Below are 144,179 nucleotides of genomic sequence, written 5' to 3'. Positions count from 1 at the left end.
TATATATATATACATATATATATGTGTATATATATATATATATATATATATATATATATAGAGAGAGAGAGAGAGAGAGAGAGAGAGAGAGAGAGAGAGAGAAGGAATTACTTTTCCTTGAATATTTGGTAGAATTCATTTGTGAATCTAACTGGCCCTGAAGATCTTTTCTTAGGAGTTCATTGATTACTTGTTCAATTTCTTTTTCTGAGATGAGGGTTATTTAAGTTTTAATTTTCTCTTCTACTCTGAGCAATTTATATTTTTGTAATTATTCATCCATTTCACTTAGATTGTCAAGTTTATTGAAATGTAGTTAGGCAAAATAGCTCTGAATTATTACTTTAATTTCCTCCTATTTGGTTGTGAGTTTATCTTTTTTCATTTTTGATACTGGTAATTCGATTTTCTTCTTTCATTTGTTTTAATCAAATTAACAAAGATTCACCTGTTTTAGTTTTTTTATAAAACCAACTCTTAATTTTATTTAATAGTTCAATAGTTTTCTTACTTTTGGTTTTACTAATTTCTCCTTTGGCTTTCAGAATTTCTAATTTGGCATTTATTCAATGATTTTTAATTCATTCTTTCTCTAGCTTTTTTAGTTGCTTGCCCAATTCATTGATCCCCTCTTTTTCTATTTTATTCATGTAAGCATTTAGAGATATAAAATTTCCCTTAATATCTTCTTTGACTGCATCCCACAAATTTTGGTATGTTATCTCCTTATTGTCATTGTCTTGGATGAAATTATTATTTCCAAGATTTGTTGTTTGATCCTTTATAATTAGGTTATTTAGTTTCCGTGACCCTTTATTGCACATGATTTTTATAGCATCATCATCATCATCTGAAAAGGATCCATTTAGTATTTTAATTTTTTCCCACAGCTATATGCAGAAGCAAATTTTAACATTTACTTCCAAAATTGTAAATTCCAAATTCTCTCCCTTCCTCCCATGTTACTGCCTCATTGAAAAAGCAAGGTACTTGGTGCAAGTTAAAAATGTAGCCATGAAAAGCATTACTATAATAGTCATGTTGTAAAAATAAACATAACCCCCCCCCAAAAAAAGAGAAACCTCAAGAAAAATAAAGTGAGAAAAAAATGCTTCAGTCTGTATTCAGACTCCATCAGCTGTCTTCGAGATGGATAGCATTCTTTATTATAAGTCCATCAGAGAAATTGCTTCAATGTTTTTTTTCCCCCACAGTTGTTATTTATACCTGAATTTCCCTCAATCTTATTCCTCCCCGCTGCCATTTATTCCATTATTTCTCTCCTTTCACCCTGTCCCTCCTCAAAAGTGTGTTGCATCTGAATACCCTGTCCCAGGATAATCCCTTTCTTCTATTACCTACACCCTCCCTTCCCTCCCCCATCTCCCTTCTCCCATCCCTTTCCTCTCCTGTAGGGTAAGATAGATTTCTATGCTCAATAGAGTGTGCATGGTTATTTCATCTCTGAGACACTTTCAAAGACAGCAAGGCTCACTCACTAACCCACTACCTTCTTTTTCTTCCATTCCATTGCAAAAGGTTTTTCTTGCTTCTTTTATGTGAAATAACTTATTCCATTCCACCTCTCCTTTCCCTTCCTCCCAGTCCACTCCTTTCCCCCCATTAATCCCATCTTTTTAATATAACTTCAAATTCAACTTCCTCCTATGCTTTGTCTATACATGCTCCTTCTAACTTCCCTATAAGTATGAAAATTTATATGAGTTATCAGTATCATCTGTCCATGCAGGAATACAGACAGCTCAACATCATTAAGTCCCTCATGATTTGCTCTTCCCATCCACCCTCTCTATGCTTCATCTGAGTCCTGTACTTGAAGATCAAACTTGCTGTTCAGCTCTGGTAATTCCATCAGGAAAAATTGAAAGTCCTCTGCTTCATTGAATATCCATCTTTCCCCCTGAAATAGGATGTCTAGTTTTGCTGAGTAGTTGATTCTTGGTTGTAATCCAAGTTCTTTTGCCTTCTGGAATATCATATTTCAAGCCCTACAAGCCATTATAGTAGAAACTACCAAGTCTTTTGTTAGCCTGACTATAACTCCTCATATTTGAATACAACCTATATATTTTTTAAAAAAAAGTTAAAGGGAGAACATCTTTCAGATGTATGGGGGAAGACAATACTTGATAAAGAAAAGATAAAATAGATCATTTTAATTACATAAAACTAGAAAGTTTGTAGATGAACAAAATCCTTGCAACTAATATAAGAAGGGAAGATGTTAACTGGGCAAAAACAATTTTTCACAGTAAATATCTTTGATAAAAGTCTGATATTCAAAATAAATAGGAAAATGACACAAATACACAAGCTTAGAGCTACTCCTTATGTGATCAAAGAATGCAAATATCAAAACACATAAAAATACTCCAAATGCATACTAACATGAGAAATAAAAATTAAAATGACTTTGATGTTTCAACTGACATCTAAAAAATTATCCAAAAAAGTTTTTAAAAATAGAGACTATACTGAAGGGAAAGACAGACATGCTAATAATATACTATTAGTAGAATTGTAAATGAAGGGTTTTCCATTCTGGAAAATTATTTAGAATAGGCAAGATAAAACATCCTACTCTTTTTAGCATCTGGCCCACACATTCCATATTATTAGTATTCCCTTTCTGAGCCATTTCTGATAAGAGTAAGGCTCAATCAGTCCTCCCTCACATTTCCCTCTTCCACTCCACTGCAAAAGTTTTTTTTCTTGATTCTTGTATGTGAAATAATTTACCCCATTCAACCTCATATATATCCTAAGGAGGTCAACAAAAGAATAGATATCAGTTATAAATTAATATCCATGTAGCATATTTTTTGTGGTAGTCCAAAAAAACCAAACAACCCTGGAAACAAATTGATTGTTTACCAACTAGACAAACAAACAAATGAATGAATATGGGGGCGCCTAGGTAGCACAGTGGATAGAGCACCAGCCCTGGAGCCAGGAGGACCTGAATTCAAATTTAGCCTCAGACACTTAATAATTGCCTAGCTGTGTGGCCTTGGGCAAGCCACTTAACCCCATTGCCTTGCAAAAAGCTAAAAAAAAGGATAAATAACTAAATAGATAAATAAACAAATAAACAGCAGAATATGAACTTAATGAATAAAGAAATGATGAATACAAGGAATTCAGAGAAACATAGTGATATGGATTCAAAAAAGTAGAGCCAAGAGAATAATATATCCAATGACCACAATAATTTAATTTTAAAACAACACTAAAATGCATTTATAAAGAATATAAAGTTAGAGAAGCGAGAATGAAATATAGATTTCTTTTCCCAGGAGAGAAGTGGATTGCAAAGGTGTATTATAATTCCAAATGGTCTGCAGTAAGAGAGAAAATCCTTATTAATGGAGTTATAATATGAATTGTTATTTATCCATGCTTCCTCCAATTTGTACAAGTAAAAAAATGAATATTTGACCTGAAGGTATGACTCTTTCTCTCTCTCTCTAAATATATATATATATATATACATACATACATACATATATATGTATATATATGTATATACATATATGTATATATACATCTCCCAAATTTCATCTTCTTATTATATTTGAGATAGTAGATAGAGGACTGGCTGTGGAGCCAGGAAGATATGGGTTGAAGTTGCACTTCTCACACACACTGACTGATTGACTAGTTAAGTCACTTAACCTTTCAGTGCCCTGGGCAATTCTCAATGATTATGTCTTTGATAGAGGGAGTTTTCTCATTTGGAAGTTGTCTTGATCAGTGAAAGTGAAATCACAGGTCCTTTCTCTTTCCCTTATTAAATGTAGTGCAACATTCTAGCCTACCAAGTTCTTTATGAGATAATGAATTATATCATTCAACTTGGAAATGGTTTCCAGAATTTATCTCCTATTGTAACTCTTATTACACCCTAACTATGGTTATATTCAAGTGATTAATACAAAAAATGTTAACTAGGCAGGGTTCAAAAAGAGATCACAAGTTGTGTGTGTGTATGTGTGTGTGTGTGTGTGTGTGTGTGTGTGTGTGTGTGTTTTAGGTTTGTTGGAAATGCTGCATTATTTCCCAAATGCAATCCAGTTCTCTCTTGTCTTTCTGCTTGATTCTAACTTTACCTCATAGTTCATCTTCAATGCTGATACAACATCCAAGTCCAAATGGACCAACTTAATGGACTTGGTTATTCAGCCTCATGTAACCATCTGGGCAATTTGCCTTCTTTGTCACTTGATTTCCCCAGTGTGGCCTGTTAAGTGATTTCTTGGGTGTGGATGTAACTGAAGATCCGAGACTTGATGCAATCGGCAAAATGTAGCCCATATGTAGAAACACCTCCAAACCTCAGCAGGAATAAGGAGCCATCATTTTTATTTTAACTCATGCAGGCAAGCATGTATTTCCTAGTTGGGAATCTCACCTGATTTTGATAATTGGCATTTAAAAAAATAAACAAACCATAAAATTATTGTCATCAATCTGCATCCATCAAAGAATCTCGTACAATCTTTATAGACAGCTATATAGGATAGGAGAAGATTCTGGTCTTAGAGTTGGGAAGATCTGAGTTCAAAACTCTCCTCCAATATCTCCTAGCTTTGTGATCCTGGAAAAGTCACAACCTCTACCTCAGTTTCTTCAAGTGTAAAATCAAGGTAATAGCAGCACCTGCCTTGCAGATGTTGTTTGTTGTGAGGATAAAATGAGATATTTGGAAACCTTTTTAGCCCAGTACCTAGCACAAAGTAGGCACCATATAAATTCCACCTTTTAATGTCAATTGTGTAACTTTAGATGTTTGTAAAAAAAAAAAACCCTGCCTATTCCTTTATGATATTTTCATCAAGAAGACCCTTTGATATATGCCTAGGCTAGTTTAATTAAATTTTTACATAATTGGAAAAGGAGGGATATAGGCCAGTGTTTGATGATGCCTATTTGCCATCGGCTATCTTTTCTACAGGGCAATAATGCTGTTGGAAGTTTTCCCTCTAGATTTTTGTTATCTTCTCTTTCTGATAGATTGAAAATTGATCCCTGAATTCCTTTAAAATTAGACCATCTTTAGCACAGATTCTTTCAATTTTCACTTGGCCAGATCCAGTCACTTTTTAAAAAATACTTTTTATTTTCTTTATTGTGAATTTAATGAACACCAAAAAGGAGAACATTTCCATATATAAAACAAAAAAGTGAGTTACATATGAAATTATAAATCTCTAACTTGCATTAAACAATAAAATGGGGGTGGCTAGGTGACACAGTGGATAGAGCACCGGCCCTGGAGTCAGGAGCACCTGAATTCAAATCTGACCTCAGACACTTAATAATTACCTAGCCGTGTGATCTTGGACAAGCCAGTTAACCCCTTTTTGCCTTGCAAAAGCCTAAAAAAACCCCCAAAAAACCCAATAAAATGTATAATAAATTTAAAATGTAACTTTCAAAGCTTTCTTACTTATCTGTTCCTTTTTGTAGATACTTCTGTTTTTTTCTCTACAGCCAATAGACATTAATTAAGCTCCTTCTGTGTGCCAGGAGAGACAAAAAAAACCAGTTTCTACTCTTAAGGAGCTAATGGGGAATCTAATGGGGAGAAAATAAGCAAACAAAAACAATGCTTTAGTGACTTTTTTATTCGGCAACTCTATGACTATATATTGCTTCCCCTCCCATGGGAAAAAATACATGTGACAAATAGGAATTAACCCCGCTGTCTGAAAGTGTCCAGCACACTTCATTACTGGTTCTCTAGAGTCATGATTGGGCATTGTATTAATCAGGGTTCCTTAAGGCTTTCGAAGTTTTTTCTTTACAATGTTATTTTTGTTGCATAATTTTTTTAGATTATTACATAATTGGGGGGGGGTTCTGCTTACTTCACTCTGCATCAGTTCATATGTCTTCTCAGTCTTCCCTGTCAATCAATTTTTTAATATACTGTTTTCACTTTTTCATTGATACATACCAGTTCTATGTTGTGAGCAAATCACTTAATCTATCAGTGTCCCAGGCAACTTTCTAAAATTATAAAACTTATAAAGTAGATTTTTACTAACATCTTTAATTTCAAAATTGCATACATTTCCCCCTAAATCTCTTATCTCTCTCTTCCAAAGAGTGCATCCTTATAACAAATAATTTTTTTTGAAAAAAGAAAATAATTAACTAAAACCAAGACACATTGAAATAAATATGACCTTATATGCAATGTAACACATCCAAGAATCCCTACCTCTATAAAGGTGCAGAGTGGAGGTTTCTTCTTATATCTCTTCTTTAGGACCACACTTGTTCATCAAGATTATAAATTACAGAAAAATTACCAATCAGCATCAATGGAGAAAATTCCTTTACTAAGAATTCTACACAGCAATGAAATTATGGGTTAGGACACAGCTTATGAGTATTGAGATGCTAGATTCTAGATGTGTTGGGGACCACTGTATAAATAGGCAATAATTAGAAGATCACTAGAGAAATGCTGGGGAAAAGGTGTACTCTGCTTTTTGTACTTTGTTATTCTTAGAATGAGTTAGTTTGGGTTTGCACACTAAGCTTGTTTACTTATTCTTATATTACTTTTTTGCTGATGTCTGAGCCGACAGTGTTCATAATCTTTTTGCTAAATTCCTTATTAATTGATAAATTTTTTTATTTATGCTCTTCTCTTCTGTCCTTAAAAATTATTACTTCTTCCTAAAATCTTTTCCCTATCCTCAGAAGAACTCACCCTTATAACAAATAGTTACTACAAATTGACACATTGGCCATCTCTAAAAATATCTCCACTAACAATCTTTCTTCAAATAACACTTCTAACATTCATCATTTTTGTTTTTTGTCATCTTGCCAATATGATAAATAACAGGTGAAAACTCAAGATTGATTTAATTTTCATTCTTTTAATTATTAGTTGTTGATAGTTTATCTTTCCTCATCCCTAACATGGGTCTCTTACCATATCTTGGTTGTTTTCCTTCTCATTATTATGGTCATCAGGAAATTGTTCTCTAAATTATTCTTATTTCCCTCGAAATTAATTCATGCATATCTTTCCAGGTTTCTTTTGAAGGCATACTATTCACTATTTCTTATAAAAAATAATTCAAATACCAAAATGTGCTTTGCTCTTTCTCAATTGATAGATATCCACTTTCTTTCTTCTTAACTATTCTAAAAAAGTGCAATTATAAATATTTGTGTTTATTAAGAAGTTTTTCTTGATTTTGACCTCCTGGTAGTGTTGTAGTAATGTTATATTGTATCAAAAAGTATAAAAACAAACACACACACACACACACACACACACACATATATATATACACACACACATACACACATATATGTATATGTAGCTTAATGGTTTTGTTTGCTTTGATGTTAGTATAAATTCAAATTATTCTTCAGAATGTTGGATTAATTCATATCTCCACTTGCAGTCTTTTTTCCAATAACCCTTCCAACATTTATCATTTTTATCTTTGATCATTTTATTGATCTTATAAGTGTCAGATGGAAAACTCAATATTGCTTTAATTTTCATCTTTCATTATTAGTGATATTTAGCATGCTTTACTGTGGTTGATAGTTTGCCTTTTCCCTTTTGAGAGCTGAGTATTGATGTCCTTTAATAATGTATTCAATAGTTCTTGTTTTTATATATTTGAGTCAATTTTCCACAAATCTTTGATATTCAAACTTCAGTATAGATATTTGCTGCAAATATGTTTCTAAATTAATGGCTTCTTCTAATTACAGTTTTGCTGATTTTGTTCCAGTGAAAACATTTCAATTTAATTAATGAAATAATTTCTTGTGAAATAAAAATATTCAAATACCAAAATGTGTTTAGCCATTCCTTAATTGATACTCACTTTCCATTTCTTCACTATTCTAAATAAATGCAGTTATAAATATTTTTGAAATGAAATGAAACATTTTATCTTTTATGATCGCCTGTATCTCTTGGTCATTGAAAAATTCACCTTCCTAGTCGTAGTTTTATAAAATGCTTCATTCCATTTTCCTCTTTTCCTCTAGTTATTTGATCATTTATATTTATACTGTATGTCCATTTGAAGATGCTCATTGAATGCTTTTGAAGTTGAGCATATAGATTCTAAATCAGTATTATCCTTGGCCATCTTATCTCTTTACTTTGCAAGGAGATTGAGTATTTGTTAATTGAGATGATTTCTGAGACCTTTTGGCCCTATGAGTGTAGTGACCATTTTACGCTATGACACTCTTCTATGAAATGGTGGCAATCCTTTCTTTATTTTGTTCCATTTTTGCCCAATTCCAACTTTTAAGGAGTTGTTTTCTTCAATTTACTTTTGTATTTTCTTTTCTATTTGACCCATCATATTCTTTAAGTAATTGTTTTCCTCAGTAGATTTTTGTATCTCTTTTCCCAATTGGTCAATTCTATTTTTAATAGTTGTTTCCTTTTTCTGATTTTTCTTCTGCCTCGTTCATATGTCTTTAAGCTCCTTTTTGAGCTTTTCTATGAGTTCTTTCTTTCCCAATTTTCTTTGGTGTTTTGCCTATTGTTTTTTTTAATATTGTAGTCCTATTCTGAGTTAATGTGTTGGTGTTCCCTGTCACCATAATAACTTTCTTTTTTGCCTTTTTTTTAAACTCCTTTTTTGGCATTCTTTCCTTTCTTTTAAATTTGATCTCTGCTCCTGGGGGGGCAAGAACGCTGTCTCAGACTTCTTGTGCCAGTGGTTGCAGGTCCTAGCTATTTACCTGGTGCTCTGTTGATGTGTCCCTATGGCCCCAGGGGATCTTCATGTCTGGTATTGGGTTGAGGAGGTGGGATGGGGGATGGCTGTTGCTTCTGAGGGCCATAGGGGTCTGGTAAGCTTATGTGGGTGCTGATCTGGGTCCTAGTGGTGGTATCTAGTGTGGGACTACCCTGAAGCATGTGGTGACTTTCAGAGTTGGAGGCTGTTGGGTCCCCTATGCCAAAGTATTTGAAGAGTCAAGGTGATGCCTTTGCTTACTCCACCATATTTGGGCTCAGGATTTCCTTGCTGGTTTGCTGGGGCAGGGCATTGCTGCTAGCTTGTTGGATTGCTTCTTGTCCTGGACTGTACTTCCCTGCTTCCCCTTTACTGGAGTGAGATGGACTTTCCCCCCAGTTCCTTCTTTCTGGTTCTGTTGTTCCAACTGTTCTGTGGTACTATTTTATGACTATTTGGAGGTAAATATGGGAGGGTTTGCATCAACTTACTACTTACTCCACCATCTTGCCTCCAGGCATTTTGTTCCATTTTTATAACTTGCTTTAATAGGTGAGATTAAAACTATTAATAATAAATAAACACTATATTATAAATAATATACAATATATTATAATTTATTTATAAATAAATGAATAAATAATATTGCATTAATAATTCTTCTTCCTCTTTACTTTGTTGTTGATTTTGACCTCTTCTCAGATATATCATCTGACTGCACAAAGGCAGTCTATCAACAAAAATTAAGGTTTTATTATGCCCTAAACACTGGAAATACAAATTTAAACAGAAAGAAACACAATTCCTGACTTCAAGGGGCTTACACCTTAATAGAGGGAGATAATGCATAAAAAGACTTTAAAGATGTGAGGAGGAGAGAGGGTCTTAGGATAGAGCTATCATAGAGAGAGTCACATGGAGATGACTCAACAAAGTGACTTGGAAAGGAGAGGAATGAGGACATTGTTATCCTAGATTTCTTCCTTAAATTCTGTATTTGAGAAGAACCAACCAATCAGGGGTAGGGAATACTTTTGATGTGAGTAGTCTGCGGTGAAGAGGTCTCTATGGCATCATAGAGAGAGTCCAGTGGAGATTAGTCAGTAATACAACTGAAGAGAGATGAAGATAATGAAATGGTTCCCTACATCAGTAATCATTTGTTTCTTTTCTGAAAAAATACAATGTGTGTGTGTGTGTGTGTGTGTGTGTGTGTGTGTGTGTGTGTGTGTGTGTGTTATCTTGTTTGGTATTTGCCACTGTTGGAGAATTCTCAACATATTCAGTATATTCTAATTCCTTTTTTTGTAGAAAGTATTCATGATTTAGAGGCAAAAGATCTTTCATTCCCTAATCCCAAATTATAATTTTTCAGAATATTTTTCTTTGTTTTCCCTTATGTTCATCTTCACATTAAAGTTATCAAATAATGAAATATAAGTTGATTTGATAAAGAGAATTTCATCAAGTTCATCATAGAATTTCTCTACTTTTTCATCCTTTACAACAGATGTTAACACATAAACTGCAATTATCTCCATGGTGGTCTCTTTGTTTACATTTATCATGAGCCTTGCAAGGCAAGATACTTCTTGTTGGGCACATGATGAAACCAACTCTACTAACTCCTTCATTTGCCTGTCTGAGGAGAAGCTGGAAGTTAGTTTTCCATTTCATCTTTTTTATGTCTTCTGGTTTCCTTTGTAGTAAGAATGTCAATGTTGATATAATTCAGTTCATCCAGTAGAATACCAGCTCATTGGACATTGAACAAAGAGCTCACATTATTTAAATTACCAATAGTTAGACTAATATTATAGACTGGGAACATTAATCTGGGGCCCATGAATAGAGTTCAGAGAGTTCAGAAACTTGTTTTGTAAAAATATTTTGACAACTCTTTTTTAATATAATTAATTTCCTTTGTAATGTTTTGTTTTATGCGTTTAGAACATGATTCTGGGAAGAAATTCATAGGCTTTACTAGCTTGCCAAAGGGGTCCATGACACCTACAAAAGGCCAATCACAGATATTCTAAAATCTGTGAATTGTAGCATTTCTGCCTCCTTTTACCTCACTCTAGCAGAAGCACTTTAGAAACATAAGCAGGATTCATAGGACTGAGGACCATGGTGGATTTTTCTTTTTTGTTTTACAGAGCTTAAGCTTAATACATTGCCTGAGTGAGTAACCCATTCTCAAAAAATTAAACAAGCATATACATAGTTTTTAGTTGAGTTTACAAAACTCTCTATATACACTGTCTTATTTGATCATCACAATAACCCTTCAAGATAAATGTTATTATTATTATTATTATTATTTCCACTTTATAGGAAATGAAACTGAGGCTAAAAAATGAAACTGGATTGCCTATCACACAGCTAGTAGCAAGAATCTGAAACAAGATTTGAAGTTAGATTTTTCTGATTCTAGTCTAACACTCTATACACTGTGCCACTTAACTGCCTTAAAGTCTTTCCAATTTTTGGAAAGTCTTTCCAAAGTTTGGACTTTGTTGCTGGACTAACCTTTGAGAATTCAGGTTCTTCTCTTTTTCCATAGTGAGACATTGTGTTCCATCTGATGAAAATAGAAATCAGTGAGATGAAAGGAAACACTTTGGAACATCAAAGGTTTAAGATATTTTCTCTTTCATCTGAGGTGGGAAGAAAGAGCAAGCATTTATTGACCAGATGCTATGTATGTGACTGGTTTTGCAGAAAGAAGGAAAAAAATACTCATTAAGTACTTCTAATTTGTTAGGCATGATACTAAGTGCTTCATAAATATTTCATTTGATTCTCAAAACATACAAGAGGTCAGTACTATTAATATACCCACTTTACAGTTGAGGAAATGGAGGCAGACGAGGTTAAGTAACTTATTCAAGGTCACATAACTAGAAAGTGTGGACATCCTGTATACTAGTACTATGGAATTTGATTGATGGAATAGCAATATTTGTCAGTGTTGGTGGTTTCTTGAAGACCAGTGGACAAACTTACTGGACTTGGCTTTATTGACAGTAGGAGCCATGGGTCATGTTATGTGGAATGTATGTAGTCAAGTCACAAAGTATAGAAAACAGTTTAGCAAAGGGAAAGTATTAGTTGCGTGAGGAGGGAACTCTCCTTTAAAAAAAAAATGCCACCCTGTCCTGACTGAATATTCAGGCTGAGAACCACAAAGACATTTACATAGTTAAGAATCTCCCTAACACAAATTGAGTTTTGTTTGGGGGAGTGGAAGGGAAGACGAAGGACAATGACTAGATAGTGGCTGGAAGACCTGTAGTTCTCTGCTTTGAAATCAGATACCAATACAATGTGTAAAGAAGAAAGAGATCTGTTCTCAAGGGTTTCTGGCCATCTTGGTCTGGCCACAACAAAAAGCAAGCTTTCTCCAGTAAGATGGGGTTTCCTTTCCCATACTCTAATACGGAGAGTGGGCTGGACTGAATAAAACCACAGGGGCCAGCTGGAGAAGGCAAAAATGATCAGAGTTAAGTCGGCTTAACCCAGAGCAACACAAGTTATTTACTTAACATGGTTGCCAAGAATCCACTTAGTAGGAGAATGACATGGAAAAGAGAGGGTTTCCAGTTGCCTAGGGAGCTAGAAAGATCTCCCCAGGCTCTCCAGGCTCATACTCTTTCCCATCTTAGTCCTTCTTCACCTTGAAATGTACTTTGATGCCTCTTTCCATCCCCTCCATCATCACATTTCTTTACCCAAGCAATTCATTCTTTCAATAATTTATTTGACAACTATTTATTAAATTCCTATTATGGTCAAAACAGGCTGTAGAGATTACAAAGAAGGAAAAAAGGACACATTTCCTGCTCTCCAGGAGCGTCCAGTATTGTTTGGGGGAAAAGATGCAAGTACAAATAATTATAACAGAAAGCAGAAAAGAGTAAATGATCTAAGAGAAGTATAACTCAAGAATAAGGAAAATTGAACTTAAGGAAGATTGGTTTTGACAGGAAAAGGAGAATATTGGGTTAGGTAAACCTTCTTGGAGAAGGTGACATCTGAGTGGTGTCTCAAATGTTGGATAGACTTTCAATAGACAGGAACAGATGGGAAAGCGTTTCAAGAACTGCAGAAAGGCATAGGAATCAGAAAGTACAAAATATCTAGTTTGGCTGGAGTAAAGGGGAAAAAGATGAGAGAAGACCAGAGGTTAGGGTGAGATCATAGAGTCTTTATTGAGGAAATATGACCAGACAGAGATGTTAGGGTCAGATCATAGATTTTTAACAACAGCATATGTTTATTAAGCACCAACATGTAAAGAGTGCAGAAGACATAAAAAGTAAACACTGTGTACCCCATTGAGACTTCCCCTTACTAACTATTTGGGATATAGGATGTGAAAATACAAAACTATAATACAAAACAAACAGAATCAGCACTTTAGAGAGTTGTCAACCAAAAAAAAAACACTGTGAATGGGAATTTTACTTGATGGACACCATGTTAGGAACACTAAGAAATTTTTTATCAGGAGAACTAGAAAATCAGAACATCATCCATGTAGGACCAGTCTGACAAGGAGTATAATGAATGAGCTAGGAAGAAGAGCTAGATACTAGAGGGAAGAAGATGGGCAGTGTAATACAGTGGCAGAGGAAGTCTGACTTTACAAGAGTAGAAGTAGGGTTCTGACTGTTGTTTATTCCTCTTTATTTTGTTGGTCAGAGGCTGGTTGGAGTCAGTTCTTAACTGTTCAGTGTGTTAATTGTTCAGTGTGAACTTTCACACCCCACAAATCAACAAACCCGAAGTGGATTTATTGTTTGTTGATTGTCTAGACTTAAGAAAGTGTCAACAATGCAGATTAGGCTTAAAAGTGTGCCTACATAATGACCTCTTTGCCCACCCCCCTACCCAGGTGTGAAACTTTTACCAGCACTCCCCAGCCCCTGATCTTGAATATCCTTAAGTATACAATGGGGTAATAGGACTCAGTGATCTCCAAACTCCTTGAAACTCTAAATCTAATGATTCCAAATCCAAATGAATTAAGAGGTTGGTATCCTCCAGGTATGAGATAAAAGGGACCTCGTCTAGGGCAGCAACAAGTAAAGAGGAAAGCTTTGGGGAAAATTATTTGCATCCTGACTAATACAAGAAATTCATTATATTTCTCTCAGTATTTTCTTATTTTTCTAGCCATCTTTTCCTTCCCACTACCTCTATCTAGTCTGAATTTCTTTATTTCTCATTTCCCATTTTTTATTTCCCACTTTGCTCTTCTTTTAATATGCACCAGAGAATGCTCTTTTCAATGTCCAGTCCACATTTCCGCCCTGAGAGAGATGAGACATTGTGTCTATCGAATGTTGGGCTTGAAGTCAGAAAAGCCTGAGTTCAAATTCAGATACTTAATAGTTATGTAATTATAGTTAATCATTCAATTTTTCTAAGCCCCATAGAAGTGAACTGATTTAACCGGTGTCTAAGGTGGAATTGGAGTCCACCTCTTTCAAATTTCAAATCCAATGTACTACTCTATGTGCTACATAACACTCTCTCTTGGGAAAGACTATTTCCATTTATTTGGTTCCACTGGTACTCAAACTCAGAAACTGTTTTGTGACAGACCTGATAATCCCAATACTAATATTCATCCATTCATCCATTCATTCATTCATTCATAACATTGCATTAGGTGCTATGTGGGACTATAAAGACATGGAAGACAATTCTAGACCTCAAGAAGCTTATTGTCAAGAAAGATATGTATAACATACTTAATATATGATAATATCAGATAGTATGGAAGACATGGACCAGGTCTCCTGATTCCAAATCCCATATTTTTTTCCAACTGTACCATGCTCCCTTCTCCTCTGTAGAAGGGGGATAATGAAGTCAGAGGCAGAATGAGTCTGATCTTTTCACTAACAAGCTTTAAAATTTTTGATGATAAAAGTCATGGCCCTCTCTCTCCGGTTTCTTTTGTTTTCTGACCAAAATGACCTCATTTCATTCAGCTGATTATTACATGTAAGATCTCTACTCTCTTGCCCTTTCTGACTGACTGTTTCTGGGTGAGCACTGACTTAATGATATACTTCCTAAATACCTCTCTCAAAATTGAGTATAAAACTCTGGATATTGTCTAATCAGGTAGAATCCAGCAGAGGTATCAATTGACTGACAGCCAGGAGTATGCTAGTAAGTGCTAAATGACCAGCTCTCTGAAGAAAAAAAAACAAAGAACTGTAGACACGATTCATTTTTAAGTTTAATCTTCAATATGAACATTTTTTTCTGTCACTTTCTTAATGTCAGATAAACAACAAAACAATAAATCAAGCCCTGCTTTATATAATTTGGGGATTTTTGAGACTTGACTCTCAAGTCTAATTGACTGATTCTCAAATCAAATTTTAACTAGACCCAACCTCAACTGACCTCCAGTTTTCCATCTCCAACTGCCTATTAGGCATCCAAACTTAATGTCCTATAGACATATTAAATTTAACATTTCTAAAACAATTCATCTTTCCCATTAAACAACCCTCACCTCTTAGTGCTAGAATTCTGAGGAACAGAAATCAACCACCCTCTGGGAATCTGATCTGTCAATCTGAGTGGGAATAGAGGAGTTAATTCTGGAAGATGCTTTACATTCTTAAAATCAAAGCTCGTCTATGAGTTAGTTCTCTGAGCAGTTTTATAAGAGCAGCTAGGTGTCAGAGTGGATAGAAGGCAGGACCTAAAGTCAGAAAGACTCATCTTTGTGAGTTCAAATCTGACCTCAGAAACCTGTTAGCTGTGTAACCTTGGCAAGTCACTTAACCCAGTTTGCCTCAGTTTCCTCCTCTGTATAAATGTTGCAGAAAGAAATGGCAAACCACTCCAGTTTTGTTGCCAAGAAAACTCCAAATGGGGTCATAAAAAGTCAAACACTGGGTGACTAGGTGGTACAGTGGTTAGAGCACTGGCCTTGGAGTCAGGAGTACCTGAGTTCAAATCTGACTTCAGACACTTAATAATTGCCTAGCCATGTGACCTTGGGCAAGCCACTTAACCCCATTGCCTTGAAAAATCTAAAAAAGAAGTCAAACACTGCTGAAAAACAACTGAAGAAAGAGAAAAAACTTCATAGGTCTCTTTAATTCCTTCTTTCTTTTGTCTTTAGAATTTTTTTTGAGTTCAAATTTTTTCATCTTGATTATCAAAGGCAGAACTAGGAGTCATAAAATTACAAAATCAGATTTACAAAAATTATATAAAGTATAAAAGAAATCATATTTAAATTCCCTTTTTTTAGGGTTTTTTTTTGCAAGGCAAAGGGGGTTAAGTGGCTTGCCCAAGGCCACACGGCTAGGTAATTATTAAGTGTCTGAGATCGGATTTGAACCCAGATACTCCTGACTCCAGGACCGGTGCTTTATCCACTGCTCCACCTAGCTGCCCCTAAGTTCCCTTTTAGGGAAAACAATTACAATTGTGTTAGAATGTCACTTAAATGATTAAAGTGAAATGGATTGATGTAATAAGGTAATGGGTTTGTTCACCCTCACCAGAGGTCTTCAGGATACCCACATAAAAAGAAAGTTATGAAAGAACTGAGTGAGCAGAATTCAGGTCCTGTCTGTCCAAAGACAAGATTCTAGTGATTCCAAATAAGGTTTTCATAAACAGTTGCATGGACAAAAGAAAAGCTGTGCCTTCATTGTCTACTACCCTTTGTTTCTTTACTACATTAAGAACTTTTATCTGTTTTATTTTCAAATGCTATTTAAACTTTGTATTGTTACTTTACCTTTCATGTGTTTGTATTTGGTCATTTTAATTAAACTTTAAATTTCTCTGATAGCGAGGACTAGGTTTCAACAATCTTTAACCCACGAGCCCAGCATAGTACATGAGGAACTTTCTTTTAAAAAAATATCTATAATTTTTCACATCCCTTACATTTCTCTCTCTCTCTCTCTCTCTCTCTCTCTCTCTCTCTCTCTCTCTCTCTCTCTCTATATATATATATATATATATATATATATATATATATATATATATATATATACATGTGTATGTCTCTGACCCCCTTCCCAGAGAGTTATAACTTATAAAGAAACTAACCACGTATCAAAAAAAGTCTGATATTATATGCCGTGTTCACCTATAGTTTTCAAAGAAGTGGGAATGGGGCCCTTTCTAGAGACTAAACGATCTCTTTGTTTATTTTCCAGCCTGAGAATTTAATCATCATAAAAGAGAATAAAATGAAACTATGGTTTCTGTCTGGCAAATCTACAAAGGAAATTAAATGAGGTCTACCTTTTACCAAATTTACAGGAAATTCTTTACTTGTCCTGGAGACAGATTCCATCCCCTTCCCCAATCTTTCTCCTCCCTTTACATCCTTACATTTCCATCCTTTTTCATGGCTTTTGGTGAGGGGACCCTCAGGAATCTTATCTCCCCCCCCCCCCCCCAGCTCCCCTTTCCCTTTCCAGCCTGTACCAAGGACTCTGAAATCTCAATTAAACCAGGCAGGATTATCCCATCAGAGTCCCTGACAAATTTCAAATCCCTCATTCTGAATTAACTAAGTCTAAAACAGCCCCCTCTGTCCCACCAAACCTCTGGTTATGTTCTCTGACCTTCCCTCCCCCCCTCCCCCACCCTCCCTAATCCTCTTGGTCTCTGGAAACCAGTCCAGGTGGCTTTTTAATTCCCCTGGTTCTCTTGGCTTTTGCCAGAGCTTGCCTAGGGTAACTTGTTCCATATGTCTGTTCCCCTTTGTCACCCAATTCCCTTTTCCCTCCCCTCCCCCAGCGGCCCACCTGCTTTTCTTGCTCAGATTTCTTCATTTTTTTTTGCAAGCCCTTCCTGTTGCATGTCTGGCTTGTGTCCTGGCTCTGTAGTCTCCTTTGCTCCCTGCTACCTAAACAAAGGAGAGAATAAGCTAGATCTCATGGTATTGATTAATTTTGCTCATTCGGTTTTTGGAAGTAAAACTTTCTTTTAAAAAAAAACCTAGCATTGTAAATTTTTTTCTGTTAAGTTGATCTGTTAAAGGAAGGTAAAACCATAAGCTTCTGATGCTGAAGTAGTGAGAACTCACATTTATATAAAACAGAACATTTTCTTCACAACTATTCTTTGCAGGAATTGACCGTCTATTCGAGAAGACACAAAGATGTTGCCTTTGTTGCCCAGGATCACACAGCTAAGTCTAGGTATAGTCATCTTCCACACCCCATTGCTTTTCAAGAGCCTCAGGGACAATTTTTGCCTCTAAGCAGCATACTTTCAGTGTCTAGCATAGGACCTCTTTCACAAAAGGTGCTCAAACATTTCAACAAAATGATTTCATTTAGTAGTTCAGATAACAGTAATTCACATGGATAGTGGGGTTTTAAAGATATTCCTTTTTAAGGGGTAGCTAGGTGGCACACCAACCCTAGAGTCAGGAAGACCTGAGTTCAAATCCAACCTCAGAAACTTTGATTATTGCCAGCTTTTGTGTCCTTGGGTAAGTCATTTAACCTGATTGCCCCACAAAGACAAAAGATGTCTCTTTTAAGACTTCCTTGTTGCAAATATGCAGGGTGACAGAATCTCAATGTTGAACCGAACTCCACTGCTCAGTTCATACAATCTGTATCTATCTGACCAATACGTCTATAATTTCCTTGACTTGTGGGTGGCCTCCTTTTGAATATTTCTGATGATTTCAGAAGGGAATAAGTATTGATTAAGGGCATACTATACTCAGGTACTTTGCTAAATATTTTGTAAATATTATTTCATTTGATCCTCACAAGCAACAGCCTAGAGAATTAGATGCTGTTATTATTATTTCCATTTTATAATTGAAGAAACTGAAGTACAGAGAGATTAAGTGACTATCCAGAATAACTTAGCTAGAAGGTGTCTGAAGCTGGATTTGAATTGAAATCTTCCTGACTCCAAGTCTAGTGTTCTTCCTGATGCGCCACTTCAGTTTCTATTTAAATAATATCGACTCTAGTAATTTTATTTTTAGTATTTTAGTTTTTCCAATATATGTAAAGACAATTTTTAACATTCATTTTTTAAAAAATATTGAGTTTGAAAAATTTCCTCCTTTTCCTCTCCTCTTTCTAAAATGGTAAGCCATTTGATGTTATATATGTGCAACCATATTAAACATGTTTCCAGATTAATCATGTTGTAAAAAAAGAAACAGACCAAAAAAGGAAAAAAAGGGGGAAAAATAAAGTGAAAATAGTATGCTTTGATCTCCATTCAGAATCCATTAGTTCTTTCTCTGGGTGTGGATAGCATTTTTCATCATGAGTCCTTTGTAATTGTCTTCTTTATACTGCTGAGAAGAGCTTAGTCATTCGCAGTTGATCATCACACAATGTTGTTGTTACTATGTACTGATTCTAGGTATTCAAAAGTTTTTTCGCCTCACCTGGAATCTAGTTGGAACTCATAAAGTCCAACTAATATCTAAATAGAATTGACTCTGAAATCTCCCTGATCTTTTGGCTATTGCTGCCATTTTTAATTGATTAAAATGTTCCCCGTGGTCTGAGAAAATCTTTATTCTCATCTCATAATTCAGCATTTCCCCTCTCCTTATATCCTTCCCTTATCCTTCCCTGTAGTCTCAGGAAAGTTACCGGAATAAATATTGAGAGCTAGAGGGAGTCTCAGAAAATAATTATTCAACGACTCCCATTACAGATAAGGAAACAGTATTCCAGAAAGGTTGCCCTTTCTCAAAGTTTCTCAGGTAGACAATAGCAGGACCAGGATTTGAACATAGGTGCTGGACTTTTTTCCCATTGCCTTATGTTCTCAAATCAACTATTTGTAAAGTGTGTAGAACAGGGTCTGTCACATAATAGCCACTTTATAAATGCTTAAACTCCTCTCTCCCTTTCTTTATAAAAGAAAGATGACAGTCAAGAAAACTGCCTTTGGCTATTGTAGAGATCCCTGGATTAATTGATCAGGCTCTGCTGATGTCGGTGGATATAGAGAGAAATACATCCAAGAGATCTGTGCCCTGAATTCTTCCCTGTTTCTTTACCTATGTGATTTCTCTCTAATTAGAACTCGTCTCTATTTTGTTTTCAAACAAGAATAATGCTGTGTTAGAAAAAAAAAGGAAAACAAAAGATGGTCCTGGGGAGCCTTCAAAAATGAGTAAACCCGAATAATCCCCTGGACAGCTACAGGAACGCAGAAAGAAATGAAAACATTGGCATTGGGTCACAGTAACACCCCCAATCCTCCCCCTACCATTCAAAAACAGCAACAACAATAGCAATTTGCCTCCGTTTCTATTACCAATCTCATGGGAAAATTGGATCATATTCCTTACTTCTACTTTTCACTCAAATTTCTTTTCTTTTTTTTTTAAGTTTTTTTCAAGGCAGTGGGGTTCAGTGGCTTGCCCAAGGTCACACAGCTAGGTAATTATTAAGCGTCTGAGGCCGCATTTGAACTCAGGTACTCCTGACTCCAGGGTTGGTGCTCTATCCACTGCACAACCTAGTCGCCTGGTTCTATCTTTTTTCAAAGTACCCAAACTCAAAACCTCATGACCATTTCCCTAAATTTCCAAATGCCGTGATACCTACCTCTGAAACGTCCGTTACCACCTTTCTGCCCTTTTCATTCCTTTAAACTTTTTATTTATTTAAGACAATGAGGTTGAGTGACTTGTCCAAGGTCACACAGCTAGGTAATTATTAAGTGTCTGAGGCTGGATTTGAACTCAGGTACTCCTGACTCCAGGGCCGGTGCTCTATCCACTGTGCCACCTAGCCGCCCCCTCACTCAAATTTATTCCCAACCTCTTCTCCCATACACTTTAACCAATTCCAGTTCCCTTTTATGTGTTGTCTTGTAATTATCTCTCTTGCTTTTACATCTCTATCACTTAGCACAATTCTTTCACTTATCTATTCGTTTGGTGGTTTTCAGAGATATTTATTACTTATTTTTAGTATTTTAAAATTTGTGTTCCAAATTCTTTTCTTCTTCTGCCCCTCCCCCATCTACTGAGAAGGTAAGCAATATATTATCAATTATATATATGAACTCATGCAAAATACACTTCTGTATTAGCCATATCACAAAAAAGCAAGAAATTTTTTTTTCTTATAGAAAGTGAGAAAACTTTACTTCCGTTTGCAAAGTTCATCAGTACTTTCTATGAAGACAGAATTTTTTTACCTGTAGTTCTTTGGAATTTTCTTGAATAATTGAATAGATCAGAATAGTGCTGTTACTGTGCACAATGAACTCCTGGCTCTACTCACTTCACTTTGCAACAGTCCATAAGTCTTCCCACATATTTTTTTCCGAAACCCATACCCCTTGTCATTTTTTATAGCACAATAATATTCCATCACAATCATATGCTAGAATTTTTGTTAGGCTGTTTGCCTATTGGTGGGCATACCCTCAATTTCTAATTCTTTGCCACCACAGATATAGCTGCTAAAAATATTTTAGTGCAAGTAGGTTTTCTTCCCTTTTTCTTTGATCTCTGTGGGATATAGATTTAATAGTATTTTCGAGTCAAATAATATGCATCATTCACAACTTCATCAAAATTTATTAATGTGCCTATTTTTCCTCATCCCTTCCAGCATTTGTCATTTCTGATAGATGTGAGGCGGTACCTCAAAATTGTTTTAACTTGTATTTCTCTAATAGACAATGATTTACAGTAATTTTTTTGTAAGACTAAAAATAGCTTTGATGTTGTCTTCTGAAAACTGCCTGTTCATATCCCTTATAATTTAGCAGTTGGGGTATGGCTCTTTCATTTTTTTGTGAATTTGATTAATCTCCTTACGTATTTGAGAGAAGAGCCTTTATCAAAGAAATTTATTTAATTTTTTAAATATATTTTACTGTTTATGGTACCTTTTTATCAAAATAATATCATTTTCTTCTTTTAATTAGATCTATTTTTACCTTAGTTTTGACTGAGATCATGATTACTATTCCTGCTTTTTTGTTTTTTTTTTTTTTACTTCTGTGGAAGCATAATAGATTCTGTGCTATTGCTTCATTTTAACTTTGAATGTCTATTATTCTGTTTCCAGTATGTATCTTGCAATCAGCATAAAGTAGAAGTTTGGTTTCTAATCCATTCTGCTATTTGCTTCCATTTAGTCATCCCAGTCACATTTACAGTCACGATTACTGCGTATTTCCCTCTATCCCATTTCTTTTGTTTATCCTTCTCTCTCTTTTTATCCTGTTCTTCCTCAGAAATCTGTTTTGTTTCTGACCATTGTCTTCCTCAATTTGCCCTCTTTTATTATCACCTCTCCATCTTTTCTCTTATTTACTTACACTCCTATTAACCTGTTGGGTAAGATAAATTTCTGTACTCAATTTTGTGTGTGTCTGTATTCTTCCCTCTGTGAATCAACTGAGACTGAGGTTCAAGCAATGCCTAGCCCTTTCCATTTTTCTTGCTGCTGTAAAAGCTTTTTTTTGTGTACCTCTTTCCCCCTTTCTACGTCTCTCTCTTCCACCTTCTCCCAGTACATACCTTTTTCTAAACCCTTCATTTTTTTTTTGAGATTATCCCAACATAATCACCTCTGAATCCTCTGTCTATGTAGATTGCTTCAAACTGTCCAGATAATGGTACAACTACATGCAAAACATATTTCTGTTTCAGCCATATCACAACAAACCCTCCCATACAAGAGTAAAAATAGTTAAACTGTATAGCTCTTATGATTTCTTTTTTTTCATGTTGATCTTTTTATGCTTCTCTTGATATCAAACTTTCTTCTCAGCTCTGATCTTTTCATCAAGAATGTTTGAAAGTCCTCTATTTCACTATTCATCCCCGCCCCACCCCGAAGGATTACAATCTGTTTTACTAGACAGGTTATTCTTGGTTTTAATGCTAGTTCCTTTACCTTTGGAAACCATCATATTTTAAGCTCTTTGTTCCTTTAATGTGGAAGCTGCTAAATCTTGTGTGATCCTGACTGTGGTTCCATGAGATTGGAAAATATTTCTTAATGCTTGCAATGTTTTCTTCTTGACCTGGAAGCTATGGCATTGGGTTATAATTTTACTGGGAGTTTTCATTTTTTTGGTTTTTTGAAAGATTTTATTTATTTTTAATTTTTACAATTTCCCCCCAATTTTGCTTCCCTCTTCCAACTCCCCATAGAAGATAGTCTGTTAGTCTTTTTGTTTCCATGGTATGCATTGATTAAACTTGAATGTAATGAGAGAGAAATCTTATCCTTAAGGAAGAAACATAAAGTATGAGATATAGCAAAATTACATAATAAGATAATATTCTTTGGTCTTTGTTCAAACTCCACAATTCCTTCTCAGGATTCAGATGGCATTGAAGGCATGTCTATCAGTTGGGGAATGGCTTAATAAACTGTGGTATATGGATGTGATGGAACACTATTATTCTATTAGAAACCAGAAGGGAGTTTTAATTTTTGACTCAGTAGGTGATTGGTGGATTCTTTTTTTTTTTTTTAGGTATTTTGCAAGACAAATGGGGTTAAGTGGCTTGCCCAAGGCCACATAGCTCAGTAATTATTAAGTGTCTGAGACCGGATTTGAACCCAGATACTCCTGACTCCAAGGCCGGTGCTTTATCCACTATGCCACCTAGCTGCCCGGTGGATTCTTTTAATTTCAATTCTATCTTCTGGTTCTTGAATAATAGGGTAATTAAAATTTGTTTTGAAATAAGACATATAGGTTCTTTTTTTTATCATGAATTTCAGGTAGTTCAATAATTCTTTTTTTTTCTGGTTCTTTTTTAATTTATTTTTTTCCTCATAATAAATTTTATTTTTTATTCTCATTTTGTACAAATTTTTTTACATTAATAAAATATTCTTGTTTAGGAGTAACCAAAATACCCCCCCCACCATGAATATAGACTTGCTTGAGCGATAAAGTAAAGGGGAGAGAAAAAAATTAAAATAAAAAAATATTAATAATTGTAGGTATGGCCAGGTGGCGCAATGGATGAAGCACCAGCCCTAGAGCCATGAGCACCCGAGCCCATATCCAGCCTCCTAGACCCAACAATCACCCAGCTGTGTGACATGCAAGCCACCCGATCCCCACTGCCCTGCAAAAACCAAAAAAGAGGGAAAAAAAAGAAAAAAGAAAAAAAAAGAAAAAGAAAAAAGAAAAGAAAAAAAAGACCCAAAATAAAATAAAATAGTAATAATAGTAGGGGTGGCTGGCTGGCGGACAGAGCATTGGCCCTTGAGCCAGGAGCACCCAGGTCCAAATCCGGCCTCAGACACCCATAGATACCCTGCTATGTGGCCCCAGGCAGGCCACCCCGCTCCATCTGCCCTGCACCCTCCCCAAATAATAATAATAATAAATGTGCTTCAGTCTTTGTTCCAACACCAACAACTCTGTCATGGGTGGATCACAATTTTTATGTTAAGTTCATCACAAAAGTTACTAACATATTTTTCCAACACTGCCATTGCTGATCGCAATTCCCTCCTTTCTTATTTTTCCACTACCATGTACTATGTTTTCTCTCTCCTTTCACTCTCACTCTGCTGTAGGGTTGCCTCTCCCCTTCCATATCATTGCAATAGCTCATTGTAATAAAGAAAAATCTTATTATATGAAATATCTTGGCCTATTCCCCCTCTCCTTTTTCTTTCTCCCATTACATTTCCCTTTTTTTTCTATTGACTCCATTTTTACACTATATTTTATCTTTGAATTCAGCTTTCTCCTGTTCCTCAGCTATAAAAGCTCCCCTCTACCTGCTTTATTAGCTGAGAAGGTTCATATGAGTATTATCAGTGTCATTTTTCTATGCAGGAGTGCATGCAGTTCATCATCATTAAGTCCCTCATATTTTCCCCCTCTCCTCCAATCTCCATGCTTCACCTGAGTCTTGTATCTGAAGATCAAACCTTCAGCTCTGGCCATTCCAACAGGAACATTTGAAATTCCCCTGATTCATTGAAAGTCCATCTTTTTCCCTGGAAGAGGACATTCAGCCTTGCTGGGTAGTTCATTCTTGGCTGCATTCTAGGCTCTTTTGCCTTCCGGTATATTATATTCCAAGCCCTACGAGCTTCCAGTGTAGTTGCTGCTAAGTCCCGTGTGATCCTGACTGCAGCTCCACGATATTTGAACTGTGTCCTTCTGGCTGCTTGTAATATTTTCTCTTTGACTTGGGAGTTCTGGAATTTGGCTATAATATTCCTAGGGATTGGTTTTTGGGGATCTCTTTCTCGGGGGGATCAGTGGATTCTCTCCATTTCTATTTTGCCCTCTGCTTCTAGAATATTAGGGCAATTTTCCTGTAGTAATTCTTTGAAAATGATGTCAAGGCTCTTTTCCTGATCATGACTTTCAGGTATTCCAATAATTTTTTAAATTATCTTTCCTAAGTCTGTTTTTCCATATCAGTTGTTTTTTCAATGAGATATTTCACATTTTCTTCTAATTTTTCATTTTTTTTTGGTTTTGAAGTATTGATTCCTGATTTCTGGTAAATTCATCAATCTCCCTGAATTCTATTCTTTGTCTGAAGGATTTGTTCTCCTCAGAGAGTTTTCTTATCTCTTTTTCCATCTGCTTCCATTTTTCCATTTTGCTTTTTAAAGCATTCTTCTCCTCAATAACTTTTTGAACTGTTTTATCCATTTGACCTAAGCGGTTTTTAGCATGCTATTTTCTTCAGTGTTTTTTTTGGATTTCCTTGAATAAGCTGCTGACTTCATTTTCATGTTTTTCCTGAATTTCTCTCATTTCTTTTCCCAGTTTTTCTTCTAACTCCCTCATTTGATTTTCAAAGTCTTTTTTGAGCTCTGTCATAGCCTGATCCCAGTTTCTGTCTTTCTGGGAGTCTTTAGATGCAGGAGCTTGTCTTTCCTCATCTTCAGACTGAGTATATTGAACCTTCTTGGGATCATAGATAATGTATTTCTCAATGGTGTTCCTCTTTTTTCTCTGCTTGCTCATTTTCCCAGCCTAAGCCTGTTTTTGGGGTGCTTCCTGAGCTTTTGGGGCACTCCCACAAGGGTCTCAGTGTGTGAGGCTCTGTCCTCCCTCCTGGTCAGTGAATCATTCCCATCTGCCATGGGCCTAAGGTGGAGGGGGCCGCTGCTGTTCTAGTTCAATAATTCTTAAGTTATCTCTCCTCAATCAATTTCCCAATTAGGTCTTTTTTTCCAAGGAGATATTTTATATTTTCTTCTATTTTCTTCATTTGTTTGATTTTGTTTTTTATTGTTTCATGATATCAAGAAATAATAAATAAAGTCAGAAAGAATGGTTTTCTTCAGTGAGCTTTTGTATCTCCTTTTTTCATTTTTGGTGTTTTTCTTGCAAGGCATTGGAGTTAAGGGACTTGCCCAAGGTCACACAACTAGGTAATTATTAAATGTCTGAGGTTGGATTTGAATTCAGATCGTCTTGACTCCACTGTGCCACCTAGCTGCCCCTATTTTGTTTTTTAAGGAATTATTTTCTGCAGGGAATTCTTGTGCCTATTTTTCCAAGTTGTTAATTCTCTTTCCATAATTCTCTTGCATCTCTCCTATTTTTCTTCCTAATTTTTCCTCTACAATCTTATCTTTTTCCTTAATTCTTCCAGAAATTTTTGTTAAACTTGGATCAAACCAATTTTTGAGACTTTGGTTATAGATATTTTCACGTTGTTATCTTCTAAGTTAGTTTCTTGCCATTGTGGTATATTTTTGTGTTCAGGTTCTTCTTTTTCTTGTTGTTCATTTTTCCAGCCTATTTCTTGACTTTGAACTTCATATTAAAATTGGACTCTGCTCACCTGGGGTTGAGGAGGAACCATCTCAAACTTCAGGTATTTTTTTGTGCTGCTCTTTTCAGAGCTGATTCTGAATGTCTTCAAGTTTTTGGTGCTTCCAAAATGGTGTTCTGTGCTCTGGACCTGCGATGGATCCTGGCCTCTCTGAAGCAACAGCTAGACCTCCTCTCTACCTTGTACCTGACCAAAAGTATTCTTCTCTGTCCTGGAACTGTGACCTAGAGTGTTTCTGGACTGAGAGTTTTCAAAGCTGCTTTTGCTGCCATTGTGGTGGCTTCCTCCAAGGTCCACAATTGGTGCTGCTGCCATCCAAGCTGGCTCCTACCTGTATTTTGTCATAGACCTCTCCTGCTGATTTCCTTAGTTGTCTTGGACTAGAAAGAAAATGTTTCATCTTGCCCTTTTGTTGGCTCTGCCACTCCAAAATGCATTTTGAGGTTTCAAGTTTTTGGAAGGGAATATTGAGATAGTTGGGTTAAGTAGCTAGTTCCAATCTGTCATCTGGTTCTGCCTCCATTTGAATCATTTAGCAAAATGCTTGACACAACAATAAGCATTTAGTAAATAATTTTCCCAAAACCCTCTAAAATTTTGAAACCACTATAATGAAACTCTTATTTCTAAAATCTCTAATATGTTTTTTTCTGGTAAATCCAAGAATCTACTCTCCTCTATATATGATTATTCTCAACCCTTCTACAGCATTTGACACTTTTGATCACTCTTTTGCTTTTGAAAATGTTTACCCAATTCTACTCTTTGAATGCCTATGACTCTCCTAGCTTTTCTTCTACTTCTCTGACCTTTTCAGTTTCCTGTAATGGATTCCACCTTGCTTAGGTCTTCAAGTCTCAGGACTCAGTTCTAGGTTTTTTCCCCTCTTTGTAAACCATTTTTATTTGGGCGGGGGGGTTCAGTCACTATCATGCTTTCACAGCTTTTTGCTGATAGCTGCCAAATCTATATACTCAAGTATGACCTCTCACCTGAGGCAAGCAGTAATGCCAAATCCAGTCATCTCCAGGTCTCCACTTAGATTCCCTGCCTGACTCCTCAAACTGATATGCTCCAAATTGTAGTGATCTTTCTTTGAAAGTCATTCACTTCACTCACTTTTCTGATGTCACAATCCTAACCTTGGAGTCTTCTTTAACTTTTTTGATCTTTCTGTAGCTAATTAGTCAAGAGATTCTGTTCTTCCTTGGTCTCTCTTTGTATCTACTCCTCATTACCAAATCCTCAGTAATTCATCCTCAGATCTTGGATAGCTCCATTTTGACTTCTGGTCAAATCTGATTCTAGATCAAATTTCCTTACATGTGACATATCATTTTATCATTCTTCTGCTTAAGAACATAAAAGAATTTCATTTTGCCTACTGGATCAAATCTAAATGTCTTGGGCTAGCATTCAAGGCTCTCTATTACAGTCTCACATACATTTTCTCACTGATTTATTTCTAAGTATTATTCTTTCATTTTTTAAGGTTTTTTTGCAAGGCAAATGGGGTTAAGTGGCTTGCCCAAGGCCACACAGCTAGCTAATTATTAAGTGTCTGAGGCCGGATTTGAACCCAGATACTCCTGACTCCAGGGCTGGTGCTTTTTCCACTGTGCCACCTAGCCACCCCTTATTCTTTCATTTATACAATGTTTAACTTAGCAATTTAAATTGTAAATCCCGCAAGGCCATCTTCTACTTCTTTTGACTTTCTCATAGCAAGCAATATAATGAGGAGCATTCAATACATGCTTGCTATTGGCAAGTATTAATGTTCACTTTGCAGATAATGATATCGAAATTATATGAAAACCTAACTTCACATCGCAGCTGTATACAAAGCCAATTCTGTATTGTGTGAAGTTGGAGAGCAGTTGGAGAACATTCTCCTTGCAAGAGACTTAGAGACTAATGAAAACTTTCCTATAGTCTTCTCTACTGGTCAAACAACCCTAATTGCCTTAATTATTTTCCCCATAGGTCTCATTTACTAGCCCTTTCATAATTTAGGGAAGAAAAGATATTACCACAAATTTGAATAAGTATCCTCCAATCCTTTTTTTTCCCCTGCAGCGGATTATGCAGTTTTCACTTCCCAATCAAAATGAAATGATCAATTGAAAGATTATAGGTGTGAGGTCAAAGGTGAACATGTAATACTAAATTGAAAGAGACATCTAAGGTCTCTTCTACTGAGATTCTGTGATATAAAATGAGATCATATATGAAAAGTGTTTTGCAAAATTTCTAACATTTTATAAATTCTAACTATGGTTTATTATTATTGTTCTGTGAATGAACTGATAAAGTTCATTTGTTTGACACTATCAGAAAAAGGGTTATTTCATCATTATTATTTTTTTAAACCATGACCTTCCTCTCCAAAAGAAGTTGCTAGTCAATGATGGACCAGGTCTGATTTGAAGATTGAGTAGGATGACCTGTTAAAGATCACTGAGTCAAGGTTTCCTGAGCTCCCTCTGTGATTTTGGCATCTGGGGGGCAGATGCCAAATCTTCTGGTTATGTCTCAGACTAAAATCAAATCTCAGCATCTAGAACTGAGATGGAAATTTACTTCTGGAGGGAGGAACATATCTTTCTCAGGACCCTAGTCTTCTCTCCTTCCAAAGGCAGTTTGAGTGAGCTTGGAAATGTGGGAAGGCATCTGCCCCCACAATACTAGCAATCCAATGGCAGAACAGTCATAAACAACTCCATGCTGTGCTTATCTCTGCAAATATTGACTCTGAAAGATCAAACATGTACCTTTAAAACAATAATATTTTTCTACAGACAGAAGGTTCTGTTCCATTCATCAAAGACCAAGTGGGGGACAGCTGATAGCTACAGGAGAAACCTGAAAGGTGAAGGTCTTGCGTGAATAGCTGCTGCTTATTTTCTGGAGAGTCACTCCTGCTGGAAATCTAAAGGCAACCTGTGCTAGAGACACTTGAGTTCATTGACGTTGTGGTACAGCCTACTCTACATGGCAATAGTGCCCAAATTAGAGAATTTCTACAAGAATCTCTCTGTCTAGCTCCTTAGGCTGTGTAAAATTACACATCTTAGAAGAAGTAACCAAGACACAGAGAAATAAATGACTTGTACTTGGTGATGGAGTGTTGAACTTGGGACCCTAACCTTGGGTTTCCTTTCTCCAAGTCCAGGATTTCTTCTAATTTCCTAGGAACAGTAATTATTATAATAGCCAGCAACTTATATAGAATCAATTATGTGCTAAGAACTCTGTAATTATTATTTTATTTGGAGATGAGGAAACTGAGGCAAGCAGAAGTGACTTGTCCAGGGCAAGTAAGTATCTGATGATAGATTTGAATTCAAGTCTTTCTGACTACAAGCCTAGGGCTCTATCCACTGTACCACTTAGCTGACTCAACAAAAAAAAAGTTGGCAGCTTCTCTAGGACCACCAGTATTCTATGAACTTGCTTCTTAAAGGAAATCTTATAAATCTTATATATTAAAGGCTTTAGTACCTGGGCTTCATCCCTAAGTTTGATCATTCTTGATTACTCTGATGACTCAAAGAGTCTGGTATTGAATGAAGAACACAAGCTGAGTTGAAGACTTGATCAAACCTTCCAACAAAACCTACCAAGTGGAGAGTGCAGGCACTCACCTAAGGTTACATAAAATAGACAGACATGGTGGGAATGGATCCAGAGATATCTTGGCTAATGGTACTGCTCTGAATTTACAGGGAGATTGAGGGTGGGATCATGGGTAGGATGACTAGACTAGTAGTGGTAGGACCAGGTGACTAAAGTCTCTCACATCCCGCAGGCTCTCTCCTAAAGCAGGGGCCACAATAAGAAAAATATCTCAATTTTACCATTGTTTTAGGTAAGTTGGGGGGAGGGGATAATAGGATGTAATGGGAGAGGAAGGGATTGCAACAAGTAAAAATACTAATGAAGATAATAGTGAATATTAAAGGGAGAAGGGGAAAAGGAGAAAGAGGAAGGAGAAAATTCAACAGAACCAATTTATGAAAAATAAATACAGAGGGGAGAGAGAGAGAGAGAGAGAGAGAGAGAGAGAGAGAGAGAGAGAGAGAGAGAGAGAGAGAGAAGCCAAAATGCTTTAGCAGGAGGGCAGAAGAGAGTTTGAATTGGGGGTGGCATCTGGAGAGAGCAGGGTGGGAAGAAAGCAGGCACAGCAAGGCTGTGGAAGTGAGTGGGTGAGGTGGAGGGGGGTGGTAGAGGGAGAGGACTTGGGAACAACACAGAGAGATGAGAACAAATGGGAGGTACCCTCAGACAGTCTCTGTGCAGATTTTCTTCCCGCACCAATAGCTGAAAGCAATAGGAGACAAGTTTACAATATTACAGAGTTTCAGAGTTGGAAGGAACTCTAGAAGTTCCAGGATCATAGACTTGGAAATATAAGGGACCTTCCTTATAATATAATATAAGAGAGCTTCCAGTTCAACTCCTTTTGCTTTACTGATGAGGAAACTTAGGTCAAGTGAGTGACTGATCCAAAGCCCTAGATGTAGCAAGTAGCAGAACCAGGATGGAAACTTGTATTCTCTGATGCCAAATCTATCTTCCAGAAATATTCGTGCTTCACTTTACTCTTACCCTTCTCCTTCTGGACAACCAAACCTCTGAACCACTGTCTAGTCCTGGAGAAACTTCTTTTATCAAAGATTTTATTTATTTTGAGTTTTACAATTTTTCCTCTAATCTTACTTCCCTCCCCCCCCCCCAGAAGTCATGCATTGATCCAAATTGAGTGTGATGAGAGAGAAATGATATCCTTAAGGAAGAAACATAAAGTATAAGACATAGCAAGATCAGACAATAAGATATCAGGTTTTTTTTCCCTAAATTTAAGATAATAGTCCTTGGTCTTTGTTCACACTCCACAGCTCTTTCTCTGGATTACAGATGGTATTCTCCATTACAGACAGCCTCAAGTTGTTCCTGATTGTTGCACTGATGGAATGAGTGAGTCCATCAAGGTTGATCATTGCCCCCCCGTGTTGCTGTTAGGGAGTACAATGTTCTTCTGGTTCTGCTCATCTCACTCAGCATCAGTTCATGGAAATCCCTCCAGGCTTCCCTGAATTCCCATCCCCTGGAGAAACTTCTGCCTTGGAGCTCCCCCCACCCCACCCCAACCATTATTTCAGGAAAATTCCCAGTCATGCTTCTGACTCTTTGTCCATCTCCTCCATGTCCTTGTCAATCCCCCTTTTCCCCTTTCCCCTCACCAGTTCTGGAACTATGAGCTATCATAAAATCAGCTTTACAATTGTTCTTGGATGAGATGGATCAACCTACTCCAGAAATTCTGTAACTTTTCAAACCAAAGTGCCCCTCCCTTGTCACCAGCCCCCTTTGTGTGTTCTCTCCTTCAATATTCCTTGAGGTAAGATATTGCCTTTTTTTTAAAAAATCTGTATCTCCAGTGCAATGATGAGATCATTTTAAGCATTTAAAAATGTGGTTTAATTGATTCATTCACTACATGAGGTTGCCTGTCTTTCATCTGGTTCAACTCAAGTCGTTGCTCAGACATTCATGTGTTGGACCATAGCATGTTATTGTCCATGGCAAAGAGATTGAAGTGCTTTGCCATTTCCTTCTCCAGAGGATAAGACAAATAGAAGTTAAGTCACTTGCCCAGGTCAAATAGCTGGTAACTGAGGTCACATTTGAACTCAGGTCTTCCTGATTCCAAGTCAGATGCTCTATCCACTGATCTACCTAGTCTAAACCATATTTGATCCAGCAATGCCATCTATAGCATCTCTGACCATTGATCATACAACCTCCATTTCAAAATCTACAGGGGTGGGGGTTGGCAACGTACTACCTTCCAAAGCATCCCATTCCACTATTAGGCAGCTCTAATTATTAGAGATTGTTTTTTTCTTTTTAACCAATGTTGGCTTTTCTGCAAATTCTACTCATTGTTCCTAGTTCTCCCCTTCAAGAGTCAAGAACATACCTGATCTGTCTTCTTTATGAAAACCCATCAAATGTCAGAAAACACTTACCAGGTTCTTCCCCTTTACCACCCCCCCCCCCCCGCTTCTCTTCCCCTAGGATTCTCTAGTGCTTCAACTAAGCAGCCTAGTTGCCAATCTCTTCACCATCCCAGATGATCTTCTCTGATTGTTTTTGTCAATGCCCCTCCTATAATGTGAATCCCAGAATTGAGCATGCATTACCTAATCACAGTCACAGAACTCCATCCTCCATCCTCCTCATGGGTTCGAGAGGATCTCCCTAATCAAGTCTTAAAACTCATTAAAATGCTCTCAATTATGCTCAAAGTACAAATTCATGGTTATTTGCAAGGAGGATAGCAACTGTAAGCTGTGATACAGAATTGTTGCCATTGTGCAGAAGAGAAAATGAAGCTTAAGGAAAAGTAAAACAGGGTTAGCCCTTCTAGCCAATGAACACTGGTCAAATTTCTATCTTTTCATGAAGCCCAGTAATTATGGAGTTTCTAAAAATTAGTGGTCTCCCCCCCCCACCAAATTCCTAGAAATGATCTCCCTACTTTTCTTTGCCCATCCAAATCCTAACTTTCCTTCAAAGCCATTAAGAGGGAGGTTACCTGTGTCCTGATACTATATTCTGTCACATAGTTTGTGTGACCTGGAGTGAGGCATCTAACCTTCTGGCCTCAGTTATCTTATCTATTAACTGAACATCACAATGAAATGAACCACAAGGATAGGCTTTTTTTGCTACTTGCTTTCTATCTGTATTTCCCATTTTGGCACCTGACAATACTCTGTCCTGCACTATTCTCTATTGCTTTCTGTGAATAAATCTACTCTTTATTCTAGCTGTAAACTCCTTATGTAGCCACTGGCTACTTGGATTCAGATCTGCCTATGAGGAATCATTATTCAGACTCAGGAAAGCAAGATGGAAATAAAACAAAAATTTATTTAAAAAGGTTACAACACATAGGAAAGGACTGATAGAGAGAGATGGATAGATAGATGAGAGAGAGAGAGAGAGAGAGAGAGAGAGAGAGACAGAGAGAGAGAGAGAGACAGAGAGAGAGAGAGAGAGAGACAGAGAGAGAGAGACAGCCAAGCAGTGTTGGTTGGACCAGCAGGTCAGAGAAGAGTGCATCCCTGAGCCAGATTTTTAATGTCTTGCCTCTCATCCAGAGGGGAAAAGGTGAATTTCCTTTCCCTTACTGGACCTGGAATTAGGTAGAAGGTAAAGCCCAAGTAGATCAGGATACAAATAAGACATTAAACAATGAATCAATGGTAGTCGATTTACATAAAAAATGGGGATCTGCACCCAGTTTGACAAGATTTGCAGCCCTTAAGAGTACAAATTTTGTTTCTGTTACAATCATAATTCTCTATATCTTTTCCATGGAAGTCAATTTAAGCCTCAAGAGTAGACGGTGGTCAATTTACATCTCTACCCAATTTCTACATACACAATTTTCTTCATCTTTCTCCTGCATCATTTAGGGACTGAAACTTTATCCTCTAATTTTGTCTCTCCTATACCACCTAATATAGAAAAGTGTACCTTCAAGAACCACTGATTGAATTGAATTCTTTCTCTCTTCCCAACTTCTTGGAAAATATGAAAAAGACTTAGTTTCCCAATAGACTATAACTTCAAGTGCCCCCTGACTTAGGTTTATAGATAAATACAGAGCTGGAAGGGATGGTAGAAGTCAGCACCTTCATTCCAGTCTCCTGGAATAAATGTAGGGTTTGAATCTTAAAGGGGAGGAGATGGCCAGGGTCAATGATTAATTCATCTAAAGTCATTTGTGTGAATCATGTATGTCTCGGTTTAGATTTGTGAAGACAACCAGAACTCACTATTGGTTTCTATGGGGACAATAGTTCACATTTTTTATAGCACCTAGTTTGCAAAGAAAGGAAACTTTATCCTGAGGAGTCAGATATACAAATATTATCCATTTTACATATGAGCAAACTGAGACCAAATAAAATTAAGTTACTTATTTTTGATCATGCAACGAATTCACATGCTATTTGAAACCTGGTCTCTATTGGTTACAAGTTCAATGCTTTTTCCTCAAATTGAGTGGATGAGGAAGGAGGCGATTCAGTTTCTCTTGCATTTCAAAAAACATTGTAGAAATTTGCTCCGGACTGAACAGACTTAGTCCCCTCCCTGAGGGAGTTTGAAGTCAGAAGCATGTGGAGCATACAAAAACTGGGATCAAAAATTAATCAGGTCTTCTATGTTCTCACTGTTCATAAGTGGGGAGGAAGAAATGTTGGAAAATGGTTAGTTGGAAGGCTTGACAGAAGAGGTGACTTTCTAAAGGAGAGAAAGAAAAAAACCCCCACACTTTTATAAAGAAATCTTCTCAAATCCAGTCTTGAAAAAAATGAGTTGAGTTGGGGGTGGGGTGGGCTCAGGAGGGGAAGGACTTGGAAAAGAGTTAATTTTTTCAGAGTATTGTAGTGGAAGGAGTCCAAATCTTGGCTTTGCTAGGAAAAGTCTGCATAACCTAGGTTGTCCTTCCCTCTCTGGGCTCCCATTTAACTGCAGTGTCTTCTCTCTGTTGATCATTTCTAATTTATCCTCTATATTACTTGTTTATCCATAGTTATTAGTATGCTGTCTCTCCATGAGGTTGTGAGTTCCTTAAGAGCAGGGAATGTCTTTTAGCTTTCTTTATCTCCCAGCACAAAGCACAGTGCCTGTCTCATAGTAGGCACTTAATTGTTTTTTGACTGACTAGTTTGTAATGAGAAAACTGGTGTACATGATCTCTCTGGGTCTATCCAGCTTGTAATTCTGTGATCTGGGACCAGTTTTTCAGATTGGATTCTACAAACCCCCTTCCATTTCCTGGCTTGCCCCTAGGTCCTCCTCTCCTCTTCTTCTCCCCCTCCCCCAACCTCAGAGCGAAGCAATCTCACAGGCTAGCATTGGATCTATGCATAGAGGTTCCAACTTAATTACAGAGTGAACAAGATTTGCCTGTAGAATGGGGGGGGGGTCTATAGATCATTCTCTTAGATGGGGAATAGCTGGGGGATGGGGGGCGGCGGAGGGTGTAGTGGAGAGGGGAACAAGGAAAGCTTAGTAGCATTTCAAACTGATTTTTCACAACAGAATTTTGCAAGAAACCATTTTGCTTTTAGCAGCTGCTTTGCATGCCATTATATTCTTCTGATGATTCCTAGGGAAGGATGGTTTGGGATCAGGAATGGGATGGGGGAAGGATAAGATTTATCCATGTGGATCAATGTTGCACAGATCATTTTTCCATGCCATTTTTTTTAAAGGGCAGGGACAGATGCTGACAGGCCTTTAGGGAGGGGGAGATTTTCATGGGGCTACTGTGTTCAAAATAGTGTTGGAAGTGAGGGGGAGAAAGGCCATGGTCTGTGTGTGTGTGTGTGTGTGTGTGTGTGTGTGTGTGTTGGGGCAGTTAGGTAAGGGAGAGGTGGAGCTGAGTAAATTTATTTGAGATCTTACATTTTCTTCCCCTTAGAGAAGTTGGCAGGGCTTTCTTTCTTTCTTTTTTTTCTTCTTGATTTCTTCCTACTTCTGCTTGGGACTAGAAGCTTGGGAATGGGGGAGCCAACGGGCAGGGATGAGATAATGCATGTGGGGGGGGAGGACTAGGAGAGAGAGAGAGAGAGAGAGAGAGAGAGAGAGAGAGAGAGAGAGAGAGAGAGGAAGGAAGGAAGACAGGAAGAAAGAAAGGAGGGAAAGAAAGAGGGGGAAAAGAAGGGAAAGAGAAAAATAAAGGCAAGAAGAGAAAGAAGGAAGGGGGGAGTTATCAGGGGAGGAAGAAAGGAAAGAAAAGAAAGAATCATGAAAAGAGTGATGGAGAGAGAAAAAAGAACAGCAAAAGAAAAAAAAACGAGAGGAAGGAGGAAAATAGAAAGGAAGGGGGGTGAGGGGCACCAAATCTAGGAATAACTAAATTTCAGCTCCCCAGTGCTCTAGCCAAGTCTCCTCCAGGGAGAAGATAAGGTGACCAGGCTCTGGCACCCAGGTAGCGGCTGCATTTTCTCCTTCTAGGATGGGGGAAAGGGGAATGGGTGGGTGGCAGAGTGGGGGGTGGAGTGGGGGTGGTGGTGGTGGTGGGAGGATGCTGCGGACATCAGTTCTTGTTCAGGAGCTCTCCGATCCGTATAAGATGAACTCTTGTTTGGCTGGGTCTGAAAGGTTTATTTCACCATTCTAGATAGGCTATCGCCAAACAGATGTAGTCTTGTTCCTCGAAAGAAAAATTCTGCCGGGGAGGAGGGGAGCAAGCACCGCTCTGGGAGGCAGCAGCCGCGTTCAAATTTTTCACAGATGCTCCAGGGTTTCTAGAAACCTTTTCCAAGGCCAATTCTTCCTCCTTCCCTCCCTCTTTTCTTCCCTCCCTGCCTTTGGTCACTTCTCTCTGCCCCTGTGATCCACAAACCCCCTCCTCCCTCCCTCCTCTCCTCCTCCTCCTTTCTGTGTCCTCCTCCCTCTAAGAATCCTCATAGAGCTCTCTCTCTCCTCCTTCCCCCCTTCTTTTTACACCCTTGTACTTTTTCAAAGGTGGTCTGAGAGAGAGTTAGTCTAGCCTGACTCTAACTGAACTAACAGTATCGCCTATTTCAGGGCCATCTCGATTTTTTTTCGTTTTTGTTTTGATTTTTAGAACTTTAAGGGACCTTTTGCCAGTCCAAAGCTCTCCTTTTTTTTACAAGTGAGGATACCAAGGCCTGGCAAACTGAAGAAACCATACCCAAGGTCAAAAAGCTATTAACAGAACTATATCTTGGCCTCTTTCTCTTCTAACTTTTCTAATGCTTCTTCTCATTATCAGGATTCTTTCTAGCTAGGTAATGTGACCCAAGGACAAAAGAATGCCTGGAGATGGAATGACCTAGAATCATGGTTAATTAGAGTTGGAAAGGATATTAGTGGTTTTCTCTGTCTTCCTATAGAAACAGAAGACTGGTGATTAGGTTATTATTCCTTTGCTCTCTCCCCTAAAAGGGAGAAGATAATGGAAGCATATAAAAAAACACAGAAGGGAGCAGGAGAAAGGCCAGAAGGAAACACAGACAAGCAGGACAGTTTTGAAAGTTAAATATTGATTTTATCTCCGTTGAAAGGAGAGTAATCTGTATATGAAAAGAAATTCACAGTTTCACCCCCAGCCCTCTTTTTCTGTTCTACTTTGAATATAGAAATGGTCATTTTATTTGGTGTTTGTTAAGTTCAGAATTTTTTTATTTAAGTGACTTGCCCAAGGTCACACAACTGGGTAATTATTAAGTGTCTGAAACCGGATTTGAACTCAGGTCCTCCTGACTCCAGGGCCAGTGCTCAATCTGTTGTGCCACCTAACTACCCCCCCCCCCCAATTTCTTTTTGATTAAAAAGAAAGTAAGGGTCAGAACTTTAGTCATCATCTGATCTATTCTCTACCTCTGGCCACAAACCGCCTTAGCGACATTGCTGACTATTGTTCATCCACTCTTAATAGCTCCAGTGATGGCATAGGAGGGAAATGATGGATATTTCACTACATAGTCCATTCCATGTTAGGAAAAATTTCCTTTTAAATCAATTCAATAAAAAAAAACATTATTAAGCTCCTACCACATACTAGACACTGTGCAAAGACTTACAGATTAGATGAAATCAATCAACAAACATTTATTGAGCATCTACAATTGGCCAGCACTATGCAAAGAGCTGAATGATTAAAAAAAAGCCCCACAAAAGTCCCTGTCTTCAAGGAGCTTAAATCTAATAAATCAACCCATCAAAAATACTCACTAAGCATTTACTAAGTGGCAGACAATGTGCCAGAGATACAAAGACCAAAAGGAAGTCCCTGCTGGCAAAAAGCTTGCCATTTTACAGCATGTACAAATTCTAATTACTAGAAAATTCTTATCAGTAATATGTTACAGTGATAATTATCTTTGGTATTATTTGGATACTTTCATCATTTCTGTTGAATTATGCATTCTTCAACTTCCAATATTCCATTTCTTTTAACTTTTTAAATGACTATTCATTCAAATGACTATCATTTTGTCATTCAACAATGACTGTGATATAATTCCCCCAAAGCAGATAGAAGTATTTCTTTCTGATGTTAAATTCCTTAGAATATACTTAGATTATGCCTCCAAACACCACAAGCTCAATATCCCCCATCTGGCAAGTGAAACTCATTAAAAATAAGAAAAATAAATAAACTTCCAAGCCTGGGAAGTTGACTCAACCAAGGAGAAGCTCCGGATGTCTGGTGCTCAAATGAAAAACAATATTTTTAAAAATCCTTTGAAATGTTTCTCTAAGATTCCTTAACAAACTAAAGATCTGAGCATTCCTGGGAGCTTCATCAATAGAGAAGAGGAGAGAATGGATAGAATTTGGGGACCCCACTTAAAATTCCCTAGTGTGAATTGGTTTACTTTTTCAGCATTACACTCTGTTGCCCCCTGGGGGTTAGAGATTCAATCAACTCAACAAGTCAGGTCATTTAGTAAAAAAACCTGGGAGTGGGAGTTGGGGAAGTTTGAATAGTATCCTTTAGGGAAGGACACAATTATATGATTTAGCTATAATGTGGATGCAAACAAGTCTAGTACTAATAATGTACATTCCAGCAACCTCTTTTTCCAGGGAGAACTGAAAATGGCCTCCCATAACAAGTAGTCTTTTCTCTTTGAGAAATACTTCTTGTTTATAGAGTCCTGTAAGTCTGATTTTATCTACATAGGAGGACTGAAGCAGATTTATATATTATGACTGTAGGCCTAGTCTCTTAAACTATCCTCCCACTAGCAAGTTGGGTTTCCAGAACATGGTTGGTTGCATCTTCCCCTCAAGGTTCTAGGGATACTCTTGAGAAGCAATGGGATTATTCTAATATTATCAGTTTGAGCACTCATCTCAATCTGTTCTCCTCAGTATGATCACCAATGATTAACATCTTAATATCATTTAACCCATTGTTACCTCTTTGATATCATTAATGATCAATTAACATTAATTAGCTCTAATGCAGAGCTATCTACTGAAAATCTATAGCAAGAACTAAAATAAAAATTGGGGATGCTATCTCTCCTCTACTACTTTTGTCCCTGGCGAGAGTGGATTCAAACTAAAGTGGATGTTACATTTTACCCTTGGTGACATAGGAAATGGGCAGAGCTATTTTTTCCTTGTAGGATGTGATATCTTCACCTCCCAGTCTGTCCACTGACACTGCCTGGCCACTGTCCACTGGTTGCATCAAGCAGACTACTCTTCAGGACCTCAGTTCTTCCTGGATTTGCCAGCTGGAAAATTATAGTATAGACTCTAGAACTTGGTCTGCCATGCACTCTTCTGTTCTTTTTGAAGTTCAAGGTCATGATCTAGCTCTTTTCTTCCTCCAGCGCTCATTCATGACATAGGACAGAAAGAATAAACAAAAATGTTGAGAAAACAGTAGGCCATGTGTCCAGGAGCCACATGGAAGACTGGTTGGGAGATAAAGTCTCTAGGTCTCTCTTCCCACCCAGAAACTTACAGCATGTATTCCAGTTGTTTTTGTATGCCCACTCACTTCTGCTCAGAAACTAATCAAAAGGGTTTTTTTCACCAACAGAAGACTTAAACATGTTCTGAACTCAGTAGCAGGGCTCTTTCATTATACAGCATTACCTACCTGGGGAAACAGTTTGACCAAACCATCCTTACATGGATTGACTTTAGTACAGTTTATTTTTCATGCTCCCAGGAGTTTTCATTGGCTAGTCCTTCTTACATTTAAAACATATATTCCCTCCTCTCTACTCCTTGGGTCTTTTGTCCAAGTTTTCATCAATTCTGTTTGAGACCATCTCCTCTTAAGTCTCTCCTCTCTCCAATCCAACTTTCCCATAGGGGGCAAATTGATGCTCCCAAACTATTAGGGCTGATCAAATCATTCCCCCGATCATGTAAGTTCAGGGGACTTCTAATATCTTTAGGACAAAATGCAAATCCCTAGACTTGATAGCATGAACTAGTCACTATAGATTAATTTTCTGTTATTTTTTCTCATTCACCCTATGTTCTCACCATGTCTACTTGCTTGTTCTCGGTACACCAGATTCTTTCTCCTGTCTCTGTCACTTTGTACAGGATATCCTTGAATGCTTTTGATCCTCATTTCTGGTCCTGGCTCTTTTCAAGACTCAGCTCAGACTCTGCCTCCTATAGAAAGCCTTTCCTGATTAATCCCTCCCCCACCCTGATTACTTTGTATATTCTTTCTCTGGATATATTCATTCATCTGTACTCATATTGCTTCCTCATCCCTAATCTGTTCTCTTTAAGAACCATTCCCCCCAAATAAAATTCTATTGGGGCATACACTGCTTAAACATACGTGAATATATGTTTATATTTATAATACATATTTTGTGTAAGTTATGAATGCATTTACAAAATATACTTAATGAATATGTTTTACATAAGTATACATATACATTTGTGAAATATAGATTTTTATCGAGATATAATTTATAAAATACAGATTTCATATAGATTTCAATTATATATGTATTATTAGTTATAGTTGTATAAATATATATGCATATTACAAACTACATTTTACATAAATATATTTATATCTAAACATATGTAGATTTACAAAATATAGATTTTACACAAATATATGTATATGTTTATAAAATGCATATTTGTATGTGAATGTGTATAAATAAATATCTATGCATATGTATTTCTATATATAATTGTATCCCATTGCTTAAAACTGTGCCTTTCAAATCGGAAAATATTTAGCAAATCTTTATTGACTTAAATTCCATCGAAAGTGACTCTTTTGTATGGTATTACTTTTCTTCTTGGTCCTTTACTTAGTCCTGAGAAACTATCTAGTAAAAAATTCTCATTTTATAGATGAGGAAACTGAAGCTCAGGGAAGTTAAATGAGGTCCCAGATTAAGGAAATTTTAAAGAGATGAGATTTAAATTTGGGTTCCAAGATCAAGGCTCACCTTCTCTCTTACCATGTTGTCTCCTTGAAGCTGATTGGGTTGAGCTGGTTTCTATTTTTGCTAATAGATGGGGAAATAAAAACTGAAGGGGTCTCATCCTCTCTCTTTTCATATGAAGCTGTGAGTGTCTTGCTGAAGATAACCCATTTGGGGTCAGATCCAAAACCAGGAGAAAGTAGATCTGAATCCTATGCCAAGTATTAGGACATGGAAAATTTCCTACCATGTTGGTAGACATGGCTGTGGTACTAGGCTAAGGCTGGTCTTTGAAGGCTAAGGCAAAATGAACTGGATGGAACCTGGCTATGGGATTCAGGCAAGCTGAATTTTCATGAATGTTGGTCATGAGTCACTAACAGTTGCTGGTTTTCCAACAATCATAAAAATCCTCTTTCTTTTCTTTTCCTCATCGCTTCTCCTCTTTCACTACCTCCCTTTGTTTCTTTCTCTTACCCTTTTCTAAAACCTCACTTGCAAAATGGTAGAGTTGAACAAAGTGATCTCTAAATCTTTGCTAAATTCCAGCCCTAAATTCCATGAACTCTGGAACATAATTTGAATTCTTTTCCCCCCTTTTCTCTCTTTATGCTTCATTATGGTTGAATCATTTTTCAATCATGTCCACCTCTTCCTGACCCCATTTGAGATTTTCTTTCCTTCTATCTGAGGCCAGATTTGAACTCATGAAGATGAGTTCTCCTGACTCAAAACTTGGCACTTTATCCTTGTTGCCACTTAACTGCCCAATCCTACCAATGTAATTTACCTCAATTTCAGTGCCCCCCTCAAGTCATAAGGGACTCTAGAGGTTATCTAACTCATTACATATGAGGAAAGTGACTTACCCAATGTCACATACAGAAATGTCTGATATAGGATTTGAACTAAAATCTTCTTACTTTACTGCAGCACAAAGGACAGGAATCTGCTTTCCCCCTAATCTTTTTTTACCATATATTTTTGGGGGTTATATTTGAGTTCTAAGCTATTTTCTTTCCTCCCTCCCAAATCCACATTAAAGAAGACCAACATTTGACAGGGATATATATGTGAAGCTATTTAATACACATTTCCATATATATCAGTTCTTTCTCTGACAGTAGATAGCATCTTCCTTCATAGCTGATCTGAATATTCATATCTCTTAGAATAGCTTAGTCATTCACATTTACTCTTTGAACAATATTGCTATTACTGTGTACAATGTTCTTTTGGTTCTGCTCATTTCATTCTTCATAATTACATGTAAGTCTATCCATGTTTTCCTAAAATCAACCTGCTCATCATTTTTTTTCCAGCACAGTAATATTTCATCACAATCTTATACCATAACTTATTTAGCCATTCCTCAATTGATGGTATCCTTTCAATTTCCAGTTTTTTGCCATCAGAAAGAGAACTGGTATAAATATTTTTGAACATGCAAGTTCATTTCCTTCTGCCCTGATCATCTTAGGAAACCAAACTAATTGTGGTATTACTGGATCAGAGTTTTATAGCTATTTGAACATAATTCCACATTGTTCTCCAAAATGGTTGGATCACTTCATGGTTTCCTCAAGTGTATTGGTGTACCAATTTTCTTACATCCTCTCTAATGTTTCTAATTTTCCCCTTCTAGCATTTTAACTAGTCTGATAGGTATGAGATGGTATCTCAAAATTGTTTTATTTTTCTCTTATCAATAATGATTTAAAGCATTATTTTCATATGACTACATGCTTTGATTTCTTCCTCCAAAACCTACCTGTTCATATCATCTGATCAATTATCTATTAGAGAATTCTCCTAATTTTGATAAAATTCTCTACATATTTGAGAAATGAGACCTTTATCCAAAATACTAACAATTCCACCCCTCCTCCATTTACTGCTTTTCTTCTAACCTTGACCCAAATCTATTGCCTTCTCTTTTCTGACTGTTTTTTTGACTCTATATGACCTCTACAGAGAGGAAAGAGGTAAGAATCAAGTTTTTGTTTTGGAGTGTGTGTGTGTGTGTGTGTGTGTGTGTGTGTGTGTGTGTGTGTGTGTGTGTGTGTGTAGGTATTCATAGTTCAATTTGGGTTAAATCATAGTTTTAACTGGTGACTTTTAAGTCTCCCCAAGGACTTTTGCAATTTCTTTCCTTACACACACACATATTCTTACCCCATAATCCCACACTATCCTCCCAGATTTACCAATAACAACAGCTATGTCATGGTTGGTTTCATGAGTAGCACTATTAGCATTAAACAGCTATCAGCATTGTTAGCATTTTATTCTTCCTCTTCCTTCAAAAAGCTGAATTTAGAGAGGTTAGAGACATGGAAAGAAGGATACCTCCAGCAATCAGATGAGATTGGTTAACATGGTTCAAATTCCCTATAGGTTATCTCTGTCCAAAAACTTGCCCCACATCACACAGCTAGGAGATATGAGGCTGGATTTGAACTCAGTTCTTCTTGATTCCTGATCCAGGGTTAGAAGCCAGGACTATTAATTTCTATCTTGCCACTGTACTATACAAGCTTTTGATTCTCCTGTCCCTGCCCTCTCATCTATCTCATTCCATAGTTCCTAAAATACACTGAAACTTTTAAGGAGGGTGTTTCAATAAAGAGGGTTTGTTTGAATATTCCCATTACTGGTCAAACATGCTTCTTATATAGTCATACACAGAATATTCTTTTGCTTCTGTGTTCTCTGGCCACATCACACCCACATGACTTCACCCAGCAATCCCCTAGAGGGTTGGATCAATGTCTTTCTAAATCACTCTATACAAAATCTGGCACTGGTTCACATGCAAATAGATGCTTGTTAAAAAACATTTTGACAACAAAGATGATGAGGATGAGATAAAAATTTTGACAAAATGCCAACAATATATTCAAGAGATGACTACAAAGCTTTACTGCCTCAGCATCCCAGGTATGTGTATGTGCCTGCATTTTTATTTTTAAACATAATTTCATGCTATGATGCTATTTAGTCTTCAGCCAAAAAGTTTTCAATCGGAGCACTGGCTCAGAATATTGATGGACTAGTGAACTTCACCTCTCTGAACATTAGAGGGGAAGAAATCCGTGAAGGTTGATCCCAAGTGCCAGGTAGAAGAGGAGGGAGCAGAGGAAAATGTTTTCACCTTCAACATCCTCTTGTTTCATCTCTCGATCCCCTGAACTTTGCCCTCCATTGTCTTCTAAGGGAAAGGCAGAGAGACTGACTGGTTGGAAAGACAAGTCAGTCTAAACAAGTTGTTCTCCTTTCAAAATGGATCCTCAATCATCGTCTAATTCTGGAAAATATCCTTTGGACAAGAATCATGGGACCCTCATGTGTGCATGAAGCAGAAGAGTTATTAGGGGAATCTTCAGATTTGGAAAATGGCTTCATGGCTCACCTGGAAAAGAAACTCCTCCACAAGTGGTCTTCCTGCTTTTTGCTTCAAGACCTCTCCATCAAACAAAATCCCACTACTTTTGGAGAATTCTTTTTCCCCCTGAAATAAAGCCTAAATTTGCACCTTTACAGTTTCAACTAGTTTCTAGTTCTGCCTCTGTGGCTAAACAGGACAAATCTAATCATTTCCCCCCAAGACAGACCTTTAAGCTGTTCTTGATGACAAGTGTTATGCCTCTTCTGGGTCTTTTCTTCTTTAACTTCTTTCAAACTTTCTTCATCTGGCACAAGTCCCAGGATCAGTGCCACTAACTTGAGTGACTTCCTCTGGATACTGTTTATCTTAATAATTTCTTTCTTAAATTGGTTCTCAGAACTAATATACCACATTTTTATCTTTATGTTGCTACATATATTGTCAAAGTAGGCAGTTTATTGATGGCTATTAGCTCTTTATAAATGGAAAACTGGAATTTAATGAATTTGAAACTCTTCTATTAATTCAAGACATGATTTTCTTTGCTCTTTTGGTCACCATATCTCACTTTTGACTCACATTGAGTTTGCCATTCTCTAATCCTCTCCCATTCCCTTTAGTTTCTCCAGAGTTCCCCTACCCCAAAAGTTATTCATGTTTTTCTCTTCTTGTACTTGTGAAACCGATTTTTTTTAAAACTCAACTATAAGACTTTGTATGTAGTCCAACTCAGTTCTTCTCTGAAGTGAGAATATAAGCTAACTTCAGTTAGCTTGTTGAATATGAACAAATGAGCTTGTTGAATATGAACAAATGAGAAGATTCTCTGGAAGACTGTTATTCCATCAGAGTGGTTCACTTGTATATAGTGGTTTGGGTTTACAAAGTAGTTTACACACATTATGAACTGATCTCTACAATCCTGTGAGGTTGTTAGGATCAAAGATTGTTATCCTCAACTTACAGATGATGAAGCTAAAAGTCTGAGGAGTTGCCCAATATTTTACTTATTAAAATTTTTATTATTGAGAAACAAGATGGGATCAGTATCCAAGTCTCTGATTTCCATTGTTTCTGATTATGAGTCTAGTGAAAACTTGAACTGTTCTTTATTTTTGTTTCACCCTTCCATCCCCATTTCTGGGAATCTGGGGTGGAGGAGATGAATAGCCCTTTTAAAAAGGTGGGCAAAGTAATATCCAGAAAGCTGTCTAGTCAAAGGAACAGGGTGCTGTAAATAGAATGCTAACTTTGAAATTGAAGGAAGAGAGCTAAAAGGTTTTTGCCTCATTTGTATCATCTACAAAATGAAATAAAAGTCCCATTTTATCCATCTTCGATATTTAATGTTCCTATAAAGAGAAAAGGTGGGAAGAGTCTCATTTTGTTATCTCCATTCACTAAAGCATATCTGACCATTGGGCACTGTTGCAATCCCCTAGAAGGAACTGGATCTTGATAGTTTTGGGCATGGAGGTGGAGAGGCTTGTTGTTGTGGAGGTTGGGAGCACACAACTTAACCTTACAAAGGCAAGGGATTTTAAGTGAAAAAGAAGCAGAGGTTGTATAGGATACTGAGATATTAAACCTGGGTTAATTTAATTTAATTTAATGGGCCTTCAGATACTCTGACTTGGAACCAGAATTCTTCCTGACAAGGGTCTTTGTTTGGGCCATTCCCAGGGAGTCTGAGAGATAAGTAAAAAGGAGTCTTGCCTGGAAGGAGAGTAGGAGGGATGATTCCATAAATCAAAGTGTACAATGAATGGAGACAACCCTTGTCCAACTGTTATTGTTGGGAGTGGGGGGGGGGGGAGAGTTGTATATGGCAGAGCCTTTGGGCTTTCTCTCGCACCTGGTGGACAGAGATGACCTTTCAAGGACCCTTTCCAGTGCTGAGGTCTCTGGAGTCTATAATCTTACAGCCATCACTTCTGAATTTGAGAACACTGAGGGAAACTGCCCAGGAATAGAGGGAAAGGGAGGCTGGAGTAGGGGAATGGCTTTACTTAGCTAGGCAGAAGGCATACCAAATAGGTAAAGAGAGGGAGCAGGACGTTGTCCCTTTACCTTGCCCAATCTCCCTGCCCTGAGCATTGGAGGAGAGCAGGAGCCTGTCAGGGCAGGAATTCGAATTTTGAATTCAACGAGTCTTTATTAAGCACCTATGGATCAGGTTCTCTGCACAGAGTTCTGGAAATACAAGTACAAGAAGGAAACGAATTCTTCTCTCCAGGAACTTCCATCCCACTTCTGCAACAAGCATGGATTGTAGGAATTTGAAACTCTTGGTCTGACGGTGTCCGTCAGTCTTTGGGGGATGTCACTGCGGCGCTGGCTTAGGGGTGAAGTGAGTTTCATTCCTTAGGGAAGAGTTCAGGAGTCGCCCTATCTCGCCTATGGGGCTCGGGGAGAGAAGGGGACCCCGACAGAGTGTGCTGGGCTTGTTTGGAAGTCAGAGGCAGCTTCCAGAACTGTGACGGAAGACTGGTTGGGGCTGGAGTGTTTGCAAGGGGCAGGCTTGCCCGATTTGCTTCTCCCCGCAGACGATCTGCCCCTTCCCCGTCCTCTCTGCTGAGTTGTGACCCTGGGGAAGGCAGCGAGAGAAGTCCAGGGGAAAAAGGGCAGAAAGGGACGGAAGGGACAAGGGAGCCGCATAGGTGGAGAGAAGAAGGCTGGGGCTGGCGGCGGAGGGAGAGGTGGCTTCGCAGAGCCGCGCCGAAGGGGGGTGGTCTCCAAAGGGGGAGGGGAGGAGTTCGGGGGGCGGGGAGAAGCGGGGCCCTTTAGGACCCGGCAGCTCCGGGTGGGGAGGAGAAGGACCAGAAGGAGGCGGCTCCAGAGCTCCGGAGGTTGCCACCTGCCTCCACCCCGCCCTGGTTGTCACAATTGCCAACATGCTGCCGAGGCTGAGCGGCCCCGCGCTGCTGCCGCTGCTGCTGCTACCTCTGCTGCCCTCGCTGCTGGCCGGGGGCGGGAGCCCCGGGGCCCTGGCCGAGGTGCTGTTCCGCTGCCCCCCCTGCACCCCGGAGCGCCTGGCCGCCTGCGCTCCCCCGGCCGCGGGGCCGGCCGCTCCCCCGGCGCTGCCCCCGGCCGCCGCCGCCGTCCTGCCCTGTGCCGAGCTGGTGCGGGAGCCCGGCTGCGGCTGCTGTCCGGTCTGCGCCCGGCTGGAGGGCGAGGCGTGCGGGGTCTACACCCCGCGCTGCGCCCAGGGGCTCCGCTGCTACCCCAACCCGGGCTCCGAGCTGCCCCTCCAAGCGCTGGTCCAGGGCGAGGGCACTTGCGCCAAGCGGCGGGATACCGAGTATGGTGCCAGCCAGGAGCAGGTTGCAGGTAAAGGAGGGAGGGGGCTGTGCGGAAACCTAGCTCGCGGTTCTGCCAGGGGCAACCGGGGGGCCAGAGGGTGGCCTTTCTGCTCTTGGGGAGGGGATTGGGAGGGGAGGTGGCGGGGGGGGGGGGGAAGGAAGAGCCACGATTGTGAAGGAGAAATTTGGGTTAGGACCAGAGCACCTCAAACCACTCCTGGCTGGCAGGGTGGATGGGTGGGCGTTGGGTGGCAGGATGAAGGGAAGGGTCTAAGGGAAAGGGCACATTGCCACGGCCCAAGGGGGGCGTTTACAAAGCCGAGGAAAGAGTACGGAGTTCTTCCTTATCAGATAACCCTAACCTAGGCTTAGCTATTCTCTGATAGATCACTAGCTCTCATTCTTACTTTTCCTTGTCTCCGCAATGAGAGTGGGGAACTCTTGTGGAGCACCTTTCAACTCTTAATGATCCCCCCTAAAAAAGAACTTTACTACCTGGGGGGGGGGCAGGGGGAAATTCTCATGTGGAGAGTGGTGCAGAGAGGACTTGGGATACAATTTGGGGGAAAAAGAACCTTCTCGGATCCTTCAATATATACAGCTTGTGGGTAGAGGAAAGATTCCTGCCTATCTCCTTCGGAATGGGTGCTCAGTGGGGACAGAGGTGCTCCTTACTCTGTTTAAGGCTCTCTCACTTGGAAAGGTTTTCAGAATCTGGTGCTCAGTCCACCAGAAGAGACACTTTGCTCATTGTCTTGCCTAGAGATTGAAGGAAGGCAAGGACGCTTACCGCTTTCTGTGCTGTAGCCACAAAAGCCTCGGGTTTGCAGGCAAAAGACTTCGGAGTCTGGTTGTGGCTAGCTCCTAGCTGTGTGACCTTGGGAAAGTCCTTTCCCTTTCCCAGGGCCTTATTTTCGTTATTTGGTAAAATGAAAGGGGTCCGACTAGACGGTCGCCCTAGATGATAGAGGCAGGAAGAAAAGGACATGGGCTAGTATTTTGGAGGGAGAATTGCTTTTAAAAAAAGACTAGGCTTCTATTTTGAGAGGGAACAGGGAGGATACTTCCTACAATGTTGGAAGCATAGAAAGGAGGAAACATTTAAGTGGGAGAAAGAGAAATGATGTTCTTATGGAAAGCAAAGACTATTCGCGTTCTGGATAATTGAATGAACACTCTTGGGAGGTGGGCAAGTGTCTTGGACAGTAGGGAGGACCAATCTAACTTTTTCATAAAAATCCCTCCCTTCCAGATGGCAGAACGGTATTATACTGTGGGGGTGGGGGAGAGTGTCGATTAGCTTTCAGGAATATTCCAGGGAGGCCATGTGGCATAGTGGAAAGATCTCTGTGAGCTTCAGACTGTGAATCTGAAGACTTGGATTCCAATGATTACACTGCTCAATTTGGTGTGTGACCTTGGAAATAAGTAACTCTACCTTTCTGAGACTCAGTTTCTCTATCTTGTAAAAGAAAGGATGCTGTCCCAGGCGATTTTAAGTGTCATCTTCTAATTTTCTAATTCTATGCTTCCAAGACTCCCCCAACTCTCATCCATTCTATTATGTGATCTGTGCCTCTGCCCACATTTCAGGAATCTGAGAAGTGCAATTGTTCGATTGAGAAAGTCCTGGAAGCTTCATTCAAAAGATGAGAGTAACTCATTACTTTTTTTTTTAAGGGATGGAAGGAAAATATCTTCTAAGAGTCATTATCTTCCTTCATTAAAGAGAAAAGCTAAGGGTTTTAAAAAAAATATTTCTTTATTAAGAAACTCATTTAAGCAATTTCTAATTGTAATTTTTTTAAAGACCTCAGCCGCTCCAAACAATGAAGTTCAGCAACATGCTGAGGTTAGGTTTTTATTTCATTTTATTTTATTATGTTGCCACCTATTCTGGTTGCCTGTAGTAAGATGTCTAGGAAAATGTAATTCTTTTCTTTCCTCTTGTAGGCAGAAATTAGGCAGTGTCTGCATGTCTTAAAACAGAGTGGAATCAGGGGTTCAAACTTTAAAGAGTATGAGACCATGCAGGCTTGCTTTCCCGGATTTTTCCTTCTAGTCAATCTCTCCCCTTTTTTGGCAGTACACCTCCCCCTTTCCCATCCTCCTCCTTCTATTGTTTTATATTTCCCCCTCCTCCTCCCTCTCTGAATGGAATTACCGAGGAATTAGGGGTCAGGGTTGAAATCTTTCTCCTACTTCTGTAATACATTTTGGTCTTGGTTGAAGAACCAGAGTACCTCCTTTTCTTTCTCTCCCTATCCTTAACGTAAATGTCTCCTCTTCTTTCTCCTCAGCCTTCATGTAATCAAAATGAACCCTTCAAAGTCCAGTATTTCTTCCCCCCCCTGTACCTATTTTACACCTGCCCTCCCTTCTCTCCCTTCCTCCCCCTAGACTCATTCATTTCTCTGTCTCCCTGAAGTTGGGGTAGAGGCACTATGGGTTATGAATTGCACTTTCGGACAAACTAAAGATTTTCACTGGCAGGTTGAACTTTACTAAGGACTCTGAATGAAAAGAAATACTTGGAATTTAATTGTGTTTTAATGATGTGCACTATGTATTTTGTTTTTGGCTTCTTAAATGTTTAATTAAAAAATAAGTATATTGCTTTTACCCTAATCCTTGAAACTGATCTCCCTGCCCCCAAATGCCATAAAAAGTTAGGGTGTTGAGAAGGGAACAGATGTAGGCTAATTCTATTCAGCCCTCTCTTGCAGCAGGGAGGGGGAGGGGATGAAGATGGGGGTGGAAGGGGAAGGAGGGACAATGGGGTGAGTTCATGGGAAGAGTGTCGCTCTGGATTTTCTGTCTGGGCTATGGGGCTCCCTTCCGCCAGAGAACTCCAGCTGCTGCCTTCTCATCTATCTCCTAACCCTAAGATCCAACCTAGCCATGCCTTTTAGTTCTGGGTGTCCTTGTCCTAGGGTGGGTTGAGGATGTGGAGAGATAGGCAGCAATTGTGCGTGAAACTGGAGGAGGAAAAGACTGGGGAAGAGAGTGTAGAACTGGCTAGAAGCTAGGGCCACAAACTGGGAACACTGGGGAGAAGGGATGGGGGCACACTGGGAGATGGACTAGGGTTGGAACTATGGGAGAGGGGCTTACTGGAGGAAGGACTGGGGATGGGGAGGGAAGAGTTTTGGGAGGAGATGAGATGGGGAGGGAGTGGAGGGGGCTATACCCTGATAGTGAGCGGACTGAGTGGAGGAAGGATTGGGAATGAGGGTTTGAGGGAGATGAGAGGGAACAGGAGTGGAGGGGGAGGGTATGTCCTGATTGTGAGCGGACTGAGTGGAGAAAGGACTGGGAATGGGGAACACTGGGGAGGAAAGGATTTGGGAGGAGAGGGGATGGGACAGGAGTGAAGGGGGGAACTACACCCTGATTGTGAAGGGCCAAGTGGAGGAATGGGGAACATTAGGGAGGGAGAGGTTTAGGAGGAGATAGGAAGGGAAGGGAGTGGAGGGGTAGAATAAACCCTGATTGTAAGGGGGAGTGGAGGAAGGACTGGGGATGGGCACCACTGGGGAGAGAAAGGTTTAGGAGGAGATGGGATGGGGAAGAAGAGGGGGGGGATACACCCTGATTATGAGTGGAGTAAGGCTCAGGGGGCTGAATGGAAGGTTCTAAAGACTTCCTAACTCATGACTGACTCTGAGCTGAGGAAGACTGCAAACCTCAGCCCTGAATAGGACTTGTCAGCTCTAAGCCGGCTCATCCTTTCTTCTGCCCCCTCAGAAGAACAAGCCCTGGGAGCTTAAATTCCTTTCTGAGCAGGTTGCTTGCAAGAATTTTAAAAATACCCTCTTATTTCCAGGCAGCAAAAACTCAGCAGTTCCGGCCCTGTGCTCGACTCTTTTGTCTTTGTTCCCAGGACCGGGGGCTGCGGGTGCTTGCTTCCGGATCCCGAGCCTGAAAGAAGGGGGCAGAATGGGACAGCATGGGTCTGGCTAGCACTGGGACCGGACTGGACTGAGTGCAACATTATGGCATGTGAAGACATGGGAGAGGATGGGCAGGTAGAGGAAAGGGAGAGATTTCTAGAAGGAAAAAAACTGAATGCTAGGAGGGGAGAATTGATAGAGAAAAGGAAAAAAAGAATTGGGGGGTGTCCAGGGGGAGGAGGGAGTGAAAAAAAGAATGGCAATCCTTGCTGGAGAGTGATAGGAAGTAAAGCATCACTCAAGGAAATGGGGGAGTGGGGGTCACCTCGTTTAGGTGTGTGTGTGGGGGGCTTGATAGATTCAAGGAAAAAAAAGAATGGGGAGGTCCACATGGGAGGAGGAAGGAAGTGAAAAAAGAAAGGCAATCCTTGCTGGAGAGTGACCCGAAAAATTGGGAGAGTGGGAAGGGGGGTCACCTCCTTTAGGTGTATGGGGGAGGGGTGGGGCAGGAAGTGTCTGGGAGAGCCTTGGAGTTTGGGGCCTGGGTTTGCCCCAGGCTTGGCTGGGTGATTTCACTCTCCCTCCTTCTCTCCCCAGCCACTGTGTACAATGGGGGGGATTATGCTGAGGGGAGGAGCCAAGCAAAGTAGCTGTCTGGCCCGTTGCTGATATAAAGGTGCTATAGAAATGCTAAGTGATTCAAAGTCCCCAGGCCAGCTTTTACTTCTGCAGTTGCTGGGGGAGAATAAAGGGGGGGGGGGGAGGAGGGAAGGATTCTGATTTACAGTGGTTGCAGCCTTGCTTTTCTTTAAAAAAAAAAAAAGCACCCGGACTTTTGGCTTAGAATGATCCTTTACATCCCCTTCTTGCATAAATTTGCATAGCGACTTCGAGAGCTTGTAGGACTTCAAAGATGTGAATGAATGGAACTCATTGCGGCTGACTCCCTCTCTTCTCTCCCCCAGCCCCCCACCATCTCCCTTCCACTCCCCATCGAGGGTTTCCAGACCAGACGCTCTGAATCCTCTCTCTCTCTCTCTCTCTCTCTCTCTCTCTCTCTCTCTCTCTCTCTCTCTCTCTCTCCCCTTTCCCTGACTCACCATTGCAGGTTGGAAGAAGGGGCGGAGCGGAAGGCTGCTGCCCATTGGAGAGACAAGGAGTTCCTTGGCCCAAAGGACAGCCAGGGTGTGGCCTTGCCTCTCTCTCTCTCTCTCTCTCTCTCTCCTCTCTCTCTCTCTCCAGCCTAAGAGCATCCCTGCCTACTCAGCCTCAGGGCTGAGAAGTTCTGATTTTTCCCCTCCACTTAGGATACTTTGTGTTCCAATCCCGAGCCAGCTCTTTTCTGAGGAGGTAGCGTAGTCCACCTGGGAATTGTGGCGGGAGAACCCCAAGGTTTGGTATGTCCTTTGCCCAGCACATAAGTTCTTCTGTTGGGATGGTCAAAACTTGGCTTTGGGGTTGAGACAGCTCCAGGAGATGAATGCAGATTGTTTCATGTTTCCTGCTCTTTGAGACTCACTTGACTCTTCTGTAGAAGAGGTTTATTAACATTTCTACTAACTACCAGAGTGGTCGGAAAGAAACGTGAGATTTCAGGGTGGAGAGTTAGAGCTGTATGGGGGCCTTAAAAGTAAATGAGTTTTAACCATTCATTTTCCAGTTCAATAAACACAGTACCTGGCCCATATTGGTACCTAATTATGATGATGAAATTATTATCAATTATGATGAAATCATGACTATTCTTAGATTTCTCCCCTCCTTGGGTGGTGCTTTACTTTCTGTCACTGTTACCTTTCCTTTTGCACTTCCTTCCTCCTCCCCTTGATCCCCCATTCTTTTTTTCCTTGATCTATTAAGCCTCCTCTCCCCACCTTACCTCCCTCCCCCCCAACTAGGTGGCGAAGTGGATAGAGCATTGGCCCTGGAGTCGAGGCCCTGGGTTCAAATACAACCTTAGACATTTGACACTTTCCAGCTGTGTGACCTTGGGCAAACTACTTAACTGTGACTATGTCACCTCCAGGGCCATCTCACATTGCCTTCTCCAACTTTTCTGATTCAGATTTGGCCACATATCTGGACCCAGATGGCTTTGGAGGAGAAAGTGAGACGGTCCTCCCTCATTGAAATCCAATTCACTTGTCATGGCATCACCTCTCTTATGTCATGGTCTTTGAGAATGAAGGACAAAACTACAAGTGCCTTCCACACTCCTATTCTTCCCTCTCCTTGAATTCTTTTCTTTTCCTTACAAAACAGTGTGCAAAGACTAAAGATAGAGAGATAAAACCCAGATAGCTCCTCCCCTCAAGGAACTTTTATGTTCTTTTGGAACCATGCAACATAAGGATAGATAAATTCTATGGTTAGATTAAAATGGATGGATAAAGTTTGAAGCCTATACAACTATTAACACCTTGGGGGAATTCCTTTGTAGGTGCACCTGAGTTAATTCCCCCTCCCCCTATTTTACAGAAGAGGCCCAGAGAGGTGCTGATGATAATAAATCATATTCATATAGCATTTTAAGATTTGTAAACATTGTGATTAATATTATTTCATTTGATATTTATAACTGCGCTGTGGGATAGTTATAATTATTTCCCCCATTTTTACAGCTGAGGATTCTGAAGCACAGAGCAGTCAAGGGATTAGTCCTGGGTCATGTAGCTAGGCAAGTGTCAGAGGCTGTATTTGGACTCAGGTCTTCCTGTTTCCAATATTAGTCCTTCATATGCTCTGTAACTTACATTGAGATTAATTTTCTGAGGCCATCTGACCCAACCCCCACATTTTACAGCAAAGAAATTTGTCCAAGGTCATAAAGGCAAAAGCAGGCTTTTTTTTTTAGACTTTTAAAAAACATACAAAAAACCCCAGGTCTGCTGAGAGTCATTCAATGTTCTTTTACCTCCATTATCAGATTAGCTAACTGGCATCTAATAGAGATGCCTTTAGAAAGAGACCCATTGAAAATGTAAGTTTGTATATGTGAGAGATCAAGAAAGGTAATGAGAATGAGGGGATTTGCTTGGAGTAGGGGGAGGAACAAGGCCCTGAGATAGAGAGTTAATGCCAAAAGAAGGGAGTGAACATGCCATAGACTTCATCTCCATAGTGCCATGACTAATGATTTATTATCATTATTTGAATAATTTTTATTGCTGCCTTTTGTCATTTTTAGATATATCCACCCCCACCCCACCCAAAGAACCCAACCTTATAACAAAGAAAACCAGTTAAGAAAAACTCACCAACACAATACCCCCATTTCTGAAGGCAAATGCCATACTACAGACTGGTAGTCGCTCCTTGCTCCATTGAAAAAGGAGGGAGGTGCCAAGTTAGTCATTAAAATTACTCATCAATTCAAGCATTGACTTTACAAAAGGGAAACAGGAAAGAATCATTTCTGAATGATACAGTGGATATCAGCCTGCAAGGAAATCTGCCTCTTCCTTCCAGTTCCCCTACTCCTTTATTCATTTGCCCCACTGGCACCCATTGCTAATACAACAGGGGCCACTGCTGTAGCTACTCTCCCCTTTGAACACTGGTTGGGTTATGCCTTGTTGGACCAGCCCCTTCTTTTCCACCCGAATTTGCTTCAAAGATTCAATTAGAAAAATGTATTTTGATGATGATGAGGAAATTGGAATTTTATGCTTGTTACCTTAATATACCACTAATTCTTAAATGAGGTTGGCTGGTAGGTATGGCAGTTTTATAAAAAGCAAAGTGCAGGGTGGCTAGGTGGCACAGTGGATAGAGTACTGACCCTGGAGTCATGAGTTCAAATCCGACCTCAGACGCTTAATCATTATCTAGCTGTGTGGCCACGTAACCCCATTACCTTGCAAAAACCTAAAAAAAAAAAGCAAAGTGCAGGGGCAGTTAGGTGGTGCAGTGAATACAGCACCAGCCCTGAAGTCTGAAGGACTGGAGTTCAAATCCAACCTCAGATATATAATCATTATCTAACTGTGTGACCTTGGGCAAGTCACTTAACCCCATTACCTCACCAATCCCCCCCCCCACACACACAAAGCAAGATGCCAGCTTCAGAGAAAGGTGTTTAGGGATGCTTAGGAGCTGGTGACCCCCCCCCCCCACTTAGTGGGGTCTGATTCTAGTAGGATCTTTTTCTGCTGAAGTCAAGTTAATGCCCATTTGATGACAGTTTTTTTTAAATTAGAAAAAATAAGTAGTATTTTGATACTTTGGGCAAATCACTATCCTTCTCTGAACCCTTAACGGCCCCAATTTATAAAAGGATGAGAATGAGACTAAAGATTCTTTATAGCTCCTGTTAACCCTAGACCCTAGGGCCCAGGGAAGTCAGTGGGTAGAATTGAGTCACAAATCTAAAGATAATTGGATAGAATCAAAGAATCTTGAAAGTTGGATGTGATCCAAGAACTTAACTAGTCTAAACTTTATCTGTGCAAGATTTTTTTTTCTATAACATTACCAAAGTGTGGTTATCTAACCTTTGGAAATTTTTCACTGAGAGAATTCAGGTCTCCATTGCTAGATTGTGTAATAGATGACAAGGGATCTTAGTGACTATTGATCATGGAGACCATCACACATTCTTAGAGATCATTGTGTCTAGTCCTCTCATTTGACAGAAGCCCAGAGAAAAGTGACTCACTCAAGGACATACATCTAGTAAGTGGCAGAAAAGAATTTATTAGGAACTTTTCCCATCTATTGATCTGAAATCTATCTCTTTCTACTTTCTACTTCTTTCCTTAGGGCTGAGTCAAGTAAGTTGATTTTTTTTTCTTCTACATGGTAGTCCTTAAAATTCTGAGGAAAATAGTACCTTGTATATAAGAAGAAATAATCAAGTTATAACTTCTGTCCTGTATAACCTTATTAGATTGCTTTCTATGTTGGAGAGGGAGAAAGGGGAGGGTTAAAAATTTGGAACTCAAAATCTTATAAAAATACATGTTGAAAACTGACTTTACATGTAATTGAAGTAACATAATACTATTTGATAAAAAAATTAAAGGCAAAAAAGATGCCTTGCAAAATTAAAAATAGAAGATATGTCCTGGACCCTAGAGAGGAGGCACAGGGGAAAGGAACATTCAACCAGTTTCCTACGTGTCTGATAAGAGATAGAAGAGGTTGAAGCTATTTAGTTGAAAAAAAAGTTTTTTATGACAACAAATAACTATTGAGTCATTTCTTTGATCAAGGAACTCTAAGTTACAATGTGTTATCTTTGGCTCAGTGTGTAGAGTTTTGGACTTGAAGATCTGAGTTCAAATGTCATTTCAGGTTTTTATTTGTTTGGTGACTATGGGTCACTTACTTAATCTCTGAGTTTTCCTTATCTGTGAAACAGAAATGATGATTTCTGTAGTTCTTGGCTCACAGAGCTGTGGTAAGGGTCAATTCTACATACAAATGTTTATTACATCTACAAATGATCATATACATACTTTGCTGTAGTTCAGTCATTTCCAATTCTTTATTAACCCATCTGGGGTTTTCTTGATAGAGATATTAGAATGGATTGCCACTTCATTCCTCAGTTCATTTTATATATATGGAAATTGAGACCAATAGAGTTAAGTAACTCTCCCAGGGTTGCATCACCAGTAAATGTCTGAGTCTGAATTTGAATTCATGAAGATGAGTCTTCCTGACTCCAGGCTGGCATTCTGTCCACTGTGCCATTTAGCTGTCCCCATGTACATGTATATACACACATCATAAACATGAATGCATACATATGTATGTACATATACTATGAACATATAATTATACACATCTATCATATGTATTTATATAGATACAGATAATCATGTATGTGTGTGTACTTTATTTTCTACCCTAGAAAAATGGGAACTAGCAGCTCCTTCTCTTGGGTCTCTGATATGAGGAACATTTTGTATGTTTGAGGAAGAGTGCCACAGAGAGATTCTACTGTATCATATGACTCTTCGTAGAGGGTATTTGATTGGCAGCAGAAGACCGCTGGGTTTGAATACTGTCTCCAATACTTCTCAACTGTGTGATCATGGGTAAATCCTTTAAAATCTCTGAGCCTTAGTTTCTTCATCTGTAAAATAGGGATAATGAGAGTTACAAACTGATAAACTCTTCTCTAAAATCAGATTTTATCTTAGTAATTTCAGGGATGACTCCCTGAATAAGCAGCATCTTATTTTTTTCAGATGAAGTTTCCAGTGTTTTCTCTAACCCAGGTAGCTAGCTCCATTCTCTCTCTTCCCCCAGGTGCCTCCAGGTAACATCCACACTTCAACTGAAGGCTGTTATTTACTGGCTGCCCTTGACTAGGATGTTCCTGGTATGTCTGCTCCCACTTTTAGAATCCCATCAGATTTGCCTGTAGAAAGATGCAGGAGGCAGAGCCAGCCAGGCGTTTAGTGGAAAGCAAAAGGCAAAGCAGATAATATGAAGGCATGTGACTGCTTTCTTCAGGAATGGACAGATACTAGTTATGTGACCTTGGGCAAGTCACTTAACCCTAATTGCCTCCAGAAAAAAAAAAAGGGAGCCGCTAGATGGCAAAGTGGATAGAACACTGGCCCTGGAATCAGAAGGACCTGAGTTCAAATCTGCCTTCAGACACTAGCTATGTGACCCTAGGCAAGTCACCTAATTGATTCCCTCTTTCCTGTTCCCCCCCCAAAAATAAACTTCCACTCTGTATAATGGCAAACACTTTCAGAAACTGGTATGGGGAAGGAGAGTTAGAGACTGTTAGAATATCTTGTCCAAACTCCTTCTTTTACAGATGTGGAACGTGAGGTTCCAAGTGATTTATCCACAGTCACAGATGAGTAAGTGGCAGAAAATACTTTCTGACTTCTAGACCAGAGATCTTTCCATTCAGCCACACCATCCAATCTTAGAAAGTCTTAAAGAACTGGCCCAAGTGAGTGGTGAGTTAGATCTGAGGGCTTTGGCCTAATTCCTTTGACTGATACCTCCTACCATCCCTCCCAGCATCCCTACCGCTCCCCCCACCCCCCAAGCTAGGACATGGGCAGAGTTGACATCTCCTTTATTTCTCTCTCATGAGAATATAGACATCGCTCTTCCAACTTAAATTTGTCTCCTGTTCATTTTTTTCCTCCCTTCTTCCTCCTCCCTCCTCTCCCATACATACCCACACCCTCCTCCTCCTCCTCCTCCCTCTTCCTCCTCCTTCTCCTTTTGGCTCTCTGGTTCTTTAACAAAGCCAGAGAAGGTCCCTCCTGGCTCTGATCCTGAATGTCAGTCACAGCTCAGAGGGAGATCTTGCTCAGAAAGCCTTCTCCCCGGGAAAGAAATACAGAGTCGGCTGCAGTCAGGAATTTTTCCCCCTTCTTTTTTCCTTGGGGGGAGGTGTTTGGCAGCCCATGTCCCTCTTTTGGCATGGAGCCGTCTCATCTCTTCCTGGCTGTTGTGAGGTAGGGCAAGGGTGGGAGACTGCAGAGAGGGGGCAGGGTTGGTATCCCTCCAAGTTTCTGAAGGGGAGTATGTGGAGGGGGGAGAAAGGAGAACTCCCATTAAGCTCTCCTTGAGAGAAGCCTGAGGAGGTTTCTAATTAGTGGATGGGTGTAGGTGTGTCAGCCTATGTTCATTCAAGTAACCAGGCTTAAGAGGGAAGGGGTTTATGACCAAAAATGTTCTGCTAAGTGAGTGATTGGTAAGACCTTGAATGATGGGGAAGAAATACTATGAGATCTACGAGGGCTCCCGAAGCCTCAGTTTCCTTAAACATAATAATAGCACCTACTTCCACCATGGTTGCAAGTTTTGAATGAGATATAGTGATTCCACTGCTTCATCTCAGGTCAGGGAGGAGGGAGAGAAATTCCCGCCCCCCCCCTTTTTAAAGGGAAGGATTTCATCAAATTTGGACAAATGTTTCCCTGGATCATAAAATGATCAAATGCTAAAACTGCTAGACTATTATTATAGCTAACTATATTTATGCTATGATTATAGCTAAAATTTCTTTAATAATAGCTAAGATTCTCTAGGGCTTTTATGTATGAAAAACACATCTTCACTTTACATTCCTGGGGAGGGACAGGTTTCTTAAGTGGTCATAGATTATAAGATCATATACTGGGAGAGTTTTTAGAGACTTTAGAGTTCATATGTACAATCTTCTCATTATTAATCAGGAAACTGGAGGCAGACATTTATCCCCATTTTACAGACATTGAAGCCTAGGCATTTATTCCCATGTTACAGAGAAGGAAACTAAGGCCCAGGTAATATTCATGTATGTGCCTTACTCATGGGAGTTAGAGTTTAGAACTTAGAAACTTAGAATATCAGCAAATAGCCAGACCTTGAGTTCACATATTCTGACTCTATTGCATAATCTGGCTTCTCCCTGAAAGGGGATTTTGAAGTGATTGAAGCTCCTCCTTGCTTAGCACTGGGGAGAAGTGGTTGCATCTCAGAAGATGAATAATCAAGTTACAGTTCCAGGGAGGGAGTTCTTGTACAAATGAGCCATGTTTCTTCCACCTTTCTTGTGATTTCCTTCCTAAATCAGAAGAACAGTGACCAAGGCAAAGGTTTCTGATTCACATCTGACTTTAAACACATGCAAAAATATTTGATTTCTATGTTATTCCTTCCTGGAAGAATCCTTTCAAGTTTGAGAAAGAATAATTGAGGCCAAACTTCAAGGAAGTTTTCCTCATGTAAACTCCACTTCTGGGAAATGTCTGTTGGGTCTGTTTCCATCACCTTTGAGTGTGGAAACCAAGTGGCCCCTGGAGGGTGGGCTCTTTCTGTCAGTGCTGGGGACTGATAATATGGAAATAGCAACTCCCCAGAAGCAGCCAGATCAGTCTGTAGAGTTTCCATAGCAACTGTGGCAGGAGGTGTGTGGGGTACATTGGGGGGGTAGTAGTAGAAGGTCTTGTGGATCACAAAAGCTTTTGAAGTTGGATGGGGCCAGCTGGTGGACTGATGACTGGAGTGTTTGTTCTTTGTCCTGCTGAGGTTGTGATTGGCATGAGGAGGGGGCTGGGGAAGAGACGCCGAGAGAATGGAGAGGGCTAAGGTAGAGATCAAGAATCCATTGTGAGGGGAGGGAGAAGAGACCAAATCTTTTTCCTCTTACTCAGTTATCAGATCCTGGAATCTTAGAATTTTAAAAGTAGAAGAGATCCTCATGGAGAACATTTAATTCATCTCCTTCAGAGCAGGAATCCTTACTAGGAGGCAGTGTCCCTTGGCTCATCCTCCTCTCCACCCAAAAATGGTCATCCAGACTCTGCTTAATGACCCCTAGTGATGGGGAGCCCAACCCACTTTGGGACAGTTGTGATCCTTGGCAAGTTTTTCCATGTACTGAGGCAAAATCTTCCAGCAATCAACAATTTCATTCAGCCCTCAGAAATTAATGCTAACTTTCCAAATGTTTGAAGCCAGCTACCTTTCCCTGTATTCCATGTATCTATTGGTTTGTTCCATTTATTAATTTGTGGCATGATGAAATTTTCCATTTCTGGACATGCTTTGTTTCTTCCATTATTTGAGATTTAATGGAAGATTTTTGACCTTTTCTGAAAGAAATGAAGTGTCCATTGAATTTGCTTCCAACATATGCATGGTTTGATAAGAATGGGGAGGGAGAGGAATATACATTACATTGTGGCCTTTCAATTTAAAGAGAATTGAGAAATTGTAAAGTACATCAGAGGTCATTTGGTCTAAACAATGGTCACCCAGGAAGTCATGGCTAATGAGGTAGGCCATTTTATTTTTGGATAACTTTTAAATATTAATTTTTGGAAGTTCCCCTCCCCACCTTAATACTTACTTAACATCTCCTTCACAGAGACATTCATTAGCCCATTGGTCCTTGTCATCTGCTGTTGAAGATGTATCATATGTCTAATTTCTTATTCATATGATGACCCTTAAGATACTTGAAGGAAGTTATCAGGTCCCTCTAAACTTTCTATTCTCCAGGTTAATCATGCCCAGTACATAGGTTCCTAGTTTTAGAAATGGAAGAGACCCTTTGAGGTCATCTACTCTAAACTTTTCATCTTGCAAATAAGGAAATTGAAATGGAGGTAAATTTCTTTATCTCTTTTTCAGGTAAGTACTTGAGATAAGCAACTACCTAACTCCATGATAAAGAAAGATGGCAGCTCCTTGAATTGATCCTTGTAATGCCATGCTTTTGAATTCTTTCCCACCCTAGCTACCCTGATGAATGTACAACAAATTGACAATATTCCTCCTCAAATGGGCCTGGAAGAGCATAGAGTACTCCAATTGTAGTCTGACCAGGGGAGAGTGTGCAAGTGAATAAGTTGCACTCTTTTCCTTGATCTTCTGCTTTTATTCATACCAATTTTATCTCTAAAGATTCCAAAGGAGAATTTCTAGAGGAGCTCCTTAGCTATTCAAGTTAGTGTTCAATGGAACATCAGGATACAAGACTCTCTCTTGACTAGTGATTCACATTATGAGCCTGTAAGCAACTAATTGCAAGTAGTTTCTAATTTATGTCCCTCTAGGGTCAAAATTCTCCCCAGAGTTAAAAGGCTAAATTGATTGTCTCTTCTCTGTTGCCTCTTCAGTCAAGAGGGTAGAAATGGGTGAGGCAACTAGCCTTGCTCATTATTTTGAGAGAAAATTAGTGAACTCTTAGTAGCCAAGAAGAAAGGAAAAAGACTGGTGACCCATTTAAAGACACTTATTTATATTCAGGATGCTCCCTGTGCTGGTTAGAGAAAGGGTGCAACCCTGAACATTTTTGCAAGTTTTCTGATTCTTTGCATTCTCTCCATTCAATTTCAGTTAGACCAGGGCATCCGGGGAGCAACCTTCCCCTTTGTTTGTAGTCATGAAGGAAGCTCCCTGGGTGAGGGAGGGGAGATAGGTTTGAGGGGAATGTCAGTTACAAAAAGATGGATCTAATTTTTCCTTAAAGTTTTTGAAACTCTTGGTGGTTGGGTTATATTAAATAATGTTTTATGGCCTATGATAGGGGTATTGCCATAATGAACCATAAAATACTGTAATGGAAAGAATGCTGAAACTGGAAAAGGAGCACTGCGTATGACTAGCCCTATTATTCTATTCAACCTGTGTGAGCTTGGGCAAATGACTTCCCTTCTCTGGAACTCAGTTTCCTCATCAGGAAAATGAGGAGGTTGGATAATAGTTAAGATGTTCCCTTAGAGTAGCTTCCTACTCAATCTACTCATTCTTAACTTAATTCTGTGTGAGAAGCATTGTATTGTGGGAAGTGTGTTGAATTTGGAGTTAGACTCTATATCTAGGTTTGGGTTCCAGTTCCTCTTACAGATACCTATGTAATCTTGGGCAAGTAACCTAAAATTTCTGTGTCTCAGTTTCCTTGTCTGCAAAATAAATGCCTCTAAGATCTCTTCAAACTTTTTTCTATGGCCAAATGATCTCCCTCCATCTCATAAATTCCTAATGTTACTGTTATTGGGGATATATGCCCCACAAATGACTGAGAAGGTAATAGAGAGGAAATTAAAAAAAGGAGGTTCCCCAAAACAAGTAACTGGACTAATAAGGTTCTCTTTTAGACACTGTCTTGTGCTCTTTCACATGAAGTCCAATCAATACATGTTTACCAGGTGTGAAACATCATGCCAACTGTATGATCAGTTGCTTTTTGAAGGGGAAGAGGATGGGAATGAAAAACCTATAGGGAAACAAAAATGAGCATTTTGAAATTGAGAATCACCCCAGAAGAATACAGATATTGTATCATGGTACATGTAGACCATTTTCAAATAGGCAACTCTCTCATAAGATTTTATATATACATATATATATATATATATATATATATATATATGATGCATAATCTCATGGAGATTATATTTATTCCTCTTCTTTGTTTAGAATGGTTCTAAGAAAAAATTTAGGGACTGTGTTGTGTTAGGAATAATGGTTTTATCTGGATTCTAATTGTTTGGTGAACTCAGTCACAGTATGGCTATTGATTTCAAAAGAGGCATCCAGGAGGACACTTTCCTTCCGTCTTTTTGCTCATGATTGTATGATAGCTTAGAGAGACAAGCTCTTTCCCTTGCAGAAAGATACATAGGCTTACTTGGGAATGATCAGGTCTTCCATTTGTCAATCATGTTACCTGGAAGTTCACTGCTTTAAAGACTCTTTGAGATACATTTTCTTTATATTGGGAGGAACACTTGAGATGATGGATGTAAAAGCACTGTTTACTAATAGAAAAGGCTATTTATAAATGACCAAAATTGTTATTGAAATTCATTCATAAGAATTTCAACAGGGGAGGGGCTCACATTTGGTGTTTTAACAAATATTCTATGGAATTTAAGACAAAGTTTTTCTTCTCAAGAATTTTCTATTCCTATGATGGTTAGGAAGTTAGAAAGAATAGGCATGGACACACAAAAGAGGGAGTGTTTGGTATAATGAAGACAGAATAACTGATTGTTTTAGAGCATAAGCAAGTCTCTAACATTTCCAAGTTGCAGAAGAGATACTTATCTGCATCGGCAGAGTTTTCTCAGTTTCCCACATAAGTGAAAAATTCCAAGTCCAGTTTTTCTTTTTCTCTCAATGTATGTAAGCATACATGCATGTACATATTTTATGTATGGACAGATAAATTGTATACATCTAGACATAATGCATGTATGCATATACTATATACTCATATATGTACTTTTAAATTTACAAAGTTTTTATATATTATTTGATAATGCTCATTTTATAGATGAAGAAAATGAGACTTAGAGTGATTAAATGGTAGTCCCATAGCTAATATCTCAATCAGAATTTAAACTCAGGTCTTCCTGTTTTAAAGCATGCTCTCCATCCACTATATCATACTGTCTTTATAGAGCATCAAAAATTATTAATATGTTAATTAGAATATAATATTTTATTTGCATTTTTATAGTAGTCATGAGGCTATAAGATTCTACCAAAGGTCTATCTGTTTCTATTAAGAGGACTTCCTATTCTATCCCAGACAGTTAGCCTTACTTATTAAAGATGCCAGGAGAAAGACATTTCCCTTCCTTCTCCCATACTGGTTCTGATTTTTGCCCTGAAATTCTTTTGTCCTAGCTAATCTTCAGTTTAAACTTATTCTCTCTCCTACCTACTGTAGGACTGGAGAAGAGTTGGTCACCACTTGCTGTAGAATCTTGCTCTTACAGAGTCTACTCTGTTTAGTGATAATTGATGATCCATCCCATAACTTGCCCTTGCCCAGTCTAAACCACAATTCCTTTTTCTCATCCCTCCTTGTTCTGTCCAATCTTAGTCTTTCTTTTCCAACTGGGCTTTTATTTGATCTTGTTTCTCCCTGACCCCTAGAGAATCACAGAATACTAACCTAACAACTGTGACTCTGATATGGAACTGAGAATATAGGAAGGAGGACTTCCCTACTTCAACCTGCATGTATTCACCTTTAAAAACACTGGGATTGAATATCTTATTCTTTAACTCCCAGGGACCTGGGAGGATTTGGCATCCAGAAAGTGAGGATTCTTTGGGAATCATCTGCTTTTTCCAAGAGGGTCCACACCCCCTTTGCCCATTTGACAGATGGAAAGGTATATGAAGGGGGTGGAGGGAATGGGTTAGAAGGAGCAAGTAAGCCTTCTCCAAGGTCACCCAGAGCATGGGTGGTGTTTGGGATAAGACACGAAAAGTCCTAACTGCCCACACACCCAGGATTCAATCACACAGGTCACCTTGCCAGGGTTCCTGGAGAGCTTTACTTTATAAGAGCTAAAAATAAGACCTTTCCTCTCCCCAGTCCCCTTCTTTGAAAGGCATTGAAGCTGATAGTGCCATTTACCATCTCAAAATTAATCTCTCCTAGCACTTCAAGGGCAGAGCAAGCCCAAAAGACCAGAGAAGACCTTGGCAGAACCAGCTTGTTTTTGTTTTCCCAAATGACCCAATCTCCACCCCTTTCCTAACCCCTGCCCGAGCAGCCCCTGCCCCCACCCCATGCCTTCCAATTCCAGGAATGACTCTGGTGTTTATAGAGCAGTCATCTGGAGGGCACCCAGGCAGGGAGGCTCCTGAGATGACTGGCATATTTAACTTACTAAGGGAATGACTGAGATTACAGTGAGATAAATACACTCTCCAACAGCCTCAGGAGAATGTGGGCCAGGAATAGTTTTCTTCCCTCTGTTTGTCTAGGACTGCATGGGTTTGACTGTGTTAGTCTGAACTTGCAACACATGTCCTTTAAAGTAAGTGAATTATATACGGGTGTAAGTATGGATTTGATTCTTTCAAAGGACCCACTGAAGTATAATTTTAGATTATGTTACTTTCTGGGAAACTGAGTCAGAAACTGATTCTGTTAGATTTAGTGGATAACAGTGAAGTCTCTGATTTTGTAGAATTTTAGCTGTGAGAGGGTCTTTAGATTCATCTCCCCTCTAATTGCCCCATTTGTTGGATAGAAAAATATGTACCCCAAATGTACTGCCTTGTATGGGACCATGTCCTGTGTCAGTGACAGAACTCAGAAAATCCAGTCTATTTGATTCCATAAGACTAGAGTAGTAGACTTGGAATGAGGAAGACTTATCTTCATGAATTCAAATCCAGCCTCAGACACTTACTAGTATTTCCAGATCTTGTGTATGTTTGTCTCAGTTCCTTATCTGTAAATTGGCAAAGAACTTCTGAATCTTTGCTAAGAAAATCCCAAATGGGGTCACAAAGAGTCAGATATGACTGAAAGGACTCAACATGTTCAATATGACTCTGGGTGGGCAAAGAAAGGAATCATAGGATTCTTTTTAGTACAGCAGATCGAAAGATCTTGTATTGGGGATTTAGATTGGCAGGTGAAAAGAGGTTTAGCCATCATTTATTATTTTTTTAATTTATTTATCTTTCCAACAACATGTAATGGTATTTTTCAACAATCATTTTTTTAAACATTTTTCTCCCTCTCTTCCCACCCCCCTTCTCCTGACAGAAAGCAGTGTAATATAGGCTCTATATCATAGCCATTTAGCTATCATTTGGTTCAACCCCTACATTTCCTAGATGAGGAAACTGAGACCTGTTACCTTGAGTCTTAAGTAGCATTGCCACAAATGTCCAGTGATTAAATATCTAATGTCTAATCTAATGTCTAATTTAATGTCTAAAGGGGTTGATGACCATGAATGGCTGTTACCTCTTGTAGAGGTTCTTTTGAACTCTGAGGCCAGCAATAAAGGTATGTATCTCTACAGTCCTTCATCTGGCTGAAAAATAGCTTTATTAGTAGGTGATGATATAAATGAATCTTGAAAATATTTGCGATCCCTAGAAGAATTGGGATCCAGGTGCCATCTAGAGACATAAATGAATCTGTGGGATGAGGCAAGGAGGATATTTGAGGGTCCAGTCCTTAGGAACAGAAAGCAATGGAAGATAAAAGGGAGGAGTTGAGAGTCTGTCACTCTTAGTTAATTTGCCATTCCTTGACCACACAGTAAAGGATGATTTGTGATGACTCCAGAATCATTTATTTGGTATGGACTGAGTTCTAAGGGAGACAGACTAAGGGTTATGGTTAGGATTCAAATGAGAAACTCTGGGGCAATAGCAGGAAATGGGGGGTGTTTGGAAAGGAGTGCATATCAACAAGGAGGAGATAAGTTAGGAAAATGTCATTAACCAGTTTGGAATTTGCCCTGGATGCCAGGTCAACCTTAAACATACATTCTGTCCCATTTGTACATGCTAACACACACGATTTGACATTTGGGGGTGATTGAGTTTATCTGCTTTCACTGAGTGAGGTTTTAAAGTTTGGGAATGATATTAAAACCACAGTAAATTTGAGACTCTCTAGATTAACTTTGCCAATGAGTAACAAGATCTCTTTCCTTCTTTCCCATCCACTTTTTATTCATCCCCCCCATTGACCTGAATCAACAACCTAACCCGTGTGTGGGTTGTGTTATTGAACATACTGATCACATGCAAGAGTCCAGTTACTCCAGTTGCTCCATTGGGTGTGGTCAAAGGGACTGTCTCTTTGAATTCTCCCAATCATGGAGAGCAGTTTTCTAGTGACTAGTGAGCTTAACTATAGGCTCCAATTCCATGTATAAATCAATTTATAAGATACTCCCTCTCCTTGCCCTGCCCTCTCTCTTTCTCTTTCATAATCTTTGTTCACAAGAAATTTAAATTCATGATGACGAAAGTCCTTGAACCTGGGTATAGAATCAAGAAACTGAATTCTATTCATTACTCCTTTTCCTCTTTGATCTTTCCCTTTATAGCTCAGGACTCCAATTTACTTATGTAGAAAATGGGGGAATATGTTCCTATCCCAGGATGCTGGGAAGACAAATTAATGCTAACAGCAACAATGATAATTATGCCCCTTGAAAATCTAGAATTCACATATGCAAATTTTTAAAAAAGCCACCATATTTTGTTAATAGGCATTAATAGATGCAGTGGACCATAGAGGAGAGAATGAGTCTGGAGAGAAGAAAACACAAGAGAAGAGAAACTTCATCTGTTTGCACTAGGGAAGAGGCCATTTTGCCAGGGTCCTGAGGGATGATGGGTGGGTTGAAAAAAATCCATGGAGGGCTTGGAGTGGATGGTTTGAATTGTTCCTATGCTGTATTAGGAGGCTGGACTGGATGGCCTCCAGAGAACCTTTCTAGTGCAAGGATTCTTTGACAATGAAATGAGTTCTGGCTGCCTCTAAAGGCATCGAATAACCAACCTCACTCTCCTCCCTGAAGTATGGGTCCTTGGAGGGAGGATATTTCTATCTAAGCCCCTGTATACTCCATTTTCGAAGCTGGATCCAAGGTCCCAGCCCCAGTTGGGAGACCAGGAGTTTCCGGCAATGATACCTCTCTGAGGGGCAAGAAAGAAAAGGGGAGCCAAGATAAATGCTGTGAAAACGAGCTTTGTGTTTCTCTAATTTGGAGATTCCCAGCTTTTCAGAGTTGCGACACTTTCTTGTTTGCCTGATTTCACCATACCAGCTCTCCAACTCTGGCCACCTCCCCCTGGAATTGGGCATATTTATTTTGAAAATTAAAGTGAATTATTAAAATTAATCTTGATTGGATAATTTGGGGTAATTGGAGACATCTTGGGATGTTGGGAAACTGGGGTTGGTTAGTAAAGACCAACCACTTTTGCTTTGAGAATTTCTATATCCAGGATCTTGGGTTCCAAGTAATCCTGAAACATGGAGTTGGAAAAGATTATTGCTTTATGTGATAGAGAGACTAAAGATATTTGTGAAAAATCTTTGTGCTGGTTATCAGTGGGGTCAACCCAGACTTCTGGACTCCTATCTATCATTCTTTCTCTTATACTACAAGTAAAGATAAAAGGTGATGCAGTAGATAGAGCACCAGCCCTGGAGTCAGGAGGACCAGAGTTTGAATCTGGTCTTGGACACTTGTTACTTACTAGCTGTATGACCCCAGGCAAATTACTTAACCCTGACTGCCTCATATCCAGGGTCATCTCCAGTTGTCCTGATTCACATCTGGTCGCTGGACCCAGATGACTCCTGGGAGAAAGTGAGACTGGTGGCTCTAGTCTACTCCCTCACTCAAATCCAGTTTGTGATGGCATCACCTCCCTGATGTCATGGTCTTTGAGAATGAAGGACAAGCATCAATCAGGATAAACGGTTAAGTAGCTGGAAGAGTAAGAGTTTATCTATTATTGGTAAAACTTTACTAATTTGGGGAGAGCTTTTTGTAACCTCTCCAATATTATATTGCCTTTATTTTTATTCCCTTGTTTTGATTTTTAGCCTCAGTTTTGGTATCAAGAAAATTTAAAAGAAAAGAAAAGAAAAGAAAAGAAAAGAAAAAATCCAAGCTGCTGTCCTTCATTATAGCAATCGTTTAAGAGATCAGAAGACTTATGAAAATCTCCACATCTTTTTCTCTTAGATTAAAGAATTATAGCTCCTACAAGTAGAACCAGATAGGGGACATATACAGGCTTGTGCTGGAACCAGAATTTAGGTAAATGTAACAAATCAAGGCTTAATTGTTTAGTGGATTATATAGACTGGAGATGTCAAATATGTGGTCTGGCCAGCAACACTCCAGTGTGAAAACTGGAACCCAAATAAAATGTAATTGGTAAATATTTACGAAAGTAAAAGTACAATAAAACATAGATAACATGATTTCAAAAATTAAATCAATATGCATCGGGATCCTTATGATGTATTAGTGACCCCATTTCTATTTGAGTGTGACACCTCTGGCCTAGATTTAAGAAAGTTATGGGAAAAATGTTAATGCAAATTATAATTAAAATTATGCATGGCCAGGTGTTATACATTTATCAATTTAGCCCTGGAGCCAAGTTCAAAAATATGTAGCTGTTTAATAAATACGCCAAATCAGGTTCTCCTAAATAGCAGATTCTAACTATCTTGTGTTTCATATATGTTCAAGTAGGTTCTGTTATTCAGGTCTGGAATTTCAAGGAATAGAGATCAAGTTCCACTTATATGACCTCCCTACATACTAGCCTACTTAGTGGACTTCAGAAGAAAGGGTCTTTAATAGATATGAAATGATATTTGTAACTGCAATCCAGGGAGTCAATAGCAGACTTAGCAAGACACCTTAGCAAGACAATAGCAAGACACCGATCTTGGATGTCTGAAAGCTGTTAAGGGCTGTGAGGATTTATATTAGAGCAGACAAAGAGAACTGGAAACTCTTATTGATGAGCTAGTTGAGGATAAGCAAACCCCAAGTATCTATGAAATCATCATTCAAGAATAAGTCAGATAAAACTCAGCCCTAGAGCTGGTAAAATGTCTTTAGAGTCAGGGCTACTATATTCATAGATACTCATCAGTCATCCTAGCTGTCTCCCTGCAAATGTCCTATTGCTTTACTTTCTGAGTGAAGGGATCTGATCTAACTATTTAGATAAAATATGGACTTTGATTCTAGATATTAAACTTTGGCACTAGGACCTGACCTCAAAGAGACAAATGTCTCAATTCTCAGGAGTGGCAGGTCTAAAATGCTACCTTAGCTTCATGACCCTGAGGTGGTCATTTGTATTCTGTGGGCTAAATTCTCCACTTGAACACCCCAGATTTGTAAGATCAAACTTATTCTGGCAACAAATTGATGCCTTTGGTTTTCCATCTTGATTGAGGTGTAGGAGAAAAAGAGCTCCTAGCTACTCTGGTCAACTCAGGGATAAGAGGTAGAATTAGAGGGATAAGGGACCTTAGAGGTTATCTATCTAAACCATCCTTTTACAGTTAGGGAAACTGAGACCTAAAGGTGTTAACTTGTGGCAGAGGCAGTGTTGGGATTTGAACCTAGGTTCTCTGACTCCAAAAAAATAATCATCACTTCTTCACTGCACCTTCTCAGATTATACACTAGCCCACTGGACCTCAAGAAATTTACAGATCCTGTTAGCGTTCAAGTTGACTATAGTAGGAGGAGGAACTGGTAAAGGGATGATAGAATACACCATACCCAAGACCAAGTGCTTTCCATGACATTGGAAGCAAATTTGTCCTTCAACTCAGAAGCAATGAGACTTCTCAGACTAGGATACCAAAATGTTAGTCATGTGAAAAGTTGGAAGCAAATATTGGCCTAGGGATAATGACAGAAAGTTCTCTGTGTCTAGTACACTCAAATAGTACACTCTTCTCTTCCTCACCTGAGTCTAGACCCTCAGGACAAATTAAATCCATCTAAATTCAATGTCCTTAAAACTATATCACTCCTCCCAGAACCTGTGAGAATCCTTTTGTCAGTTGGACTGGTCCCTGGGTACAAGATTTACTGGATTTTCTGCAAAATTCTTTGGAATGCTTAGGGAGATAAAGGAAGGGAAGAAGACAGGAAAAAACATCATCAGAACCACACAAAAACAAAGACAAAAGCATTAGAATTAGAGTTGGAAAATGGATTTGAGTTCTAGCAGTGACTACATGACTAAGAACAAGTTTCTTAACCTATGATCCTATTTCTTAATTGATAAAATAATGGAGATGATGCTTGGTGTAATGTGGAGCAGAGGATTGAGTCAGGAAGCCTCATCTTCCTGAGTTCAAATACAACCTTATTTAGTAGTTGTGTTACCCACTTAACCCTGTTTTCCTCAGTTTCCTCATCCATAAAAATAGATGGATTCTAGAGAAAGAAATGGCAAACTATTCTAATATATCTGCCAAGAAAGCCCTAGATGGGTCACAAAGAATTGAACATGACTGAAATGACTGAACAACCACAAATAAAAAATCTCATGGAGTTGTTGTAAATGGTAGAAGTGTTCTAGAAATGAGACATTATGATGATTATGGTTATTATTCAAATGAGCAGATAGATGTTGGGTGAGGAGATATTTGTGGTTTCAAATGGTGTTTCCAGAGTAAAAAAGAGAAAGAAAGGATCTTAAATATAGATGTCAAAGAGAGCAGCTGGTCCAATTCCCTCATTTTACAAATCAGAAATTGTTGCCAGGGAGAAAAATGCCCCTGGTTACATAGATAATAACAGAGTTGAGATTCAAATCCAGATCTTTGATTCTAAATTCAGTGCTCTTTTTACTAGTCCCAAGTTCTATGCAGAAAGAATATATGTAGAGTCCTATATAGAAAGGGCTCTGATGCTGGTTTTCAGTAGGTATTCATTTGAGGAGTAGTAGATCTAAAATGCTGTATTAGCTTCATGACTTTGGGATGATCATTTGTATTCTGTGGGCTAAATTGTCCACTCAACCACCCCATATTTGTAAGATCAACATTGTTCTGGCAAGTGGTGGCAATGGTGATAGAAAAAATTAATACCTTTGGTTTCCCTTCTTGATGATTGGGGTCTGGGAGAAACAGCTCCTGGCTACATTGGTCAACCTCGGAGTAAGTAGTTTTTATAGATCCAGGTCACAGTGGTACCACTGGAGAACCCATTTGTTGACTAAGGTCTAAGAAAAACAATACAACTTAACCATTGAGTTTCCATTTGTGTTTACAATATTTAGTGACTCAGAGTTCTCTCTCCTCCATCTCTTTAGAATAGGGACATCTGTGTAGAAAAGCTAAAAAACTAAGACTACAGAAGACTGAAAAAAAAGGAAAATTAAAAAGATATTAAATCATTAAAGGTGGACAAAAATCTACTCTTCATAGGTCCTTAGATCTAGAACTGGAAGATAGCTTCTGGAGCAGCTAGGTAGTACAGTGGGTAGAGCATTAGACTTGGATTCAGGAAGACTCATCTTCCTGAGCTCAAATTCAGCCTTAGATACTTCCCAGCAATATGATCCTAATCAAGTCACTTAACTCTGTTTTTCTCAGTTTCTCTTCTGTAATATAAGCTAAGGAAAGAAATGGCAAATCATTCCAGTATCATAGTATATACTATATTAAACAATTCTTGTCTCACAATAGTCCCTAGGAACCCTCGTAGTTATAAAATGAGAGTCATTTTAGGGAAAGACAGTGGAGTTCACTCTAAGATAGGTAATTCAGGCTTGAAAAACGTCCCTCAAAAAGTCCCTAGAACCACAATGAGAATTATGTGGTCCCTTCATTTCTTTACCCATATAACTTGGGAAGTCAGTAGATAGGAAACACACACAGGGCAATAATAGTAGCTACTATTCACAGAAGACAAGGCACCAAAACTAAATTTATAAATGGGCAAAGGAGAGTTCTTGGGGAGAACTACCTAGATGAGCTTTAGAAATTTCCAAAGTGCAATATCCAGAGCTCCCAGTAATTGAAGGAGAAGCAAGAAAAGAAACATGTTGAGTGAGCAGATTTTCAATCATCCTCATCTCTAATTATGTCATCTCTTAATTTGATAGTTGCTAGTCTGGAGGGTCTTATGAGTATTGGGAAAGATGTTGAGGTCTCCCAAAATTGTTCTCCTCTCCCACCACAAAGTGAGATAGTGTTAGAAACTGTCTGGCCCAGGAATGGTGGTGGAAGCTGCATGGGGTGAGGTCAGTTGAGAATGTAATATCTGGTGGTTGGGGTGATCATGAGGTGTTTCTGCATGGAAACCATTTTTACTTATATAGTACATATTCTAAGGAGAATTGTTCCAAATTCACTTGAATAGAAGAGTGGGACCCCAGAATATGTATGGTTAATGCTTTTCCTCTCAAGTTCTAGGGTTATTCCTGAGAGTACTTTCAGTAAATACTTTCTGACCTATGAGTTCCCATTTGTGTGCTTCCCACCATGATCATTAGTTGATTATCAATTAGTTATCAAGACTTAAGTAACTTTTAGAAAGGGATATTTATTAAAGTTGGATAGTAAGAATAGTTTTATAAAACATTTCCCCACAAATCTGTGACATACCCCTTCACTGGCTATATAAAGTCCAGGAGAGAGTGGATTCAAGTTTAGAAAGTATTAGTTGAACAGGAGTTAACTCAAGGTCCTGGAAGTCCTTTTGCAAGAGTCCTCAAGATGTTTTCCTTAGATGTGGTCTAGTCTTTGGAGATCTTTGAATCTGCACTTTCTTGGCTCCCAGTTCAGAGAGGAAGATGGCGAAGCTCTTGAGATCCTTCTCTGATCAAGGTGAGGAGGAAGGAGACCTTGATCTAAGGCAAGATACTCTTTTCCGCCCTAAACAGTTTCACCTCTGAGTCTTTGCTGGAAACCTCTATCATGACTTGCTAGGATCTCTTGAATCTTTCTCAATCCTGAACTAGTTTGATATGATAGAAACAACCTTAGAATTCGATTAAATTTCCTGAGCCAATGGAACACTCTTCCTGTATAATGTCACTTCTAATTCATCTAGTGATTCACCAGAGATATTTACAAAGATATCAGGGGCAAAATCTTTTCTCACTTAGTTGGAATGTTTTCAATCATTTCCATCTGGTTAAAGTATGGGTGTATCATTTTATACCTTACCTTAGGGAGAGTAGAATAATTTGAATGATTTACTCAGTTGACCTTTAAAGTCTCCCCCCTCAGTTTTGTAGCAAATCTGCTGGAGCACATTTGGAAAAATCCATAGTCCTAAATCTTGGAGAGGTCTTTAGTGACTTGAGAATGTTCTTCATTACCCATTTCAAATGCCTTTTCCAGTGCTTCAGGAAAAGTCTATGTGACACAGTTCATAATCAAATTTGATAATTAGCATTATTTTATTCTTTCAAATACATGGTGGTATAATTTAATAAGCTATCATCTTTTTACAACATCATAATAGGTAAAATCTATATTGGTGCTTGCAAAAAGACCTTCCTCTAACATTAATACAACCAAAGAAAGTAAAAAGAAAAGAAATCAAGCATCTCTTATTAAGGGGAAGTCTGGTTCCTTATAATGTGCCCCATGGATAAGAGATTTTCCCCACAGTGATTAGGAATCAGAGGTAGACTGGAGGACAAAAGAAAGACATGTGCGAGATAATCTGAAGATAAAATAAATAGAACTTGGCAACAGATTGGTTATAGTGTGGAGAAGTGAGATAAAGAGAAAAGGAGAGGAAGACACCTAGGGGAGCTCAGGTTACTGGAAAAATGGTGGTTCCCTTGATTGCAAGTACAATAGGTCATCTAACTAGGCTCCAGGCAAAATTCTTGCTTCTTTCTATACAGGGCATGCCGGAATATCTCCAAGTTCCATGTAGGCACAGACAAGAAGCAAATTCCCTCTAAGTCTCTATACCTAAAAAACACTTAAAATTTCTCCCTAGAGTGCTCTGATTCTGCATGAATAAACCAAATGGAACTTCTAATTCACCTCTCACTGATATTGGTCCTTCATTCTTTTTTTTTTTTTTTTTTTTTTTGCAAGGCAAATGGGGTTAAGTGGCTTGCCCAAGGCCACACGGCTAGGTAATTATTAAGTGTCTGAGGCCGGATTTGAACCCAGGTACTCCTGACTCCAAGGCTGGTGCTTTATCCACTACACCACCTAGTCGCTCTGGTCCTTCATTCTTAAAGAAGATCATGACAAGCACATGAATTGGATTTGAGTAAGGGAGCCATCTGGATCCAGTGGCCAGATATGAATCAACATTTATGGTTGATTATGGGGGGTTGGGGGGATGGGGGTGTTATGTTAGCAAGCAAATCTTATATTAATTTATAGTAGAAAAGGAATCTCAGACAGGTTAGATGAACTTATTTAACAAGTTGATAAACAGTCTAGGAGTGAGTGGAAGTAAGAAGGAAAATAAAGGAGGGACATTTGTGAGCTATCAGAGCAGGTTCTAAGTGAATTTCTAGGGATGCAAATCCTATACTTATATTTCTGCAATATTCACACCACAGATATTAGTATAGAAGCATTCAAATATGTAAAAGTTATGAAAAAAGAACTTGGTCAGGTATTTGAGAAAGATAGTAGAAAGCAGACTTTTGCATAATTACAGATGAAAACAAAAGGGACAAATTCTGAAATCTAAGATATTGGAAAACTTTGCTGTCATTTGTTTTAGTTATGTTCAACTTTTTGTGACCCTATTTAGGGTTTTCTTAGAAATGATACTGGAGTGTTTGGCCTTTTCCTTCTTCATTTTGCAGATGAGGAAACCGAGGCAAACAGGATTAAATGATGTGACTAGGGTCACACAGCTAGGAAGTAACTTGAGGCTGAATTTGAACTCAAGATTTTCTGACTCCTGAGGCAGTGTCTAGTAATTGTATTACCTAGCTGTCCCATGAGAAAGCTAGACCAGAAAAATAGACCATTGGTCTGAGGATGATGATAAAAAAGCCTATTCTTACTCCATGATGCTCACCTCTCATGTGCCTTCTTAGTTAACTTGTAAGCAAATCTGAAAACTTCCGGTAGCGCGACAGAGATAGAGATACCAAAGACGAAGAGGTCATATTGGAGCATTTCAAGTATGTATGATGCAAAAGGATTCTACATAAGTCCTAACTATGTAACCCGTGCTTGGGGGAAACTATGCCAACTTCTACTTGCACTGACAAATTGAGTTATTGCCTCACCTCAGGGCTGTAGAGGTAACACAGGAAGACTTGTATGAATTTTTATGTTGATTGGCAAAATGAAGACTCAAAAAAGCTAGACTAATGGAGAGAAACCAATAATACTGACAACAATAAAAACAATTAGCATTCATATAATGCCTACAACGTGCCAGACTGTCAAGCCCTTCTTACATATATGTCTTCGATCCTCATAACTACCTTAAGAAGTAGGTCCTATTATTATGTCCATTTTACAGATGAGGAAACTCAGGCAAATAGTGTAAGTGACTTACTTGCCCAGGGTCACATAGGTAGTACATGTCTGAGGCTGGATTTGAACTGAGATTTTCCTCACTCCAGGTTTGTTTCTCTATCCGTCTAAAGAACTCAATGAAAATTATATTCTTGTACTCAAAAAGATCAATGATTTCATAGGTGTAGATGCTTCTCTCTCCATGTGATTGCAGTCACCAAGCACCGTAGTAAGAGAGTTTTCTGAGTACCTATGGTTCATTAAAAATTTCATCCAATAATAAACATCAATGACTTTAGCTAAGTCTTGAATGGTAGTTGCTCAGTCCTTCTTCATAGAGTTTCTGTGTTGGTATAAAAACTGCCAAAGCTTTGAATAACTTTCAAAAATCCAGAATCATTTCCTCTATTGCTCTAGGTCTTTGGTAGAAATAGATTTTTGCATAAATGTCAGCTTGTGACCTTAGATTTAAAAAAATCAACTGCACCAATACAGGGTAAATGACCCTAAATCGCCATGGCATGAGGAAGACTTGAGTGAAGTACAAGCTACATGTGAGTCATTGTCAAAAGAGTTAATGTGCTCTAAGTTTGTATTGACATAGTGTACAGATCAGGGAAGGTGATCTTGCCCACTTGGATAAGCAACATCTGCAGGGCTGTGTAGAGTTCTGGGCATCATATTTCTGAAGGAGCCTTGACAAACTATAATGAGAATCAATCAATTGTTCAATATGCATTTATTAAGTGCCTTCAGGAGCAATTGAGTGACACACTAGCCCTGGAGTCAGGAGAATCTGATTTCAAATACAACCTCAGACATTCCATACTTACTAGATGTGTGACCTTGGTCAAGTCATTTAACCCCACTGCTCCATAAAAACCAAAAAAGAAAAGAAAAGAAAAGAAAAAAGTGTCTTTGATGTGCTAGGAATTTAAGTACTAGAGATATAGAAAGAGTCAAAAGAAAGTCCTGGTCCTCAAGGAGATAGTAACTTGGAGAACAAAGGGTCTAGACCTTATGTCTTGTACCACAGCTGAAAGAATGAAGGATTCCAGGGGGCAACTAGGTGGCTCAGTGGATAGAGCACTGGTCTTGGAGTCAAGAGGTCCTGAGTTCAAATTTGACTTCAGACACTTAATAATTGCCGACCTGTATGACCTTGGGCAAGTCACTCTTAACCCCATTGCCTTAAATAAATAAAATTTTTTTAAAAATGGAGGATCTCTACACTGGAGAAGATAAGAAGTATATATGTGGGGTAGGGTTTGGGGATTTAGGAGGAGGCATCAGGATTATTTTCTTTCTCTAGGCAGAAGAATTGGAACCCCTGGGTAAAAGCAATAGGAATCCAGAGTTCAGATTAATAAAGGAACTTTCTAGCAGAACTATCCAACCACAAATGGATTGCCTTGTTAGGAAAAAAAAATGTCATGTAATTGGAAGCTGTCCAATAGAGGCTAGATAAAATACCTATAGGTCAGGTGATATTCTTCGTTTCATTCCCAGAAATTCTTAAAGTTACTCTGACTACTTCTTGTAATTTTTCTATCTTTGTTAACTGACTGGGTTTCAATAGGGGACTTCCTTCTCCATGCTCACTCCTTACTGTCCCTTTATGGTTGATTAGGATGCTTAGCTACAATACTAAAAGATGACCTGCTCTGTCATTGGAAATGAAAGGGCTCTGGATCGAGTTTTGACTTATTTTCAACTTGCAGAGCACTACAGGAATGGGATGAGGGAGAATCCCAGTCTTCACTTTCAGACTGAACACATATCTTTAGGGGTCCATGTCTTTCCTCTCCACACCCTGCTTTCAAGGGTTGAAAGAAGAAAGAAATACTTGGCTTTAGCAGCAATTGCTGGCCTGGTTTACACAGAAAGAGGACTAATAATTCCCTGTAAGGAGATTCTATCATATATGGCTTTCAGAATCAGAGGAAGAACTTGACAGGACCTTAAAGACTTTAGCACGTTATAAACAGTCAGTTCATGTAAAGCATATTTTACACATGAGGAAACTGAGGTGGATTGAAGACAAGTTACAAAGGTTGTAAATAAGAGAATTGGGACTCAAATCTAGATCTTCTCACTTCCAAAAACAATGCTCTTGGCTCTAAAGCACATTATATTTCAACTAGACTTCCCTTTTTTTCCTTCTCACTGCTATACTAATGGTCCCACTTTGACCAGTCAGTCAACATTTATTAAATGATACACATAGTGTTGAAGACGACTAATGGTACACTGTTTATAGAGTCGCAGGTCTGGAGTTAGGAAGACTTGAGTTCAGATCCAGCACAGACACATACTAGTTGGTAACCCTGGGAAAGTCACTTAATTCTGTTTGCCTCAATTTCTTCATCTAAAAAATAAATTGGAGAAGGGAATGACAAACCTTAGTCTAGTGTCTTTGCCAAGAACGTACCAAATGGGGTCTCAAAGAACTAGATATCATTGGAACAACAGAACAAGAAACAACAGATAATGTTAAATGCCAGACACAAAAAAAAAATGGTAAAAGATAGCCCCTGACCTTGAGAAGCTCCTTCCTCTTTAAAATTTTTTTCTTTCTAATCTGTGGTGGAATGGGAAACTAGAAAACAAAGCATTTTGGAATTATCTGAAAAACAGGCCTATGAGAACCATATATAAATAGTCTGAAGGTTCTTTGAAGGAATAATGTTATGGGAGTTTCAGGAAATGAACTATGAGATGACTGTCTTGACCAAAGTTTTAGTTGACTTCTTGGTTCTTGGAGGTTGCTATAAAAATTACATTTGATGATAAGTAAGAAAATGTTTAAAATGAAGGCCATTAGCATCCCTTTTCTTATGTACTATTATTAAATAAGCCACTTATATGAGAATTCCACCATATGTCAGCCATTCCTGAGAACTCACTTAAGTCATTCTATATACCAAGATTGAATTCTATCTACCAAGACCAATGCTGGACAATATTTCATACCAAATTGGTTTAAAACTAGAAAGTGTTTCTGTCAAACAGATCAGGGAAGGAAGAAATGGAAATAATCAAACTCAATTTGATTGGTAAACCTAGGAACAGAAATTCTTGGACAATTTCCTTTTTGATAAGAATTTCTGAGAATTCTTATCTGAGAAAGGATAATGGTTAAGTTCATAATAAAATAATTTAAATAAAAAGACTGAAAGCAGTTTAACAGTAATGTTTTAAACCAAATGCTTACACGATTTACCATAGTAAGGTCAAAGTGGATATATGAATTGAATATAAACATTGCATTATTTAAAAAATGAAAGTCAGATCACACAACTTAGTTATGTTTAAAATGAAGATTATTAACTAAACATGGGACAAGAGGTGATCACAATGATACATGAAATTGAAAAACTTAAGCATAAATGAAATGACTAAAGGTAGGATAAGAAGAGATGCTATCCACTGGGGACAGGAAGAAAGAGTGGATGAGGAAATGAGGGGCTGGGACCTTTGCATCAAATATCCCTGAATGGCTATGTGGTCAAAGGATTTGAACAAATAGTTCTCAGAACAATTACAAATCCTTTAAACCACGTACTTCAAATAAGTAGTAATGAGTACTTTGAATCAAAACAATTCTAACATTCTGATAATTCTAAGTCAGTAAATTGACAAAGATGACAATCAATGGATGTCTAGACAATATTGGAGGGACTGAATTGGTTCAATCATTCTGGAAAACAATTTGCAATTATACTAAGAAAATTTCTAAAATATATGGCCCAGATAATAGAACCATAAGACCTATATCCCTAGTTGTTCAAATTGTTAAAATGAGACTTTTGTTGTAGCAAGAAACTGGGAACAATCTTTTGTCCTATAACTGGGTTATAGGAAGATACTACTTGGCTAATTTACATTTCACAAATGAGGAAAACTGAGGCTTGCCTTGTTACATAGCTAAGAAAGGACTTATCTGGATGACTACAACTTCTTTTAACTCTCTAGCTAGTGAGTTTTCTCATAACATTGCATCTTAGATCTTTTTTGCATAACTTTTTTTGTGAAGAGCTAAAACATGAGGTTTTTCAGATGTGTACAGTGGGGACATTAAGTAGGAAAGAAGGTGGTTGAGGAGGAAGAAAAAGAGAAGATGTACCTGGAAGGACATAAGACTCTACCACCAAACTGATTCTTTTTTTCAAACTTGACTTCTTGTTGGGACCTGCCAGGTGAACAGCTCTGGGTGGAAAGTTCTGACTTGCTCCCTTGCTACCCATTCTGCTATTTGGACTAGGGGAGGGGGCTGGGCTAGGCTGTTCTGCATGGAGGCCTTTTGGGCCTTGCTCAGGCATGTTGTCCCCAAGTTGTTTCTGGCAAATATTTTGCTGTCAAATTTTACTCTGCGTCACTATAGGCTGCCCTAGGAGTTCTGAGCACTAAGAGGGAAGGAGGGGAGGGATGCAAGGGTCTGATCCTTTAATTGTCCCCATAGAAACAAACACAGAACTGTAAAAAGCTTCTGTCCTCACTGAAAATTAAAGAAAAGTATTGATTATGACTCTTTAAGAGGAAAAATGAATGGGAAGGAATATACAAAGAATCCTGATGGAAACTTTAGGGAGTGAATTGTAAGTTGTTTGTAGATATAAGGGCATTTTAGTAAAGTCAGTTTATTCAATAAAACAGTTGCAGATGAAGTTTAATTGGTTATTGTTAACAAATATAATAATGTCATTTCAAGAAATATCAAAATGAGAGATGTAATTGAGGAATAGTCTTTCTGTGAGGCCTATACTCCATTCTTCCATTTTCCCACCCTTTCCTTATTTTTGTTTTTTGCTCAACATTCCCAAGATTGGGAATGTTGGAAAGATACTTTTTCAGAAATTCACCTCATTGTTGGTCAGTCAATGAATAAAGATTTATTAAACACCTTACAGTGTATGAAGCATAAAGGTAATATGAATCATGGAATAACCAAAGGTTATCTTATTCAAGGCCCTCATTTTTCAAATGAGAAAGTTGAGTGAGGTTATGTCGTTAATTAGTGACATGGACAAGACCAGAATCTGGGTCTCCAGATTCCTAGTTTCATTTCTGTACCTCCTTAGTTCTAGTGTACCTCCCTCTTTCCCTTTGACTCATTGATCTGGGGGAATATAATAACTTGGGTAATAAATTCAGTTATCAAACCTTCCCCCCTTTACTATATGATTTTGGATTTAAGTGGGGACTTGTGGATCATGGGAGAGAGCGATGGATGTGACAAAAAGATTGAGATGTAAGCTAGCTTTAAGAGGGGAAGGATAGGGGCAGCTAGGTGGCGTAGTGGATAAAGCACCGGTCTCAGACACTTAATAATTACCTAGCTGTATGGCCTTGGGCAAGCCACTTAACCCTTTTGCCTTGCAAAACCCTAAAAAACAAACAAACAAACAAAAAAAAAAAAAAACCAGAGGGGAAGGAGAAAAATCCTCAGTTCCACCCTCCATTTTTGGAATGGTAGTCTACACTTGTGATACCATCAGTGTGGACCACTTCCAGTGTGGAAGCATTGTCCATAGAAGAATCAAACTTTCCATAATTCAGCATCTTAGAGAGTAATAAAGTGATTTGTTCAGTGTAGGTTATATAGCTCATATGTTTTAGGCATGATTCTTGAACCCAAGACCATCTGTCCACTATACCTGAGGTTTCAAACACAGGGTGATTGGTGGTCAGTAACACTCCCAAGATTTGTCTGAACCAGATGAAAATGTAATTGGGAGATATTTAACAATGTAATAATGTGTGGTTTTCTGGTCACTGTGTGCCTGCAGGGTTCTCTCTGTATGATCTAGTGGCTCATCTTTCTATTTGAGTTTGAACATCACTGTACTATACCAGTTTGCCTTTAAGTAGACTGGAGAAAAAAATAATATTTTTTTAGAGAATAAATAGAGAATAAAAGAGGATGGAGATTAATTAGAGAATAAAATAAAAAAAAATTTAGAATCTAAGTGGCTGGGTGATTGTTACATGGAAGAATGATTTCACAATTCTTACTCTGAAAAAAGAAAAGTTATAATCTAGTGGTTAGAGACTTAAATTTAGGAAATCCTGACTTGAAGTCCCATCTCTGGTACATTTTAGATGCATGACTGTAGACAAGTCAATTAATGATTCTCAACCTTAGTTTAGAAAATTGTACAAAAATTGTACAGCAAGGGAGTTCTTGAAGAAGAGTGGAAACCACAGCACCATCTCTCAGGGCTTGGGCTCGGGGCCTCCTTCCTTCAGGATTATTAGGAAGTGAAATGCTTTATTTAAAGTGAATGCTCCAAAAGGAAATTGCTTTATATTGTCATTTCTTTCACCATTAAAACTTTGCTTCCCTTTGGATTGCTTGGTGGTACCTCAGAGAGCAAAAAGGACATTATATCCATGTCATTTACTTCTTGAATTGGAACAGGAAGTGTTCAGTTAGATATAAGGAGCAAGTTTGCCAATTCTCAAAGGTTAAGGGACAACAGAAAGAGGGAAGGAGTTTTGGGAAAAGAACTTGTATAGTTGGGGTGGCTAGGTGGCGTAATGGATAAAGCACCAGCCCTAGAGTCAGGAGTACCTGGGTTCAAATCCAGTCTCAGACACTTAATAATTACCTAGCTGTGTGGCCTTGGGCAAGTCACTTAACCCCATTTTCCTTGCAAAAAAAAAAACCCTAAAAAAACAAACTTGTATAGCAAAGGAGTTCTTGAAGAAGAGTGGAAATCACAACAATGTCTGTCAGGGATCATGGTCAGGCTTCCCTTCCCTCAGGGTGGTGGAGTAAAGGACATCTGAAGTCCTTGTCAACTCTAGTTATTTTTTTTTTTTTAGGGTTTTGCAAGGCAAACGGGGTTAAGTGGCTTTGCCCAAGGCCACACAGCTAGGTAATTAAGTGTCTGAGACAGGATTTGAACCCAGGTACTCCTGACTTCAGGGCCGGTGCTTTACCCACCTAGCCGCCCCTAGTTATTTTCTTTTAAGTTTTCTCCCCTTTCTGTTCCCCCCAAACCTCCCAGGGAATCTGAAAAAAAGTAATTCTTGTTCTGGGTTATCTCCCCATTAGAAACCTTTCATCCTTGAGTCTCTATCCTCTTCACCCCCATTATTTGTGTGCTAAATAATTGTGTTCTGAAATTCAGAAAAGACCACTTCAACCGCTATTGAAGCAATGAGCTCCACCTGTTCCCACACTCTTCCCCTCTCCATCTTGCACTGTCTTATACTTGGAAGAACCACCATGATTCTATAGGTTGGCGCTTTAATGAGGGCTTTGAAGGAGCTTAGAAACGTCATTTATAAACTTTAGGACAGATATAGTCTGGATTTAAATAATTCAGGATGGGAAGAGAAGTATATTTAAGTGGGGCATGAGGCAAAACTTTGTAATTTTGGCATTTGAAAAACCCTGGAATGGCTTTTTCCAGAGAGTCTTAAGAATAGAATACCAGTTCTCTCCCTTTCCCTAATCTTCTTAGACCAGGGCTTCTTAATCTTTTTTGTCATGGACTTTTTTTGGCTATCTGGAGCAGCCTATGGACCTCTTAAGGAATAATGTTTTTAATGCATAAAATAAAATATGTAGAATTATAAAAGAAACCAATTACATTGAAATACAGTTATCAAAATATGAAATGAAAATAACTTCACAAGCTCCAGGTAAAGTGCTCTAAGTGAAGCACATGTCCAAGATATGATTCAAAGACTGCCAGAAATTAAAGAGGATGTACAACTTTTGAAGAATACACACACACATACACACACACACACACACACACACACACACACACACAAACAGACACTTTGGTAATCAAGTTCTGAAAACTGCAAGATATATTTTTCCTTTCTCTTTCCTCTAGATAACATTGATGACTCGGATGGCGGACTGGCAGAGAACCATGTGGATGGGACAGTGAGTGTAATAGGTGGTGGGGGCCGGAAGCCCCACAAGTCTGGCATGAAGGAATTAGCAGTGATTCGGGAGAAGGTCATAGGGCAGCACCGACAGCTGGGCAAAGTCACCATGCATCATCATATCCATGAAGACACCAAGAAACTGCGCCCACCTCCTACTAGGGTCAGTGGAGAGGGCGAGAGGGATGAGTGGAAGAGGGGACTCAGGTTGATAAGAATCTGCATACACAGAAAACATTCAGTTTCTCTGTATTAACTATCTGGGAGAGGATGATGTACCTAATAAGAGAATGTGGCAGTGGTGTTATCCCAGTAGGCTTTAATCTTTGTCATTTAGTAGCAGTGTGACCTTGGGCAAATCACTCTCTGGACCTGTTGTCTTTGCTGCATCATCGGGATGATGATGGACCCATAAGATGTTCATTGCTGTTTCCAATGGAAAGGAGTCTGAATCTGAGTTCAGATCCTGGATCAGCTGTTTTGCTATTCATGTGTGTTCTTGTGTCTCAACCTCTCTGGTTCTCAGTTTTTTTCATGTATAAAGTGAGAGGGTTGGATCAAAGCATCTCTGAGATTCTTTCTGGCTCTAAATCTATGCTCCTATCCGTTTATTTTTAGACTTTGAGATTAGACCAGAGAAAGATAAATAAATAAATATGTACATCTATGTGGCCTATATTCAAATCTGACCCTCATTTAGGATTCTCTTTTTAACTCTGTCACTGTTAGTCTAGGAATGTGGCAGGATCTTAAGGGGTAAGGGGGGATGCCCCATGGCTACCTTGGATAAAGAAGATGACTAAAAGTAACAACAAGCATTGATATTATACTTAAAGCTTGCCAAGAGCTTTACATTTCTTACCTTATTTGAGCCTCCCATTATTTCTGTGTGGATACTGTTGACATACCCCAGATGTGGAACCTGAGGCTTAAGGTAAGTGATTTGTCTAGGGTCACATGAACTAGTACATACCCAAGATAGGATTCAAAGAACTCAGTTCTTCTAACTCCACATCCAACACTCTCTCCACTGTTCCACACAACAAATGTCGATGTGCTCGACAGCCATTCAAATTCTTTAGTTGGAGTTGCTGCCTAGAAATGTTTTTCCAAGCCTTTGCATCCTTCCGAAGTCCAGTCCTTTTCTAATGCATCGAAGGCTTTCCCTGGAGATGTGGGAGTGCCAGGGAGGACGAGAGAGAACTCAAGCTTGTCCCCTTGTCTGCTGTGTGGGAGTTGGCTCCCCTCCTTGTCGGTCAGCAGACAACTTCTCCACCCCCAATCTTCTTTTTCTCTGTCCCTTCTCTGAACTTCCTCTCTTTCCTTCTTGGCCCTGCATAGACTCCCTGCCAGCAGGAGCTGGACCAGGTCCTGGAGCGGATTTCTACCATGCGCCTCCCAGATGAGCGTGGTCCCTTGGAGCATCTCTACTCCCTGCACATTCCCAATTGTGACAAGCAAGGTCTCTACAATCTCAAACAGGCAAGTGGACTCCTGACTTTCTTTCTTTCTTTCTTTCTTTCTTTCTTTCTCTTTCTCTTTCTTTCTCTCTTTCTCTCTTTCTCTCTCTTTTTCTTTCTTTCTTCTTTCTTTCTTTCTTTCCTTCTTCCTTCCTTCCTTCCTTCCTTCCTTCCTTCCTTCCTTCCTTCCTTCCTTCCTTCCTTCCTTTCTTTCTTTCTCTCTCTCTTTCTTTCTTTCTCTCTTTTTCTTTTTCTTTCTCTTTCTTTTTCCTTCCTTCCTTCCTTCCTTCCTTCCTTCCTTCCTTCCTTCCTTCCTTCCTTCCTTCCTTCCTTCCTTCCTTCCTTCCTTCCTTTCTTTCTTTCTCTCTCTCTCTTTCTTTCTTTCTGTCTTTCTGTCTTTCTTTCCTTCCTCTCTTCCTTTTCTTTCCTTCTGCTTCCTTCCTTCCTTCCTTCCTTCCTTCCTTCCTTCCTTCCTTCCTTCCTTCCTTCCTTCCTTCCTTCCTTCCTTCCTTCCTCTCTTTCTTGTTCTTTCTCTCTCTTTCTCTCTTTCTTTTTCCTTCCTTCCTTCTTTCCTTCCTTCCTTCCTTCCTTCCTTCCTTCCTTCCTTCCTTCCTTTCTTCCTTCCTTTCTTTCTTTCAGTATTAGGAGAGAGATGGGAAAGTCGGGATAAGCTTGAAGGTATCATTCTTTTAGCCCCTAGGGGTGGCCATTTTCCATCCAATTGGACAATATTAAGGTCAAGAAGTTAGGTGGGGAGATTTAGATCTGTAAATATGGTAATCCTGACTCATCCTAGCTGACCTACCTCCCCACCTCATCCCAAAGTTATATGTACTCATATTATTCCTTGTTAGTAGCATTCAGTTGAAAAAACTTGATGAGCCACTGGATTGAGCCTCAGAGATCCAGTGATCCAAGAATTGCCTGAAAACCTTAATGGATGATGCTGAAGGTGACGATGTCCTCTATTTCCCATCCCATCTTTTCTCTCCCCAGTGTAAGATGTCTCTGAATGGTCAGCGTGGGGAGTGCTGGTGTGTGAATCCCCATACTGGCAAGCTGATCCAGGGGGCTCCCACTATTCGAGGAGATCCTGAGTGTCACCTGTTCTACACGGAGCAGGAGACTCGGGGAGTACAAGCTCAACGGATGCAGTAGTCTGGAGTCCACTAATACCCTGATGCCACCTCCTCCTCAACCTTCCTCCCCAAACATCAGCAGAGAGAGGAGAGTGGCTGGGAGGGTGGGAGTGCTGGTGGTGGTGATGGGGGTGGTGGTGGTTTTTCCACAAGTTTTGACATGTGTATTTATATTTGGAAAGAGACCAGCACCTTGCTTGGCGTATACCCTACTTTTCCCCTTTCCTGCATGAAATGCCTACTCCCTGTGCTCTCTTCTCTGCCCTTGTTAGGGAGGGAAAGAGGTACTTGAGGGTGGGGAAGCCAGTGAAGGTCTGGGAAGGGGAGGAGGTTTTTATTTTTGAACCCCTGTGTCTCTTTCACCTAAGATTAAAGGAAGGAATAAAAAACAACAACTGTGTCTTGAACATTTTGGATCCTGGGAAACGAGTATATCTTTGCACATGGCAAAGTGGGCCCAACATAGGAGTTTGTCTGAAGCTGTACAGTCTCTCCAGTAGGCTGCTGGAGAGCCAATGTGAGATCAAACCATATCTCCCCCAAGAAACTTATCTCCTTCCCTTTTTTTGTGGACTATGAGATACTGGCCTCCAGCCCCATTTTGCCTATAATCTATGGGAAGGTGACTTTTTCCTGTTGTAAATAAACCTTCCATCATTCTTGCTTTCTTCCTACTCTGCCAAAAATAAAAGAAAGGTCAAGGATCCAAAAAAAACACAAAAATATGTCTATGAAAGGAAAATAGTGAATTAGGAGATCCTTGAAAAGGAACTTGAGATTTGGGAATTCTCAAACAGTAAAGTTAGAATTATATTCTTGTTTTATAGTTTTAAGAGCCAGAGAATAAATCAAAACAAACAACCAAAAATCTATTCTCCTAGACCAAGAAGTTTAGGGAATCTGGGGTGTTGGTGGTTCAGAGATAGTATGGCTAAAGAAACCTGCCCTATGAGCTGAATGAGCTAATTTTCTATAAAAGAAGAAGTGGTATCCACTTAGGCTACTAAGTGTGCCTTCTCCATGGTCATCGGGGGCAGCTAGGTGCCATCATCAGCCTTGTTGCTGAAGTCAGTCAGCCAACATGCCTTAGGATCAGAGGGGTGCTGGAAGGATTGCTAGAGACCCCCTATCATTGCATATAGGAAAAAACTGGAACAGAAAGAAGGAGGAACTTTTTCAGAACTGCACAGGCAGTAGGTAGCAGAACCAAGATTTGATCCCTGGATACCTCTTGGATTCATTCTTTGAAGCCATGTCAGGGTTTGTTAACCTCTTCCCTCTTTCTTCCTCCCGCCCTTGCTTTCTCTCCCACCTCGGCCAATCCAAAGTCACCTCAAATCATGGACAGAAAGCTAAAAGGAATTTTCAAGCTCATCCAACTCATTTTATAGATGAGGAAACTGAGGCTCAAAGGGAATTGATATGTCCACAGAATAACAACAGTATTTATTTCATTAATACACCTAAAACTATACTAATACTTTTGTGACACCCTATATATATAATGCTCAAAGCACTTTAAAATGCTCTTCCATTTTATCCTCATAACAATCTTGGGAGGCAGATGTTTTTATTATCCCCACTTTACAGATGAGGAAACTGAAATCAGACAGACTGAAATGATTTGGCCAGAATTACACAGTTAAGTATCTGAAGTTGAATTTGAGCTGATTCAACCCTTTATCGAATCCAACTGCCTCCTAGTGGCCATGGAAGAAGGAATTGGCAAGGGCTTGTATGGGTACCATTTCTCTTTCTGAAAATTGGTGCACTTAATCCTGTCTCAAGACTCCACTGGGCAGGCTATTTAGCCATGAGAAAACTGCCCTCCACAAAAAAGCATCACCTTTCCCAAATTCACCAGTCCCCTTTGAAGGGTATCTCCAATGAGTTGAAGGGTCAAGGGTTGGGTGTACAATCGTAGACTTGAGTGCATGGAGTTTGTTTAAAAGGATACCAGTGCATCATGAAAAGATTGAGCCAGAACCGAAAGCCCAAAAGGGAAAATCTTTGAAAATCATTTATGCAAAATAAAGTCTAGGCCTCCTGAGTATTCAAAGTAGGGTTGTGCTGCCATCTTGTGTCAAGATCAGAAACTCCAACTGCAATTCTCCAGAATTCTAGATTAGTTTTCCTTTATGGGGAGAGTGGTGTGGCATATAAAGATTGATGAGATAAGAACTTATGGCTTCCATCTTGGTCCATTTCCTCCATCCTTTTCTTAGAATAAGGACAGGAGCAAAAACAAGAAGAGGGTTTTCAAATCCATCTCTTGGTCTGTATGATTACTTTTTAGATCCCCTTTGCTTACCTTGACCTTGTTAGGACTCTGAGATGTAATGGAGAATGGCCTAAACCAGTAGTTCCCAATCTATGCAATTGCACAAGGTCAATATCCAATTCTATATTTTTTCTTTATTTTAAGATACTAATAGTACACTTGTTAGTGTGTGTGCGAGAGAGAGGTGTGAAATTTTGGTAGGGTTAAAAGTGTTCCTTACATTCAAAAAGATGATTAAAAACTCCATCTCTAAGAAGCTAGGGGACAGTATAATATAATGAGAAGACCAGAGATTTGGAATTAGAAAACCTTGGTTCCATTCCCACCCCCTCTGCTATCTCTACTCCTTATGTGCTCTTGAGCAAGATGAACTCTGGATTTCTGATTCCTCAACTTGACAAGGGGCAATTGTACTAGATGAATTTTAAAATCTTTTCTAGCTCATTTATTTTATGATGGACAAATGGAATAATTGTCTCTTCCTGCTGGTAGAATCACAGAGATGAATTTAAGAATTGGAGAGGACCTCGGCAACCATCTGGTTGTTTCTTCTTCATTTTCAAAGAGGACCAATGTTAGCACAGGGTGATGTCATGTATCGTGCATGAATTGGATATAAGTGAGGCAGAGTTGCACAAAGTTGTTAGCCTCTCTCTCTCTCTCTCTCTCTCTCTCTCTCTCTCTCTCTCTCTCTCTCTCTCGTTCAGTGGCAAGACAAAAAGTCCAAAGATGACTGGTGATGACTGGGATGTAATGGAAAATCCTGGTGTCTTCAATGTCTGATCAAGTTCCATGTGCTCCACAGCACGTGCTTCTGTGCCTTCATGGACATTGGAACAAATTTATCATCTACCCATTTCACCTGGGTTTGAGATTATTCTTAATGTGGTTTAACCCATTAGATAGTTTATCAGAGTATGACCTCCATGTACACTACAGCTTCTTGGAGTCACAGATGAGAATTGGGCAACAGGCAGACACCAAAGATGGACAAGCAGTCCTGTAAAGACTCAGCAGAGGTGCTCCCTGAATACTCCATATATTCCATCAAGTCCAACTTATATTTCTCAAATAATTTCTTCTATAATATAACCAATGATATAATCATTCAACATTTGTTTAAAGATATCTACTCTATTACTACATCCTGCAGAAATACATTCCCCTTTTGGGCAATTCTATTATTATTATTATTATTATTACCATCATCATCATCATCATCATCGTCATCATCATCATCTGACATCAAGTGTAAATTTGTCTCCTTACAACTTCTCCCCTAGTTCTAAGCTCTGGGGTCAGACAAGTCTAACCCTTCTTTTCTTTGTCAACCTTCTTTACCAATCTTTTGCTCTAAACTGTGACTTTCCTTTATAACATGTAGCATCTCAAACTGAAAGCCATATTTCAGATGTGTTCTGGTCAGAGCAGAATACATTTGCCAGGAAACTATGCTTTTTAATTCACATTGCCTTACTTTAGTTTTTTACCCCCTAAAATCATATCAGATTTCTAATTCATATTGTTTGTAGTTCATCAAAACCTTCAGATCTCTTTTCTGACAGGTTGCTGTCCAATTATGCGTCCACCGTGTTGTACTTGTGAAGCTGATGAACAGAACACTTTACATATAATCCTATTTAGTTTCACCTTCTTAAAATTCAGCCTAATGTTCAAGCTTATGAAGGTTGTCTTAGATTCTGACTTTGTCACCTTAGGTCTCTCTTCCAATTTGTGTCACCTGGAGATTTGATGACCATGACACATCATCAATGCCTTTAGCTAAGTTATTGATAAAAAGTGTGAAACAGCATAGGGCTAAGAACGGACACCTGAGGGCTCTACTTCCCTCTCCCAGAGACCTTCTAAATTGACCTTGACCTCTTTTCTCCTCCTCTGGCTTCCTGGGAGCCTCAAGCCCTCCTTCTGCAGAGGGATAGTGTTTGAGAAATTATGTGGTGTCCCTGTTGCTGAAACTACTCCATGGAAACAATGTTGCTCTGAATGACATGAATAGGGGTTTGATGAAAAAAAACTTTGGATGCTTGGATTCAGTTTCCCCAAGAAAAATGAAATATTAATTATCAAAATCCTTCTTATGTACTGTAAGATAAGACTGTCTCGAGGCATCCAGGTGATGTGGTCAGTGTCTTGGCCCTGGAGTAGGGGAGGACCTGAGTTCAAATGTGACTTCAGATACTTACTAGTTGTGTGACCCTGGGCAAGTCACTTAACCATGATTGCCTCCCTCCACCCCCCCATTAAAAAAAGGTAATGTTTCAACTTAAGCATGAAAATAGATTTCCTCTCCTCAATTTTCCACCAAAATGTTCATGACTCCCCCTCCTCCCCTTATCCCAAATGTCGTTTCTATACCTCTATACTTCTTGGACCAACATTAATGAGTCTCATTGTTAGAATTTTAAGTTCCCAAGTGGACTGTGGTTAGTCAGGGAAAACTGGAAAGAATGAAAGCAGTAGACTCAAATTAAACTTGGGTTTGATCCCTGGCTCTTACACACACATATCTCTGTGTGAATAAATCACACTCCCAAGGGGATTTGGGATTGCCTGAATCATATAGTGGTTTCTAGAATCAGGAGACTGGACTCCAATTCTGCCTCTGTCATTTGCTATTTAGGTCACCTTGGGCAATTCAGTTGGGTCTCAGTTTCTTCTTTTATAGATCTTCTAGATTGGTCTCTTGCAGCTCTAAATGTGATTATGTAATTCTTCTCTTGGACTCAGTCTTTTCATCTAAAATACAGGGATTAGATTAGACTTCCCAGATCCTTAGGCTGCTAATTTATGACTTTTCAAGAATATGATAGCTACTAGTTGGATGTGTTGTGGTGAGCATTTCTTTTGTGTATGGATTCTGCTATATTAATACTAGATTAAATTTTATGATTTGATTATTTCTCTTGGCCTTGGTTTTTTTCCATAGATAAAATGAGACTAAATGGCTCCTTAGTGCTTTACATCTCTAAATCTAGGACCCTGTGATTTTTTTTTCTCAGTCTCAGTTTCATCATCTAAAAAAAATGAAGGAAGAATGAATTACCTTCAGTACTGATTTCTCTGTAATTTAGAAAGATTTAAACATCATCAAGAATGGTATAAAAAGATTTTGGAACCTGAATGGAGTTGGAATGAGATGACCCCCTTTTTGGTTTCTAAAAGGTATAATTCTATGATGGAATGATTTTCATGTCTCATTCACCTTTATAACTAAACAGTTCTATTAAGCAAGAATTCTCCTTTAGTCATTGTTCTGTCTGCTCCAGCATCCTGAGAATGTGAGCCTTGTGAAGGGAATAAGATTTCACAAATTAGAGTAGTAAGATAGCAGAATGTTTCTCCACAGAGATGGATTGGACACATGCTTCCTATTTTTGGACCTTGCTTTTCTCAAAGGTTTGTGACATTCTGGAGGGAATTGATGACAATACACACACACACACACACACACACACACAAACACAGTAGGAGGAAATCATCACATTGAATAGGTCAGATTCTGGGCCTCATAAAGATAGTAACTTGGCATGGGACAAGGAGACATGGGGAGATGGATCATGGGACCTCTGAAGAAAAAAACTTGGGTGATTTAGTGTGAAGGAGAAACTTTGAGAGAATATAGATAATGCATAAATTTGTCATTCATTCATTTCAGTCATGTCTGATTCTTCATGACCTATTTGATATTTTCTTGGAAGAGATGTTAGAGTGATTTTCCATTTCCTTCTCCAGTTCAATTTATAAAGGAGGAAACTGAGGCTAATAGGGTTAAGTTCCTGGCCAGGGTCACATAGTAAGTGTCCAAGGTTGGATTTGAACTCATGAAGATGAATTTTCCTTATTCTAAGCTCAGGGCTCTGTCTACTGTGCCACCTTTCTTGTGAATGAATAAATAATGATTGCTAAATCTCTGTAAGATAACTATGTAGATGATAAAATTCCAAGTGGATGGGAATTTTGAATGGATAAAATTTCCCAATTAAGCAATAGAGCTTATAGGATGGCTTAGATCCAAGGTCAGAAGACCCCAGTTTCTATATAACCTTCTATATAACCTTTGATCAATCACATACTTTTTGGGGGTTCATTTTTTTAGATATAAAAAGGAGGGAAGTTAAACAATTCAGAAAAAGTCCTGAGCTACCTATTATTACTGCCAAGAACATTATCTCAGGAGAAAGGACTGGAGGTCTTCAAGGATGCAAAAAATGCCAACTTGGTTTAATTTAAAAGTTATCATTACCTTTTGGGCTAGAGTTATGGATATAATGGAAAATCTTATTCCAACTCCACCATTAATTAGTTACATAACAAATTGTTTCCTTTTGTAAAAGGAGATTAATCTCAATCAGCTCTAAGATATCTCCCTTCCAGTCAGTCAATCAATCAATCAATCAACAAGCATTCCTTTATTCCAGTTTCAGCATTCAACCACTAGCCAGCCAATTGAGACCTAGTCCAAGAGTGAATAGGGATAGCTTAAGACGTAATTGATTTTTTTTTTTTTTTGCTGTTGATCTGGGATTTGTTAGGGGCAAATGGTCCAAGTCACAGGAAAAAAAAACTATGAACTTAATATGAAACAAAAACTTCCTCAAATTTAATACTGCTCCCTGATATTAGTCAACATTGGATGCCCTCGTGCTGAGGTTGGATCCACGATTTTGAGAGATATTGGGGTTTCCCATTCCAATGCAAGTTGGTTCCCTTTTCCTCTAAGATTCTGAGATGAGATGAACCCCAAGGTCCTTTACAGTTTGAGTGCTAGATAATGATTCCAGGTGTTAGATATCTGAATGGATGGTTGAGGGACTATGGGATCTCCTTTCTCTTTTCAAATTGGTTTAGACTCAGATCTACCTAGTGTTAAGAAGTTAGAATAGCTTTCAATTTGCAAATTTTCCTTGACTCCTTGGGGCCTCAAGTCCTTGGGTATAAAATATATTGGATTAGTCCATTTGAGTGATTGGCTCAGGATTCTGAAACTCTCTAAAGGGAGCACCTTAGGATAATTGTATTTAGAGCTGGATGGAAAGTTAGAAATCATTTAGTCATCAGAGATGAGATAACTGAGACCCATTTCATGTAGTATCCTTTGCTCTCACTACTTCTCATATGACGTTACATCTACTTGTGGCTAGACCCCTCACCCCTTTGTCTACCCTGTCTTTCCTAGGTCCTTGGAGGAAGCTGACGCAGGCTAACTGAATGCATAACTTTATTAAATAAATGCTTTGTCATGACAAAAGACAAAGATCAAAGAGTAACATAAATTATAAGTTGAATAAATAGTATACAGCAATCTTCACTTTTTTTAATAAAATGTGAGATCCTTTGTTTTTTATTTTCTTAAGTACAAAATGCTAAAACAGGAGCTAAGCTCTTCCACATTCAGGTTGTTTTTTTTTTTTGTTTGTTTTGTTTTGTTTTATTTTCCACACATTGAGCTTTTTTTTTTGTTCGTTTCACGTTTCCATCCTTTTCACTGGTAAAGATTATGAGTATTTCTTTATTTAAAAAAATTGGAAAAAAAGAAGAGAGAACAGAGCTATGGTACGTATGTAAAAAGCTATCAAGAACTAAAGTAAAATGTGTCGTGGTTATTGCTATCTTTAAAAAAAAGAACCAGGTTGGAGTCTCGGAATCTGAGGGTGTGTTGTCTGATAACTGTTCTATCCATATAGATGCCTAAGGTGGTGATGCTGGGAGGAGGAGAAACAGGGCTCATGCTAATGATCAGGGACTGGGGGGAGGCTGAAGAGGCGACATACATCTATAGGGAAGTCCCTTTCCCCTTATGTCTCCTCCCTCTACCCTATTATCACCTCGCCCTCCCCCCCCCCCATTCCCCTCTGCTTGCCCCCCTGCAGGTCTGGAGAGAGAGAACAAAGAGAAATTGGAGTCTATGAAGAATGACTTAAGGACACACTCTATTAGAAAATCAAGAAAACATCTTTTAAAGAAATAAAAAATTAATAAGAAAGCAGTGGAGAGATAGTGCAATATGAAACCTTGCACACTAGTGGTTTTTTTTTAAACAAACAAACAAGGGCAGTATACAGCCCAGGTTGCTGGTTGGTGGAAACTCTTCTCTCCTTGCCTTATCCCCAGTCCTTTTTTCAAAATTCTCCCTACCCAAACATCACACTCAGCACACCAAAAATCTGTCTGAGAGACCAAAGGTCTTTTCTTTGAACTGTACCTTCCCAGGGTTAATGGGGTTGGGGGAGAAGACCCTCCTCTCCTTCCCCTCAGGGCTATAGTAATCAGAGGAGGCTGCTTACTATAATAATTGACCTGCCTGAGATGGGAATGGGTCCACATCCCTGTTTCCTTCCCTTACCCTATGAGTCACCATAGAAACTGCATGAGGAGTAATAGTCAAAGAGAATTGGGGCATGGACAGAGGACCTGGTGGGATCTCCCTATATCCCTTCCCCCTTTTAGGAATGAATATCTCCAGACTTCTATATGATTGACTGTCAGTTTAAGCCATGAATGTGCATCATATCTAATTTCTTTCCACACTCCCAAATTTCTTTCCACACTCCCAAATTGCCTGGGGATGAGGTGAGGGGTGGGGGATTGAAGGTCAGCTCAGGCCCAACCTCCCTCACCAAAGTGACTAAGGCAGGAAAAGTACAGAGGCAGTTGTTCAATTTCTAAGAAGAATGTGACAGGAGAGACAGGACCAGAAACATTCCTATGCAAAGCCTATCGGGAGGCTTGTAGGATACCTTGACCACCCAGAGCCCAGAGCATCAGTGATGAGCAAAGGCTTGGCCAATCTCAAGAACTAGGGATGAAGATTTCATAGGAGCTATTAACTCCTGTGTCATTTCAGACCTGTTTTCCCTAAATACCTTCTCTCAGGGGCATGGGCTCAATGGGAAAAGGCAATGTCCTTTCTGTCTCATCTTCATTATTTCTCAATCCACCTTCTTTGGGCTCAGGTCAGGCAACTTATTTGGGACATGAGTCCAGGTGATCCTAGAAACCATGGCCATCTCCAAGAGCTAGGTACCTCAAATGGATAATTTATGGTTTGGGTCAGTAGACTTGGGATGTATCACCAAGCTGCCTCCACCCCTACAGATCCATTCCCATTTTTAAAAAATAACCTACAAAAGTGAACTGAGGTGAGTTGGAAAAAATGGAAGAGGAGATTAGGATGGAATCAACTTCCTTTTGGGAGCTAAAGAAGACCCCTTTTTTACTTGGACTTTGAACTAACAGTGCATTGACTTCCTCTTCCCATAGTATCCTCATTTGTTTAGTAATTTCCAGTGCTCCCTCATGAGACCTGAATAAGCTTATGTCCAACTTCTAGGGATGAAACAGAGGATGCTAAGGAAGGGGAAGCATTTCATTCATTGGGGCAAGAATTGGAGAATGAGGCAGGGGAACAGGAGAAAGAAAAGGAAAAGAGGATCACAGAGAAAAGATAGGAGAAGAGAAAAAGCTCTCTAAGGAAATAGGAGATGGGGAGAGTGGGAAGGGGGTAGAAAATGAGAGGACAGATTTGAGATTCCTGGCTCAGTCTTATCTTAGGGGAAATGGCACCCCAGCATCTGCTTAGCAAATCCTAGATCAATGGATTGCTCAAGATCCAGGGAGGAAAGAGAGAGAGAGAGAGAGAGAGAGAGAGAGAGAGAGAGAGAGAGAGAGAGAGAGAGAGAGAGAGAAACTAGATAACAAAGTGAGAAAGGATTAAGGATACTGGCCTATGTAGATGTGGAGAATGTCCAGGGTGGGAGTGGGGGTGGGAATAAGGATTGGTGCAGAGAGATGGAGGAGGCAGAGAAGGCCCTACTGTAACCCTACTGCTGCCCTCCCCTCTGGCCCTTTGTCTCAAATATGATTATTTCTCTCTCATTTCCCTTACCAGATGTTCTACTAGGGGGATGAAGGAGTCAAGGCCACTCCCTCTGGATTATTTCCTTATATTCTACAGCTTTGAATATTCCCTTCATTAGACCAAATATACTTCTCTCCCATATTCTCCCCAGATTAAGATGGGATGAGTTTGGGTGGTCTCTTGGGATTGTGACACTAGGTAAAAGACATGTGTTTTGAAGGGAGTATCGCTAAAGAGATGGATTCTCTACTAGTGTCCATGCCTGCATCCTTGTCCCCTTCTGACCAACATTAGCCTCAAAACTACCCCAGCCACTAAGGAAGAACAATGTCTTTTCACCCTCCTGTAGCAGAAGAGGAAGGAGGGAGGGTGAGCTTGGGTCAAAATTCTTGTTATTGCCAGTCTAAATGACCCATGCCAGCCAAAATGTCCCTGGCATCCTCCTGTCCTTCCCTTCTGAGGAAGGAAGAAGTAAATGACCAGACTTGAATCAGAGACTGAAAGAAAGAAGTCTTGGCCCCAAACATGCTCCATCATCGAGGAGGCAGGGCTTGCTGGGAGCCTGAAGGGAGCTCCTAAATACAGTTTTACCCCTTCAAACCAAAATCCCTCAGAGGCATTCTCCTCCCTCTCCTGACCCTCCAGCTCTCTTACATTTCAATCAACTTTTGGTACCTATTCAAGCCATATTCTGATCCTTCCCCTCTCCTGGTATCTCCTCCTTATTCAAAACTTCTGGCTTGGAATAGCCACAGTCTAGCTCTCCTCTGGGATGCAAAATTTACCAGAAGGCATGTCCTTTTCTCACCCCTCTCTTTATTCCTGCATCTAGGCTGCAGGAGAAGGAAGTCCAGGGAGCCTACCTTTTCCCTGCTTCCCTGCTCTGAAACTGGAAAGAGATGGGCAAGGAAGCATTATTTATCCATCTTCAAGCCTTCTGCCCCCCCCCCCCAACAGGCTCAGAATTAACTCAAGGGTTTGATCTAGGTCTTCTTTCTATTCTCCCTCTTAGCTACCTTTCATTTGAACTTCGATTCCAATCTCCCAAGATGAAGGCTGAGAAAGAGGGTTTCAAAATGCAGTCTCCATTCAGGTGAAACTCAAAGGCTGGGAAACCACAAATCTCCATCTTACAACCTGTGGCTTGGGTTATGGTTGTGAGCTAAAGGGCCCAACACAATTCAGTGTAAAATCCAGAGAGTTAGTTATTTCTGGAGGGCTACAAGAAATAAAAAAGGGAAGTGTTGGGGAGAGAAGGGAATGTCTGTGTATACACAGACACAGAACTGCCTGGGTACATGCCTATTCAGACCCATGGGCTGGGAGAGCCACAGGGTCATGGGAAAGCATCGATGCAAAATATGGATGGGTCTGTCCTACAACTCATACTTGAGCTTTCTGTTTGGGAAAGATCCTCCAAATAGCAGGCAGATGATGCTGGTATTTTGGTTTGAATTGGGGAAAAAAATGGACTTTTCATGGCTTTGCCAGACTGGGAAGAGTCTTCAGTGCCCATTGAAACTGCTTTTGGAAAATCAATGCAAACCATTTAGAGAGAAAAAGACAGAGAGAGAGAGAGAGGAAAGAAAGATATAAAAGTATATATCTTTATATGTAGACATATAGCCTTGTGGATAAATACAAGCCCACACAAATGCTTTGCCAGTCCATCCTCTCCTGTGGAGGCTACACTAAAAATTGAAAAAAAATCCATTTCCACATCCTTGGTATTATTTTAGTCATCTTGGAAGAAAAGGAAATTCCAAGGCTGTGTATGTAGTAATGACTGGTTATGTCTGTATGTGGCCTGAAAAACACACACAGACATAAATGCATATAATGTGTCAATATATGTCTGTCCAGAAAATCCTACCAAGTTAGGATCACTCAGAAGTTTGGGTTTTTTAAAAAATAAAACAGGAATGGAATGCATTTTCTTTTTTTTTTTTAGACAAACCTTGGAAGAATTAGGGGGTGAGGGGAGAGGAATGATAGACCTGAAGAGGCCTTGGGAGCTGACTGGAGGAGGAGACACAGGAGAGCAGAGCCCTGGTTTGCCTTTTCTTCTACCACCAAAACTTCCTTCCAAACCAAACTGAAAAAACCTTCAACAAGCTGTTGGATCCCACCTAATAGCCCAGGCCCTCCCCAGGCAAAACCATTTCCCAGCTAAGGGTCTCTCTTGGCAGACTGTGGGCCAATACAGTACTTCTCTTTTCTTTCTTGTTTTTCTTGACCTTTTGTGTCCTTCTCCATGATTCTCTTCTGTCACATGCTCTCTATTTTCCTCTTCCTCTCTTCCCTTATCCATTCATTCTCCTTATCACCCCTCTCTTCACCTCATCAACCAAAAAAAGGGGTGTCTTCTTGGCTTATTTTGTCTCTGTTGTTGTTGCTTAAAAAATAAAAGGTTGAGAACTTTCTAAAGATTCCGAGGTCCTCAGTTTCTTCAAATATTTTTTTCCCTTAAATGAGATGAAATGAGTGGCATCCTCGGGATGGAGAGGGGTACTGGCTGGAATGGGGGGAGGGAACTAGGGAAAAGCTGGGAAGGGGGGAGAAGAAAGGGATGAAGGATGGGGGGGGATGCTTCACTCAATATTGCTGCTGTCAAAACTGTGACACTGGAAATCTCCATCAACGTACTCCATCCCTGGCAGCTTCATCCCGTACTTGTCCACACACCAGCAGATGCCACGCTTGCGACCCCGAGATGGTTTGCACTAGGAACGAGATTGAGAAAGACCCAGATGGAGTTGGGATTGACAGAAAGTGGAGTGGAGGGAGAGGAGGAAAGTATAAACAATTGCTTTTCTAAATCCTGGATCCTAGCCCTTCTCTGCTGGACATGTCTCACTCCCCCAAATTAGAGTAAGGACACCCATAGCATCCTTCTACTTCACCATCAAAATTTTCTGCTCCCAGAAGAACACACAAAAAATAGCTAAAGAGGCAATGTGTTTATCTTAGGCTCCTGCCACTTCACCTTTCTAGCATTCTCTTCCCCTTCACTGCTCCAATCTATCTAGAGTCAGAACCTTATCTAAGTGATCATAGAAAGGGAGATGAGAACAGCTCAGTTAAGTTTTACTACCACTCTCTGATGTGTTTGCATTTTAAGAAAATACAACTTTGATGTGTGTGTGTGTGTGTGTGTGTGTGTGATATTTTATAACAATAACTAAGCCAAAGGGGTGAATACATTCTTCATGATGGTGACGGCCTAGGCACTGTGGCACCTGGATAGAGGAAGATGATTTTTAGTAAGACAGGTTAGGGTGTGTTCCCAAATCCCACTGTTGACCTTGACTATTTATCAAACGGATCTTGACAGGCAACCAGAAAAACTGAAATTTATTTTGACCACTACTGCCCTATCTTTGGTTACAGACTATGTCTGCATAACGTTGAACATACAATAGAAACTTGTAGACAGGCTGAAGTCTGTACTCTTTTGATGCAACTCTTCATAGGAAAACAAGTCCTCCCTACTTTTTGGATGCTAATTTATATTGTCTTGTTCATTCAGCTACTGTTTGTGCCTTCCCATCATCAGCTTGATTTCTTCCTCTCTTCCTCTCCATAAATCAATCATATTCTCCCAGCCTCCCCAAACCCATTATAGCTGCAATCTCTGATCTCAGTTTTCAAGGCCCCGATCCCATGCAGTTTATACTTCAAGATTCCACTACATTGATAGGAAAAGAGTGGGTCAATGCTTACCTGTTTCCTCTTGTAAAAGCCTTTACGATCACAGTTGGGCAGGTAAACAGTCCGGGGAACCATACGGGGGCTGGTTTTGAGCTCTTGCAGGGAAGCTTCCATGTGTCTGCGGCAAGGACCCTGCAGTGAGAAATGAGAGTTAGAGAATCACTTGAGACTGTTAAGGGAAAAGACCAAGGGGTACCTCTATAGGGGTGCATGGTCAGTTTTAAGATTCAATTCCCCTTCCCCCGCTCCAGTTAGTTTTTACTAAAGGTTTTTCCCCACATTCATCTCAGATCATACCGTGGGGTGCAATGTTAGACTAAGGTGTAGAGAAACATAAAGCCCTTCCTTCTTACCCTTTTTGCCCTTTCCTCACCCTACATGAACTTCTTCACCTTTCCTGAATTGCTTTGTCCAAGTTCTTCAAACTGTCCCAAGGCTGAACTAGGTCGGGGTGCCATTATAGGGGAAGTCATGTGGGCAACCCAAGACCAGTTATTTCTGCTGTGGATTACTAATTCAGTGGGTTGATCCTGATTTCTGGAATTTTCTTGAATTTACTGGAACCTATCCATGTCCACAAAATCTCCTTGTCTTCAGGTCACTCCCTTAGTCTATACAGAATTTAGCTCCCTACTTTTGAGTGAGGTTTATTTGATTTTTTCCAGTCAATCATGAAATTCCCTCCCCTCCCCTCCCCTAACACCCACTTGGGGACCTTTAGTCATGCCTAGGAAATGTTAAGAACAAGACATGGATGGCAAGAGTTAGCTCCACAAGGACTCACTTGTTCAGACTCCTGTCTCATCTCAGGGACAGAGATGACCCGGGACTGGGCAGTGTTCTCAGCAGCGCCAACAAACTTGGACTGGGTCAGCTTCTTCCGGCGGTCTTTCTTTAGGGCTTCAGCCTTCATCTCGGAGAGGTGAACATGCTTGGGTCGGAAAACTTTAGGGGAGTAGGTCTCCTCAGCCATCTCTGAAGTGGTTGGCTCCTCATGTTCCCGGGACTCCCTCTCTGGGAAGAGAAGATAGAGAGAAGATCAGTACCTAATGACCAAGAGCCTACAAAGCCACCATAATGGAAGAAGCAATAAATTTAGAAGTAGGGATACCTGGGTTTGCTTCCAGTTATTGTATTGTATTATAACTGTAATTGTATTCCTAGGTAGATCAATTCTCTTTCTGAACCTTAGTTTTTTCACCCACCCACAAAATGGGAATAAAATACTTACCCTGTTCACCTTATGGGGTTACTGTAAGAATAAATATTAAAAGGTTCCAGAATGTCAAGTTTTGTCATATTTGCTCCATGTGTATTGGGAAGGTATATAAAAAAGGAGAAGACATCCTTGGAACTTAAGTCTAATGAAAGTCAGAGCAGCCTAGAGGTCCATACCATAAGTATCAGAAAGCTCCTCTGGTCATTGAAGACTGGAACAATTTGTTCAAAGAAGTTTCATGGGAAAGACGCATTTGGGACTGAGATACAAGAAGTTTGGCAGAAATGAGGGGAGAGTATTTGGGATGCAGATGATGTGAGCGAACAAGGGGCAGGAGAGAGATCACAGGTTACAGCAGACCCAGGCAGAGGAAGGAGCAAGCCCTTTGGGACTAGGTATGGCAGGTTTTGTTTGATGAGGGTGAAAAGTCTGGGGAAAGGGGCAGTTACAACTTGGTTAGCAACTGAGAAGTAAATAGAAAGAGGAAATGTATCCTTGAAGGCCATACTGAAAAGTCTTGGTTTAGTAGGCTGGGGAGTCTTGAAGTTGTGAATTTAAATTCCAACTAATACTGGGAGATCATGGGGAGGTTGCTTAATTTCTCTGAAGCTCAATTTCTTCATTTGAAAAATAGGAATAAAAATATCTATGTTCCTTTGCAAACCTTGAGTACTTATATAAATGCAAACTGTGAGGTTTTTTTGCTTATTTGTTTTGTTTTGTATATGAAACACTATATTAATGTCAATTTGTATACAGTCTTTGTTCTTTTTTTGTCCCAGAATTATTAGGAGAGAAGTGATGGAGAGTAGGAGATTGGGGGACATAAGAGATATAGAGATGGGCTGGAAGGAAACACCAAGGATTGCAGAAGAAAGAGCAGCAGGAGAAGAATAGGACCTCAGACCTCTGAGTGAGAAGAAAAAGACAAAAAATGAAGGTCTTGGCTTCTTTTTCTTCCCTTGCCTTAGTCCTCATGTCCCAGCCTGTCCCAACCAAGCCAAGAAAGTCTGACAGCTGAACTGTGGCTAAAGCAGTTATATATAGGAGAGGACTGATGAGAGACTATACTTAGCTGACTTATGACCTTTAATGAAACTGGACTTGCTTGCTTTCTTTCTCTCTTTCTTTTTCCCTTTTTCTCTTTCTCCTTTTCTTCCTTCCTTCCTTCCTTCCTTCCTTCCTTCCTTCCTTCCTTCCTTCCTTCCTTCTCTCCTTCCTTCCTTTTTTCTCTCTTTTTCTTTCTCTCTTTCTTTTTTCTTTTTCTTTCTCTCTATCCATTCCTACCTTCCTTTCCATCTTTATTTTTCTTTTTTCTTTCTCTCTTTCTCTTCCTTCCTTCCCTTTTCTTTTATTGCCATTTTTAAATGAGATTACCAATCTGGATTTTGTTCATATCTCCCCAAACACCCTCCTTCTTATTCATCATCTTCCTTTTTGCCTTATATTTACATATCATATCATTTGTATAGTTTAAAAAATGTTTTGTATTGATTATTGCATTTTAATTCTTAGAACCATGTGAGATAGGCAAGGATGGTGTCATTATCCTCATTTTAGAGATCAAAAAACTGGGGAACAAAGAGGTTAAGCAGTTTATCCAACACCACCTAGCCAGGAAGTGGCAGAGCTGAGATCTGCATTCAAGTCCAGTGGTCTTTCATGATACCATGTTGATTCTACTTGTTATGCCACTCTATATTCCTAAAAGCCTTCAGTTGACATTGATTCAAGTTATGGGAACCTGAGGGTTCTCCCTCAGACCACTGTTTCCTTTGTAAAGTTAGATCAAGAATGGTCATAATAGATCTACTTTGGATGAGGTCTAATCATTAAAAATGTTGTTGTTTAGATTGAGCCCAAATCTGTCTCTACAAATGCAATCCACTGCTCCCATTATGGGAAGTTAGGTGGTGTAATGAATAGAGTTCTGGAATCAGGAAGACTCATCTTCTTGAGTTGAAACTAGGCCCTGACCATTACTAGCTGTGTGACCCTGGGCAAATCACTTAACTCTGTTGCCTAGAAAATAATCTGGAGAAGTGAATGGAAAACCACCTAGTATCTTTGCCAACGAAATCTCAAATAAGATCTTGAAGAGTCAGACACAACTGAAATGTCTAAACAACAAATCCCCATATATACATCCATGTCATTCCCTTCCTTTCATACTTGAGTCTTTTTCATCTATAAAATGACAGAGAAAGAAAAATACATTCTTGGAGAAGGTTCTAAGGACTCAATGGCAGGTGAAGACCAACATTCCCATCTTAAATTCATCCCCAACTCCTCTGTCACCCCCAAACCCTTACAATCCATTGGGATGTACGATAAAATGGGCATTGCAGTTTCCCTTATAAAGCCACCAGGTGTGCTTTAACACATGTTCTCCAGGCTATTATCAAGTCCACACCAAAGAACAATGGTAGAATAGGAGGGTAGACAAACCCTGCCAGAGCAACATTGTAGGAATCAATGCTGGAAGCAAGGGAAGCATCATAAGGGAGAGAGTTCAGTGCATGTTTACAATAAAGAAGCAAAGAATTAATCCATTTCTTTGTCCAAGTAGCTTAGTCACTAAGTCAAATGAAGACTTGTCCAATCTCTTAGAGCTGGAAGAGCCAGGAGTGATCATCTTCAACCAGGTCCTCAATGGAGCCATGAGACAAACAAAGGCTGGCCTATCATTCTGCTGGGGGCCAATTTGTCCCCAGTGGACAAGATCTCAGAGCAGAATAGGGAGGTGGGGTGGTTGGGAAGAAAGGTAATTAATTCCACTTGATCACTGATTTTTCTGACTGAGTCACTCAATACTGGGCAGTTAGGTGTGACTTCACATAGAAACCAGAAGATGGCAGCATGAACTCATGGTTTATTACATTTAAAACCCTCCCTTGCTCTTGTGTCCTAGAGTTTTTATTGACTTTAAAGCTGACTGGAAGGGATGCAGTCAAAAGACTGGGGAGACTTATGGCAATGTTAATTTCTTCACAATTAAAATTTTGAGATTGAGATCTTTTTTATCTTTCCTACAATCAACACCTCTTAAAACAATATTTTGTAGACTATTTGCTCCATCATTGAAATGGCTAACAAGGCTCAAAGGTATGATAGAATGAATCTAATTGTGAAATTTAAGGCATCAGTAAATAAATACATCATTGAAACTTATTTTCAGGCAGGTAATTCTTCCAAAAGAAGTTGGAGCTTAGGAACTGGGGCTACTTATAATGTAACTAGACTATTTGTGGAAGGATGGGACTTTCACAGAATCCCAGAGCTAAAAGGGATTTGAAAAACCATTTAGCCCAACTCTCTCTTTTTAAAGAATCAGAAACTGAGTCCCAATGAGGTTAATGTCTTGTGGAAGTTCATAGGGTAATAAGAATAGGGGATGAGACTTGAACCTAACATGGTAGAGCAACTGAAGAGAGATCAATAGCTAACCATTTAATGATTTCTTTGTTTTCAAGTGACCATCCCAAAAATCTAACCATCCAATGATTACTTCATTTTCCAATGACCTTTTAAATTGGTAGTTTCCAATGTCTTTGTCCATAGAGGTAAAACTATTGATTTAGAAGTAGAGTCCTTGGGTTTCATTCCTAGGATTCAAAATTTATACTTAATGGTGGCCAGTCACTCTTTCTCTCTGGGCCTCAGTTAACTTATCTATAAAGGATCCCTCAAATTCTTTTTAGTTCTAATGTTATTTATCACCCTAAGAGAAACATTAGGGACAGCTAGGTGGTATAGTGGATAGGGCTCCGGCTCTGGAGTCAGGAGTACTTGTATTCAAATCCAGCCTCAGACATTTAATAATTGCCTAGCTGTGTAACCTTGGGCAAGTCACTTAATCCAAGAGAGAGACAGAGAGAGAGAGAGAGAGAGAGAGAGAGAGAGAGAGAGAGAGAGAGAGAGAGAGAGAGAGAGAATATATATATCCTCTCTCCATATATATATATTAAACATTCTTGTTCTTAGAAGGCAGGTGGATAATAATGGAGAGTCACTAGCCCTCCTGCAAGAGCTTAGGAATATATACGCTGGGGATTCAGTTATAATGAGTGGGGGAGGTGAATGATTTTTCAGTTCCCTTCCTAAACAAGTTTGAAACTGGAGTGGGTGAGAAGCAAAAAAAGGCTGGGAGTATGTGGCTGAACAACAAACAAAAGAATGGGCTTCCTTCCCTTGGGGTTGTGCCAGCACCTGGCCTAGGCAGCTGACAGATTCTCCTTCCCCAGATGCACCTGTTTAGTTGGGAGCTCAAGAATGCTGACCTCTGTAAGAAGAGAGCCCAAGGGTGAGTCTCTTTTTCTGTGCCACCTCCAGCTGGCATACTGTGCTGACTGATTTCATTGCCTTGGGCTATATCTACAGGTCATTTATTCCTTCTAGTTCGACTCCTGTACAGTACACCCAAGCTGATGAAGTACCCTTTCACCTGTCCTTAATGTTTTTCTGCAAAAGAGAGACCAAAATCTGCCTTTGTCTACCAAATTTATTATTTTTCACCCCTCAACTCATGGGCATATCACCTTAATCAATCCTGCTACAATTTTAAAGTATTTTTCCCCTCTTCTTTCTTTTCTGGAGAAGAGATCCCATCACTCATCAACCTCCTTAGAATTAAATTCCTTTTCATAGGAATTTGAAAACAGTTCATTTCAAGCTAACTCATCCCAAGTTTTCTTAATATTCCCTTCGGGTTCTACTGACTAAAATTTTAACTCTTTCTTGGGAAAAGAGGGTTTTAAGGAATTTATTGAATAACCTTCTACTTTTATTAGTAAACTCAATTGGTTAAAATAATAACCACACATTTAGCAATGGTATAGCATCTAACCATTCCTGTCTCTACATATCTTCATGTCAGTATTTTAAGGATTGTTTCATAATTCATTTGCCACCACTTTGGGGACAGGAGGGGTTCATAAGTGAAATCTGAATGGTAGAGTGGATAGAGTAAAGGATTTGTGATTGGATATTACCTGGATTCCAAAACTGTTCCTGAAGCTTACTGCCTATGTGACCTTGATTGAGTCACTGAACCAACTTTGTAAATTATAGATATTTCAGAAATTCATTTCAGTTACAGATCTATGAGCCTATGACCTTTCTGAATCTCAGTTTACTTGTCTGTAAAATGAAAGAATCAGAGTAGATGACCTCTAAATCTATGATCTGGGTCTAACTTGGATCTTGTGCTTTTTTTAAAAAAAATCTCCTGCTGGATGCACATTACTATTGGCCTTGATTCCATAGGACCCAGGCCCTGGGGATTAAGAAGATAGAGGAAGATGGACATTAACAAAAGACAAAGTGCCCTTTGTCCAATTGTGGTTAAAAGAAGAACAGCAGACTCTTGTTGGGGGTTCTTGGGATCAAGAGAAGGAAGAAATGAACAGAGTCATGATTTAAAGGGTTGGAAGGACAAGAAAAGAACTAGTAGAATAGCCTGGAAGAAAAGACTGAGAGTGAAAATGAAGAATTATAGAGACAAGCCCTAGATTTGAAGTGAAAAGATCTGAGATTGAAACCTGGTTCTGTGAGTCTTCATTTTCTCCTTTGTAAAATGAGAGTAGGAAGATTAGCTCTGTGTTTATTAACTTGGAGTTTATGAACTTATTATTTTTAAAGAATGTTCTGATAGCTCTTTTATCATATAGCTATTTCATTTATCATTGTATATATTTTATTTTATGCATTTCAACTTTTCGACAAAGGGCTTCATTTGCTTTACCAGACTGGTGCTAAGGGGTCCCTGAGAGAGAAAATAGAAAGAACAATTGGACTAGATGGTTTCCAGGCTCCTTTCCTGCTCTCAATTCTAGGATACTAGAACCCAAGCTAGAGGGAAGGATGTAGGTAAGAAATTAGGAGAACTAGACAGTTGGTCTGTTAAGCTGAACTCTTAAAGTCAGCACAGTGCCCAAGGATAGTCAGTAGAGGGAGATAGAGAAACATGCCAGAGAAAACCAGAGCCAGCCCACAGCCTGCTGTCTTGGGTCAGAGTGGAGTTATAAATTATTATGAATATAAACAACTTCTTCAACCTGGAATTTGTGGGCCTGCCTTGCTCACACCATCTACATTTTTTCCTGCTAGTTGTGGCTCTCTGCAGTAATTAAAGGGAAATGGGGATATGTAAGCACTGGAGAGAATTGCTTAGAAGGGGGCTTGGAATGGGCAATGATAGAAGTCTGGGGTGGGGGGAGAGCTCTGAAGTGCATCTGTCAAACCTCATGGCTATTTCTGATCACCTGGAACAAAAATTGTCTCAGAGAAGGGAAAAACATAAACTTGCTCAGGACTCTCTTCTCCCTGTTGAAATTCTTTGGCAAGATGGGGATGGAGGGGCATGGAAAAGGTCCATGCAGAATGCTTACTCTTCTATGTCCTTGGAAACTCAGCTCAGTCCAACCGACTTCATGGGCCCCCATGATCTTAGCCTTTTGAGGGCTAGAGAGTGGTGGATTTAGAGAATGGGGGCTGTAAGCTTCTCTCACATTACTTCCAACTTTGGGGTGGAGGAGAGACCATAAGGGAGTCTAATAAGCATTTCTACCCTCCATTCTCCCCAAATTTCCAACCACAACTCCTTTCATTTTGGCTTCCTGACCCAGTTTCAAGACTCCTCTGCCTCCCTGGAATCAGATGCTATACATGTCTGGAGAGAGAAGGGCAGGGGGCCTCAGACAATTTGTTCCCTCTGTTCCAAGATCCAAAGTACTTGGGGGATTTGGGGGAAACAGATTCTCCCTGTCCAGAGCCCTTAGCAAATGTGATAATCCAAACAATTCTGTTTTCTCCCTTCCTGCAGGGAGTTTTCTGGTGGAGACAGATTCAGTACTTAGGGAGGAGTTTCTACATTAGTCTTCTCCTTCCCTCCAGCCCCATCCTCCATCTCTTTTCCCTCTTCCTTCTCTGCCTTGCTCCCCACCTCCCCCACCATTCTCTCCTCTTTTCTCTCCGGTCACCACTGGGCTTGCCAGTGGCTCCCCCTCACCCCACAAGAATGCCCAGCCTGGTGATTCAATTAGAGTCTGAGCAATTTCTGGAGAAGATCAAGGAACATTAACTCTTTCCTGGTCAGAGGTGGGAGGAAAGAACTAATTCAGTCTTAGCCAACGTGGAGTCCTCTGAGAGCACCAGAAATGTTCTTTTTTAATGTCCAGTTGTCCATCTCTATATTAATTTGAATAAATGGAGACAGTACACATACCTTTCCTGACTCTTCTTACCATTTTATCCTTGCCATGCCCCTTCCTCTTCTTCCCACTTATTGTTGCTTGGATTCCATACCTATAGAATCAGATGCGACTAGGGTTTCTTTGAGAAGAAGCCTAATCTCTGCAATCAAATCTCTAGAGAAGAGATAAATTTATTCACACCCCACTGCCTTGCAGTTAAATCTCCATCTTCCCCTTCTTTTTACATGACTTTAGGAGGAAAGACATCAGGATACAGCTAGGAAAATGGAAAGCCAAGACAGATAGAAGAAGTTGGCTCCAGAGGTTTCCTGTTGCCTCTAAATGAGTTGGAGGTATATGGGTGAGAAGAGGATGTTTAGAGCTGGATGAGAATTAGGACCTGGCCTTCAATCCCTCCCCTCATTCATATCCACCCACATCTACAGATGGCTCCTTTTTGTCTCATTCTCAGATTCTCCACTCCTATTACCTCAGGGGATTTTTTGACACAACTTCTTCAAATATAAAATAATGTGAGAGAAATGAGTATGTAGAGAAAGAGCTATAGAGGTCTTGGTTTGGAAAGAGCAACATCTGACTGACTGCATAATCCTAAAAAAAAGCATCATTCTAAAACCCAGGGGATAGTGAGCATCAGAAGACTCCCATCTCCCAATCCCTAGGAATCTAGAGTTTTTAGGGTGATTGAATGACCCAGAGGAATGTGTGCTGGTTTGGGACAGAAAGAACTTTGGTTCCAATCTCTGCCATTTAATATCCACGTGACCTTGGACAAGACCATTAACCTCCTTGGGTCTCATTATAAAATGAGATGGCTTGTTGGACTTGTTTGGCTTAAGTGACTTCAAGTTCTAGGATCCTAAGGCATATATAGTGCTTTAGTGCTTTCCTCAAAGCTACTCTGTAAAGTAGGAAATATAAACATAATTATCTTTTTTAAAAGGATTTTGCAAGGCAAATGGGGTTAAATGGCTTGCCTAAGGCCACACAGCTAGGTAATTATTAAGTGTCTGAGCCCAGATTTGAACCCAGGTACTCCTGACTCCAGGGCCGGTGCTTTATCCACTGTACCACCTGCCCCCCCCCAACATAATTATCTTTATTTTTACAGATGAAGTAACTGAGGCTCAGAGAGATTAGATAATTTTCCTGTAGTTACAGACTTCTGGTCACAGTTCAAGCTCTGGTCTCTGGATTGGAAATTCACTGTTGTCTCTTTGCGAGCAAATTCAATATTTCTTTGTGGGATGAACAAATTTGATATTTTAAAGAACTGACCTATAGAAGTATGATGCAGTGAAGAGGCTATTAGACTTGGGAGTCAGGAAGATCTGGCTTCAAATCTTACTTTGGACACTTGTTAGCTACATGACCTGAGCAATTTATTTAACTTCTCTGAATATTGACTTCCTCAACTGTAAAATGGAAAAGATTAGGTCTAAAGTCTCTTCCATCTCTAAATCCAAGATCATAGGAACCTGGGCCAGAAGATCCCAGGGAAAAATAAAAGAGTGGATTCCATACTCTTTTCCTCCTCTAGAATATCCCAGAGTAGATGGGAATCTCATTGAAAGAACTGACTCCAAGTAGCTCATTAGCCTCCTATATTTCCCCTGTCCCTCATCATTTAGCCTAAGCTCTGAGTCCAACCCAGGAAACCCCTACAGGATGTCACAAGGGGCTTTATTTTTGGCCTCCAAGCTCTTAGGAGATGCCCTCTAATCCTGAGATAAAATGACTCCACTGATACAATACTTAATTTTATCTAGCCCTGGCTCCTCCTGTCCCCTGAACTACAAGTGACTATAAATAATTCTCCTCATTAGACCTCTACACTCCATTCCTGATTGAGAGTCCTATGTAGCCCAAATGAGTGAACCTTTAGGTTCACCCAACAGTTATGGGTCTTCTCCTGTACAACAACCCCAACCCTCATGATGTCCCAGACACCTGCATACAAACCACATGAACATATCTTGAATAATCCTTTTACAGATTCATCTCACCTTTTCAGGAAGAACATTCCTCGATTCAGTTTAACAAACTGAATGGGAGGACCTCTTCTATAGGGAACAGAGAAATGAACAGATGCCTTTTCCTCAAAGATGCTTACAGCATCTCATGCTTAACCACATGGTAATTCAAGGAGGATGACAGCACTAATAATGGGCAGGTAAGAAGGAGGCTTCCCTGAAGAGATGAGTGACATGGAACTAAGTCTTAAAGGGAGAAGATGATTTTAATGTTAGGAACTGATAAAGTAGTGAATTTCAGATATGGGTTGGGAGGTGGGAGCACTAGCCTATGTGTCTTCATGGTAAATGTGTAGTGGAGGGAGATGGAATGAGGAGTTGGAATGGCAGCTACTAATCTACTTTGGCTGAAACACAAAGTACATAAAGTAATTTGAGATAAGACTGGGAAGGGGCAAGTAATGACTAAAGTGATAGAAAGCTGAGAAGGTTGGGTTAGAGCTCAAAGGTAGAAAACCTCTAAAGCTAGGCTATTTGTATTTTATCCTGGAGGCAATAGAGAGCCATTGACCATTCTTGACCAAAGGAGTTAATGTGGTCAGATTTACACCTTGGAAAGACTGTTTTGGCAGTCTTGTGGATGGTAGATTGGATAGAAGAGAGCCTGAAAGTTACATGATGTTCCTTCTGTTTTATTCCTTTGGCAAACAGAAAGACCATTGACTTTCACTCTCACTATTATTTCTGAAGAATTGATGTGATAGAATTTGAGCATGGTGGGAGACTATTCCAGGGGTCATGTAGTTCTAAGGTTGGTCTGCCCCCAGAGGGGGCAGCAGTCTCTGGAAAGCCCACTCCCTGAAGTCTAAGTCCATTTCTGCTGCCTGAAGCTCTTCCAAGTGCTCTACCATGAGAACATGTCTGCCACTCAGAGGCAGGCCATCTGCCTACACCCTTTTTCCAAGTGGAAATGGCAACTCTGACATCTAGGGCCATTGCTCATAACATGCATATGGGTTCACAGTAAGAAAATAAAGAATTTGTTGAGACTGATCTTGAATTCAGAACCTAGGAAGCCCCTGGCCTTATGCCAAGACCACCCTGGGTGACACAACAAAAGGGTTAAGCGGCCAACCAGTGCATGTGGATCATGAGAGGTTGACTTTCTTTTGAATCTTGTCCTTGTTCCCTCTATATGATAATCATTGCAATTAGATGAACTCAGAGACCTTCCAGTTGCAACAGCCCATATTTCTGAGATTCTAGACATGGGACTGACAAATGGACTAAGTTCTAGGCCTCACACTTTGTTGGATTCTTCTTACATATAGAAGATGCCACCTAAACCTGGGCTGGGACACAGATGGTAAAGCATGCGCTTCTGAATCATCACCTCTATCCTCTAGCATTTGAGCCAACCAGTCAGCCCCCTGCTAGGACCTGGGCCTGGGAATACTGCCACCACTTGGGAGACCAAAAGACTGGATGATGACTGTGAAAATAATATAAAAGTGTCTCATTCTCCTGAGGTCTGACAGTTTCCTAGCCAGTCATGCCAAATGACTCAATGGCAATTTGCAGAAAAAGAGAAGGTGTATTGGGGGGGGGAGCTGGTGAGGACTGGGTGGAGGTTTGTAATGGCCCTCCCTGGCTCCTCCTCCTACCCACTCTGTCACTGGCCAGAGTCTGTCTTTCTCCAGGCTCTTGGAAGGGACTGTTTTCTTTTCCTTTGTGGTCAGTGTCAGACGCACATGTTCTGGGCTTCTTTTAACCTGAATTATAGGCTGGAACGGAAATGGGCACCAGCCTTCCAAGAGGAAAACCAACCTAGACAACTGTCATGCCGAAAGGAAGAAGCAAGGGGAAAATTTGCTGGTTTGGGTAGGGCGGCCCTGAAAGCTGAATTGACCTGTCAGAGCTGGGAAGCTTGACTCCCTCTAGCTGAGTACCTTCCCCTCTGGAACAGCAAGAGACATGGGGTGTTTTTGGGCCAACAGGCAAGGCTGTGAACAACAGGGAGATGAGACCTCTCTGTGCCTCAGTTTCACCAATATGAATAAGGATGCAGAGAGAAAGAGCATGAGGTTTGAAGTGAAAAGATCTTGATTAGATCCTGGTTTTGCCACTTACTAGCCTTGTGACCTTGGGCCTCAACCTGTCTGGGCCCTGTTTTCCTCATCTTATATAACTGGAAGCTTTGACTAGCTGACTTCCAGAGTTCTCTTCCAGCCCTAAATCTATGACTACAAACAGGAATGACACATTGGCACTCTCTATTACTCTGCCAATTTGTGTTTAGTGGTTCTTAGGAGGTGGTCTGGTGTCTTCAGATAGGAGATGTAAAGAATAAATGAGAATATAATGAGAAAGACTGGGCAATGGAAAGAAAGTACTTCCTAATTGCTGGGCATCCCTACTCTTCCTCTCTCCTTTAAGGGTCTCCTGACTTTCTACTGTTCCTTTCCAAGGGCAAAGTCTAGCTCTGTTGGAAAGTTTGATGAAAAAGGATAGAGAAGAAAAGTCTTAAAAATAATGATGACTGGCAGAATGGTTCAGATAGTATCTTTTTTTTTTTTTTGGTCTTCAGATAGTATCTTGAGAATGGCCAACTTAGTTAAAAAGGGTCTTCAATGGAATGGGAATCATATACCAATTAGCCTATAGAACACTTCTTCCCAATACTTCCAAGGGAAAGGCTTAGGACTGGCACATTTTGGTCATTCTCACTAAAGCAGGAAATGAAACTAACCTCCAGGGTCAATGAGGAAAACAGCTGAAGAAGATGACAAGTGGAATGATCTCAAGTGACACTTTCTTTTCAGGTGGGTATTTTTCCATTTCACCTCTTTGAGTTCCAATGTGCCCCAAAGACTTGGGTTTTTGTGTAGCTCACTGTGTAGCTCATGAGGACACTCCACTCATGGCTATCTGAGATGAATGGGCTACAAGAATAATTGAAGAATCTTGGGATTTGCTCCATTCTCCCACTTCTCCATCTCTATCTCTTCTCCTCTCAACAAACACTATAGCCAATCATAGTTAAGAAGGCCAGTGGAAAGGAAAATGTACAATTCTCCCTCGAGACCACTTCAAATCAGTGATAGTTTGCCTCACAGGGAAGTTCTTCCTTGTGTCTATGCATAGCCTCCTCATGTTGTAGTTTACTTCTTTTTGACTTTTGGGGGGGGATGAATGGCAAATTGGCATCCTTTAAATAAAGTGTATTTGAAGACCTAAATCCAAATATGGTTTCTCAGAACATCCCATTAGTGCTTTCTCGCCCCCCCAAATAGTTTCACTTTGTTTCTATAGGGTGATCAGAAGTTTAAGTGCAGTTTGAAGCTATTAAAGGCTTAGTTATCTCTCTCTATATGTGTACATATAGACACTTACATATATACATACATATATGCATGCATGTATGATTACACACACACATATTCTACCCAGTAGAATTTAAACTCATCGAGGGCAGGGACTATTTTTTGTTTTTTGTTTTTTTATTCTCAGTTCTTGACATATAATAGGGACCTAACATATATGTTTATTGAATTGCTGTTTAAATTATTCTTCTCATTTTTTCTCCTAGTATTCTCCTCTGTCCCTCCAACTCTCTTTCCATTACCTTTTCTGTCTCATCTTCACTAAATGGAGTTCTAATATGTAGACAGAGGTAATGATTAACCAAGAAAATTTCTTTTTCATTTTCTAGGTTCAATCCCTAAATTTAGGAGTTGAGGCAATAGCCTCTTGGCATGTCTGTGTCCTAGATTTTGGCTATAAGGAAGTCCCTCATTACACACACACACACATATTGTATACTCCCATATCTGTGTAACATATATGCACACACATATGTATAAGCATGCATTACACATATACATATACAGAAAACTAGGAGGATTGGGTAGCAGGAACCTAGTAAAGCTCTCTGAGGAAGAAAGAGGAGTAAGAGAAGGAGGGGGAGGAGGAAAGGAGTTGAGTTCTCAGTTACACATTTATTTATTTCTCTGACCTGGCCCTGGGGACACTTCCACTCATGACTCATCAGAACTAGAGCTGCCCAGAATGGAGCAGGGCAGCCCATTCTGCACTATACACTAAGGCAAGGAAGTATATCTCCTTAACAATCCCTGGGGTGGGAAGAAGGGTGAAAAAGGGATGAAATGGGTCTCTTCTCTTCTCTAGCCTTTGGGCACCTCCACTCCTCTCCACTTCTCTTGTGTTGTACCTGTTTTGGATTAACAAGGGGAGCCTTGTCTGGAAATCAAAGCAGAGAATGAGAAAGCAGATGTACCTTGGCTCTAGATTTCTTCACAGTTCTTCTGGGAGTTGGAAATGGGGTGAGGAGCTGGGCAAAGATCATCCAGAGTTGCTTTAGTCCTAGGTGAGGGAGGGGACTGAAAGCTGGAATCTTCCCCAGAAAACTCCAAAAAGAATCTCAACCATTGGTGGAGGCAGATAATGAAAGAGAAGGAAATTATAGCCTAAAATTTTGGGGAGGGGAAGGAAAGAGAAGTAGTTGGGAGGAGACAGATCCTATATTATATGCTCTTTATGGGGGGAAGAGAAGACCCCTCTTCAACCTCCTCAACCAGTCTCCCTATCATACTACTACTTTTCTCTAGAATGACATATTGAACTATCACAAAACTTTAGAGATCACTTAGCCCTTGAATAGAAGTGCACATTCAATCTTCTGTTATAGTTTCAGAATCTGGCAGAAGTGGGGGGAGGGGGCTGTGAATAGCCCACTCAGGTATTATCCCAGATTTCTGGGAAAATCCCTCATTAGAATCTTAGATTATCTAAGATTCATCTAGTCATATTAACAGATTCCCTTCCCTTTTTCTCAAACACTCCCAAGGAAAAGATTCTAAACGCTGGCCCTCCTGACTCCTACTGCCATATGATGTCCCCCAGTGGCAATTCTGAGCTCTATGTCTCTGTTCATAGTGCAGGCTGAATAACTCCAGATACTTGCTTTGGTTCTGGGAGAGAATGGGGCAATTCTGATAACTCTAAATTGACTTTGAACTCAAGGTGCCCCTGGCAGATCCAACATCTTTCCCTCTCCCAAGAGGAGCACAAGATCAACTTGGCAGGAATTCCCTTCCCTTTCCTGCTTAGTTTCAATGCAGCATAATTGGGTGGATATGCTTTTCAGTTTCTCAACCAAAGATTCTTCTGATCTTTAAAATGAATATCCAGCAAAAGAAAATTAGCACAGGATCTTTCTCTCTCCAATGATCTCCTTACTCCATCACATACTCGATTTCTCTTGTCCAATCAAACATTAGGAAACCCTAGCTGAACACTTTTTTGCTATTTCTGGTGATGGCAAAGTGTTCCAAAATTTATTTTCTTCATCCCACCCCCCCGTGCTTCTGAAGAGGAAGGTTTTTTCCCCTGGTAAAAGAGGAGGCCCAGAGAAAGGAAAAGGAAGGAAGAGGACTAGAGAATGAAACAGACACCTTACTGTTAGGGATAGATGGGCACACAGAGATGTTCCAAAGTGGGTTTCACCAATGACAGATTTGTCTTAAAGATTTATTCCCCAGAAAGTGAACTCAAATAATTTAAGTTTCATAGAATAAGAAGCCAAGGCCATTCATAGCATCTGTTGACAGGCCTAAAGACTCATGCCTCTTGGATCCCTTCCCAGATTTTTTTCAGCCCTATCTTCCTTTATAATCCAGTATCATGTCCCCATTAGTTGGGTAATTCCTTCTCCAAAGTTGGATTGGTCTTATCATCATTCATATCAAGAATGTTCAGGCTCTGAGCAAAGATTATATTCATACATGTGCAAAATTCTTTTTTCCTATATATTCATTACCAACACACACACACACACACACACAAAACATGCACACAGACCCTTTGCCTTTTCCTCATAGACAAGGGTTCTTTGCTCCCATGAACTTTGCTTTGACCTTCACTCTGACCTCTAATCCTGAGGTCAATACAATTTTCTAAACTACTGCTATGGTTATACTTGGTCCCTTTCCTCCTCTCTGTCTTAAGTCTCAGTCTAAAAACCTATGGTTTTCCTATGTCTGTGAAAGCTGGAGCCATATAGCAAAGTCAAGAAAGAAATCTAGGGGAGAAGACAGAAAAGGGTATGGAGTGGCAGATAGAAAAAAGGGGGAAGAAGTATTAGGAGAGAAAAAAGTAGAAAGGAAGCTTTTATTCTTAACTGCATACTTTTCTTGTTTGAGGTGATGGGGGGGGGGAGGAAGGAAGAAAAGAGGAAATTGGAAAAAAGAAAAAATATCCAGTTAGAGTTTACTCTGTCTGTTGCTCTCCCAGTTCTAGCTATGGTTGGCTCACTAGGAAACTTTTCAAAGGCTTTTTTTTTTTGAAAGGAAAAGAAGAAGGAATCTGGCTCCCTTACTTTTCCATGAGCTTGTTCAACTCAGTGGACACGAATTTGGCTAACAAAACCAGCTCTGGAACTTAGTTTCCACATGGCTCTTGGACTAGGCTGGAAGCTGTGGCTAAGCAGGCCATGAAGGCCAGAAAGTGAGGGAATCATTGACACCTTGTTCCACACTCCCCACCTGTTGACTGAAAAGTATGTAAATTCCATACCCAAAATCCCTAATGGTGAGGTCCCCATTTTTCTTTTGGATTAGGGGATGATTTCCTCCTGTGTCCTCTGAGCAGATACAAATCAGGGTGGTATATATTTTTCATCTGATGCTTGCTAATCTGTTATAGTGAATAAAGCCCATTCACTACTTCCTCACTACTCCAATAGATGTCTAATTCCCTCATACTGGGTCAAGTTCAGAGGAGGTGTTTAATAAAAAATGCATTTTGCCGATTGTTGGATGGGTCGAATTACTGTTTGTCTCTGTGTATAGCTTAGTAGACTGTGATTATAAATTTTTGTCTCAAATCTTGCCTTTCTGGCTAACTCAACATACTTCTGTCTCAGCTTCCTTCTCTGCTTTTGGAATTGGGGCCAATAGTGATGACAGCCCAGCTCTTGAGCTCCCTCTAGTCGTGCAGCAACAGGCCTACGAAGATCTCCTTTTTTTTTTCATTCTTACAGTTTACTTTGGAAGAAGACACTAATGCTTTCCATCTCCCTTGCTCTGACCTGAAAAATGCTGATCCCCCCCCCCCCCATGGTCTTCCTTGCCATCCCTCACCCCCACCCCCATAGCAGTCTCAGGACAAACTCAGTCACCTTGGGCTTTTCTCCTTCCTCACCTACTCACACTCCCATCTCTCAATCATCTTTCAATCATCTCTCAAATAGGGCATGACAGAGGCTGGGGACTGTAGAAAAGGAATCCTTATTCTTCCTTGCCATCTTGGCTGCCCTCAGCTAGATTGAAGGCTATTCTAAATCACCCTGCTCTATCCCTAACTCTGTAACTTTCAGGGACCCCCTTAAATTACTGGGGAAGGGGAGGGGTAGATGATGTCTAGGCACCCTTGCAGAAGGGTTGAACCTTTTGTGATTCTAAGATGTGGCCAGACCCCCATTCCCAGGAGGAAGAGCCCTTCAGGCAAAGCCAACCAGCTCATGGAGGTCATACACCTGCTCTGGGGGCCCGAGGGCTGGGCCAGGAGGGGCCGAGCGAGGGGATGGAGCAGCGAGCCTGGCCAGGCAGGGGAGACCACCCCCGGTTCACCGCTGCCTGTGCCTGTGGTGGAGGGGCATGGGGAGGGGCAGGGGAGCAGCAGTTTTGGGGAGCATCAGTTTAGGAAATAACCTGGGCTCTTGGAGAACCGGGAGGCCAAGCACCTTCAGGGTGCTCTCCTTGCTCTCTCTGCTCGGTCTCCCTAGCCCTTCTTTCTACAGTCTCTCTGTCTTTATCTCTCTCTCTCCCCATCTCTTTCTGTCTCTGTCTCTCTCTCTCTGTTTCTCAGTCTCTGTCTGACTCTCTTCCTCCCTGTCTCTCTTGTATCTGTTTCTTTCTCCCGGATTCATTCTCTCTCTCTCTCTCTCTCTCTCTCTCTCTCTCTCTCTCTCTCTCTCTCTCTGATTCTCTCTTCTCTGTCTCTCTGCCTCTGTCTCTTCCTCTCTTTCTTTTTCTCTCTCTCTGACTCTCCTGTCTCTCTCTCTGTCTCTCTCCTTCTCACACACACACACACACACACACACACACACACACACACACACACACACACACACACACACACAGACACACGAGTGACGCTGTCTGAGGATACTTTGCATAGTTTCAGTGTGACCAGGTTATTACACAGAATGGTAGGTTCCAAGACAGGAAACCAACTCATACCTTTTCCCCGGCGCTAAGCTAGTTCAAATCCACATTTCTGAGGATCAAGGCCGGGCGGGCCGCCTTTTTTTTTTTTTGAGGCTCTTAATAAAAATACAAATAACCGGGTTCTGGGCCACCTCCTTGCTCCCCGCCCTCTGCAGCCCCCTCCCCTGTTTCTCAAAATACAGCCCCTAGAATGACTTACTGGGCCGAGCCCACTGAGGGGGGCGGAGGAGGGGGAAGAGAGAATGGGGCAGAGCGCCGGGGGGGACACTGGAGCCACAAGATGTCACCCGGGGAAACTTTCAGAGTTGGGCTCTGGCCAACTCAGGGCCACCCCGACTTCGGGGTGGGAGGGTAGAGCGTGCGCGGGGTTAGAATGTGTGGGCACCAGGGCGCGGGGAGTGGGGGGCGGCCCTGGCCGGGGGGCGGGGAGGGAGGCGCCCCGGGAGCGCAGCCAGGAGGCTTCTCCAAGTTCAGAATTTCTAAGCGCAGTTTTTTTCTAAAGGCTCCAGAAAGGAGTCAATTAGAGGCGGTCGGGGCGGGGCGGGGCGCGCCGGGCTGGGCTCCCGGACCTGGGGCTCAGGTTCCCCTCTCGTTGGAAGGGCTAGGTCAAGTGGAAGGGAGAGGGGTCCGGAGCCGCCTCCCCCAGCCCCCCGACCTTGCCCCCCATAAGCCCCGCCAGTCCCTCAGGACAAGGACCCGGGATGCTCCACGGGGGTGGGGGGCAGGAGAGGGGGGGTCACAGGTTGGGAGCCTTGGAACGAGCAAGCTCACCCCCATCTTTCTTGACCAATGTTTTGTCCCCAGTGCACTTACCCCCCCCCACTCGGTTGGAAATATTGTAGGTGGAGAAGGGGGGAGGGGACGGTTTTGGGGGGCGGGGGTGGACAGCAGCTGGAGGAGGCTGGCGTTCGGAGCCGCCAATCTCCTCCCCCCCCTTCCCACCCCTCGCCTCACCCCGCGGCATTCAAATTTCTGGGGCAGGTGGGGAAAAGTCCGAACCCCAACTTTCTCCCTCTGGATGGAGGCTGGGCAACGAGCCAAGTCCAGGCGGGAAGGTGCGCTCGGAATAGGAAGGGGGGAGGGAGGAGAAGAAATGTTGAATTTTAAAACCCATCTTTCATCTCAAGTTCAAAAGCCCCGATCTTACCTGAGAACAATAAAGAAAGGCAATTTGCCACTGCTAATGAGGGTGGGGTCTCGAGAATTATAGATGCGGACGGAGCGGGGGGGGGGAAGGGGAAGGAGAAGGGGTGACAAGGGGTGCAGAGAAAGGGAAAGAGGGACCCCCTCTAATTAAAGAAGACTTTAGGCAGAGGTTTTTTAGCTAATTAAAGATCCTAGGCGGATCTTTCTTTTTTGTTAATTAAAGAGGATCCTAGGAGTACCTCCCCCCCTTTAGTTATTAAAGAACATTCTAGGTGCATTTTTTTAGTTAAAGAAGAGGCTGGGCTGCTCCTTTTATTTTTAGTTATTAAAAAGGATGCTAGGTGCATCTTTCCGCCCTTTTTGTTAAAGAGTCGTCTAGGGGATCTTTTTAGTTATTAGAGAACATTCTGGGTGGATTTTTTTTTTTTTTTGCTTAATTAGAGCAGCGTCTGGGCGGATCTTTTTTTTTAAGTTATTAGAGTCTCGTTGGGTCTTTTTCCCTAAGTTAATTAAAGAAGATTCCACATTGCAAAAGGGGGTGGGTGGGCCATGGGTGTGCGGCGATAGTGCAAAGCCCCACCCCAGCTTGGAGTCCGGGGGTGTCCTAGGGGCCAGTCAGGGGAAGGGGGGTCCGCGAGGTCGCGAAGGAGCCCCGAGCCGCAGGGCTGGGCAGGTGGCTCCAGCGTCCTGCAGAGGAAAGCGCCGGAGGCCCGGGGCCAGCCCGGCTCGGGGCCACTCGCCGGGGAAGGGGAAGGGGAAGGGGAGCTAGCGGCCCGCCCGCCGCGCCACGCATGCCCCGGAGCCCGCGGCTCCCCTCACCGATCTTGGCTTGCTCGCGGTAGCTCTTCTCGTTGAGGCAGACCCCGCGTCCGTGGAGCAGGGCGTGCAGGGGCTTCTCCTCGTCCTGCCGGGGGAGGCAGCGGAGCCCCTGGGCGCAGCGCTCCGTGTACACCCCGCACGACTGGCCCTCGTTGAGCGCGCACGTCATGCAGCAGCCGCAGCCGGGCTCCTTGACCAGCTCGCAGCCCAGGGGGCTGGGGGGGCACATGGACAGGGCTTTCTCATCGCACGCTTCGCAGTGCACGAAAGAGCCCAGGCCCTGGGCTGCCCCGATGCAGGCGGACAGCAGCAGGAGCACGGTCGGCAGCACCATCTTCCTAAAGCTCCCCCTTACCTTGGGGCGGAACTGGGGAGACTGGGGGGGCTGGGGGGACGTATACGTGTGCGTGGAGGGCAGACAATATCGGCCCGGCTCCCTGTGGTCTTGGCAGCAGGACCAGGGCTCCTTCCCAGGGGGTGAAAAAAAGTGTTGGGGAGAAGAAAATTGAGGTGATGGGAGAGCTGCTCCCAGCTGCAAAGAATCAAGGCTTGGGGCAAAGGAGAAAAATCTCTCCAGGTGAGAGGAGAAAGAGGAATGGCAAAATAGCCCCCCCCAAACCCCAGCTCACCTGTTTTTATAAAAGAGAAAAAAGCCCCCCCAAGACAGGTCACCCCAAATTTTCTTAAAGGTTGGGGAGAAGTTTAAAAAAATATTGGCGATCACACTCCCTGTCCTCTCTATGAATGCATCAAGTGGATCGGGGCTGCCCACGGAGCAGGTAGAAGGCTGCCCGAGAAGACCAAAAAAAAAAAAAAAAGCAAGATTTTTTTTAATATAGAAAAAAGTCCTCTTTTCTCCCGTCCACCCCCTCTTCCCGATCGACAGGTTCTCTGCAAAGTAACGAAGAGTCCTGCGGAAGGAGGAGGCAGGGGGATCTCCTAAATGCACCCGCACTTTGTAGCTCTCCCAACACTTTTCCCCTGGAGAAGTTTCTAAAGAGACTGATTCCTGCCGAGCAGGCTGGCTTTTTTAAATAGACGTCCCCCTGGCCGCCGGCCAGCCGTTCGCTGCAACCCGAGAGCCTACGACACCCAGGCTGACAAGCTGCCAGCGACTCGCGCAGGACTGCGGCGCACACTCACACGGCTGGGGGGGCCGCTTGCACACACACAGCGGGCTCCCCCTCTCAGCCCGCGCCCCGCCCCGCCCCCCGCCAGCGGAGGAGGGGGCGCCGGGGGTCGGGCCGCCGGCTAGCGGGCCGGCCCGAGAAGCAGAACCGGTTCTCTTGGCAGGGACGGATCCAATAAGGCCCGGCACTCAGGCTCCCCCTTGCCCCCCCAACCCCACTCCCACCCCAAGACTCACACACCCCAGGCTCAGGGAACGGGAGGGAGAAGCAGTTTAGTTTCAGCCAAACTCCATATATACAGAGTCGAAGAAAATCTTTCCCTAAGCCTTGCAAATCGGCTGAGGTCTATTTAGGTGACCATGTAAGGTTTGGGAAGATGGGAATGGGGGGGGGGGGTGAGGTGACTGCAGGGGGGTGGGCTGTGTTTGTTAAAAAAAGGCAAAAGAGGCAAAAAAATGAGGCTGCAAACTGCAGATCTCTGTTCACCTGGTTCTCTTAAGCAGACCTTTCAATCCCTTTGGGCTACAGTATTTTGCTACAGGGAGCTTTGTGTGAACCCCAATTCCCCCTTACTCGGCCTGAGTCTCTGGGTAAGGGTAGTGTGAATGAATGGTAGTCTTTCTGAGGTAGTGGGCTGCTCAAAATGTAATGTTATCAGCAGTGAGGAAAGAGTTAATGGAACATTAGCTATTTAGGAAAGCCCAACAAGATTGTTGGTGAGCAAAATCTAGGTTTTTCTAAATCTACTTTAGGAAGAATAGTGTAATCTCGGGATGTTCTTTTGGGTGGATGGGTTTGTTGGATCTATTCTGTTATCTCCGTGTGTATGTGTGAGAGAGAGAGAGAGAGAGAGAGAGAGAGAGAGAGAGAGAGAGAGAGAGAGAGACAGAGAGAGAGAGAGACAGAGAGACAGAGAGACAGAGAGACAAAGATAGAGACAGAGAGAGGAGATCTCCTTTGTGGAATAAAGATAGCCATCTTGCAGATAGATTTAGTGAATTTGGGTCCCTCTTCCATGACCAGAAATGTTAGGAAACCAGCTGAAATCTACCACAATTGGGACATGTGCTAGCCTATTCTAACCCCCCCCCCCCCAGTTTTTCTTAATAAAATTGCAAGGAAACCTCAAACTGGAACAGAGATACTGAATTAGAACTGAACTAAAATTGATTTAGGAAATGAGATTCAAAGAATACATTTCAGGATTTATAGGTGACTTTTTTTTTAATTTGAGATTGGGTAGTTGCTATCCCCTTCTGCCTTCTTTCTTTATGAAATTTCCTTCAGACCAGGGGCTGTATTTCATAGAGTTTGCCACTAGACTGCACCCTTATCTATGATTAAAAAAAACTTCCACAGAGTTTGCTTAAAAATCCTTAATTGGCTGGCTGTGTAGATGACCATTTTATGTTGCTTACATTCCCACGGCTGTTCTTTCCTCTCACCTGTCCATTTGCTAAAGGGATATTAAGGAATAAGGCATTGAAATGAAAATTTGAACTTTTCCCCTCTTCTTGTCAGACAGAGTAGGGGAGAATTCAGATATCTATGTGCTTCTATAGTTTTAAATGACTCCAAGCCTTTTTTTTTCTCTTTGTTTCTCCCCTTTAGCTGAGGTTTAGAGGAATTGGGGAAGCCTCCCCCCTCCAAGACTAAGAGATTTTTCACAATTTTTTTTTGCCAGTTGCAGATTAGAAGAAAAGTAGAAAAGCTTTGTTGTGTACCACTTCCATAGCATTTCAGCTGAAATCAGGGACACTGGCAGAACTTGGGCAGAATGGAGAACTTGTGTCTCTTTTTCTTCCAGAGAAATATGAGCTACCTAGTTTCAGCCAACCTATATTACTGGAGTGACTGCCATAGAAGATGTATCTTTTGGTCTGGCAAACTTCCAGTGGAGGGAAAAATAACACCTCTGAGGAAAGGTGAAAAGAACAGGGGATGATTCACTAGGGGGAAGAAAAGACTTGGTGTAGATGTTGGAAGTGTGAGGTTTGGATGTCTGAGTATTGATATACAAATAAAGTCTAGCAAACCACAGTTTCTCTATCTCTGGGGAGGAAAGCTAGGGGAAATGGACTATGGTGAAGTGAGAAATTAAGGTTTGCTGCAAGAAAAGAGTGACCTCTCAGGGAGAGTTTTAAAAACAATGGAAAAACTGCCCAGTAAAAACCGAAATCATCTTCCCTAGAGTATTTAAAAAATAGATCATTTCTCTTGTCTAGGTCTGATGTGGATTTGTCCACAGACCATTAGATAAATTGGACAATCTGATTCTAAGATTCTCTGATGCTGGGGAGCAATGGATTCTCCTTTTGGCATCTTTCCAACTTGAAGGTTCATACTCTCTCCCTCCCTATTCCCCACTCATTTTTCAGGTTCTTTTGTTCTTTCTTCTACCAGGACTGTAAAGTACAGGCATAGACTCAGAGTACACTATGATAAAGAGTGTCTCAGGAAAAAAAAAATCTATTTTAGTAAGTTTGGTTGAAAGGAATTAATTTTATCCTTGCCAGATTGTAATTTCAGGGGTCGGCTCCACTATGGAGTTTTTTCTTTCAATTGCCTTCACTCTGACACAATATAGGTTTGAGATACTTTGGTCAAGGTTTTCTCTGGAGGAGAATGAGCCTAAATGTTGCACTCTTGTTCAAGGTTCCTTCTTTGGGGGTTAAGAGTTTAGCTGCAGATTGAAAGGAGATTTCAGTAAATAATAATTTTATAAAGATTAGTCTTTTAAAATGTCAGTAGCATTTTATCTTAATTATGTTTCTCTGTTAGTGAAGCCAGGGTCCAGAGAGAGAGAGAGAGAGAGAGAGAGAGAGAGAGAGAGGAGGGAAGAGGTCTTCTCAGACTAAAAAGAGGCAGTGGAACAAATTAATCCTTTCTTATCCTTCCTTCTAGGATAAGGATGGACTTGCAGGTGTTATTCCTTTTTTGAGATTACCTTGAAAAAGCTTTCTCCTTTTTTTAGAATTCAATTATTCAGGGGCAAGGCATTCTTTGTGGGCCTTGTCCCCACTTTTCCTTCCCTAACCCTTAAGGATCCCAAATGAAGGTTTTGGAACAAATATGGTAGCTGTCCATTAAGATGGATTGGAAAGGCTCAGTCTTTAATGATTTACAACGGTATCATGGAAGTATTCTTATCTTGTTTCTCTTTACAAATCCCCTCAACTTTCTCTGAGACAGGATTGTCTCCAAACCACACCAAAAGACTCTCAATCTCTGGTCTTGCTAAAGAACTCAGAAGACAAAGATTGATCATTTTCCCCAATGCAAGGACACAGAGAATTATGCTTGTCTATAACATAGACATAGATTTTTTAAAAAAAATATTGTGTTTAAAGGTGGCAATCACTGAGATGCTATCAGAAACCAAGAAAGAAATGCAGAACAGCTTGAACTTTTCTCTGTTTAGCCTTTCAACTCAGCCTAGCTGTAGTGAAGTTATTGAAGGCTAGGTGGCAGAATAAATACATTATTTGACATGGGATTCCTGGGAACAAGAAGAAGGAATGGAACTCTGGCCCTTATCTTTACTTGTAGGGGAAAACTGAAAAGTTTTGGCTATGGGGAAGTGAATTGCAATATCCCTTGCGCCAAATCCACAACAGTACCATCATTGTAGGAATTCATATTGGCCCAAAACACCCTTTAATTTTTATTTATTTATTTATTTTAAAGGAGAGATGGGTCAAGATCTGTAAGGAACTCCCAGTGAGGAAACTTTTCACCAACATAGAACATGCCAGCAACTGTTCAGTCTTAGAGAGTGGTTTAGGGTCATGAGAAGTGAAATGATTTGCCCAGTCATCTGGCCAGCATAAGATAAGACTTAGACACAGGTCTTCTAGACTATAAGGTGAACTCTGGACATTATTAGAATCAGCTATGCCACACTGCCTCTCATTCTCAGATCAGCCTTGAAATACTCCTTGGACATTTTGTTTCATGCCCAAAAGAGGACCAAGGAGCATCAAATGAGAATGTTTGTAAAATATTTAGCACTTGGTAGGTGTCTAATAAATATCGATTTCCCTTTCTTCTCACCTTCATGGCCTTCTTAGGATCTAATCTTTGTTTTCCTTTAAATGATTACGTGACCTTGAATAAACCTTTTTACCTCTCTTGGCTTCAATTGGAAAACTGGGACTCAGGACTAGATTCAAGCCTTCTGTGCTCCATTTTTCAAATCCCTGCCCTTATAGAGACTGGCCCATTTGACATGAGTTATAATGAATCCAATAAACCCAAATGATTTAATCCCATTCTTGTATAGGACTTGCCCATGTGACACTTTTGACCATTAATAATTTAGTATAGCTATTGCTATATTAAGGGGCTGGCAAAGACCAGAGAGAGGCTAGGTCTAATCAGAATTTACTTACATTTGGTCAAAGATCAAGGAAAAATTAGAACAAAGGATAGGTATATTATGAACCCAAACTCAGGTAGGATGGGATTCCTTCTGTGAAAATATTTCAGAGTTAGTTTCACAAAGAGATTCATCAAAGCAATATATCTCTGTGTTGATTTAATGACAGTGTCTAAAATAACCTTAGCTCATATTTCTAAACTCACATGTTCAAAAGGAGAGTCACTAAAAGTTAGGGATGTAGCCGACAGTAATTTATTTTGCCTGATATTTTCTTGAGTGGTTGACTGCTATTTAGATTCACCCAAAAGAATATTCTGGAATGGTTTCAGATATAAAGGAAAAAGCTAAAAGTTAAAGGAAGGTTTTTGATTCAAGGTTCCACAAATAAGGTCTCCTGCAAAGCCAAGAGAATTGTACCTGCTTTATAATCATGACCCTGAGATGGTTTGGAAAAGGATTGCCTTTAAAGATTTTCTGAGCTCGGAAAAAGCATGATCTGCTGGAATCAAGAAGGGTTCCAGTCTTCTTCGGTCAAGAAAGAGGGGAACAGGGAGGAGCAGACAAGGGCAAGGAAAGACCGGTGGCTAACTTAGGAGAAAGGGACAATGGTGGAAGAAATGTCATCCCAGTTTATGAGATGATGGAAGTAACCCTTTAGAAAACCTTAGAGGTGATGAGATCTTCATTTGCATTTTCCCCAGGATTATACCCAGGTCTATAAAAAAGGAAGATAATCTATAGAATTTTCATGCTGCTTAACATGTTTGTCAGTGCTTTGTTTAGGCTTCCACAGCCTGTGCGTTCTATTCTTAGAATGTTTTCAAATTAATTTGTGACTCTGTTTTCTCTAAAAGCTGTCATTTCTTGACAGAACTATAACTAGGGTAGGGTCAATGAAGCTTTACTCTGAGATATGGCAATGTAATACATGCTCTCCTTCAGCAGAACAGATGCCACTGTGTTGATTAATTGCCTCTTCTACTTAAATGTATTATCTGGGTTCTCCCAAGAATGGAGGCATCTCCTCTCTCTACAGCTTTTCCTTTCATAATTTCATAAACTCTCATGGGTTAATTATCATCTTGATGCAAATGATGTCCATATCTATATAACAAGCCCTAATCTCTTTCTTGAACTCTGGTTCCATATTACCAGCTGTCTGCTGAATATTTTCTCCTAGATGTCTCTTAGGCATCTTAAGCTCAATATTTCAAAATGAAAATCATATTTTTCCTTCAACCAATCTTCCTTCCAAACTTCCCTATTTCTATTGATAGCATCCATCATCATCTCTATCATAGAGGTTCACATCTTAGAATGACTTGTACCATAACTCTAAATATCAAATCACACATATCTTCATATAACCTAGATCGGATCCTAATCATCTCTCATCTGGGCCATTGTAATAGTCTCCTAAATGGTTTCCCAACATCCAGTAACTTCTCTTTCCATTCCAACTTCCAAACAACTGATTCAGAGATATTCTTTTTTTTGCCTTTTTTTTTGTATTTTATTGTTTTCAATTACATGTAAAGATAGTTTTAAATATTTATTTTTTGAAAGATTTTGAGTTCCACATTTTTCCTATCTCATTATTTTTCCTCCCCTCTCCCCAAGAGAGCAAGAAATTTGATAGAGGTTATTTATGTATATTTATGCTATACATTTTCATATTAATCAAGTTATGAAAGAAAGAGATAGAACAAAAGGAGGAAAGTCATGTGAAAATAACATCAAAAACAAATGATGAAAATAGTATGCTTTGATCTGCATTCAGACTCCATAGTTCTTTCCCCTTTTGAGAATTGTTTTATATCACTATTTTGTTGAGATAAGCTAAGTCTATTATAGGTGATCATCATACAATGTTGCTGTTAATGTGTCCAATTTTCTCCCGGTTCTGCTCACTTCACTCAACATTAGTTCATGCAAGTATTTCTAGGTTTTTATGAAATCTACCTGCTTGTGATTTTTTTTTACAGAACAAAAGTATTCCATCACATTCATTTATCACAATTTATTTAGTCATTCAGTTGATGGGCATTCCTTCAGTTTCCAGTTCTTTGACAACACAAAAAGAATTTCTATAAATAGCTTTGTACATGTGAGTCTTTCTCCCTTTTTTATGATCTCTTTGGAATACAGACCCAGTAGTGGTATTGCTGAATCAAAGAGTATGCACAATTATATTGATCTTTGGGTATAGTTCCAAATTGCTCTGCAGAATGGTTGGATCAATCCAGAACTCCACCAGCAGTGCATTTGTTTTCTAGTTTTCCCACATTGTTCAATTTGTTTTTAATAATATCAACCAATCTGTGTGAGGTGGTTGGTACCTCAGAGTTGTTTTAGTTTGCAATTCTCCAATCAATAGTAATTTAGAGCATTTTTTTCATGTGACTATAGATAACTTTAATTTCTTCATCTGAAAGCTGCCTGTTCATATCCTTTGACCATTTAACAATTGGGGAATGTCTTGTATTCTTATATATTTGACTCAGTTCTCTATATATTTTAGAAACAAGGCCTTTATCAGCAGCATTAGTTGTAAAAACTGTTTCCCAGTTTTCTGCTTCCCTTCTAATCTTGGTTGCATTGGTTTTGTTTGTACAAAACCTTTTTAAATGAATGTAATCAAATTGCATTTCATAATGTTGGTTATCTCTTGTTTGGTCATAAATTCTTCCCTCTCCAAAGATCTACAGATAAACTACTTCTTGTTCACCTAACTAGCTTAGGTACCCATTTAGATTTTATCTTGGTATAGTACAAAATAGATATTCCTAAAACACAAATCTAATTCCAATGACTCCCTTTAGCCTCTGGGGGGAAAATACAAAACTATTAACTAGCATTCAAAGTCCTCCATTTGTCTTTCTAGTTCTAACTTCATATGACTCTCTACCATATATACTGGGCTGATATCCCTCTGTTTTTGCTGTTGTTGTTTTCTGTAAACAAATTCCTCCGCACACTAGTATGAATGTCCCTTTTCACATCTTCATTGTTTACTTAGTTTCCTTCAAAGGAAAACATAACTCAGGTGTCTTCTTCTTTATAAAACCTTTCCTGCTTTCCCCCTTTCCCCCCTTTAGTTCTCTCTCTCTCTCTCTCTCTCTCTCTCTCTCTCTCTCTCTCTCTCAATTACTTTATACTTTCATATACTTCCTATTTATTTACTTGTGTGGACATTGTTTCCCACTGCTGGAATCTAAACTTCCTGAGGGCAGACTATTTCCCATTTTGTCTTTGAAATTCTTGTCCCAGGCTTGGATTAACCCATTCACATAGCAGAAGTTTGATAAACTTAAGAATGAACCAAGTTAGTTTTTGGCAGGATCATGTAGTAGAGTTCTCTTCTTGGAGTCAAGAAACACTGGGTTCAAGTGGAGTGTCTGGAAGTAAAAGCTGTATGACCATTATTAACAAGTTACTCAACCTTGAAGAGCCTCCAGGCAGCTTTAAAGGACTGTTAGCTCCCAAAGAGCTGCCAAATTGCTTTGGTAGTAGTTTTTTCACCAACAGATCTCTTTTTCCCTTCCTCTCCAAAGCTGAATATGTGTGTTGGCTGGTGGTGCTGGACCTGGGATCAGGAAGATAAAATCAAATCCAGGAGATCAAATTCAACTAACTGTGTGGTTCTGGACAAGTCACTTCACTACTTTCTGCCTTGGTTTTGCTATTTGTAAAGGAAAGATTATAATAGCACTTGTCTCCTAGGTTGTTTTAAGAATCATATTTTCAAAAGAATATTACAGTATTATGTTAAGTTGAATTAAAGGAACATTTCCTGCTGCTTTCCCCAAGCATCCTAGGTGTCAAAATTGGTAGTTCTGGCTCTTGTTTCTTTCTCATTGTTTCTTGTAGTTTGCTCCTCGTATATATTTAGCTCTTGGACATCTGAAATGCCAAAGAGAGAGGATAGTCAATGAATCAGAGGAAGGAAATTCCCAAGCTCAGTCAGATCAATACTTGAGATGACTTTTTTTAGCTTCAAGTGCCACCAGAAAAAGAGTACAATGATTATGTCTCCCAAAGTCCACACAGAGTGAAGGAGAAGCAACTGTATAGCTATGGATTGGCTATGGATTCAGAAAAGTCTTCCAGACTCATATATACTCCCATCATTTATTAGCAGGAACATATCATCCTTCTTTCCTTCCTCCTTCTTAATGAAGTTTCTACATAGTATTTGTCTCACTAAATTCACATACCTATTTGGCATGGCTGGTGAATGGTTGAACACGTTAGTAGGTTGCTCAAGGATTTGATCTTCAGCATCTGGTTTTTGTCAAATTCTGAATGAGCAAAGAACTGGAAATTTTGGAAATGCTTATCTATTAGGAGATGGCTGAACAATTGTGATATATGATTGTGATATACTACTACTGTGCTATGAGAAATGATCATCTTAGAAAACCATAGACTTGTGTGAAATAATAAATACAGAACCAAAAGAAATTATATACAGTACAGCAATATTGTTTTAAGAACAATTTTGACTCATAAATACCTAAATTAACTACAAAGGTCAAATGGAGAAAGATGCTATCTACATCCTGATAAATAGAAGTATATATAGAATGATTTTACATTATATCTATATCGAATCTATATCTATATCTATATCTATATCTATATCTATATCTATATCTATAATCTATCTCTATCTCTAATCTATATCTATATATACATATATATATATGTGCATACACATACACACATATATTTGTGTCTAATGGTATCCATCTCTAGGGGAAAGGAAGAAAAAAATAAAAAAAATTACATAATTATTATATATTTAGAGGGAATAGCAAATTGTATATAATAGATTTGCGGGTTCACATGCAATCTTTTTTCAAAAAAATTGTACTGTGCTATGGAAACACTTGTTTTATTCCATAAATTAAAATAAAGCAAATAAAACTTAGAAAACTAATCTTGACATGGGCTACAGTTCCCAGACTGTGGGATACTACTGGTCTTTGGATTCACAAGGTCATAGCCATCTCCAATTTCCTTTACCGGAAACAGGTTTATTTCCCCCTCCCCCACCTTTTTTTTCATCTCATGCAGGAATAGGCCAAAGACAGCTTGAAACAGCTCTTGAAAGCTGATTATTAAATGATCAGTGTGAACATTTACATCTTAGAAATCAACAAATAGTTCAATTCAGCACTTGATTTATTATTTGTTGACTTTCTAGATAAGAAAAAAATTATAGAGAAAATATCAATGCAGACTACATATAAAAGTGTATCATTTCATTCATTTTTCTCCCAGAAAGAGAGAGATGTTAAATATTTACAAACACACCACTGGTCCCATGGCCCAAAGGAGGTTATGATCTAAGGCACTGAGCTCTGACAAGATGGAGATAAAGAATATATAGCCTATTGCAAAAGCCTAAAACCAATGTATAAAATAAGAGTTAACATTATATACTGACAGAAGAACAAATTTGTATTATCATGTACCAACCTTCTAGTCCATGGAGAATGAAATTGGGGCAGAAAACTGTGCTGTTTATTAGTCAAAGATGACATCTTAGGAGAGATATTCTGCAAAGTTACTTCCTGAAGAAAAAGCAGCATTGACATATGCAAAAAAACCCCATCAAGTCTCAGCCACAGATTTATTTGCAAAGAATTAGAAAAATAGCATATTTACAGCGTATCAAAGAAAGAACATTAACAAAGATGTAGATGTGAATTACATAACATGGAAAATATGAAAATGTACCCCATTTATTTATTTATATATGCATATATAAATGTATGTACTTATGAGAAATTTCCCTGAGTCCTAATTACAGAGTCTAGCTTCATCATCAACTGAAGTTACTCCCTATTCTGGTAAGATCTCCTCCACCCCCATCACCTTAACTTCAATGATTTTTATAACCAGTCTTTGGATTTTCTGTCCCGCTCTTCTGTGTTTCCTAAGCCTTGGTTTATCCCCCTTTCAACTTCAGGCCTTTTAGTTCCTTTTCATCTGTCTACTTAAAAAAAATCTGGGGCCAGGATTTCTCCCTGGTTACCTTTTCTGGGTTGCCAAAAGGGAATGGGGAGGAGGGAGAGGGGCAAGAGAAACAAAACCCAACCCATTGTAATCTTTCTAGTTTACAATTAATTAAATTCCCCATTATCATTGCTCTCCAAAGCCAGTTGGGAATCTTACCAGATGGGGATGGTGGTCCCTGCCCAGGAGAAGGCTGGTTCTGTGTCATTGCCTCTTAATTCTGTGTGGGAATCTTGGGTTCTCTGACAGAGCTTCAGTCTCAAGGGTAAGAAGACAATTCTTTTTCTTCTAGGGACCCAGAGTGAGGAATTAAAGTTATATTAAAAATCTCAGCCATGATGATTACTTCAGGACTATGAAAGCCTCAGGCTCAATACTGTATTTCAGCCTCAGCAGTGAATAGATTCATAGGATTTAGGGAATGGAAGGGACTTACCTTATAAATTTTTGAGAACAGGGATTTTTAACCTGGGGTCAGTGTGCTTTTTTTTTTTTAATATTTGGATAGCTGTATTTCAATATAGTCAGTGTTTTCTATTTTATAATCTCAATTTCCTTTGTGTTTTATTTTATGCAGTCAGAAACATTGCCCTGAGAAGGCAATTCAGTAGCATGCAAAAGAGGTTCATGTCCCCAAATATTCCTGATCTAAAGTAATAATTGTGTCAATCTTCTAAACACATGTATGAGACAATGTTAGGTGTTTATACAGATGCAAGGGGCACGATAAGGGGCGCTTAAGTTGATTGTGACCCTTCCTGCTAAACTCTAATAGGGGTGATCCATATAAACTAATATATAAACTAAAAATTAAAGTATAAGTACATTTTAGGAGAAAATGAGATGCAATTTGGAGTAGTGGATGGAGGACCAACTTTGGAGTTGGGAACTCTTGAATTCTAGCTCTGCTTTTGACCCAGAGAGACTAGGGTAAAGTCTCACTTCCCAGAATCCCAGAAAACATTCTTAATGTTATGGAGCAGAGATGCCAATCTGCCCTGGTAGAAGAAACTCTTTACCTAGAGCTTCCCACATTGATGAAATCATAGCTTTTATTAAAAAAGGTGGGGAGAGCCCAAAGTGCCCAGAGAACACATCAGTGTTGAAAATAATAGATAATTGTAAGAATATTGAATTTCTAGGGTTGAACATATTCATACAAATGTTTGTGATTCCTTCTCATGGTCTTGGGGAAAAATTAGACTAACAGTCTTACCAGATGTAGGTGTTGGTTAAATATTGAGGGTAGTTTTTTTTTTAAAAGGGAGGTTTGCAAAAATGATTTCAAGGTCCAGGGTTCTACAAGGGTTCTAAAATTTTCAAGATATAGGGTTCTAAAAGGATACAAGTGATAAATGAAAGAATATAGGATGAACAATATAACTAAGGCAGGAGTAGAGGGAAAATAAGACTTTGGATACGATTGGCTTGGGGGATATGGTTCTATTGAAGTCCAAATAAAGAGAGAAGGAGACAGGAAGACAGAACAACAACAGAGATGTTATTTGATCTTATTGCCAAGAGGACTAATGACATCAGGAAGGGGATGTCATGACTTATAAGTGAATTGGATTTAAATGAGAGAGGACTGTGAAAAGTTACCTGCCTTATTCTTTCCTCCAGAACCATCTGGGTCCAGTGGCAAGATATGGATAGAACATACCTTGGGAGAACATAGAACAAGAGAGAGAGAAAGAGAGAGATTGAGACAGAGAAACTAGGGCTGGAAAGACAGAAGGTCAGAGACAGAGACACAGAAAGACAGACAGAAATAAACACAGGCTGAGGAGTCATTCATGTATTTCAGAGTCCAAGTGAATGAAAGAAGTCGAACAAGGACTTCTAGGATGGAATAATAATTAATGGGAAGAGGAAGAACTTCCAAAGAGAAAGAGTTGGCAGGATTGTGAAAGAAGACTCAAGTAAGGACAGGGTACTTGAGGTTTAGAAGATCATGAACATGACAGTAAAAATGACAGTTATAGGAATGAAAAGAAACCGCTGCACCGGTCCAGGGGAAGTTCAACTGATCTGTCATCTTTTTCTTATAGGGAGAGTTTTCAGTGAAATGGCAAGGACACTTCCAGGAGTGGGTATCAGTGGGGGGGGGTGAGGATGGAGCTGGCAGTTCTGCATTGGAGACCCTAAGGGTTTGACCATGAAGGGAAAATATGGTACTGTAACTCAGTGGGATGTGGTTGAGAAATTCTGAGACTCCTTAAAATCTGGGGGTAGAAGGCAGAGAAGGGAGCAGTTGGTGATAACAATAGGGAAGGAAGACAGGAACAGGAGTTCATAAAGTGGGAGGAAATTAAAAAAACATTCACGATGCATGTGGAAAGTTTTATTTTCTAGAGTGGGAGAGGCATAGAGTCTTTAGCTTTTGTTGGGCAGGAGGAGAGGATGAATGGGGGAGGAGGAAGGTGGGGTGGAGGGCAGTGGGGGAAACTGGCACCTGTTGGATTTGATCTCGTTTTGCTTAAGTTGACTGTGAGTTTGTCATCAGTGGGGGTGGGAAAGAGATTAAGGGCTTCAGGAAAGAACTGAACATGTGAAACACTTGGCATCATTTTATAAGCTAAGGAGTCAGAAATAGTCGATTGCCTGAGAGTGGTTTACTAATACAGCCCCATATGTAGTTAGATCTCCTGATATCCCCTCAGGCTTGCTTTCTTAGCAGGGGAACAAGATGTCAGAAAATGCATGTGGGTTAGGGGAGGGGGGCCAGCTGGGGAACAGAGGTAGCAGGGGAACCAAACCAGATGAGAAAGATCAAACTGCTTGCTTCAGTCACCATCCTCTTCTCTCTCTCTCTCTCTCTCTCCCTTTCCCTTTTTTCCTCTCCCTTTTCATTCTCCCTTTTCCCCTTTCTCTTTTTTTCTCACCCTTTCTCTCTCTTTCCATTTCTCACTCTCTTTCTCCCTCTCCTTTTCTCTCTTTCCCTTCCCCCTCTTCCTTTCTCTATCTCCCTTTCTTTGTTTCTCTTCCTTTCTCCCTCTCTTCCTCTCTCAACTCTCTATTCCCGAAGCTAACATTGGGAAAGGAGAACCTGTGGTTTGGAAGCTGGAGGCAGGGAGCCCAGAGCCCTGCCCCACCTCCACCTCCTGATACCACCGCAGAGCTGCCCCAGCCTGTGTGTCTGGCCTTTGACTGAGGCTCAGGTGGGAGGAGGCAAAAATCTGGTGATTTGGAATCTCCTCCCAGAAAGGAATGCTTCCAAGGGCCAACTCTCCAACCAGACTTTCTGGGAAAGGTGGAGACTGGGAACAGAGCAATCACCCCTGAAGACTTGAGGATGTGGTCTTGGTCTTTATTTCTTATTCTCTCCCAGGGGCTCCTGGTCTGAAGACAGAGTTCTTAATCACGGAACTTCCCTGCTCAGTGGGGGAGCCCAGTGTGTCTAAGTCTTTTAAGAAAAAAGCAAACTGTAGCCCCAAATTTAGATTTTGTAAGATTTAGAGTTGGGAGGGCTCTTAGAAAATATTTAGGCCATATACCTGACTCCCAATATATAGGTGAGAAAAATGAGTAAAGGAAGAAATCAAACATTTAAAGTATCTACTAGGTGCCAATCACCAAATGAAAAACTTTATTGATATATATCATTTGAACCTCATAACAAAACTGGTGAGTAAGGGGGAACTCAGAGAAGAATGCCAACAGCCTTTTTTTTACTTTATACTTTAGGAAAGTTTTTTTTTTCTATGCAAGGACATTGGCCCATGGGGGAAAATTTGAGGACTGCACATGAAAAGCTATTTGTTTTAGTTTTTTTGTTTCCTTAGAAATACAAAATAATTTTTTTTCTACTTAGAAATACAAAATAAAAATATAAAATTTACTTTCTTTTAATATTGTCAACAGAGCATTAACCCTTATTAATTAAATTTAACAAACACTAGAATACTAAATTTCATAATAACATTCCATATATTTGTGTACTTTAGTTCTGTCTGATGACTAATTAAGGTGAGAGTAGAAATGAGTATAGAGATGAAAGAAAAGAAAGAATGAATGAGAGAGTCAGAAAGTCAGAAGGGAAAGAAAATATAAGGAGGAACAGGAAAAGCCCTGAGGAAAACTGGCAAGAGAGATAGAAACTTGTTAGATTTGTGAACATCCATTGGAGAACCTTACCCGAAATGGAGGCTATAGTATGTGATCACCCATTTTCTATTAGTTATCTTATTGATCACTGTTTTATTGGCCACTATTGCTAGCTCTTCAAATGCTCTAATGCTTAAACCTTTTGATTAGTTAACTTAGATGGAAACTATTCATTCTCTAGACTCTAGCTGCAGCTTCCTGAACAAAGCACAACTTCAAACATCAAAATCAAGTTGAGGCTTAAAGGAAATTCAAAAAGTTTAAAGCTGGAAAGAACTTTAGAGATTGCCTAGTCCAATTATTTATCTTACAGAAGAGAAAACTAAGAACCTTGGAGGTACAGTTCTTTTCCAAAGGTCCAGGACCTCCTGAGGTCTTTTGACTTTTGATCACTGTTCCAAAGAGCTTAGAAAAAAACTTTTGCTATGATATTTTTTTTCCAAGGGAAAGAAGGTTAGTTAGTGAGTTGGAAGAAGTTCCTAAGGAAGATATTTTCTATAAAGAGAGACATCATCCAAAATGAAATACAAGAAGCTGGAAGGGGAAAGTCCAACCTCAGAGGTTGGTAGTCATGCTCATAGCCTGGGTATTTTGGGTTCTCTTTTACCTAGGTAGGCAACAATTCATCAACATCAATCAATCAATCAATCAATCAATCAATCAATTATTAAGCATTTGATATAAGCCAGGAACTAATTAGCAATTTCTGGAAATAAAAAGACAAAAGTAAATGTTTCTCATTTTAAGGGAAATCAAAGCATGAAGGTCACATTGTCAGGCAGCATGGGTGACTGTCCTTGAAGGCTCAGGTTAAGTTTATTAAAATAGTCCACAGTCCATGACCAGTAACTATATCTGCAGGTTATCAGTAAAGAACATAAAAGATGTTTATTGTTTTCAATGAATAGTTACCTGAGGACTATTATTAGCCAATCAGTGTTGGAAACAGTCAAATGTCTCTATATTTGCTTAAATAAGATCAGCCTGCTTTAGTTTAAATCCTGAATTGTGAAATACATCTTTAGAAAAAAAATGAATGGTAAGTGCATGCAGTAACTGAATTTGGCTAAGTGAGTTGCCTCCTAGAGATGGGGGGAATTGAGGGAGCTTACTTTAATGGATAGATAAGAAGGGTATGTAATTAGCATATCAATTGTTTGAGGGATGCTAGGAAACAGTTTGTTCTCTAGAGTGGTAAAAAAAAATAAATCTCATAGCCTGCTTTACACTTTAATTTGCTTAACCAACTAGTTCTTTCTTGATAGGTAGTCTCAGCCCCTGTCTAAATAAGCAAGAAAATTCCATATTAGTGGAGTCTGAATGAATGAGATCTTTCTGTGCTTATAAAAATGTAAATCAAATAACTTGGCTAAAAAAATTCTTTCTAATCCAAGAATGTGTCGTACTTTTCCCTTCCTGACCCACATCCTTATTTTCCTTCAATCATTCCTCCTCCTGCCTTGTTGTCATTCAGGCATGTCCAACTCTTGACCCTGCCTGTGGACCATGGATCGCCAATGCCATCCATGGGATTTTCTTGGCAAAGATGCTAGTGTAGCTTGCAATTTCCTTTTCTAGCTAATTTTACAGACGAGAAAACTGAAGCAAACAGAGGTTAAATGACTTGCCTAGGATCCCACAGCTACAACTTATCTGATGTCCTATTTCAACTCAGGTCTTCTTGATTCCAAGCCCAGTTTGCTATCTGAGAGCCACCTAGTTACTTTCTGTCTCCGGTTGTTTAGTTGTGCCTTAGCCATTGACAAATCCTCCTTTGACTGCCATCATAGAACTTGAGACTGTCTCCATCAAACACCTCTGAAGTGCTCCTCAGATTTATTTCCAAGATAAAGGAAAGGGAGAGAAAGAAACTATTTGATGCTTCTTATGCCGTGGTGGAAAGAACAGTGGACTAGAATTAAAGAGACATGGATTCTAGTCCTTCCTGGGCCATTAAGTACCACAGAACTATGAAAGTTATTTCTACTTTTTTTCACTGTTCTATAAAATAGAGAAGTTGTGACCTCTAAAATCTTCCAACTCTAAGATTCTTAAGCTTGGTTAAACTGACTGAGAACAGTAGCAGACCTGGGTTTAAATCTGAGCTTTACTCTCTCCTATCTGGGCGACTTTGAAAGGTACATTACCTCCTGATCTGAATTCTACATTCCTTTGACTTCATCCAGGACTCATTTTCATGGTATCTCATCTTTATTCCCTTGTATCAGTCTCTCCCCACTTAAAAAAATCGTCAGATTTAAAATCATCAATTGAGCATCCAGCCTTATTTAATAAGGTTGACAACTGCCTGAAATCCTTTCACTTCTTTCCACCTTTTCATTTTTCTGGCTTCTTCCAAGATTCATTCCAAATATGACCTTCTACAGACCTTCCCTAACCCTCCAGTGGCAATTTCTCCCTCTGAGGTTATTTCTTATTTATATATTATCTACCCCTCCCTCCTTAAAATGGGAGCTCCTTGGGGCGGTTAGGTGGTACAGTGGATAGAGCACTGGCCCGGGAGTCAGGAGTACCTGAGTTCAAATCCAGCCTCAGACACTTCATAATTACCTAGCTGTGTGGCCTTGGGCAAACCACTTAAGCCTGTTTGCCTTGCAAAAACTAAAAAAAAAAAAAAAATGGGAGCTCCTTGAATTCAGGCAATTTCTCTCTTTTTGTCTCTAAGGTTTAACAAAGTGACTACAATACACTAAGTAGTTAACAGATGCTTATTGACTTTCTGACAATTTCTTTTTTCTTTGCTTCCTCTCCCCTTTCACTTTCATAAAGTCTTCATTTTTCCAAGCTGCTTTTTTTTAAATTCAAGAGCTACATTGTCTCCAGGTTCCTCATTTAGTTTTATAAAATTCCATTCAACATAGATTTATTGAGTCCCTATGATGTTATTCTGGCCACTGAATTGTCCACTAAAAATATGGGAAGTTTTAACACAGTCTTTGGCCAGCCAATAGAGGATTGGTCTCATTTCTTGATATACTAGACTCATTTTTCATTGATATGTAGTTTAACGATCATTTGTCATCCTAAGTAAGTCGATTAAACTATAGTAGACCCCATGGCATGGTGGACCTGGTCTTGGACTTGTCCTGAAAACCTGGGTACAAATCCCCATCTCTGGTGTGTACTAGCTATTTGACTCTGGGTAAGCAAGTCCCTTATCTCTGGGTCTCATCTTCACTTGTAAAAGAAGTGGTTGATATTGATGAGCTAAAAAGTCTCTTTGAGCTCTAATTCTATGACTCTATGATCTGCTTATGCCTTTGGATTTCTCTTTTAGGGTATATATATGTATATATATACATACATATATATACATATATATACATATATATACATATATATATATGTCTATCTATATGTAGACAAAGTACAAATTGCCCCATGAGTTGTCTATAGCTATTGTTATCCCCATTTTACAGATGAAGAAATTTAAGCTCAGGGAAGTTGACTCCTCCATGGTTACATATCTAGTAAGTGCTTGAGGTGGGATTTGAACCCAGATCGTCTTAATCCAAGGCCAAATATGCTGGCTTCTCTGCCAGGATGCTTTTCTATTTTCTAGATGAATCAATCAACAGGTATTCATTGATCATCTACTCTTCACCAAGTATTGTGCCAGATGTTAGGCTCGAAGTAGTCCCTATCTGACTTGTACAAGATAACTATATGCAAAACGAATTGTAATCTGCTTGATGGAAGGAATTAACCACAGGGGGAGTACCCTAGTCTGACAGAAATCAAAAATCCTTCCCAGATTCTGGACCTCCCCCAAAAGGCAAAAAAAAAAGCCATTTGAGCTTCTTGAAGAAGAGGTCAACATTCCCAGTGAAGAATGAGGTTTTCCAGTTCCACCTTCCAAAGGTTATTCAAAGTGTTAGTAAAGCGAGAGGAGAAAAAAAAATCTAAGAAAATTGATGGGAAGTGTTTGGCTCTGTGGCTTTCTGAGGTCCACTCCCAAATTGGGCCTATGACAGCCCTGACTCTCCTCAGTCCCTTTGATGTGGGTTACCTGGACTCTGGGCTAAGGCAGACTTGGCAGAAGGGACCTAGGGAGGCTGTGTGGTCTGGTGGATGGCTGAGCTGAGGGGCAGAGGGAAGAAGCCCAGATCTGCCTGTGACTCACACTTCTGTCTCAGGCCAGGCATCCACCTCCTTGAATCTCATTCAGCTCAGATGGAAAATTGGGTAGAAGACCCAAGTCAGAATTTCACTGAGCAAACCAGATGTGCTCTATGGGGTAAACAAGAGAAAGCCGCCCTGTTTCTCCCTCAACCTCAGAATCTGGCGTGTGCTCATGTTTGTCCATCTCTTCGCCTATCTTCCTTAGCTTGGTGAGTTTGTCTCTATGTCCCTTTCTCCTTTTGGGAACTTTTCTGCATGGGCTTCTACCATCTCCCTGTGCTCCCAGGTCTCTTCAGAAATGTCCTCACAACATTGACAGTGCCTCTCCTATCTGGACATACACAAGCCCTCCCTCTCTCCATCTCCCCTGTAGCATGTAGCATCTTGTTCCCACTTTCAAGTTCAAGGGAAGACTGGGTTGCCTTCTACCAGGAATTTTGGATTTTGTTCCCCATCAGGTTTCAGATCTTTCTTCTGATCATGGAAATGTTGATGGGGAAAGGGGAGAGAAAAGTTAGAAATTTTCTTTCCTGGTAACAGACCCATGGAGTTCTCTGTCTGAACAACAGCAAGGATCTATCTCTTCTCTCTCTCTCTCTCTCTCTCTCTCTCTCTCTCTCTCTCTCTCTGTATATATCTCTATATCTGTATCTATATAATCTATATATTGATGTCTAAATCATATCCATAACTATGTCTATATCTGTATCTATATCTATGTCAATGTCCATATTTATACACATTTATATATAATTATTATTATGTAGTATACTACATTATATATTAGACTCCTACATATATATTACACACATAAATATGCACATACATATATTTGTATATAAACACATATATATATTTATATATTTATTTATAGGCACTTTTGGTATAGAAACAAAGAACAAAAATTATTTCTTTTTAAAGGAAAAGATGTTTTATCTGAACTTTGATTTCACTTTCTCTGCCATCCCCTACTTTTCCCCCAGTGGTCTCAATTGGACTAAATTCTGATTTTTCACTGAAGGATACTTTCCTACTGATATTCTTTTAATTACCCTGAGATAATCCATCTCCTTCCCCCCCCCCCTATTTTTTCCTTTTTGCTTTCCCTTCCATAGTTAATTCTTGTGTGATTTGTCTCCATCCCCATTGATATCTACAGTTTTTGCCATGTGACTCCCTTCTGGAGAGACTAGGGTTATCTGCTTCCTAGCTGAATATGACTTTCTTTCATATGATTTGAACAGTAATCTTAGATCCTTCCACTTACTTTCAGTGGTACAGTATATGAAATATTTCTAAAAGACCTATGGCTTTCTCTTTCTGCAGTTCCCTCTTTCCTTTCCCAGATCATCCATTTTTAAGGTTGACAACTTTCTTTGAATCTCCAAGAGAATACTAATGACCCATTTCCTTTTGTATCTTGAGATGCACACACACTCATATCCATATATCTATTTATATGTATATAAATATGCATATACACATATATAAATAGATATATATGTATATAGACAGCATTTTTCTTGTATTCTGAAAGGTGTTAGTAGGAAGTAATTCCATTTGACTTTTGGTCATTTTCTATGCTACCTATTTATGGTTGGGAAGTTCTTTTTCCTATCTAATCTTTACCAGGTTAGGTTCATGCAAAATCCCTTCCATTATTTTGCCCATTCTAATCATCCATATTGTTTCTCCAATTCCTTTCCTCCCCAGTTTCTCTGAGAAAGATGGTTGAGACATTCAACCTGTAGGGAGGGCTTTAAATTCCATTGTACTCTTTAAGGAAGACTGACATCTTGAATATCTATTATACCTTTCCTTTGGAAAAGCCTCAGTGCATTCATAGACATGATCTTTATGATATTTTTTAAGATTTCTTGGAAATTTGAAAATATCCATTTTTGTAGTTGGAGAAAGAAGAATTGGACAGAGAAGACCCAAGGCTTTGCAGTTTATCTCAGTAATAATTGTTGATCTTTCTGTCTGAAACAGGTAATATCAGAAACCTCTCCATCCCCCACATCCACCTTCTGCTA

The 144,179-nt window shown here is 39.9% G+C and overlaps 2 protein-coding genes across 3 annotated transcripts; one reads left to right on the top strand and one right to left on the bottom strand.

Moving 5' to 3' along the window:
- Nucleotides 1–47,822: 47,822 nt before the first annotated feature.
- IGFBP2 (insulin like growth factor binding protein 2) lies at nt 47,823–97,854 on the top strand. Of its 2 annotated transcripts, XM_074191406.1 has the most exons (5): nt 47,823–48,273; nt 67,314–67,382; nt 85,214–85,431; nt 86,610–86,750; nt 87,725–97,854. In XM_074191406.1, exons 1-5 carry the CDS (start codon nt 47,838–47,840, stop codon nt 87,884–87,886), a joined length of 1,026 nt encoding a protein of 341 aa, XP_074047507.1. In that variant the 5' UTR covers nt 47,823–47,837; the 3' UTR covers nt 87,887–97,854. The 2 variants fall into 2 exon arrangements, with proteins under 2 accessions (XP_074047507.1, XP_074047508.1); XM_074191407.1 differs by lacking the exon at nt 67,314–67,382.
- Nucleotides 95,503–123,361, bottom strand: IGFBP5 (insulin like growth factor binding protein 5). Its single transcript, XM_074191408.1, has 4 exons — nt 122,359–123,361; nt 102,523–102,752; nt 101,751–101,870; nt 95,503–100,750 (listed from the first exon to the last, which is right to left on the bottom strand). Exons 1-4 carry the CDS (start codon nt 122,690–122,692, stop codon nt 100,619–100,621), a joined length of 816 nt encoding a protein of 271 aa, XP_074047509.1. The 5' UTR covers nt 122,693–123,361; the 3' UTR covers nt 95,503–100,618.
- Nucleotides 123,362–144,179: the final 20,818 nt, after the last annotated feature.

This window comes from Macrotis lagotis, chromosome 6, assembly GCF_037893015.1.
Source record: "Macrotis lagotis isolate mMagLag1 chromosome 6, bilby.v1.9.chrom.fasta, whole genome shotgun sequence".
Classification (NCBI taxonomy): domain Eukaryota; kingdom Metazoa; phylum Chordata; class Mammalia; order Peramelemorphia; family Peramelidae; genus Macrotis; species Macrotis lagotis.
Note: the sequence above shows the minus strand (reverse complement) of the source record. Positions and strands in the feature narration are given on the sequence as shown.

Coding starts and splice junctions, on each gene's coding strand:
- IGFBP2 (XM_074191406.1), top strand. CDS start 47,838: ATGCTGCCGAGGCTGAGCGGCCCCGCGCTGCTGCCGCTGCTGCTGCTA. Junction 48,274..67,313: donor CAGCCAGGAGCAGGTTGCAG/GTAAAGGAGGGA, acceptor TAATGTCTAAAG/GGGTTGATGACCATGAATGG. Junction 67,383..85,213: donor CTCTGAGGCCAGCAATAAAG/GTATGTATCTCT, acceptor TCTTTCCTCTAG/ATAACATTGATGACTCGGAT.
- IGFBP5 (XM_074191408.1), bottom strand. CDS start 122,692: ATGGTGCTGCCGACCGTGCTCCTGCTGCTGTCCGCCTGCATCGGGGCA. Junction 101,871..102,522: donor TGAGACAGGAGTCTGAACAA/GTGAGTCCTTGT, acceptor TTCTCACTGCAG/GGTCCTTGCCGCAGACACAT. Junction 100,751..101,750: donor GCTTTTACAAGAGGAAACAG/GTAAGCATTGAC, acceptor TCTCGTTCCTAG/TGCAAACCATCTCGGGGTCG.